The sequence below is a fragment of the Narcine bancroftii genome, chromosome 3, assembly GCF_036971445.1.
Source record: "Narcine bancroftii isolate sNarBan1 chromosome 3, sNarBan1.hap1, whole genome shotgun sequence".
Taxonomy (NCBI): Eukaryota; Metazoa; Chordata; class Chondrichthyes; order Torpediniformes; family Narcinidae; genus Narcine; species Narcine bancroftii.
In genome coordinates, this window is record NC_091471.1 from 232,800,814 (window position 1) to 232,944,992 (window position 144,179).

At 45.5% G+C, this 144,179-nt stretch overlaps 3 protein-coding genes, 3 long non-coding RNA genes and 1 pseudogene across 10 annotated transcripts; 4 read left to right on the forward strand and 3 right to left on the reverse strand.

Moving 5' to 3' along the window:
- Window positions 1–17,643: 17,643 nt before the first annotated feature.
- LOC138758286 (uncharacterized) lies at window positions 17,644–29,624 on the reverse strand. Its single transcript, XR_011354235.1, has 3 exons — window positions 29,442–29,624; window positions 20,714–20,885; window positions 17,644–17,753 (listed from the first exon to the last, which is right to left on the reverse strand). It is a non-coding gene; the product is annotated as an uncharacterized lncRNA (long non-coding RNA).
- On the forward strand, window positions 29,199–61,063 carry LOC138758284 (zinc finger protein 420-like). Of its 2 annotated transcripts, XM_069926989.1 has the most exons (3): window positions 29,199–29,768; window positions 30,977–31,982; window positions 60,217–61,063. In XM_069926989.1, the coding sequence occupies exons 1-3, from the start codon at window positions 29,726–29,728 to the stop codon at window positions 60,734–60,736; spliced, it is 1,569 nt and encodes a 522-aa protein (XP_069783090.1). In that variant the 5' UTR covers window positions 29,199–29,725; the 3' UTR covers window positions 60,737–61,063. The 2 variants fall into 2 exon arrangements, 1 of the variants encoding a protein (XP_069783090.1); XR_011354234.1 differs by lacking the exons at window positions 30,977–31,982; window positions 60,217–61,063 and adding an exon at window positions 30,611–30,699 and having other exon boundaries at window positions 29,716–29,768.
- A 2,709-nt stretch (window positions 61,064–63,772) lies between these two features.
- LOC138758273 (uncharacterized) lies at window positions 63,773–66,807 on the reverse strand. Of its 3 annotated transcripts, none has more exons than XM_069926962.1 (2): window positions 66,656–66,807; window positions 63,773–64,833 (listed from the first exon to the last, which is right to left on the reverse strand). In XM_069926962.1, exon 2 carries the CDS (start codon window positions 64,794–64,796, stop codon window positions 63,792–63,794), a length of 1,005 nt encoding a protein of 334 aa, XP_069783063.1. In that variant the 5' UTR covers window positions 64,797–64,833; window positions 66,656–66,807; the 3' UTR covers window positions 63,773–63,791. The 3 variants fall into 3 exon arrangements, with proteins under 3 accessions (XP_069783063.1, XP_069783064.1, XP_069783062.1); XM_069926963.1 differs by lacking the exon at window positions 66,656–66,807 and adding an exon at window positions 66,374–66,624; XM_069926961.1 differs by lacking the exon at window positions 66,656–66,807 and adding an exon at window positions 65,600–65,707.
- A 13,046-nt stretch (window positions 66,808–79,853) lies between these two features.
- LOC138758275 (zinc finger protein 436-like) lies at window positions 79,854–90,730 on the forward strand. Of its 2 annotated transcripts, none has more exons than XM_069926968.1 (2): window positions 79,854–80,146; window positions 85,340–90,730. In XM_069926968.1, the coding sequence occupies exon 2, from the start codon at window positions 85,939–85,941 to the stop codon at window positions 86,803–86,805; it is 867 nt and encodes a 288-aa protein (XP_069783069.1). In that variant the 5' UTR covers window positions 79,854–80,146; window positions 85,340–85,938; the 3' UTR covers window positions 86,806–90,730. The 2 variants fall into 2 exon arrangements, with proteins under 2 accessions (XP_069783069.1, XP_069783068.1); XM_069926967.1 differs by lacking the exon at window positions 79,854–80,146 and adding an exon at window positions 80,414–80,897.
- A 17,942-nt stretch (window positions 90,731–108,672) lies between these two features.
- Window positions 108,673–130,149, forward strand: LOC138758283 (zinc finger protein 91-like; annotated as a pseudogene).
- LOC138758288 (uncharacterized) lies at window positions 113,634–116,589 on the forward strand. The gene is made up of 2 exons (XR_011354236.1): window positions 113,634–114,429; window positions 116,186–116,589. It is a non-coding gene; the product is annotated as an uncharacterized lncRNA (long non-coding RNA).
- LOC138758290 (uncharacterized) lies at window positions 129,340–132,918 on the reverse strand. Its single transcript, XR_011354238.1, has 2 exons — window positions 131,869–132,918; window positions 129,340–131,388 (listed from the first exon to the last, which is right to left on the reverse strand). It is a non-coding gene; the product is annotated as an uncharacterized lncRNA (long non-coding RNA).
- Window positions 132,919–144,179: the final 11,261 nt, after the last annotated feature.

A 144,179-nucleotide genomic window follows, 5' to 3' on the forward strand; every position in this document is an offset into this window, starting at 1 on the left:
CATTATTATTAAAAAGATAGTGCATGTAAAGTCAGGCAGTGTCTTTGGTTCATTGATCATTCAGGAATCTGATGGCAGTGGGGAAGAAGCTGTCCTTGTGTCACTGGGTGCTCATCTTCAAGCCTTGAGATGGCATGGCCCTGGTGGTGGTAGGGGGTCTTTGAGGATAGGGGCTGCTTTCTTAAAACAATGCCTCATGTCGATGTCCTCAATGGAGTGAAGTCTGGTGGTCATGATGCCACAGGCTGAGTGAACAACCCTCTGGAGTTTTTTCATCCTGAGAGTTGGTGCCTCTACACCAGACAGGGATGCCACCAGCAAGAATGATCTCCACAGTATACCTGTAGAAGTTTACAAGAGTCTTCGGTGACACACTGAATCTCCTCAGACACCACACAAAGTATAGCTCCTGGCGAGCCTTGTTTGTGATGGCATTGACATGGAGGCTCCAGGACAGATCTTCAGAGATGTTGACACCCAAGAATTCGAAGTTCTTCACAAACTCCACTGCTGAGCCCTCAATGACTGGGTCGTGTTCCACAATCATCTCCTTAGTTTTGCTGATGTTGAGCACAAGGTTGTAGGTGTGATGCCACTGAATGAGCTGATCCATCTCCCCTCTACACCTCCTCGTTGCCATCTGTGATTCTGCTGACAACCATGGTGTCATTGGCAAACTTGTAGATGGTATTGTAATTGTGCCTCGAATAAAAAGATCCTTGAAACTTTTTATACCTAATCTGCTCCATTCCTTAAACCTACGTCTAACAAGGAACGTTGAACATGATGATTGTATTGGCAAGAAGGAAATCTCTGATATCCAAAAAATGTCCTAAATTGTGCCCATATTCTCAATCTATGTCTGGTTATCGGATTATCCATTAATTTAGAGAAAAGGGTAAAGGAGGACATAAAATTGGTAATGTAGATAAATTTTTGGAAAAATTCCATTCCATTTCTACCCAGGAAGGGTGATCGATGAAATGATCAAAATGTAATAATAACAAGTTACGTTTATTGACAACCCAATAATAAAATCTGAAATTTGGAAGTGATAATCCCCCCCCCCCCTCCCAAGTCTTTTGAAGATGAATTTTATTTGTACGAAGTTGTTTTCTGCCAAGTCAAATCCACTTAATTTATCATTCATACCATGGTCACGTAGTAGACGAGATAGCGCTTCTCCAGGACCATGGAGCAGATTTACATAAATATAAGAACAGGTTAAACACATTAAACAGTAGAAATTCATAGTACCCTACCTACATGTTTTCTCAGCGTTCAGACTTATGGCTTAGGGAAAAAAACTGTTGCCCAATCTGGAAGGGCCCGAGTGCTATGGTACCTCCTACAAGATGGCAGAAGAGTTTACATGAGGGGAGTGTGGAGTCCTTCCCAATGTTTGTTGCCTTTTGCCTGCATCGAGTGTAGATGATCTTTATGGTAGGAAGAGAGCCCCCAATGATCTTTTCCACTGACTTCACTATCTGCAGGGTCTTGCAGTCTGAGGGGATATAGATTCCAAACCGGACGATGAAGCAGTTGCACAGGAAACTCTCGAATCATCCTCTGTAGCCATTATCTTATAGGCGGCCAATTCCTGCTCCTGTTTCTTAACTTGAGGTGAACAGTGCAGCTGTCTAGAAGTGGAAGCCCAGTGAACACAGAGTTGAAAGGAACCGAAGAGTACTCCAGCAGGGTGAAGTGGTTGGGGCTGGTCTGGAGCAGAAACACGGACAGGAGAGAAAATACCAGGATGCTCAGGTGGAATGAGTGGCCTTGTCTTTGTATCTACATTCAGTGTATTACAGAGATGCAAGGGAATGAGACACAGCTGCTTTATTAGGTACATTTCCAGGACTTGAAATTCAATTCCTGTCATGGTTAGTGAAACATTTTTACAACACCAACGACCCAGGTTCGACCCCCCCCCCCCCCCCCATGATCGGTAGGGTAATTGGCCAACCCAGGTTTCATGGGCCGGAGAACCTTCAACCGAGCTGTATTGTTCATGTTTTAAATATATAATCGGAATCACTAACATTGACGGAGAGCGTCCGTTCCACCTCCACTTCTTGTCGCCTTGAAAAAGCAATAAATGTATTAAAAGACTCTCCCCTCCCCAGACACACTCCCTTTACCCTCCTCCCCATGGACAAGAAGATTCTGCAGTGTGAGCTCACACCCCCAGATTCAAGGACAGTTTCCTTCCTGTGTTCTCAGATTCTTGAATAATCCTCACCCTTGTAAAATAATGCTGCTTTTGTTTTGGACCAATGAATCTGTCACTGTAACCTCTCTCCTGCACCGTGACTGATTTGCTGGACTGTGTATAGGATGTCCAGCTGGACTGCTCCAAAACAAACTTCCTCACTGCCTCTTTCTACATGTACTCCGTGCTCCCATTTTTTGGTTCATATTTACATGTGGGTGGGGTTGCCACTTTAAGGGGACAAATTTAACAAAACCTGCAGGCTTTGAAAAGTGAGTGTGAACTGACAGTATGCTGAAGGCAGCGTGTTCCTAAATTGGAGTTCTGAGGGACAGTAAGTGCAGGTGCAGAGACAGAACTGAGTTTGCTCAGGGCCTTTTGAGGAGGCAGTGTTATGGAGCAGAACTCTTGAAAGTAATGCAGTCCTGAAGTGGCATCGTGTGTGGTTATAGACAAACTGTCTGGTTTCCCCATGTTGTAGGGGAATAAGCAGTGGCCATTTTATGGATACAGCACTGGGAGCAGCCACCTTTGTCGGGATACTGTGCTGAATGTGGCTTCGTGTGGTGATTGATAGTGTCTGATTTCTCCATGTTAAAGGGGAATGAGAAAACCACCTCGTGACCAAAAAAGTGAAGGTCACTGTGAGCAGCTGACCCGCAGAAAGGATTCTGGAAGCAGGAAAACACTGTGCTTGAATTGTGACCATTGAGAGGGTCATTTGTAATGTCTGACCCATGAAAGGGTTTGTGGAAGCATTATTCACTTTGTGTCCCCTACATCAAAGGAGAGGGGAGATTTGGTTGCTTCCCTTCTGAGAAGAACACTGGTCCAGAAACATCTCAAGGATTTTGTGAGTTTATAAACAATCTGTCTCCCCAGCCTCTCTCGCCTACTTCGAGAACTACTTCGCATCCATCTAAAGCATTGGTTTTCAAATTGCCCCCTAAACTGCAGACTCCACACCCTCTGCACAATTAGCTTTTCTGCTCAATTTAGTGCCATCAGCAAACTTCAATGCTCTACACTCTGTCCCTCTTCCAGATCGTTAAAGCCTGCGCATCTCATCCAAGGCCTGCGTCTTACATCCACCTAAACCCTGCGTGTCCCATCCGCCTAAAGCCTGCACATCGCATTCGTCTAAAGCCCGCACGTCCCATTCGTCTAAGGCCCGCGCGTCGCATCTGTCTAAGCCCTGCACGTCGCATCCACCTAAGGCCTGCACGTCTCATCCACCTAAACCCTGTGTCGGATCCAAGGCCTGCGCATTCCATCCATCTAAACCCTGCGCGTTGCATCCATCTAAACCCTGCTGTCACATCCATCTAAATACTGCGTTCAACACTGAATTTCCAAAATTGAATTTTGAACTGCTTTTTGAGAATTGAGCCTTGAGCTGTAGGGGCTTGAGGGTATTCCACACACACAAGTAAATTTACACACAGTTGGGGATTAAGTTGGAAAGGTTTAGATGAATTCGTTAATATGTTATATTATTGTTCTTCTGGCGATCCATCCCGTAGGATGATTATGGTTCCTTTCAGTCAGTTTGTAGGGTTTGATATGAGGATACCCCACTCCTCAGAAAGGAACAGCGTGTGTGTGAATGGATTTTTGGTGAGTAGGGGTTGCACACAACCAGAACCACCCTCTCGACATCCCCTCCTCGATCCAGCAGCACAGTGATGCCAGCTGGGGGAAATTCTGTTGCAGTGAATGGCCAGACCGAGCTTCAATGCAAGGGATATCCTTCCTGCGTTCCACAGCACGTGTTTGCTGATGGCCATTGACCCTACCAGAGGGTCCTGTTTTTCATCCTCGGACAAGTTTATTTTAAATATAACACTGCCTGGGCTCATTTCTACTGCTGCTGTCTGGTATCTGACACATGTGACAATAAATGTGAACCTGAAAACAAATTGCAAATTGTCAATACCTGTTTTGATTTGTTGCCTCAATAACCACAAGACTTCAGCCCCTCCTGATGTTTGAGTGAGTAATGTTTAAATATTCCACACTCTATAAACTATATGTGTGAACCCGCTATTGTTTCACCAGGCTGTTCGACTGGCTGAACCCTTTCCTGCACACAGAGCAGGTGAGTGGCCTCTCTCCAGTGTGGACCCGCTGGTGGGTCAACAGGTGGGAGGACCGGGCAAACCCCTTTCCACCCTCAGGGCAGATGAATGTCTCTCCCTGGTGTGGACCCGCTGATGGATCAGCAGGTTGGAAGTCTGGGTGAAGCCCTTGCCACAATCGGGGCAAGTGAACGGTCTCTCCCCGGTGTGGACCCGCTGGTGGATTAACAAGTCAGAGGACCGGATGAACCCCTTCTCACACTCAGAGCAGGTGAATGGCCTCTCCCCAGTGTGGAACCGCTGGTGGGTCAGCAGGTGGGAGGACTGTGTGAAGCTCTTCCTGCACTCAGAGCAGGTGAATGGCCTCTCACTGGTGTGGACCCGCTGGTGGATCAGCAGTTTGGAGGACTGGGCAAATCCCTTTCCACACTCGGGACAGACAAATGGCCTCTCACCGGTGTGGACTCGCTGGTGGGTCAGCAAGTGGGAGGACCGGGCAAACCCCTTTCCGCACTCAGGGCAGACGAACGGCCTCCTCCTGGTGTGGACCCACTGGTGGGTCACCAGGTGGGAGGACTGGGTGAAGCCCTTCCCGCACTCAGAGCAGGTGAATGGCTTCTCCCTGGTGTGGACCCGCTGGTGGGTCAACAGGTCGGAGGACTGGGTGAAGCCCTTCCTGCACTCGGGGCAGACAAAAGGCCTCTCCCCAGTGTGGACCCGTTGGTGGGTTAACAGGTCAGAGGACTGGATGAAACTCTTACTGCACTCGGTGCAGTCGAATGGCTTCTCCCCAGTGTGGACCCGCTGGTGGGTCAGCAGGTTGGAGGTCCCAGCAAACCCCTTTCCGCACTCGGGGCAGACAAACGGCTTCTCCCCAGTGTGGACCCGCTGGTGGGTCAGCAGGTGGGACGACCGGGCGAACCCCTTTCCACACTCGGGGCAGGTGAATGGCCTCTCCCCGGTGTGGATCCGCTGGTGGGTCCTCAGGTGGGAGGACTGGGTGAAGCCCTTCCCGCACTCGGAGCAGGTGAAGGCCCTCTCCCCGGTGTGACACTGCCGGTGAGTCCTTAGGCTGGACAGCCAGGTGAAGCATTTACCACACTCTTGGCAGATGAATGGCCTCTCCCCGGTGTGGACCCGCTGGTGAGTCAGCAGATTGGAGAACTGGGCAAACCCTTTGCTGCACTCGGGGCAGGTGAAGGGCCTCTCGCCAGTGTGGACCCGCTGGTGTTTCATTAATTCACTCGACCTTTTAAAGTTCTTCCCACAGTTGGAGCACTGAAACGGGTTCATCCCTGTGGGGACGGAGCGCGTGATGGGGGATAAAACAATGCTGACCTGCCCTGGGGCGTACAGCACCTGTTCAGCCTTATGGAAGCTCCCGGAGAGCAGGGCAGCAGGTTAAATCAACACCAAGGCTGGGACTTGGGGCAAAGCATCCTCTAGCCAGGCACTGCAAGCCCCAGAACCACGAAAATATCCATTGTGGGACCCAATGCTGCACTCTGCTCCTAGCACTGAATCACCTTCTGTCCCCGATAAACACCTTACCCAGGATGCATTCCCAACTCCCCTGGTGGTCAAAACGGCGGCTGCAGAGTTCTTTGCCGAGCACTGGACATTATGGTCAGAGAACCCTCCATTGACAGGGGTGCTTTGTGGGCGGCGAGCAAACCCGCACCTTGGAAATGAAGGTGGGGAGAGTGATGGCTGGGTGCAAGAAGCTGGAGTTGTCTCTGACACACAGGGGTTGATTTGAAATCCAAGTGAGGAAACCTCTTCTAATGCTGTGAAGTTCACAGTCGCGATGTCTATTGCTGACTGTAATACAATAAAATCAAAAGCTTATTAGTCCATTCAGCCCATCAAACACACCCTGCCATTCCATCATGCCTGATTTACCATCCTTTTCAATCCCATTCTCCTGCCTTCTCCCCCCAACCTTTCATTCCATTCCTCCCTCCCCCTTAAATATCCCCAATGAATTGGCCTCCACGGCCACTTGCAGCGACACATTTCCCCAATTCACCACCGTCTGCGTAAAGAAATTCCTCCCTTCTGTTCTAAAGGGAAGTTTTCTATTCCGAGGCTGTGCCCTCTGGTCCCACACTCCCCTACCAGAGGAAACATCTTCTCCAGATCTACAAAATCCAGGACTTTCAGTTTCCATGAGTCCCCCTCCCTCATTTGTCTGAACCCCAGCAAGTACAATCCCAGAGCCTTCGAATTCTCCTTATATGAAAATCCATCACTCCAGGGACCATCCTTGGAAACCTCCTCTGGGCTGTCTCCAAGACCAAAGCATCCTTCTTTTGATCTGGAGTCCAAATCTGTGCTCTCACTAATGCTTCATTAAGCCTTATTACATCCCTGCTTTTATTTAGACCTACAGCAAGGTAACAGGCCCTTTTGGCCCACGAGTCTGTGCCGCCCAATTAATCTGCAACCCCCTGTACATTTCAAACAGGGGGAGGAAACCAGAGCATCCGCAGTTACAGTGAGAATGTACAAAATCCTTCCAGTCAGCGCCAGATTCGAACCCCATTCCTGATCACTGGCGCTGTAACACCACTTGCTAACTGCTATGCTAAATACACCCCATTATTCTATATAATACATTGAGTATTGGGGAGGGATTGTATTCTATCCCTCTCAAAATAAATGCCAGCCTTCCATTTGCCTTGATTAAAGGAAGTAGCTGATTGGAGCAAGAGAGGACAGGTGACTGGAGGAGCGGCAGCAGTTAGAATTTAAAAAGGGGCGAGGCAGCAGCAAGGAGATGATTGGAGGAAGAAGCTGAGTATCCCTATAAAAGATAGGGACTGTGTAGTGGAGTGGTCATTGTCAGAGTGGATACTGAGTCAGAGTGGTAAGACTTGGCTCAACAGGCTTCAGTAAGACAAGGGAAGAGGTGAGGGATAGTAGGAGTTGAAGTAAGAAAGGAACATCCTTTTCAAGGAACAAAATGGATTCAGCAGACAGGCACAGGTAAGGACAGGTTTTAGATATCATATATTTTGATCCTCTCATCATGAACATGGGGAATGGCAAGCAAGGCAGGGGAATGCACCTTTTGCAGAATGTGGGTCGTCAGGGAAGCCAGCAGTGTCAACTTCATCTGTGGGAAGAGCTGACCTGAAAATTACATGCTCCGTTAGAAGTCAATGGGTTGAAGGTGGTGGAGATTTTGTCATGTGCATCTATTTCAATGCAAGTATTGTAGGAGAGGTAGACGAGCTTAGAGCACGGATTGGCACCTGCAATTATGACACTGTGACGATTACTGAAACTCGGTTGCAGGACTGGCAGCTCAATGATCCAAGCTTCCGCTGCTTCAGACACGATAGACTGGGGGTATGAAAGGGGGAGGAGGGCCATTGCTCATCAAGGAAAATATCAGAGTAGGACAGACCAGAGGGCTAGTCTACTGAGGCTATATGGGTGGAGCTGAGGAACTGGAAAGGTGTGAAAGACAACAGACAGCTGCAAGAAACAAAATGTTGCGATTGTAGGAGATTTTAACTTTCCACATATTGACTGGGACTCCCATACTCTTAAAGGGCTGGATGGCTTGGAGTTTGTCAAATGTGTTCAGGAAAGTTTTCCAAATCTTATAAAGGTACCAACTAGAGAGAGTGCAATACTGGATCTCCTATTAGGGAATGAAACAGGACAGGTGACAGAAGTATGTGTAGGGGAACATTTTGGGTCCAGTGATATTAGATTCAAGTTAATTAGGAGAAGGATGAACCTGAGCCTCAGGATGAGATTCGACATTGGAGAAAGGCTAATTGTGAGGAAAGGAGAAAGCATCGAGAAAGCATGGATTAGGGTAAGTTGTTTTCGGGCAAAGTTGAGCGAAGTACATGGGGGACCTTCAAAGGCAACATTTTGAGAGTACAGAGTTTGTATGTTTCCTGTCAAGATTAAAGGCAAGATTTGTAGGCAAAGGAACCATGGTTTTCGAGGGATATTGGGGATCTGGTTCATAAGTAGAGAGAGGTATATAGCAGGTATAGACAACATGGAGTAAATTAGGTACTTGAGGAGTATAAAAAATGCAAGAAAAACCTCGAGAATTAAATCAGGAAGCTCAAAGAGGACTTGAGGTTGCTTTGGTCGACAAAGTGAAGGAAAATCCTTCGGTTTCTTCAGGTATATTAAGAGCAAAAAGATAGTAAAGGACAAAATTGGTCCCCTTGAAGATCAGAGTGGTCGGCTTTGTATGGGGCCAAAAGAGATGGGGGTGATCTTAATTTTTTTTCCATCAGTATTCACTCAGGAAATGGGCAAAGTCGTAGGAACTAAGGAAAACAAGCAGTGAGGTCATGGAATCTATACAGATTAAAGAGGAGGAGGAGCTTGCTGTCTTAAAGCAAATGAGATGATATTCCCTCAAAAATTGATGGATATGAGTGTAGAAATGAAGGGGCCCTGGAAGAAATATTTAAAATACCCAAAGCCACGAGTGCGATGCTGGAAGATTGGAGGGTTGCTCATATTGTTCTGTAGTTTAAAAGGGCTCTAAAGGTAAGCTTGGAAATTATAGACGGGAAAGAGTGACGTCAGTAGTAGGTAAATTATTAAAATGTATCCTAAAAGGTTGGATATACAAGTATTTGGAGAGCCAGTGACTAATTATGTATAGTCAACATGGCTTTGTGCATGGTAGGTCTTGTTTAACCAATCTTATCAAGTTTTTTGAGGAAGTTAGCAGGAAAGTTGATGAAAGGCTGAAGATGTTGTCTGCATTAACTTTAGTAAGACTTTTGACAAGGTCCCACATGGGAGGATTGTCAGGAAGGTTGAGATGCTCAGTACTCTTGGTGAGGTAGTGAACTAGATTTGATATTGGGTATATGGTAGTGGATGATTGCTTGTCAAGCCGGTGTGCCTCAGGGATCGGTGCTGAGACCATTGTTGTTTGTTGACTATATCAATGATCTGGATGATAATGCGGTAAATTGAATCCCCAAGTTTGCAGATGACACTGAGATTGCAGATGTTGTGGACAGTGAGGAAGGTTTTCAAAGCTTATAGAGGGATCTGGACCAGCTGGAAAAAAGGGCTAAAAAATGGCCAAAGGAAATTAATTCAGACAAGTATGGGTTGTTGCACTTTCGAAGAACAAAGCAAAGTAGAACTTATACAGTAAATGGTCGGGCACTGAGGAGTGCAGTAGAACAGAGGGATGTAAGAAGACAGATAAAAAATTCCATGAAAGTGGCGTCACAGCTAGATAGGGTTGTAAAGAGAGCTTTTGGCATAAGAAGCTTCGTAAATTTAAGTATTGACTAATAGGAGTTGAGATGTTATGTTGAGATGTAAAGTTGTATGAGACATTGCTGAGGACATATAAAATTCTGGCAGGACTGGACAAGACATATAAAATTCTGGCAGGACTGGACAGAATGGATGCAGATGGGATGTTTCCAATGATGGGAAAATCCAGAACCCGGGGCCATGGTTTGAGGATAATAGGCAAACCATTTAGGACCGAGATGAGGAGGAATTTCTTGACCCGGAGGGTGGTGAATCTGTGGAATTCATTGCCACAGAGAGCAGTAGAGGCAGGTTCATTAAATATATTTAAGAGGGAATTAGATATATTTCTTCAGTATAAGGGTATTAAAGGTTACGGAGAGAAGGCGGGGACGGGGTACTGAACTTTAAGATCAGCCATGATCTCGTTGAATGGCGGAGCAGGCTCGAAGGGTCGAATGACCTACTCCTGCTCCTATCTTCTATGTTTCTATGTTTCTATGACAAATTTGGAGTATTGTGTGCAGTTTTGGTCAATGAACTACAGAAAGGATATCAATAAGATTAAAAGAGTGGGGAGAAGATTTTCTAGGATGTCTCTCAAACTGCAGGGACTGAGTTACAGGGAATGGTTAAACAGGTTAGGACTTGATTCCCTGGAGCGTAGAAGAATGAGGGGAGATTTGATAGAGGATCTTCCCCAGACTTCAGGAACTGAGTTACAGGGAATGGCTAAACAGATGAGGACTTTATTTCCTGCAGTGTAGAAGAATGAGGGAGATTTGATAGAGGTATGCAAAACTATGAAGGTACAAACAGGCCATTCCCAGCGAGGGTAGATTAGATACAAACCAGAGGACAAGAGTTAAGGATGAAAGGGGAAATTGTACAAGGCATTGGTGAGGCCAAACTTGAAGTATTGTGCATAGTTTTGGTCACCAAAGTACAGGAAAGGTCTCAACAAGTTGGAGAGAATGCAGAGAAGATTGACTCGAATATTGCTGGGGTTACAAGGTATAACTTATAGGGAAAGGTTAAATAAGTTAGGTATTTATTCTTTGGAGCTTAGATGGTTGAGAGGGGATCTGATTGAGGTATTTAAAATTATTAGGGGAATAAAGATGATTTGGAGAGGCTTTTTCCTCTAAGAAAGGGGGAGATAAAAAAAAGAGAGGACATGAGCTGAGAGGGAGCAAAAGTTTAAAGGAAACATGAGGGAGGACTTTTTTTACTCAGAGAGTGGTGGGTGTGTGGAACGAACTTCTAGACAAAGTGGTGGAGACATGCCCAATATTAGCATTTTTTTTTAAATTTTTATTTTTCACACCATAAACCATATTAACCAAGATACATTCCTTTTTCCTTTTCAAATATATAGTGTCATTTTCTCCCCCCTCCCTCCTCCCATCCCACCCTCCCTACCTCCCCCCCCATTCATTTAAAGTACAGAATCTAAGATGCATTAAACCAGTCAAACAATGTTGTCATTCAATAAAAATAAACAAGAAATTCCACTGAGTCAATTCTTTTCATTTCCTTCTCCTTTCATTATTTTAGGTGGTAGATGTCCCGGGTAGGTTTTCTCTATTGTGTTTCATGTATGGCTCCCATATTTGTTCAAATATTTCAATATTATTTCTTAAATTATATGTTATTTTTTCTAATGGAATACATTTATTCATTTCTATATACCATTGTTGTATTCTCAAGTTATCTTCTAATTTCCAGGCTGACATAATAAATTTTTTTGCTACAGCTAGAGCTATCATAACAAATCTTTTTTGTGCTCCATCTAAATCAAGTCCAAATTCTTTGTTTTTTATGTTACTTCGGAAGAAGATCTCTGGATTTTTTGGTATATTGTTTTCTGTAATTTTATTTAATATCTGGTTGAGATCTTCCCAAAATTTTTCTACTTTCTCACATGTCCAGATTGCATGAATTGTTGTTCCCATTTCTTTTTTACAACGAAAACATGTCAGATACTGTTGGGTCCCATTTATTTAACTTTTGAGGTGTAATGTATAGCCTATGTATCCAGTAATATTGTATCATGTATTTCTCATAGTTCTAGAGCATAACTTCTCCCATGTTTCCTTCTTTATCTTTATGTTTAAATCTTGTTCCCATTTTTGTTTAGTTTTACCATTTGTTTCCTCATTCTCCTTTTCTTGCAGTTTAATATACATATTTGTTATAAATTTTTTGATTATCATTGTATCTGTAATCACATATTCAAAATTACTTCCCTCTTGTAACTTCAGACTGCTTCCCAATTTGTCCTTCAAGTAGGATCTCAGTTGGTAGTATGCCAACACTGTATCTTGAGTTATATTATATTTTTCCTTCATTTGTTCAAAGGATAGTAATTTATTTCCTGAAAAACAATTTTCTATTCTTTTGATCCCTTTTTTCTCCCATTCTTTAAAGGAAAGGTTATCTATTGGAAAAGGGATTAACTGATTTTGCATCAGTATTAGTTTTGGTAATTGGTAATTTGTTTTATTCCTTTCTACATGAATCTTCTTCCAAATATTGAGCAGATGATGTAATACTGGAGAACTCCTACGTTGTACCAATTTTTTATCCCATTTATATATGTTCAGGTATCTTCTCCCCTATTTTATCTAGTTCTAATCTAGTCCAATCTGGCTTTTCCCTTCTTTGATAAAAATCTGATAGGTATCTTAATTGTGTGGCTCTATAATAATTTTTAAAGTTCAGCAGTTGTAAGCCTCCTTGTTTATACCATTCTGTTAATTTATCTAGTGCTATCCTCGGTTTCGCCCCTTTCCATAAAAATTTCCTTATTATTTTTTTTAACTCCTTGAAGAATTTCTCCGTCAAGTGTATTGGCAATGCCTGAAATAGGTATTGTATCCTTGGGAAAATGTTCATTTTAATACAGTTTATCCTTCCTATTAGTGTTAGTGGTAAATCTTTCCAATGCACTAAATCGTACTGTAATTTTTTCATTAGTGGATAATAATTGAGTTTATATAGATGGCCGAGGTTTTTATTTATTTGTATACCTAGTTATCTTATTGCTTGCATTTGCCATCTGAATGGTGATTCCTTCTTAAATTTTGAGAAATCCGCATTATTCATTGGCATTGCTTCACTTTTATTTGCGTTAATCTTGTAACCCGACACTTCTCCATATTCCTTCAATTTCTTATGTAATTCTTTTACTGACAATTCTGGTTCTGTTAAGTATACTATAACATCATCTGCAAATAAACTGATTTTATATTCCTTGTCTTTTATTTTTATCCCTTTTATTTTATTTTCTGTTCTTATAAATTCTGCTTGTGGTTCTATAGCTAACACGAACAATAAGGGTGATAGTGGGCATCCCTGCCTTGTTGATCTGCTTAAATTAAATTGCTTTGATATATTTCCATTTACTGCCACTTTCGCAAATGGCCCCTTATATAATGCTTTAATCCAATTAATATACTTCTCTGATAAACTGAATTTTTGCAATACTTTGAATAAATAATTCCATTCTACTCTGTCGAAGGCCTTTTCTGCGTCTAAAGCAACTGCTACTGTTGGCGCTTTACTCCCTTCTACTGCATGAATTAAGTTGATAAATTTACAAATATTGTCTGTTGTTCGTCTTTTTTTAATAAATCCAGTTTGGTCTAGATTTACCATTTTAGGTACATAATCGGCTAATCTGTTTGCTAATAGTTTAGCTATTATCTTATAATCTGTGTTAAGTAATGATATTGGTGTATATGACGCTGGTCCGAGTGGATCTTTCCCTGTCTTTGGTATTACTGTAATTATTGCTGTTTTGCATGAATCTGGTAAGCTTTGTGTTTTGTCAATCTGGTTGATTACTTCCAGGAGGGGAGGAATTAATAAATCTTTAAATGTTTTATAGAATTCTATTGGGAATCCATCTTCTCCTGGTGTTTTATTATTCGGTAATTTTTTTATTATCTCTTGTATTTCTACTATTTCAAATGGTTCTGTTAACTTATTTTGCTCCTCTATTTGTAATTTTGGTAGTTCAATTTTAGTTAAAAATTCATCTATTTTGTCTTCTTTCCCTTCGTTTTCAGTTTGGTATAATTGTTCATAGAATTCTCTGAAGTTTTCATTAATCTCCGTTGGATTATATGTGATTTGTTTGTCTTTTTTCCTTGATGCCAATACCATTCTCTTAGTTTGTTCTGTCTTAAGCTGCCATGCTAGAATTTTGTGCGTTTTTTCCCCTAGTTCATAATATTTCTGTTTTGTCCTCATTATGTTCTTCTCCACCTTATATGTTTGTAGTGTTTCATATTTTATTTTTTTATCTGCCAATTCTCTTCTTTTAGTTGTATCTTCCTTCATTGCTAATTCTTTTTCTATATTTACTATTTCCCTTTCCAACTGCTCTGTTTCCTGATTGTAGTCCTTCTTCATCTTGGTTGCATAACTTATTATTTGCCCTCTGATGAACGCTTTCATTGCGTCCCATAGTATAAACTTATCTTTCACTGATTCTGTATTTATTTCAAAGTACATTTTAATTTGCCTTTCAATGAATTCTCTAAAATCCTGCCTTTTAAGTAGCATGGAGTTTAATCTCCATCTATACATTCTTGGAGGGATGTCCTCTAACTCTATTGTCAATATCAATTGTGAGTGGTCCGATAATATTCTAGCTTTATATTCTGTTTTTCTTACTCTGTCTTGCATACGAGCTGATAACAGGAATAGGTCTATTCTTGAGTATGTTTTATGTCTACCCAAATAATATGAATATTCATTTTCCTTTGGGTGTTGTTTCCTCCATATATCCAAAAGTTGCATTTCTTGCATCGATTTAATTATAAATTTGGTTACTTTGTTCTTTCTGTTAATTTTTTTCCCAGTTTTATCCATGTTTGAATCCAAATTAAGGTTGAAATCCCCTCCTATTAATATGTTCCCTTGCGTGTCTGCTATCTTCAAAAAGATATCTTGCATAAATTTTTGATCTTCTTCGTTAGGTGAATATACATTGAGTAAATTCCAAAACTCCGAATATATCTGACATTTTATCATTACATATCTCCCTGCTGGATCTATTATTTCCTCTTCTATTTTAATTGGTACATTTTTACTGATTAATATAGCTACTCTTCTAGCTTTTGAATTATATTACACTGCTGTTACATGTCCTACCCAATCTCTCTTTAATTTCTTATGCTCCATTTCAGTTAAATGTGTTTCTTGCACGAATGCTATATCAATTTTTTCTTTTTTCAGTAAATTTAGCAGTTTCTTCCTTTTGATTTAGTTATGTATTCCGTTAATATTTAAAGTCATATAGTTCAACATAGCCATTTCATACTTTGTTTATCTTCCCTTTCCGTTTCCTCATCATCACCTTTCCTTCTTATCCATTTCTGCTTTCTTGTTTTGAACACTTTATAAGACAACATTTCTAAAACATCAAACATTTCCCTTATTCTCCTATCTAAAATTTCTTTAACCCCCATTCTCCCCTCCCCCTCCTGAGTTGCCCTTTATCCCTTGTCGGGCAACCACATCTCCCCTCTCCATTTGGATTTGCGAATTCACTCGCAAGCGTCAACTGATTTTGCAGTGACCGTAACTCCTCCCCACCCAGCACCCCCCCCCCCCGGAAAGGTTTTCAATTTTCATATATAACAAAGGTCACTCTTAATTCCCTCCTTATTTCCTCTCTTCCCTTTCATTCCCTTATTAATTCTTATCTATACTCTATATATTTTCCTCTAAATACGGATACACTCATGTACACACATATATACATACACATCTATATATATATACCCATATACAAACATACATATAGTTCGTGGTCATTTTTACTCCCATTACATGTCTTCATCTCTCTGCTTGTTTTGTATTTGTTCTGCAAATTTTCGTGCTTCCTCCGGATCCGAGAATAGTCTGTTTTGTTGCCCTGGAATAACTATCTTAAGTACCGCTGGGTACTTTAACATAAATTTATATCCTTTTTTCCATAGGATCGTTTTTGCTGTATTGAACTCCTTCCTCTTCTTCAGGAGTTCAAAACTTATGTCTGGATAGAAAAAATTTTTTTGACCTTTGTATTCCAGTGGCTTTTTGTCTTCTCTTATTTTCTTCATTGCTTTCTCCAATATATTTTCTCTTGTTGTATATCTTAAGAATTTTACTAAAATGGATCTTGGTTTTTACTGCGGCTGTGGTTTCGGGTCTAGTGTTCTATGTGCCCTCTCTATTTCCATTTCTTCCTATAATTCTAGTCTTCCTAGGACCCTGGGGATCCAATCTTTTATAAATTTTCTCATATTCTTGCCTTCTTCATCTTCCTTAAGGCCTACTATCTTTATATTATTTCTTCTATTATAGTTTTCCATTATATCTATCTTCTGAGCTAACAGCTCATGTGCCTCTTTAACTTTTTTATTAGATTCTTCTAATTTCTCTTTTAAGTCCTCTACTTCCATTTCTACAATTATTTCTCGTTCTTCCACATTGTCCACTCTTTTTCCTATCTCTGATATGACCATCTCTATTTTATTCATTTTTTCTTCTGCACTCTTAATTCTTCTTTTTATTTCATTAAATTCTTGTAATTGCCATTCTTTTACTGATTCCATATATTCTTTAAAAAAAAATATATCCATTGTCCTGCCTTTCCCTTCTTCTTCCATTTCTCTATGTTCTTCTTCTTCTTCTTCCTCTGGGTTGGCCATCTGTTGTTTCCTTGTTTTCTTTTTGCTCTCTTCTTTCTTGTTCTCGTTGTTTTCTGTGTTCTCTTCCTCTTGCTGTGTTGCAGCTGTCACTCTCAGCTGTGGAGATCGACTCCTCAGCTGTTCCCCCCTCCCGTCAGTGTGTTTTTTTCATGCGCATCGCACATGCGCGACTCCTTGCGCATGCGCGGTTGCGAACTTTTACTCGGCTCCGCAAGCCATTTTTGTAGTCCCGAGCTCGGGACTTCCACCGACCTTAGGGAGCGGGCTTCTCTCTCCGCGGCGGGCCTCCTCGGACAGGTAAGGCCTTCACCTTCTTCTTCCGACGTTCTTTCTTCTTCTCTTCTTCCCGTTGCTTTTGACTTTTCTCTCTTCGCTGTCATTTTCTTCTCACCTTTACTTTTACTTTATTTTAATTTTTATTCTTGTACCTTTGTGTTTTGTGTGTTTTTTTTCAACTTTTCTGGAGAGGGCTGGAAGTCCCTGACCGGCCACTACTCCATCACGTGACTCCTCCAATATTAGCATTTAAGGAGAAGTTGGATATGTATATGGATGGGAAAGGAATGGAGGGTTATGGGTTGAGTGTAGGTCAGTGGAGTTAGGTGGGAGAAAGTGTTCGGCATGGACTCAAAAGGCGAAGTTGGCCAGCTTCTATGCTGTAATTGTTATATGGTTTAGGGGAACCATGCAGAAAGTGGTGGGAGTAAGGAAGGAGCTGCCAGTTGAAGTGGTGAATGCGGGCTCAATTTTAACATTGAAGAAAATGTGGAGAGGTACATGGATGGGAGGGATATGGACCGGTGCAGGTCAGTGGGACTAGGCAGAATAATAGTTTAACACAGACTGGAAGGGCCCGTTTTCTCTGTTGTTCTCTGGTACTAGCAGAAGAAGAGGGTGAAGGGGACCGTACAGAGATGCAGAGAGAAGCGAGATAATAAAAACACTATTGCCCATGGCAGAGGTTTAAGGAGAGGAGGAAGAAGTTTTAATGGAGTCTGGGGAAGAATTTCATTTTCCCATAGAGGGTGGTTACAATGTAGAACACTCTGCCTGATGGGAAAGGGTTCAGGCTGGCAGCGTCCATCGGAGGTAAAGGTAAGTAACCAACGTTTTGGGCATGAACCTTTCCTCAGTGTATGAAGAACATTCAGAAACTCTCCCATCCCCTACCCCCTGGAGTTAAACTGTTTTTATTCAGATACGAATCCCTTATGTAAAACAGATGATGCCTCTTCAGTTCATATTTTCTGGTTAGAAACGTTTTGGAAGTATTTTTTTCAAACTCTTATTGGTGTTTTTAAATTTAAAATTGGACCCTTGCCCTTTAATTCCTCTTTTTGGAATATCTCAAGAGGATGAAGTATTACTGACTTACAGTCAGAACCAATTTTTATCTTTTACTTCGTTGATAGCCGGACGTCCAACATTGATAAAGTGGAAAGGTAATACCCATCTTCTCTTCTCATACACAGGGCCATACCATATTATGTCTTCCTTAAATTAAAAAACAATTAGATGTGTGATCAAGGATTCAAATATTAAATTCCAAAAGGCACGGGTCTCATTTAAGGACGACTATCTTAACATTTAGTGTTGTTCAAGACTGTCGGCGTGTCGTTGTTTCTCTCCAAGAGGGTGTCATTTGATTCATACGTGTCAACTTTCAACCTTCCTTCGAGAAAGGGGTTTTGAAATTTTTTAACATTTTTTGTTGTCATGCTTTATTTTGTTATCAAAACTGTGCTCTGGATTCGTTAATTATGATCATGTTTGTAATCTAATTGTGTGGCCCATTGTATAATTGGACAGTCCAATTGTTTATACTTTAAATATCAATAAAAATATTATAAAAAGAAATAAGCTACGCCCCCCCACCCCCCCAAACATTCAGAAATAAGCTTGAAGGATGAGGATTTTCTCCGTCGCCCAGCACCACCTCAGACAAACTTCTTAGGTGTGGTAAATTGGTGAAACATCTCGGATAATGTGAGGGGCGATGACTGACAGCTGGGTCAAAGTGGAAACATCCACAGATCACAGCCATGGCCAAGGGTTCCAGTGAGACATGCTCTGAGCTAAGGGCCCAGGCAGTCAAAGCCACTGCAGGCAATGGTGGGGTATCATCGTCACATAGTTGAACAAGGCCTTTTGGCCCACTGTCTCTGCTGACCATCACCCCATCCACACTCATCCCACTTCCCTGTATTAATTCTACATCCTTCCTGCCTGGTTGCCTCTCGAACGTTGTCACTGTTACTGCCTCCACCGTCTCTGGCAGCTCCAACAACTCTCTGTGTGGAACATTTAACCCCCTCCAGATCCCCTTTAAACCACATCCCTCTCACCTTCAACCTGCTCCCCCCCCCCCCCCACCCATTTCACATACTCCTATCTTGGGAAACAGACCATTTATCAACTCGATCTGAGTCGTTCATACTATACGTGTCCCCCCTCTTCCTCCCTCACTCCGGAGAAACAGGAAAGCTCCCGATCCAGTCTCTCCTTACAGCCCAGGCCCTCTGTTCCAGACAACATTCCTGTGAACTTTTTCTCCACACTGTCTGGTTCAATCACTCCTTCCCTGCGGTGCAGTGACCAGAACTGCAGACGAACCAACACTGTGTACATCTGAAACACGACATCCCAATGTTTGTATTCTGTGTCTCGGTCGGTTAAAGCAAGCACACTAGACTAGACCTTCCACAACCTGCCCAGCTGTGTTGCTCCATTCAGATGCAGCCTTCTGCACTGTCCACTCTACCACCAATTGTCTTGCTGTTCACAAAATTACTCATCACGCATTGCACATCCCCATCCAAATCACAAATTGATACCTGAAACTAAAGTTTAATGCAGACAAGGGTGAGGTGATGAGTTTTGAAAGGGCAAACCAAGGTAGGACATACAAATAAATGAGAGAGCACTGAGGAGTGCAGAGGAACAAGGAGATCTGGGAATACACATACTTGTTCCCTGAAGGTGGTGTCGCAGGTGGATAGGGCAGCAAAGAAAGCTTTTGACATCTTAGCCTTTATAAATCAAAGTATTGGGTCTAGGAGTTGGGATGTTACGTTGAAGTTGCTTAAGACATTGTTGAATCCAAATTTTGAAAATTGGGTACAGTCTGGTCACTGAATTACAGGAAGGATACCAATCAGATTGAAAGATTGCAGAGAAGATTTACTAGGATGTTGCCAAGTCTTCAGGAGTTGAGTTACAGCAAAATATTACATAGTTCAGGACTTTATTCCTTGGAGCAAAGAAGAATGAGGAGAGATTTGACTGAGGTTTACAATATTATGACAGGTACAGGCAGAGTGGGTGTGAATTGGCTTTTTCCTCTTAGATTGGGGGAGATAAATATGAGAGGACATAGTTTTAAACTGAAGGGGAAAGGTTTAGGGGGAACATTAAGGGGAAATTCTTCACTCAGAGAGTGGTGGGAGAGTGGAATGAGCTTCCATCTGATGTGGTGAAAAAGAGCTCGATCTTGTGTTTTAAGAATAAATTGGATAGATGCTGCATGGATGGGAGAGGTCTGGAAGGTTATGGAATGGGAGCAGGTCAGTGGGACTAGCAAGATGATCGTTGGCACAGGCTAGAGGGGCCAAATGGTCTGTTTTCTGTGCTGCAATATTCTATGCTTCTACACTACAGGGATGCAGCACGGATCCTTGCAACACACCACTGGTCACAGACCTCCGCTCTGAAAAGGGAAAGGATGTGTGGATGCAAAATGGGGCCACAGGTGGAGGAGTGCAGAGGTTTCAGAGGGTTAAAGGTCTGATTATCAGATAAATAGATGAGGTGGATAGCCAGCACCTTTTTACCAGCACAGTGGATTCTTGGAAAGTATTGCTGTGGGTTGTGGTGGAGTCTGGTATAATAGGGACATTTAAAAGATTTTTGAACAGGCACATGGATGTAGAAAAGTGGGTGGTTCCATGCTTGAGTATGTTCATGTAGGTGGGCAGAATATTGTAGGCCGTGGGACTTGTACAGTACGGCTCAGTTTTCAATTTAAGTTATCATATGACTGTAAATATACAACTGGACCCCGTTTCTCTGGACCTCAGTGCATGCTCAATCTACAGCATATATTAGACACATATACACATCAAGATACAATTTAAAATAAATGTCTAAATATTTTTGGATCATTTCCTCGGTTTCAGGACACTGTTCATCAATCGACATTCAGCAGGGAGAGGCTATTTCCCTGATTTTGATGCTCCTCTACTTCCTTATTAATGGCAGTGGGTCAAAGATACCATGTGCTGAATGGAAAGGGTCCTCTGTAATTCTCGGAGCCCAATTTAAGTATCGCAAAGAATTATAGTTTTGTGACTGCAGCAGGTTCCATAGAGTGAGGGGGTGTGGGGTTTGAACTGGAGGCTGAGAACACTGAATCTGAGGCAGGGAATTGGGGGAACGAGGACCTCACAGATACTTACTGTTCACTGCCCGACAGGCAGGAAGAGAAGGCATCAACGTCCACAGTGGAGCAACAGTCAGGTCCACCAGTCATACTCCACCAGTCAGGTCACGGATCCACATGGGAATGGCGGACAGCAAGGACCAGCTCGTTTGGTACAATCACCGTCTTCTCTGTCTATCCACATCAATCTGCAAACCAGAAGAGAAGCTGATTAGATCACCTCTCATTCTTCGAGACACCAGCATGAACAGACCAACCCCACTTCAGTTCAGTCATTGACCTCAGGCTCCAATTTTTAGATAGAAGGAAAACAAAACTGCAGATGCTGGAAATATGAGATAAAGACAGACAATTTTAGAAATCTCAGCAGCTCAGTGGAAAGCAGAGCTGAGCTGAGAGATGGATCTGAAACTCTGCTTCTCTCTCCAGAGGTACTGATAGACCGAATGAGTGTTTCCAGAATTTCTGCCTTTATTTCTACATTTGAGTGTGTGTTATTAGCCTCTGTTCTACCCACTCTACACCCATGACTGTGTAGCTCGGTACAACAATAACACCATCTACAAATTTGCCAAAGATACCACGGTAGTGGGTTGTGTAAAGGAAGGGGATGAGTCAGCATACCGAAGGGAGATGGAAAACTTGGCTGAATGGTGCACCAAATGTCACCAAAACCAAGGAGCTGATTATTGACTTCAGGAAAGGAAAGCCAGAGGTGCACGATAAATTCTGATTCTCTTTTGCTCTCTCTTTATTGTACAGTGAGTTTGTTTACACTCGTTAACTGTCGACAGTTCTTTATGTGTTTACGTTATTTTTGCACTACCAATTTGTGGGAATCCTGCTATATCCGCAGGAAAAAGGAATCTCAGGGTTTTATGAGATGTCATGTATGTACTCTGATATTGGAGATGCTAACTCTCAGGACAAGAATAAACTCCAAAGGGTTGTTTACTCAGCCTGTGACATCACGGGCACCAGACCACTCCATCGAGGACATCATCATGAGTTGGGGTCTTATAAAAGTAGCCTCTATCCTCAAAGACCCCACCAACAAAGCCTCTTCACTCTGCTACCATCGGGGAAAAGGCACAGGAGCCTAAAGACGAGCATTCAGCGGCACGAGGACAGGTTCTTCCCCGCTGCTATCGGATTCCTGAATGATCAATGAACCAAAGACACTGCCTTTATTTTTCATGCACTATTATTTTTTATAGCAATGCTGTAAGATAGTTACAATATGAGTGCTTACACTGTGCTTGGTTGTGCGTGAACACAGTGAGAATTGAGACAGTAGGTTGTGAGCTCATTAAGCACAAGTGATTTACTTTGAAGTTCGTCCTGCAGCCTTTAAGTCCATCCGGAGATCATCCCTCGTGCACTGGAACTCACATCATGCTCACGTAAGCGTACTTCCAGTCTGTACTGGAAAAGAAGGACGCACGACGTCATCTTTGCCGCAGCTGCTCCGCTGACTGCACGTGACAAGCGGGGCCAGTTCACCGCTGCAAATATGTGCCCCACCACGTGACCCCCCCCCCCCCCGCCCAGAACATTGTGGGTGAGGTCTTCTGCTTCAGTTGCCGACCCCTATGTGTTGGCGGTGGGACCATTACCGGCTGTGATAAGTCTAAGTGTGCCGGTTTGAGGCAGTCCAGGGTGAAAGGTTCCTCTCTGCCCCCGATGTCGAGAGTGAAAGTAGAGGCATTTCTCTGAAGTACTTTGTAGGGTCCCTACAAAGTACCTTCGCCCACCCCTACGAGCAAACACGTAGTCACAGATGTCTAAACCCATGGGGTAAGCGGGGGGAGTAGGGGTAGCAGTGCCGTGATGGCGGTGGTGGTGCGAGTGATTCCAATTTGTCTCTCAGTCTTTCCAGTGCGATGGTGGTGCCAGAGTCCTGCCCTGATAGTGAAAGGAGGAAATGGCCCAGGACTACGAGGGGTTCACCGTAAACCAACTCTGCTCAAGAGGATTTCAGGTCATCCTTTGGCACTGTGCAGACACCAAGGAGGACCCATGGCAGTTTATCCACCCAGTTTGGCCTCTCTAGCCTTGCCATCAGCGCGGACTTAAAGTGACAATTACAACACTTGACTGGTCCATTGGACTGGGATTGGTGCAGAGTAGTGGGGTGCCCAGGAGTTTGGACAATTTGTTCCAAAGGGCCGAAGTGAATTGTGTCCCCCAGTCAGTAGATATGTGCATAGAGGAAAAGCCCTGGCGTGTGTCAGGGGACAGCCTCTGGACAAATCTGTTCACTATCGTGAGCAGGTACTGCGACCCTTGGGAGACTGGCAAGGGGCCCACTATGTCGAAGTGGACATTCTAGAACCTCAGAGTCAGTGTGTCCAACTGTTGGAGGTGGGGTTTGGTATTTGGCAGTTTGTGCAGGCTTTCGCCCATTCACTAACTTGTTTGCGCAGCACGCTAGACAAACCGGAGGATATCATCTGTAGCATCATTCAGATGGAGGGATGGGAAAGGCCATGTAGCATATCGAAAACCATTCATTGCTATTGGGCGGGGACGATCGGTCGGGATTCACCAGTGGAGGCATTGCAGAGCAAGGTCGCACCATTGGTGTCCAGTGGGACATCCTAGAGCTACAGACTCGTGATTGCCGTCCTAAAACTGTGGGGCTCGGGATCATCTTGCTGGGCTCGAGCCAAGTCATGGTAGCTGATGCTGTGCAACAGGGCCTGAGAGTGAGTCAGCGATTTTTTTTTGCCTGAGAGGTGGTAGATTGAGGTAGTGAACTCTGAGAGGTAAGGCAAGTTCTGCTGCTGGCGGGCTGACAATGGGTCGGATGACTTGGAGAATGCAAATGTCAGCAGCTTGTGGTCTGTGTTGACCATGAAAGGTCGCCCCTCCAAATAGCGAAAATGGTGGAATGGCAGAAGGTGAAGAAGAGGGCTAGCTGCTCTCTGTTGAACATGCTATACTTCAGTTCATGCTGAAAAAGGCAAGGGGCCTCCAAGTATTGTCCACGAACTGTTCCAGGACACTGCCCATCACTGTGTTGGATGCATCAACAGTGAGGGCTGTGGGCACATCCATGCGTGGGTGGACAAGCATCATTGTGGCAGCCAGGGCTTCCTTGGTTTTCTGGAATGCTGTCTGCGGCTCATCAGTCCAGTCGAGGTCTTTCTTTGAGTTCAACATTAACGTGAAGAGCGGGCACATGATGCTGGCAGCTGTGGGGATGAACCTGTTGTAAAAGTTCATCATGCCCATGAATCCTTGCAGTTCTTTCAGGGTCATCGGTCTGGCAAAATGTCAGATAGCCTTCACCTTGTCGGGTAAAGGAGTCCTTAATGACCTGCAGCCAAAGAAGTCGATTTTCTCGAGGCCGAACTGGCACTTCACTGGGTTGATGGTGAAGCCATACTCAGCTAGCCGGTCAAAAAGCTGGTGGAGTTGTGAGATGTGCCCCTCAAATGTCTTGCTTGCTAGCAGGATATCATCCAGGTAGATGAAGAGGAAGGGCAAGTCTCTGCCGACTGCATCCATGAGGTGCTGGAAGGTCTGGGCTGCATTTTTTAGGCCGAATGGCATGCGGAGAAACTCAAAGAGGCCCAAGGGGGTGATGATAGTGGTCTTCTGGATGTCGTCCGGGTGAGCGGGGATCTGGTGGTATCCCTAGATCAGGTTGACCTTAGAGAAGAAGCATGCACAACGAAGGTTTGCTGCAAAGTCTTATATGCGAGGGATTGGGTAATGGTCTGGCATTATCGCATTGGTGAGGCATCTGTAGTCTCCGCAGGGTCTCCAGCTGCCATTGAACTTGGGCACCAAGTGGAGGGCCCATGGACTGTTGGACCAGCAGTTGATAATACTGAGTTCATCCATGCACTTAAACTCTTCCTTGGCAAGGCTGAGCTTGTCAGGAGCCAGATGTCAGGCTCGAGAATGTACTGGTGGGCCTGTGGTTGCTATGTGGTGCTGATCTTGGACGGGTCTACTGTTAGGCCGTCTTTTGTGAGTATGTGGTCACATATTGCCACTTGGTCCACCCTGAACCTGCATATTAGCGTTCAGACGTAGGTGTACCTTTTTTTGCTCTGTCCAGTACCCTTTTTAGATTGGTGTCATGTTCCTCTGTGGTTTTGCCTCCTACTAGGATGTTGTAGACGATGGTTGTGCATGGATACCCAGTGAATATCTGTTCCATGGATCTTAGGAACACCTCAGAAATCTGTACCATCTGAAAGCAGTGATAAAAGTTGTTAGTAGGGAGGATTGGTGGTCTAGTTTTATCTGCCAGGATGAACTCTTTGCGTCTCGAACGGAAAGATCGTGGCTCCTGTCATCTGGGCAGCCACTTCCTCCACTGTCCACATTGGATGGTGTGGCCTTTTCAATGTTGTGTTTAAGTCCTTAGGATTTAGGCAAATTCTTATTTCTTTGGCAGTTTTTTTTGCCACCACCATGGATGAGATCCATTCGGTGGGTTCAGACATAGAGGCAATGACCACTAATCGTTTCATTCTCTCCAGCTCCGATCTAACTTGTTCCTTCATGACAACTGGGATCCTGTGAGCGGGTGGTAGAGCTGGGCATCTATGCGCTTACTATAGGTGACTGGCAGTTTGCCTAATTCTCTGTCAAATAGCTCCTTGTATTCTGAGAGCATTTCTTCTGTGAAGTTGTCGGGCTGAATAGTTACTTGTTGTACATCCACTCTGAAGGTTACCGAACCTAGGTCTACACATGTGTTTATCCCCAGTAGTGGAAGTAGGTCCTCTAATGACTACATAGAAGGTGAGTGGGTGTGTATGTCTCTGTCCAGTGCACAGCAGTTGCCCCATCCCTAATGGGTGTATTCTGCTGCCTCTATATGCCACCAGGCTTGAGGATTGTATGTTTCTTTATATTTGATCCTGCTGAACTCCTTCAATGGTAAAACGTTGCATCTGGTATCGGTGTCTATTTTCATTTCCGCCGTTGCCCTGTTCACTGTCATGGTGATGAAGGCTTCACCATTTCTCTTGAGTGTGGACTCCCTCAGATTTTGGGGTCGCCCGGTGTGACGTGGTCGATTTTGAACTCCTCTTCGGGTGACTCGTCTTCTATAGTCACTTGGTCCACCAGTCTCCGATTTTTTTCTCGTGTCCTTGTTCTTTGAGTGTTCCTGCACAGTGATGCAAAATGGTTCCATAGCAGACAGTTCCTGCACTGCCTTCCCCGGGCTGGGCACTCCTCCTTTTCGTGGGTGTGTTCCGAACCGCAGTTCCAGCAGGTGACCACCTCTGTACGGCGTCCTCATGGGGGGGGGGGGGGGGGGTGTCCTATGCACCATTGTCCTGTCACTAGCCTTTGCTGGGTGGGGCTGTCCGGCGGCTGCAGCTTTGGCCAGATTCCCGCCACCAGGAGAAGCTTATCTCTGTCGTGGCTGCCGCTGGGCGTGGCTTGGACCACGTCTACATTTGCTGCCTTCTCTGAGGGTGCCACCAGGCATCTGCTGCTGGCCTCAGCTGCTTCATAAGTTAAGCAGGATTACGGCTTTATGTAATTCACTGTCTTGTAATTGCGTTTTTCTCATTCTGCGTCGAGCACGCCACACATAATGCGGTTCTTTATCAGGTCACCGGTCAGTGCGCCAAATCCGCAGGTCTTGGCTTTCAGCTTTAATGCACCTCACGAAGGACTACATAGATTCTCCTACCTCCTGGTCTTTTCTGTAGAGCTTCAGGTGTTCCATGGTGATGTTAACCTGTGAGCTGCACATTTCCTGGAACTTTGGTTTCAGACACTCAGGATCCTCCCTGGACTCTGACGCCTGAACTATTTGATTCCCGTCTCTAACATGAATCCTTGCTCCCTCTTGATGGCCTCTGGGCTGGCCAAGTTGAGCAGAATATAGGCTTTTATGTGCGGCGGCTTGTCCGACTGCACTGTCATGATAAAGATGTCGTATTCCCGTTCAAAAATCCTCCAATTCTCAGCCATGTTGCCCTTGAACGACAACGGGTCGGGGCGTTTACATCTACCAGGCACAAGAGAAACCTGGGCTCTGCCTTCAAGTTCTGCTCATCCGACATTAGACACCATGTATGTGTTTGGTGCTCAGAGAGGATACAGAGGTCAGAGCTACAAAATGACCAAACACTTCATTAAATAAGAGTAAACACAGGAAACCACAAGTCCTGAGCATGGGAAACCGTGCTCCACTCTCGACTGGGGTTTTATCAGTTGCCACCTCGTGCAAGCTCACAGGGTCCATCTTGTACGGTATCTGCACATAAGGCTACAGAGGTTCTTTAGAGCCATGCATTTACCTTCCTCTGGCAGCCCCTGGATGAGGACATCGACACGTGAGGCAGCCTCCAGTTCCAGCAAACTGACAACGTGGAAGTATTTTGTCGAATTCGAGGCAATCTGCTCGATCTGGAACTGGGCCTCCACTTGTGCATCCAGAAAGTGGGCAGCTTTAACACAGCGGCGCCTATAGCTGTAGGGACAATTGTGCTGAGTCTTCAGAACATGAAGACTCATCGGGGGTGAGAGGAACTAAGACAGCAGGCTGTGAGCTATTTAAGCACAACTGATTTACTTTGAAGTCTGCGCCGCAGCCATTAAGGCCGTCTGAAGTAAGCGTACTTCCGGTCTGTACTGGAGGAGAAGGACGCGTGGCTGCTCCGCTGACTGCCCATGAAAAGTGGGGCTGGTTCACCACTGCAAATATGTGCGTGGCCACACCACTGTCTTTTTTGGCTTGGCTTCGCGGACGAAGATTTATGGAGGGGGTAAAAAGTCCACGTCAGCTGCAGGCTCGTTTGTGGCTGACAAGTCCGATGCGGGACAGGCAGACACGGTTGCAGTGGCTGCAGGGGAAAATTGGTTGGTTGGGGTTGGGTGTTGGGTTTTTCCTCCTTTGCCTTTTGTCAGTGAGGTGGGCTCTGCGGTCTTCTTCAAAGGAGGTTGCTGCCCGCCAAACTGTGAGGCGCCAAGATGCACGGTTTGAGGCGATATCAGCCCACTGGCGGTGGTCAATGTGGCAGGCACCAAGAGATTTCTTTAGGCAGTCCTTGTACCTTTTCTTTGGTGCACCTCTGTCATGGTGGCCAGTGGAGAGCTCGCCATATAACACGATCTTGGGAAGGCGATGGTCCTCCATTCTGGAGACGTGACCCAGCGCAGCTGGATCTTCAGCAGTGTGGACTCGATGCTGTCGACCTCTGCCATCTCGAGTACTTCGACGTTAGGGATGAAAGCGCTCCAATGGATGTTGAGGATGGAGCGGAGACAACGCTGGTGGAAGCGTTCTAGGAGCCGTAGTTGATGCCGGTAGAGGACCCATGATTCGGAGCCGAACAGGAGTGTGGGTATGACAACAGCTCTGTATACGCTTATCTTTGTGAGGTTTTTCAGGTGGTTGTTTTTCCAGACTCTTTTGTGTAGTCTTCCAAAGGCGCTATTTGCCTTGGCGAGTCTGTTGTCTATCTCATTGTCGATCCTTGCATCTGATGAAATGATGCAGCCGAGATAGGTAAACTGGTTGACCGTTTTGAGTTTTGTGTGCCCAATGGAAATGTGGGGGGCTGGTAGTTATGGTGGGGAGCTGGCTGATGGAGGACCTCAGTTTTCTTCAGGCTGACTTCCAGGCCAAACATTTTGGCAGTTTCCGCAAAGCAGGACGTCAAGCGCTGAAGAGCTGGCTCTGAATGGGCAACTAAAGCGGCATCGTCTGCAAAGAGTCGTTCACGGACAAGTTTCTCATGTGTGAGCTTGCAGGCGCCTCAGATTAAAGAGACTGCCATCCGTGCGGTACCGGATGTAAACAGCGTCTTCATTGTTGGGGTCTTTCATGGCTTGGTTCAGCATCATGGTTCAGAACATGAAGACTCATGGTGGTGAGAGGAACTAAGACAGCAGGCTGTGAGCTATTTAAGCACAACTGATTTACTTTGAAGTCTGCGCCGCAGCCATTAAGGCCGTCTGAAGTAAGCGTACTTCCGGTCTGTACTGGAGGAGAAGGACGCGCGGCTGCTCCGCTGACTGCCCATGAAAAGTGGGGCTGGTTCACCACTGCAAATATGTGCGTGGCCACAGCACTGTGATGCTGTCGCAAAACACCGAATTCTGTGACTTGTTCATGACGATAAATCCTGATTCTCTTTTGCTCTCTCTGCATTGCGCAGTGAGTTTATTTACATTCGTTATCTGTTTACAGTTCTTTATTTGTCAACATGTTTAACACTGTGTACGGTTTATGTTTCACATAACCAATTAGTGGGAATTCTGCCGCGCCCACAGGAATAAGGAATTTCAGGGGGAGTTTAAGGGGGAGATTGGTCGATATCTATTTAGTCAGTGGATTAAGGGATGAGGGGAAAGGCCGGAATTTGGGACCAGAGGTGAGAATGGTTTAGTTCAGGGTGGGGTGCAGAGCGGGCTCGATGGGCTGAATGACGAGGTGTCAATCTGAACTCTGACAATAAATCTGGAACATCCCTGTGATAAACGGGCCGACGGGGGGGGGGGGGTTGGGGGGAGAATGGGTGGCCCCGGCCCCGGCCCCGGTCTTGGGGCCCTCCCTGTCTCCCCCCCTCCCCTTCTTCCCCCCTCCCACTCCCCTTCTCCCCCACCCCGTCCCTCGCCCTCTCCCTCCCCACTTTCCCCTCCCCCCAGCTCCCCCCATCACCCACGGCCGCACAGAGACGCAGGGGGAGCGTCGTATCCCACCTCCGCTAACGCCCGCTGCCGGGCACAGGAGGGCCGTTCCCGTGACCGAGACTCACCTACACGCCCAGACCCAGCAAGCCGCTTTGTCGTCGCCTGGATTGTGGGGGGGGGCGGTTGTCGTCAGGCCCCGTTGCTATGAGAACGACGCTGCTGCGACACCCTGCAGCCCTCTGACGTCATCACACGGAATGTTCACAGCCGTTTGTTGCGGCCGTTGGCATCAGTCATGCGACCTGTCACGACGTCCGGACCCCGACGCTGAGCGTCGTTGCCCCAGCAACGAGCCGCTGCACAAAGGGAGGCCGCGGTCTGGTATCCAGATCCTGAGGTTGGAGGTGAGATGAGAGGCGCCCCGGGCCAAGACGTGGTTGTGCGGGGCCGCCGTGAGTAGCGTGGGGGTTGTGGCGAGGAAGGGGTGTTTCAGTGCGGACTCGAGTGACGAACGGGCTCTGGAACGGCGCAAAGGTCCGGGGAAGTGGGGTCCATGGAGAGATGGAGCCCCCTGACAGATGGGAGAGAGCAGGGAGGAGGGCACCGTCGGCAGCGAGTTTGTCCAACAGGGAGGAGTGGAGGGGATTACATAGACGGGGAGAGGTGTAGGGGACCGGAGGGGGTACAGAGACAGGGAGGGTTGTAGGGGACCGGAGGGGGGTAGGGGACTGGAGGGGGGTACAGACAGGGAGGGTTGTAGGGAACCGGAGGGGGGTAGGGGACCGGGGGGTGGTACAGACAGGGAGGGGGGTAGGGGACCCGAGGGATGTACAGAGGCAGGTTCGGGTGTAGGGGACGGGAGGGGGTTACAGAGACGGGGAGGGGTGTAGGGGACGGGAGGGGTTACAGAGACGGGGAGGGGTGTAGTGGACTGGGGGGGGTGTTAAAGAGAAATTGAGACTTGTAGGCGAATGGGGGCGATTACAGAGACAGAGAGGGGTTTATGGGACCAGAGGTGTTTACCATGACACAGTGGAGTGTAGAAGACCTGAAGGGGTTATGGAGACTGGGAATGGTATAGGGTTCTGGGGGTGGTGATTGAGGCAGTGTCAGATGTGGAGGACCGGAATAGGTTACAGTGACAGAGAGGGGTGTAGGGGACCGGAGTGGGTTACAGAGACAGGGCATGATGGATATTGGGGAAGTGCAGGGTTTGTGAATATTGCAGTTTTATTAGGTGAAGACAGGTCAGGGGTATCTGTTGTTTTTGTGACCACCGTGTGCTGTCCATCAGGCTGCGTTGCAAGGAGGCCGGATGTGCGCTGTGCTTCCATGTCTCTGCCCCTCAGCCACCTCTTTCTGTGTGCTCATTTCTTTGTCCTCGCTGGAGTGCAAGAAACGCAGGGTTGACACTTGTCGGAGTGCGAAGGCAATTCATTGCCGGGAACAGAGCTCAGCATTGGTTCCCGGATCGGAGGGCTCCCGTGGTTCTGGCAACGCCTGGTTAGAGGGCGCTTCTCCCTGGGTCCAGGTCGGAATCCCAGCCTCAGTGTTGACCCAGCTCTCCGGGAGTCTCCATCAGGCTGAGCATGTTCTGTGCGCTCCGGAGCAGGACTGCTGCATTGATTTATCCCCTGGTTTCACTCTCTCGTCCTCACAGCGATGAATCCATTTCCGTGCACCGACTGCGGGAAGAACTTTAAATGGTTGTGTGAGTTAACGACACACCAGCGGGTCCACACTGGGGAGAGGCCGTTCGTCTGCTCTGAATGTGGAAAGGGTTTTGCCCGGTCCTCTATCCTTCTGACCCACCAGCGGATTCACACCAGGGAGAGGCCGTTCTCCTGTTCCTACTGCGGCAAGGGATTCACCCAGTCCTGCGATCTGCTTCGACACCAACGGATCCACACTGGGGAGAGGCCATTCGTCTGTGCTGAGTGTGGAAAGGGTTTCACCCAGTCCTCCCACCTGCGAACCCACCAGCGGGTCCACCCTATGGAGAGGCCATTCACCTGCTCCGAGTGCAGCAAGGACTTCACCCAGTCCTCTCACCTGCTGGCCCACAAGCGGGTACACACTGGTAAGAGGCTCTTCACCTGCCCCGAGTCCAGGAAGGGCTTCACGCAGTCTGCCGACCTGCAGTCCCATAAGCAGCTCCACACTGGGGAGAGGATGTTCACCTGTTCTGAGTGTGGCAAAGGTTTCACCCAGTCCTCCGACCTGCTGAGACACCAGCCGGTCCACACCGGGGAGAGATTGTTCATCTGCACAGAGTGTGGCAAGGGCTTCACCCAGTCCTCTGACCTGCTGAGACACCAGCGGGTCCACACCGGGGAGAGGCCCTTCACTTGTCTCGAGTGCGGCAAGGAGTTTGCCCGGTCTACCCATCTGCTGACCCACCAGCGGGTTCACACGGGGGAGAGGCCTTTCACCTGCCCCGAGTGTGGGAAGATGTTCGCCCGGTCCACTCACCTGTTGACCCACCAGCGGGTCCACACCGGTGAGAGGCCTTTCATCTGCTTCATGTGCGGGAAGGGCTTTACCCGGTCCACCCATCTGTTGACCCACCAGCGGGTCCACACTGGGGAGAGGCCCTTCACCTGCCTCAAGTGCGGCAAGGGGTTCACCCAGTCGAACAGCCTTGTGAAACATCAGCGAGTTCACACATAACATCAATCACTCAAACACCAGAAGGGACTGGAGTCTTGTGGTTATTGAGGCAACAAATCAAAACAGATTTTGGTATTGATGACAATTTGTTTTCAGTTTCAATTTTATTGTCACATGTACAAAGAGGCAGTGAGGAAGTTTGTTTTAGAGCAGTCCAGCTAGACATCCTGTACACAGTCCGGCAAATCAGTCACGGTGCAGGAGGGCAGTTACAGGGACAGATCCATTGGTCCAAAGCAAAAGCAGCATTGTTTTACAAAGGCGAGGATCATTCAAGAGTCTGATAACACGAGAAGGAAACTGTCCTTGAATCTGGCGGTGTGTGAGCACACACTGCAGAATCTTCTTCTCCATGGGGAGGAGGGTAAAGGGAGTGTGTCTGGGGAGGGGAGAGTCTTTTAGTATGTTGGTTGCTTTGCCAAGGTGGCAGGAAGTGGAGGTGGAACGGACGCTCGCCGCCAATGTTAGTGACTCCGATTATATATTTTTAAACATGAACAATATAGCTCAGTTGAAGGCTCTCTGGCCCATGAAACCAGTGCCACCCAATTACCCTACCGATCACGGGGAGGTGTACCGACCCCTTACAGGCATGGCTGGATTCGAACCTGGGTCGTTGGTTCTGTAACAGTGTTTCACTAACCATGCCACCCAATGACAGGAATTGAATTTCATGTCCTGGATCTGTAATAAATAAAGCAGCTGTGTCTGGAAACCGAGTCTCATCCCCTTGTATCTCTGTAATACACTGAATGTAGATACAAAGACAAGGCCACTCAGTCCAGCTGGGGCCACACTGGGAGCATCCTGCTACCTCCCCTCTTGTCCGTGTTTCTGCTCACCCTGCTGGAGTACTCTTCAGTTCCTTTCTCCTCTCTGTGTTCACTGGGCTTCCACTTCTAGACAGCTGCACTGTTCACCTGCAGGGAAGGACCTGGAACAGGAGTCGGCCGTCCGCCGAAGAAATGGGTAGTGACTAAAGCTTGTAATAACTGATTATATTTAATTTAAATGTTATTAAATTTAAATGACTTTTTACCCGTGTTTCTAAACAGTAGCCCTGACGTGAACAAAACAAAATGGTCTTGAGGCCTGACATTAGCAGCGCAGACAACAGGCCTCAAGATGCCATATTCATCCAATGAAACTCGGATTTCTTTTGGCTCAAGGCTGGCTACATTTTTAAAATTTAAACTATCTCCACCAACCCCCCCCCCCCACACACACACACACACACACACACACACCTCACTCACTCACTCACTCACTCAGTTGATCCCTCCATTCCTCCTTTTACTCACTAACTCCCCTCTCTCCCTCACCCCAATTGCTAATTTGTTCCCTACTTTCCCCTCGCTCACTCCCTCTCGCTTAATCCTCCCTCCCCTCGTCCGTCCCTCCCCCATTGGTTCACTTGCTCACTCGTGCCTACTTGATGAGGTTGGCGTAGGAACCGATGATGGAGTCAGCATGGACGCAGGAAAGGTGTTGGTTGGAACCGGGACCTGTGTCAATAGCGGCGAGGGAGGCAGTCGGGGTCACCGGCAAAGGCGTCGGTGGCTCGAGTACGTGGTCGGCGGGAACGAGGGTTGGCAATAAAGGTGTTGCAAGCTCGGGCTTGAGGGCAGCCGAAGCTGGGATGCAGACTCGTGGGAGGCATCAGGAGCTCCACCTTTGGGGAGTCAGAGGCGTTGAGAGATCTGGCCTGTGCGAGGCTGGGGTTGGATGGAAACGCGCTTCTGGAAGCTGGTGGGTATTTGAGGTATCGGAGGTGTAAGAAATTTTTATTTGTAATATGGTTAATAATCAGTTGAAACAAAATAATCAAATTGCGAAGAAATGAGATTTTGCAAACAATAGCTCAGATTGCTGACTGTTAAAGAAAAATAATTTAAATTAAACTCAAACCAGTTCGAACCAAATGTTGATGTCATTCTACTTTCAGTCAATATCCGGTTTGTTACTACGGGGTTCCGTAATTTCAAATACCACCCCAAAAGAATTCAGCGAGGGATAACTCCACTGAGGAAAGAAAGAGTATTCCTTCACACTACCAACATGTAGACCGGGAACAGATAACGTGTGGAATGTAGAGGACATGGACAAACTCCAGCTGGGGAAGATGATTATACCCACACACTACTAACATGTAGAAGGCGAACTGAAAAACTGTGCAATGTGGAGGACATGGACTAACTCCACACGGCGAGGAGGAGAGTTCCCTTACGCTAATAACATGAAGACTGGGAACAGATAACACGTGGAATGTGGAGGATGTAGTCTAATTCCATCCAGTAAAGAGGGGTGTGTTCCCAGAGACTACTAAAATGTAGACAGGGAACAGATAGTGTGTGGAATGTATAGTACATGCCAACTCCACCTGGGAAAGAGGAGAGTGTCCCTTCACACTACTAACATGTAGAAGGGAATCAGATGGCTTATGCAATGTAGAGGACATGGACTAACTCCACCTGGCGAACAGGTGAATTCCCTCAGATGACTAACATTTAGATGGGGAACAGATAGCGTGTGGAATGTAGATGACATGGACTAACTCCACCCGGCGAAGTGGAGAATTCCCTCACATTACTAACGTGTAGACGGGGAACAGATAATGTGTGGAATGTGTACGATATGGACTAATTCCATCCAATGAAGAGGGGCGTGTTCTCTCACACTACTAACATGTGGACAGGGAACAGATAACGTGTGGAATGTGTAAGACATGGTCTACTTTATACAGTGAAGAGGGGAGTGTTCCCTCACACTATTATCATGTAGACAGGGAACAGATAATGTGTTGCATGTCGAGGACATGTATTAATTTCATAAATTGAAGAGAAGAGAGTTCCGTTTCGCTACTAACACGAGGATGCGGAACAGTTAACACTTGGAATGTAGAGGACTTGGACAAACTTTACCAGAGGAGGAGGAGAGTGTTCCATCACATTCCTAACATGTAGATGGGGAACCGATAATGTATGGAATGTGGAGGACATGAACTAATTCCAACCAGTGAAGAGCGGAATGTCCCCTCACGCTACTAACATGTAAACGGGGAAGAGATAAGGTGTGGAATTTAGAGGACATGGACGAACTCCACTCGGTGAAGAGGAGAGTGTCCCCATAATCTTCTAACATGAAGACGGGGAACAGATAAGGTGTTGAATGTGGAGGACGTGGACTAATTCCATTCAGAGACGGGGGGGAGAATTCCCTCACAATACTAACATGTAGACGGGAAACAGATAACGAGTGGAAAGTGGAGGACATGGATTAATTCCATCCAGTGAAGAGGGGCGTGATCCCTCACACTACCAACATGTGGACGTGGAACAGATAACGTGTGGAATGTGGAGGATGAGGACTAATTCCATCCAGTGAAGAGGGGAGTCTTCCCTCAAACTACTAATGTGTAGACGTTGAACAGATAATAGTTGAAAGTGGAGGTCATAGAGTAATTCCAGCTAGTCAAGAGGGGAGTGTTCACACACACTACTAACATATAGAGGGGGGACAGATATTATGTGGAATGCAGAGGTCATGGAACAACTCCACCTGGGGAAGAAGATTACACCCTCACACTACTAGCATGTAGAAGGCTAACTGATAGTGAGTGGAATGTAGAGAACATGAACTCGGTCCTCCCGGCGAAGAGGAGAATTCCCTCATTACTAACATGTAGATTGGGAACAGATAACGTGTGGAATGTGGAAGACATGGACTAATGCCATCCAATGAAGAGGGGAGAGTTCCCTCACACTAATATCCTGTAGATAGGGTACAGATAATGTGTGGAAATTAGAGGACGGACAAAATTTACCTGGGGAAAAGGAGAGTGTTACCTCACATTCCTAATATTTCGACGTGAAACAGATAACGTATGGAATGTGGAAGACATGGTCTAATTCTATCCAGTGAAGAGGGAAATGTTCCCTCACACTTCCAACATTAGATGGGGAACTGATAACGTGTGCAATATGGAGGACATGGACTAATTCCATCCAGGGAAGAGCGGAGTGTTCCCTCACTCTACTAACATGTAGATGGGGAAGAGATAAGGTGTGGAATATAGAGGACATGGACTAATTCCATCCGGCGAAGAGAGGAGTTCTCATACACTACTAGCATGTAGACTGGGAACAGATAACATGTGGAATGTGGAGGATGTGGACTAATTCCTCCAGTGAATGAGAGAATGTTCTCTCACACCACTAACATGTAGAAGGGAACAGATAATGCGTGGAATGTACAGGACATGCCAACTTCACCTGGGGAAGAGGAGAGTGTCCCCTCACGCAATTGACATATAGAAAGGAAACAGATGCCTGATGGAATGAAGAGGACATGGACTAATTCCACCTGGCGAAGAGGAGAATTCCCTCAGATGACTAGCATGTAGATGGGGAACAGATAGCGTGTGGAATGCAGTTGACATCGACTAACTCCACCCTGCGAAGTGTAGAATTCCCTCACAATACTAACATGTAGACAGAGAACAGATAACGTGTGGAAAGTGGAAGACATGGACTAATTCCATCCAGTGAAGAGGGGAGTATTCTCTCACACTACTACCATGTAGTTGAGGAACAGATAACGTGTGCAATGTAGTGGACATGCACTAACTCCACCTGGCGAAGAGGACAGTGCCCCTTCTCACTTCTAACATGTAGAAGAGGAACACATAACGTGTGGAATATAGAATACATGGACTAACTCCGCCTGTCGAAGAAGAGAATTCCCTCGCACTACTAACATGTAGATGGGGAACAGATAGCATATGCAATGTAGAGAACATGGACTAACTCCACCCGCCGAAGCGGAGAATTCCCTCACACTACTAACATGTAGACGGGGATCAGATAACGTGTGGAATGTGGAAGATATGGACTAATTCCATCCAATGAAGAGGGGAGTGTTCTCTCACACTGCTAACATGTAGACGGGGAACAAATAACGTGTGGAATGTGGAAGACATGGTCCACTTTCATCCAGTGAAGAGGGGAGTGTTCCCTCACACTAATAACGTGTAGACAGGGAACAGATAATGTGTTGCATGTCGAGGACATGTATTAATTTCATAAATTGAAGAGGAGAGAGTTCCGTTACGCTACTAAAACGAGGATGCGGAACAGTTAACACGTGGAATGTGGAGGACTTGGACAATCTTTACCAGAGGAGGAGGAGAGTGTTCCATCACATTCGTAACATGTAGATGGGGAACCGATAATGTATGGAATGTGGAGGACATGAACTAATTCCAATCAGTGAAGAGCGCAGTATCCCCTCACGCTACTAACATGTAGACGGGGAAGAGATAAGGTGTGGAATTTAGAGGACATGGACTAACTCCACCCGGTGAAGAGGAGAGTGTCCCCTAACTCTTCTAACATGTAGATTGGGAACAGATAGCGTGTGGAATGTAGAGAACATGGACTAACACCACTCGCCGAAGAGGAGAATTGCCTCACACTACTAACGTGTAGACGTGGAACAGGTAAAGTGTGGAATGTGTAAGATATGGACTAATTCCATCCAATGAAGAGGGGAGTGTTCTCTCACACTGCTAACATGTAGACGGGGAACAAATAACATGTGGAATGTGGAAGACATGATCCACTTTCATCCAGTGAAGAGGGGAGTGTTCCCTCACACTAATAACACGTAGACAGGGAACAGATAATGTGTTGAATGTCGAAGACATGTACTTATTTCATAAATTGAAGAGGAGAGAGTTCCGTTACTCTACTAACACGAGGATGCGGAACAGTTAACACGTGCAATGTAGAGCTCTTGGACCAACTCCACCTGGTGAAGAGGAGAGAGTCCCCTTACACTACTAACATGTAGAAGGGAAACAGATAGCATATGGAATGTAGAGGACATGGACTAATTCCACCCGGCGAAGTAGAGAATTCCCTGACAATACTAACTTGTAGACGGGGAACAGATAACGTGTGGAATGTGGAAGACATGGACTAATTCCATACAGTGAAGAGAGGAGTGTTTTCTCACACTATTAACATGTAGACGGGGAACACAAAAGGTGTGGAATGTGGAGGACATTGACGAAATCCATCAAGTGAAGAGGGAGTGTTCCGTTAGGCTATTAACATGTAGACAGGGAACAGATAATGTGTGTAATGGAGAGGGCATTAACCAACTTCACCCGGGGAAGATGACTGTACCCACAAACTACTAACATGCAGAAGGTGAACTGAAACCTGTGGAAGGAGGAGGACATGGACAAACTCCACATGGTGAAGTGGAAAATTCCCTCACTACAAACATGTAGATGGGGAACAGATAATGTATGGAATGTAGAGGACATGGACTAACTCCACACGGCGAATAGGAGAGTTCCCTCACACTACTAACATGTAGACAGGGAACAGATAGCATGTGGAATGTAGATGCCATGGACTAACTCCACCCAGCGAAGAGGAGGATTCCTTCACACTGCTAACATGTAGACGGCGAACAGATAATGTGTGGAATGTAGAGGACAAGGACGAACTCCAGCTGGGGAAGAGGAGAGTGTTCCCTCTCACTACTAACATGTACAAGTGGATCAGACAACGTGTGGAATGTGGAAGACGTGGACTAACTCCACCCGGGGAAGAGGGGAGTTCCCTCACAATACTAACATGTAGATGGGGAACAGCTAGCGTGTGGAATGTAGACGACATGGACGAACTCCATCCGGCAAAGAGGACAATTCCTTCACACTACTATCATGTAGACAGGGAAAAGATAATGTATGGTATGTAGAGGACATGGACAAACTCCAGCTGGGGAAGATGATTGTACCCACACACTACTAACATGTAGAAGGCGAACTGAAAAACTGTGCAATGTGGACGATATGGACTAACTCCACATGGCGAGGACGAGAGTTCCCTTACGCTACTAACATGAAGACTGGGAACAGATAACATGTGGAATGTGGAGGATGTAGTCTAATTCCATCCAGTGAAGAGGGGTGTGTTCCCAGACACTACTAACATCTAGACAGGGAACAGATAATGTGTGGAATGTATAGTACATGCCAACTCCACCTGGGAAAGAGGAGAGTTTCCCTTCACACTACTAACATTTAGAAGGGAATCAGATGGCTTATGGAATGTAGAGGACATGGACTAACTTCACCTGGCGAAGAGGTGAATTCCCTAAATGACTAACATTTAGATGGGGAACAGATAGCGTGTGGAATGTAGATGACATGGACTAACTCCACCCGGCGAAGTGGAGAATTCCCTCACAATACTAACGTGTAGACGGAGAACAGATAACGTGTGGGATGTGGAAGACATGGACTAATTCCATCCAGTGAAGAGGGCAGTGTTCTCTCACACTATTTACATGTAGATGGGGAACAGATAACGTGTGCAATGTAGAGAGCATGGACTAACTCCACCCGCCGAAGCGGAGAAATCCCTCACACTACTAACATGTAGACAGGAATCAGATAACGTATGGAATGTAGAATACATGGACTAACTCCGCCTGGCGAAGAAGAGAATTCCCTCACACTACTAACATGTAGATGGGGAACTGATAGCGTGTGGAATGTACAGAATATGGACTAACACCACCCGCTGAAAAGGAGAATTCCCTCACATTACTAACGTGTAGACGGGGAACAGATAATGTGTGGAATGTGTACGATATGGACTAATTCCATCCAATGAAGAGGGGAGTGTTCTCTCATACTACTAACATGTAGACGGGGAACAGATAACGTGTGGAATGTGTAAGACATGGTCTACTTTCATACAGTGAAGAGGGGAGTGTCCCCTCACGCTACTAACATGTAGACGGGGAAGAGATAAGGTGTGGAATTTAGAGGACATGGACTAACTCCACCCGGTGAAGAAGAGAGTGTTCCCTTACTCTTCTAACATGTAAACAGGGAACAGATAAGGTGTTGAATGTGGAGGACGTGGACTAGTTCCATTCAGTGACGGGGGGAGAATTCCCTCACAATACTAACATGTAGACGGGAAACAGATAAAGTGTGGAATGTGGAAGACATGGACAAATTCTAACCAGTGAAGAGGGAAATGTTCCCTTACACTTCCAACATGTAGATGGGGAACCGATAACGTGTGGAATGTAGAGGACATGGACTAACTCCACCTGTCGAAGAGGAGAATTCCCTCACACTACTAAATATGTAGATGGGGAACAGAGAGTGAGTGGAATGTAGAGGACATTGACTAACTCCATCCCTCAAAGATGAGAATTCCCTTACACTACTAACATGTAGACAGGGAGCAGATAAAGGGTGGAATGTAGAAGTCATGGACTAATTCCATCCAGTGAAAAGGGGAGTGTTGTCTCACACTATGTACATGTAGACGGGGAACAGATAACGCATGGAATGTGGAAGACATGGACAAATTCTAACCAGTGAAGAGGGAAGTGTTCCCTCACACTTCCAACATTAGATGGGGAACTGATAACGTGTGGAATGTGGAGGACATGGACTATTTCCATCCCTCGAAGATAAGAATTCCCTTACACTACTAACATGTAGACAGGGAGCAGATAACGGGTGGAATGTAGAAGTCATAGACTAATTCCATCCAGTGAAAATGGGAATGTTGTCTAACACTATGTACATGTAGACGGGGAACAGATAACGTATGGAATGTGGATGACATGGACAAATTCCATCCAGTGAAGAAGGAAATGTTCCCTCACACTTCCAACATGTAGATGGGGAACCGATGACGCGTGAATGTGGAGAACATGGACCAATTCCATCCAGTGAAGAGGGAAATGTTTCCACACATTTCCAACATGTACATGGGGAACCGATAACGTGTGGAATGTGGAAGACATGGACTAATTCCATCCATTTAGGAGGGAAATGTTCCCTCACACTACTAATATGTAGACAGGAAACCGGTATTGTGTGGAATGTAGAGGTCATAGACTAACTCCACCTGGGGAAGATGATTGCACCCTCACGCTACTAATATGTAGAAGGCTAACTGATAGTGTGTTGAATGTAGAGAACATGAACTAACTCCTTCCGGGTAGAATTCCCTCAATACTAACATGTAGATTGGGAACAGATAACATGTGGAATGTAGAGGACATGGACTAATTACACCCGGCGAAGCGGAGAGTGCCCCTCACTCAAGTAACTTGTAGACGGTGTACAGATAGCGTGTGGAATGTAGAGGACATGGACTAACTCCACACGGCGAAAAGGGGACTTCTCTCACACTACTAACATGTAGATTGGGACAGATAACGAGTGGAATGTAGAGGTAATGGAATAACTCCACACGGCGAAAAGGGGACTTCTCTCACTCTACTAACATTTAGATGGGGAACAGAAAACGTTTGGTATATAGAGGACATGAACTAACTCCACCCGTCGAAGAGGAGAATTCCCTTAAACTACTTAAATGTAGACGGCGAACAGGTAATGTGTGGAATGTGGAAGTCATGGACTAATTCCATCCATTGAGGAAGGAAATGTTCCCTCACACTACTAACATGTAGAACGTGAACAGATAATGTGTGGAATGTAGAGGTCATGGACCAACTGTATCCAGTGAAGAGGAAAATGTTCCCTCACACTACTAACATGTAGAAGGTTAACTGATAGTGTGTGCAATGTAGAGAAGATGAACTAACTCCTTCCGGCGAAGAGTAGAATTCCCTCAATACTAACAAGAAGATTGGGAACAGATAACTTGTGGAATGTAGAGTACATGGACTAATTACACACGGCGAAGAGGGGAGTTCCTTCACACTACTAACATGTAGACTGGCAACAGAAAACGTTTGGTATGTAGAGGACATGGACTAACTCCACCCGGCGAAGAGGAGAGTGCCCCTCACTCAAGTAACTTGTAGACGATGTACAGATAGCGTGTGGAATGTAGAGGACATGGACTAACTCCACACGGCGAAAAGGGGACCTCTCACATTACTAACATGTAGATTGGGACAGATAACGAGTGGAATGTAGAGGTAATGGACTAACTCCACACGGCGAAAAGCGAAAAGCGGACATCTCTCACTCTACTAACATTTAGATGGGGAACAGAAAACGTTTGGTATTTAGAGGACATGAACTAACTCCACCCGTCGAAGAGGAGAATTCCCTTAAACTACTTAAATGTAGACGGCGAACAGGTAATGTGTGGAATGTGGAAGACATGGACTAATTCCATCCATTGAGAAAGGAAATGTTCCCTCACACTACTAAGATGTAGAACGGGAACAGATATTGTGTGGAATGTAGAGGTCATGGACCAACTGCATCCAGTGAAGAGGAAAATGTTCCCTCACACTACTAACATGTAGAAGGTTAACTGATAGTGTGTGGAATGTAGAGAAGATGAACTAACTCCATCCGGCAAAGAGTAGAATTCCCTCACACTAGTAACATGTAGACTGGGAACAGAAAACGTTTGGTATGTAGAGGAAATGGACTAACTCCACACGGCGAAAAGGGGACTTCTCTGACACTACTAACATTTAGATGGGGAACAGAAAACGTTTGGCATATAGAGGACATGGACTAACTCCACCCGTCGAAGAGGAGAAGTCCCTTAAACTACTAAAATGTATACGGGGAACAGATAATGTGTGCAATGTTGAAGACATGGACTAATTCCATCCAGTGAAGAGGGGAGTGTTCCCTCACACTACTAACATGTAGACTGGGAACTGTTAACGTGTGGAATGTAGAAGACTTGGACCAACTCCCCCTGGGGAAGAGCAGCGAGTCCCCTCACACTACTAACATGTAGAAGGGAAACTACAGCGTATGGAATATAGATGATATGGACTAACTCCACCTAGCGAAGAGCAGAATTCCTTCAGACGACTAGCATGTAGATGGGGAAGTGATAGCTTTTGGAATGTGGAAAATATGGACTAATTGAATCCAGTGAAGAGGGGAGTGTTATCTCACACTAATAACACGTAGATGGGGAACAGCTGACGTGTGGAATGTAGATGACTTGGAAAAATCTCACCAGGTGAAGAGGAGAGTGTTCCCTCACATCCCTAACATGTAAATGGGGAACAGATAATGTGTGGAATGTGGAGGATGTGGACTAATTCTATCCAGTTATGAGGTGAATGCTCCCTCACACTTCTAACATGTAGACACGGAACAGATAATGCGTGGAATGTACAGGACATGCCAACTTCACCTGGGGAAGAGGAGAGTGTCCCCTCACACTATTGACAAGTAGAAAGGAAACAAATGGCTTATGGAATGTAGAGGACATGCACTAACTCCACCTGGCGAAGAGGAGAATTTCTTCAGACGACTAGCATGTATATAGGGAACAGATAGCGTTGGAATGTAGATGACATGGACTAACTCCACCCGGCGAAGTGAAGAATTCCCTCACAATACTAATATGTAGACGAGAAACAGATAACGTGTGGATTGTGGAAGACATGGACTAATTCCATCCAGTGAAAAGTGGAATGTTCTCTCACACTATGTACATGTAGGCGGGAAACAGATAACGTATGGAATGTGGATGACATGGACAAATTCCATCCAGTGAAGAGGGAAATGTTCCCTCACACTTCCAACATGTAGGTGGGGAACCGATAACGTGTGGAATGTGGAGGACACGGACTAATTCCATCCATTGAAGAGGGAAATTTTCCCTCACACGAATAACTTGTAGACAGGGAACAGATATTGTGTGGAATTTAGAGGTCATGGACCAACTCCACCTGGGGAAGTTGATTGCACCCTCTCACTACTAACATGTAGAAGGCTAACTGATAGTGTGTGGAATGTAGAGAACATGAACTAACGCCTCCCGACGAAGAGTAGATTCCCCTCACTACTAACAAGTAGACTGGGAACAGATAACGTGTGAAATGTATAGGACATGGACTAATTCCACCTGGCAAAGAGGGGCGTTCCCTCACACTACTAACATGTAGACTGGGAACATATAACATGTGAAATGTAGAGGACATGGAGTAACTCCACCCGCGAAAAGGGGACTTCTCGCACAGTACTAACATGTAGATGGGGAACAGAAAATCTTTGGTATGTAGAGGTAGAGGACATGGACTAACTTCACCCGGCGAAGAGGAGAGTGCCCCTCACACAAGTAACTGGTAGACAGGGTAACAATAGCGTGTGGAATGTAGTGGACATGGACGAAATCCACCCGGCGAAGAGGGGATTTCCCTCACACTACCAACAAATCGACGGGGAACAGTTAATGTGTGGAATTTAGAGGACTTGGACCAACTCCATGTCGGGAATACGAGAGAGTCCCCTCACAAGACTAACATGTAGAAGGGAAACAGTTAAATTGTGGAATGTGGAGGACCTGGACTCAATCCATCCAGTGAAGAGGAGAGTGTTCCCTCACAATACTAACATGTTGATGGGGAACAGATAACGTGTGGAACGTGGAGGACATGGATTAATTCCATCCAGTGAAGTGGGGCGTGATCCCTCACACTACCAACATGTGGACGGGGAACAGATAACGTGTCGAATGTGGAGGATGTGGACTAATTCCATCCAGTGAAGAGGAGAGTCTTCCCTCACACTACTAATGTGTAGACGTTGAACAGATAATACGTTGAAAATGGAGGACATAGAGTAATTCCAGCTAGTCAAGAGGGGAGTGTTCCCACACACTACTAACATGTAGAGAGGGAACCGATATTATGTGGAATTCAGAGGTCATGGAACAACTCCACCTGGGGAAGATGATTACACACTCACACTACTAACATGTATAAGGCTAACTGATAGTGAGTGGAATGTAGAGAACATGAACTAAGTCCTCCCGGCAAAGAGGAGAATTCCCTCATTACTAACATGTAGATTGGGAACAGATAACGTGTGGAATGTGGAAGACATGGACTAATGCCATCCAATGAAGAGGGGAGTGTTCCGTCACACAACTAACAATCAGACGGGGAACAGTTAACGTGCGGAATGTAGAGGACTTGGACCAACTCCACCTCGGGAAGAGGAGGGTGTCCCCTCACACTACTAACATGTTGAAAGGAAACAGATAACTTATGGAATGTAGAGGACATGGACTGACTCCATCCAGTGAAGAGGCGAGTGTTCTCTCACATTACTAACATGTAGATGGGGAACAGATAACGTATGGATTGTGGAGGACATGGACTAATTCCACCCGGCGAAGAGGACAGTGCCCCCTCACATTTATAAAATGTAGACAAGGAAAAAACGTGTGGAATGGAGAATACATGGACTAACTCCGCCTGACGAAAAAGTGAATTCCCTCACACTACTAACATGTTGATGGGGAACAGATAGTGTGTGGAATGTAGAGAACATGGACTAACTCCACCTGCCGAAGTGGAGAATTCCCTCACACTACTAATATGTAGACGGGGATCAGATAACGTGTGGAATGTGGAAGATATGGACTAATTCCATCCAGTGAAGAGGGGAGTGTTCTCTCACACTACCAATATGTGGACGGGGATCAGATAACGTGTGGAATGTGGAAGATATGGACTAATTCCATCCAGTGAAGAGGGGAGTGTTCTCTCACACTACCAACATGTAGACGGGGAACAGATAACGTGTGGAATGTGGATGACATGGTCTACTTTCATCCAGTGAAGAAGGGAGTGTTTCCTCACACTAATAACATGTATACAGGGAACAGATAATGTGTTGAATGTTGAGGACATGTAGTAATTTTATAAATTGAAGAGGAGAGAGTTCTGTTACGCTACTAACACGAGGATGCGGAACAGTTAACAGTGGAATGTAGAGCACTTGGATAAACTTTACCAGAGGAGGAGGAGAATGTTCCATCACTTTCCTAACATGTAGATGGGGAACCGATAATATATGGTATGTGGAGGACATGAACTAATTCCAACCAGTGAAGAGCGGAGTGTCCCCTCACTCCACTAACATGTAGACGGGGAAGAGATAAGGAGTAGAATTTAGAGGAAATGGACTAACTCCACCCAGCGAAGAGGAGAGTGTCCCCTTCTCTTCTAACATGTAGACGGGGAACAGATAAGGTGCTGAATGTGGAGGACGTGGACTAATTCCATCCAGTGAAGGGGGGAGTGTTCTCTCACACTGCTAACATGTAGAGAGGGAACAGATAATGTGTGGAATGTGCAGGACATGGACTAACTCCACATGGCAAAGAGGAGTGTCCCCTCACTCCACTAACATGTAGACAGGGAACAGATAACGTGTGGAATATAGAGGACATGGACTAATTCCACCCGGCGAAGAGGAGAGTGTCCCCTTCTCTTCTAACATGTAGACGGGGAACACATAAGGTGTTGAATGTGGAAGACGTGGACTAATTCCATCAAGTGAAGTGGGGAGTGTTCCCTCACACTACTAACATGTAGAGAGGGAACAGATAATGCGTGGAATGCGCAGGACATGGACTAACTCCACATGGCAAAGAGGAGAGTTCCCTCACACTACGAACGTGTAGACGGGGAACAGATAACATGTTGAATATAGAGGACATGGACTAATTCAACCCGGTGAAGAGGGGAGTTCACACACACACTACTAGCATGTAGACTGGGAACAGATAACACACTTGTAACATTAGATGGGGAACTGATAACATGCGGAATGTGGAGAACATGGACTAATTCCATCCAGTGAAGAGGGGAGTGTCCCCTCACTCTACTAACATGTAAACGGGGAACAGATCAGGTGTGGAATGTAGAGGACATGCCAACTCCACCTAGGGAAGTGGACAGTATCCTCTCACACTTTTAACATGTACACGGGTACAGATACGGTGTGGAATATAGAGGACATGGACTAATTCCACCCGGCGAAGAGGGGAGTTCACACACACTACTAGCATGTAGACTGGGAACAGATAACATGTGGAATGTGAAGGATGTGGACTAATTGCTCCAGTGAATGGGGGAGTGTTCTCTCACATTACTAACATGTAGAAGGGAACAGATAATGCGTGGAATGTACAGGACATGCCAACTTCACCTGGGGAAGAGGAGAGTGTCCCCTCACACTATTGACAAGTAGAAAGGAAACAAATGGCTTATAGAATGTAGAGGACATGGACTAATTACACCTGGCGAAGAGGAGAATTCCCTCAGATGACTAGCGTATAGATGGGGAACAGATAGCGTGTGGAATGCAGTTGACATCGACTAACTCCACCCTGCGAAGTGTAGAATTCCCTCACCCTTCCAACATTAGATGGGGAACTGATAACATGTGGAATATGGAGAACATGGACTAATTCCATCCAGTGAAGAGGAGAGTGTCTCCTCACTCTTCCACCATGTGGACGGGGAACAGAACGTGTGGAATATAGAGGACATGGACTAATTCCACCCGGCAAAGAGGGGAGTTCACACACACTACTAGCATGTAGACTGGGAACAGATAACATGTGGAATGTGAAGGATGTGGACTAATTGCTCCAGTGAATGGGGGAGTGTTCTCTCACATTACTAACATGTAGAAGGGAACAGATAATGCGTGGAATGTACAGAACATGCCAACTTCACCTGGGGAAGAGGAGAGTGTTCCCTCACACTATTGACAAGTAGAAAGGAAACAAATCGCTTATGGAATGTAGAGGACATGGACTAATTCCACCTGGCGAAGAGGAGAATTCCCTCAGATGACTAGCATATAGATAGGGATCAGATAGCGTGTGGAATGCAGTTGACATCAACTAACTCCACCCTGCGAAGTGTAGAATTCCCTCACCCTTCCAACATTAGATGGGGATCTGATAACATGTGGAATTTGGAGAACATGGACATTATTCCATCCAGTGAAGAGGGGAGTGTCCCCTCACTCTACTAACATGTGGACGGGGAACAGATAAGGTGTGGAATGTAGAGGACATGGATTAACTCCATCTGACGTAGAGGAGAATTCCCTCACACTACTAACATGTAGACGGGGAACATATAACGTGTGGAATGTGGATGACATGGTTAATTCCATCCAGTGAAGGGGAGAGTGTTCCCTCACACTACTAACATGTAGAAGGGAACAGATAATGCGAAGAATGTACAGGACATGCCAACTTCACCTGGGGAAGAGGAGAGTGTCCCCTCACACTATTGACATGTAGAAAGGAAACAGATGGCTTATGGAATGTAGAGGACATGGACTAATTCCACCTAGCGAAGAGGAGAATTCCCTCAGATAACTAGCATGTAGATTGGGAACAGATAACGTGTGGAATGTGGAAGACATGGACTAATGCCATCCAATGAAGAGGGGAGTGTTCCGTCACACAACTAACAATCAGACGGGGAACAGTTAACGTGCGGAATGTAGAGGACTTGGACCAACTCCACCTCGGGAAGAGGAGGGTGTCCCCTCACACTACTAACATGTTGAAAGGAAACAGATAACTTATGGAATGTAGAGGACATGGACTGACTCCATCCAGTGAAGAGGCGAGTGTTCTCTCACATTACTAACATGTAGATGGGGAACAGATAACGTATGGATTGTGGAGGACATGGACTAATTCCACCCGGCGAAGAGGACAGTGCCCCCTCACATTTATAAAATGTAGACAAGGAAAAAACGTGTGGAATGGAGAATACATGGACTAACTCCGCCTGACGAAAAAGTGAATTCCCTCACACTACTAACATGTTGATGGGGAACAGATAGTGTGTGGAATGTAGAGAACATGGACTAACTCCACCTGCCGAAGTGGAGAATTCCCTCACACTACTAATATGTAGACGGGGATCAGATAACGTGTGGAATGTGGAAGATATGGACTAATTCCATCCAGTGAAGAGGGGAGTGTTCTCTCACACTACCAATATGTGGACGGGGATCAGATAACGTGTGGAATGTGGAAGATATGGACTAATTCCATCCAGTGAAGAGGGGAGTGTTCTCTCACACTACCAACATGTAGACGGGGAACAGATAACGTGTGGAATGTGGATGACATGGTCTACTTTCATCCAGTGAAGAAGGGAGTGTTTCCTCACACTAATAACATGTATACAGGGAACAGATAATGTGTTGAATGTTGAGGACATGTAGTAATTTTATAAATTGAAGAGGAGAGAGTTCTGTTACGCTACTAACACGAGGATGCGGAACAGTTAACAGTGGAATGTAGAGCACTTGGATAAACTTTACCAGAGGAGGAGGAGAATGTTCCATCACTTTCCTAACATGTAGATGGGGAACCGATAATATATGGTATGTGGAGGACATGAACTAATTCCAACCAGTGAAGAGCGGAGTGTCCCCTCACTCCACTAACATGTAGACGGGGAAGAGATAAGGAGTAGAATTTAGAGGAAATGGACTAACTCCACCCAGCGAAGAGGAGAGTGTCCCCTTCTCTTCTAACATGTAGACGGGGAACAGATAAGGTGCTGAATGTGGAGGACGTGGACTAATTCCATCCAGTGAAGGGGGGAGTGTTCTCTCACACTGCTAACATGTAGAGAGGGAACAGATAATGTGTGGAATGTGCAGGACATGGACTAACTCCACATGGCAAAGAGGAGTGTCCCCTCACTCCACTAACATGTAGACAGGGAACAGATAACGTGTGGAATATAGAGGACATGGACTAATTCCACCCGGCGAAGAGGAGAGTGTCCCCTTCTCTTCTAACATGTAGACGGGGAACACATAAGGTGTTGAATGTGGAAGACGTGGACTAATTCCATCAAGTGAAGTGGGGAGTGTTCCCTCACACTACTAACATGTAGAGAGGGAACAGATAATGCGTGGAATGCGCAGGACATGGACTAACTCCACATGGCAAAGAGGAGAGTTCCCTCACACTACGAACGTGTAGACGGGGAACAGATAACATGTTGAATATAGAGGACATGGACTAATTCAACCCGGTGAAGAGGGGAGTTCACACACACACTACTAGCATGTAGACTGGGAACAGATAACACACTTGTAACATTAGATGGGGAACTGATAACATGCGGAATGTGGAGAACATGGACTAATTCCATCCAGTGAAGAGGGGAGTGTCCCCTCACTCTACTAACATGTAAACGGGGAACAGATCAGGTGTGGAATGTAGAGGACATGCCAACTCCACCTAGGGAAGTGGACAGTATCCTCTCACACTTTTAACATGTACACGGGTACAGATACGGTGTGGAATATAGAGGACATGGACTAATTCCACCCGGCGAAGAGGGGAGTTCACACACACTACTAGCATGTAGACTGGGAACAGATAACATGTGGAATGTGAAGGATGTGGACTAATTGCTCCAGTGAATGGGGGAGTGTTCTCTCACATTACTAACATGTAGAAGGGAACAGATAATGCGTGGAATGTACAGGACATGCCAACTTCACCTGGGGAAGAGGAGAGTGTCCCCTCACACTATTGACAAGTAGAAAGGAAACAAATGGCTTATAGAATGTAGAGGACATGGACTAATTACACCTGGCGAAGAGGAGAATTCCCTCAGATGACTAGCGTATAGATGGGGAACAGATAGCGTGTGGAATGCAGTTGACATCGACTAACTCCACCCTGCGAAGTGTAGAATTCCCTCACCCTTCCAACATTAGATGGGGAACTGATAACATGTGGAATATGGAGAACATGGACTAATTCCATCCAGTGAAGAGGAGAGTGTCTCCTCACTCTTCCACCATGTGGACGGGGAACAGAACGTGTGGAATATAGAGGACATGGACTAATTCCACCCGGCAAAGAGGGGAGTTCACACACACTACTAGCATGTAGACTGGGAACAGATAACATGTGGAATGTGAAGGATGTGGACTAATTGCTCCAGTGAATGGGGGAGTGTTCTCTCACATTACTAACATGTAGAAGGGAACAGATAATGCGTGGAATGTACAGAACATGCCAACTTCACCTGGGGAAGAGGAGAGTGTTCCCTCACACTATTGACAAGTAGAAAGGAAACAAATCGCTTATGGAATGTAGAGGACATGGACTAATTCCACCTGGCGAAGAGGAGAATTCCCTCAGATGACTAGCATATAGATAGGGATCAGATAGCGTGTGGAATGCAGTTGACATCAACTAACTCCACCCTGCGAAGTGTAGAATTCCCTCACCCTTCCAACATTAGATGGGGATCTGATAACATGTGGAATTTGGAGAACATGGACATTATTCCATCCAGTGAAGAGGGGAGTGTCCCCTCACTCTACTAACATGTGGACGGGGAACAGATAAGGTGTGGAATGTAGAGGACATGGATTAACTCCATCTGACGTAGAGGAGAATTCCCTCACACTACTAACATGTAGACGGGGAACATATAACGTGTGGAATGTGGATGACATGGTTAATTCCATCCAGTGAAGGGGAGAGTGTTCCCTCACACTACTAACATGTAGAAGGGAACAGATAATGCGAAGAATGTACAGGACATGCCAACTTCACCTGGGGAAGAGGAGAGTGTCCCCTCACACTATTGACATGTAGAAAGGAAACAGATGGCTTATGGAATGTAGAGGACATGGACTAATTCCACCTAGCGAAGAGGAGAATTCCCTCAGATAACTAGCATGTAGATGGGGAACAGATAGCGTGTGGAATGCAGATGACATCGACTAACTCCACCCTGCGAAGTGTAGAATTCCCTCACAATACTAACATGTAGACAGAGAACAGAAAACGTGTGGAATGTGGAAGACATGGACTAATTCCATCCAGTGAAGAGGGGAGTATTCTCTCACATTACTATCATGTAGATGAGGAACAGATAACGTGTGCAATGGAGTGGACATGGACTAACTCCACCTGGCGAAGAGGACAGTACCCCTTCACTCTTCTAACATGTAGAAGAGGAACACATAACGTGTGGAATATAGAATACATGGACTAACTCCGCCTGTCGAAGAAGAGAATTCCCTCGCACTACTAACAAGTAGATGGGGAACAGATAGCATATGCAATGTAGAGAACACGGACTAACTCCACCTGTCAAAGAGGAGAAGCCCCTCACACTACTAAATATATAGATGGGAAACAGAGAGGGAGTGGTATGTAGAGGACATTGACCAACTCCACCCGAGGAAGATGAGAATCCTTTATACTACTAACATGTAGACAGGGAGCAGATAAGGAGCAGGTGGAATGTGGAAGTGATGGACTAATTCCATCCAGTGAAAAGGGGAGTGTTCTCTCACACTATGTAAATGTAGACAGGGAACAGATAACGAATGGAATGTGGATGACATGGACAAATTCCATCCAGTGAAGAGGGAAATGTTCCCTCACACTTCCAACATGTAGATGGGGAACCGATGACGCGTGGAATGTGGAGGACATAGACTAATTCCATCCATTTAGGAGGGAAATGTTCCCACACACTACTAACATGTAGACAGGGAACAGATATTGTGTGGAATGTAGAGGTCATGGACCAACTCAACCTGGGGAAGATTATTGCACCCTCACACTACTAATATGTAGAAGGCTAACTGCTAGTGTGTGGAATGTAGAGAACATGAACTAACTCCTTCCGGGTAAAATTCCCTCAATACTAACATGTAAATTGGGAACAGATAACATGTCGAATGTAGAGGACATGGACTAATTACACCCGGCGAAGAGGGGAGTTCCCTCACACTACTAACATGTAGACTGGCAAAGGAAAACGTTTGGTATGTAGAGGACATGGACAAACTCCACCCGACGAAGATGAGAATTCCCTTACACCACTAACGTGGACAGGGAGCAAATAACGGGTTGAATGTGGATGTCATGGATTAATTCTATCCAGTGAAAAGGGGAATGTTCTCTCACACAATGTACATGTAGACGGGGAACAGAAAACATATGGAATGTAGAAGATATGGACAAATTCCATCCAGTGAAGAGGGAAATGTTCCCTCACATTTCCAACATGTAGATGGGGATCCGATAACGTGTGGAATGTGTAGGACATGGACTAATTCCATCCATTGAAGAGGAGGGTGTTCCCTTACACTACAAATATGTGGAAGTTGAACAAATATTATGTGGAATGCAGAGGTCATGGACCATTTCCACCTAGGGAAGGTGATTGTTCCTTCACACTACTAACATGTAGAAGGCTAACTCATAGTACGTGTAATGTAGAGGACATGAACTAACTCCTCCCGGCGAAGAGCAGAATTCCCTCACTACTAACATGTAGATTGGGAACAAATAACGTGTGGAATGTAGAGGACATTAACTAACTCCTCCCGGGTAAGACGAGAATTCCCTCACTATTAACATGTAGATGGGGAATAGATAAAGTGTGGAATGTTGAGGACATGGACTAATACCACACGGCGAAAAGGGGACTTCTTTCACACTACTAACATGTAGAAAGCTAACTGATAGTACGTAGAATGTAGAGGACATGAACTAATTCCTCCCGGCGAAGAGGAGAATTGCCTCACTACTCACATGTAGATTGGGAACAGATAAAGTGTGGAATGTTGAGGACATGGACTAACTCGACTCGGCGAAGAGGAGAGTACACCTACACAAGTAATTTCTTTTAGGGGTACAGATAGCGTGTGGAATGTATGGGGAAATGGACGAACTCCACCCGGCGATGAGGAGAATTCCCTCACACTACTAACATGTAGTCGTGGAACAGATAACGTGTGGAATGTGAAAGACATGGACTAATTACATCCAATGAGGAGGGGAGTGTTCCCTCACACTACTATCATGTAGATGGGGAACAGATAACGTCTGGAATGTGGAAGATGTGTACTAATTCCGTCCAGTGATGAGGTGAGTGTTCCCTCACACTTCTAGCATATAGACAGGGACCAGATGATGTGTGGAATGTAGAGGACATGCCAAGTGCACCTGGGGAGGAGGAGAGTGTCCCCTCAAACTACTAACATGTAGAAGCGAAACAGATAACGTGTGGGATGTAGAGGACATGGACTAATTCCACCCGGCGACGAGGGGAGTTCCCTCACACAAGTAACATGTAGACTGGGAACAGAAAACGTTTGGTATGTAGAGGATATGGACTAACTCCACCTGTCGAAGAGGAGAATTCCCTCACACTACTAATTATGTAGATGGGGAATCGACAGCGAGTGGAATGTAGAGGACATTGACTAACTCCACCCGACGAAGATGAGGATTCCATTACACTAATAACATGTGGACATGGAGCAGAAAACTGGAGGAATGTGGAAGTCGTGGACTAATTCCATCCAGTGAAAAGGGGAGTGTTCTCTCAAATTATGTATATGTAGACGGAGAACAAATACCGTATGGAATGTGGACGACATGGACTAATTCCATCCAGTGAAGAAGGAAAAGTTCCCCCACACTTCTAACATGTAGATGGGGAACCGATAACGTGTGGAATGTGGAGGACATGGACTAATTCCATCCATTGAAGAGGGAAATGTTTCCAAACACTTCTAACATGTCGACAGGGAACAGATATTGTGTGGAATGTAGAGGTCATGGACGAACTCCACCTGGGGAAGATGATTGCACCCTCACACTACTAACATGTAGAAGGCTAACTGATAGTGTGTGGATTGTAGAGAACATGAACAAATTCCTCCCGGCAAAGAGTAGAGTTCCCTCACTACTAACATGTAGATTGGGAACAGATAACGTGTGGAGTGTAGAGGACATGCACTAATTCCACCCGGCGATGAGGGGAGTTCCCTCACACTACTAACATGTAGACTGGGAACATATAACGTGTGAATGTAGACGACATGGACTAACTCCACCCGCGAAATGGCGACTTCTCTCACAGTACTAACATGTAGATGGGGAACAGAATAAGTTTGTTTTGTAGAGGACATGGACTAACTCCACCCTGCGAAGAGGAGAGTGCCCCTCACACAAGTAACTTGTAGACGGGGTACAGGTAGCATGCGGAATGTAGGGGACATGGACGATCTCCACCAGGCGAAGAGGAAATTTCCCTCACACTACTCACATGTAGATGAGGAACAGTTAACATGTGGAATGTCGAGGACTCGTACCAACTCCACCTGGGGAAGGTCAGAGAGGCCCCTCACACTACTAACATGTCGAAGGGAAAGAGATAAAATGTGGAATGTGGAGGACATGGACAAAATCACTCCAGTAAAGAGGAGAGTGTTCCCTCACAATACTAAAATGTTGACGGGGAACAGATAATGTGTGGAATGTGGAAGACATGGACTAATTCCATCAAATGAAGAGGGGAGTGTTCCCTCACACTAATAACATGTAGACGGGGAACAGATAACTTGTGGAATGTTGAGGACATGGACTAATCCATCCGTTGAAGAGAAGAGAGTTCCGTTACGCTACTAACATGTAGATGAGGAACAGTTGATGTGTGGAATGTAGAGGACTTGAACTAACTCCTCCCGGCGAAGAGGAGAATTGCCTCACTACTCACATGTAGATTTGGAACAGATAAAGTGTGGAATGTTGAGGACATGGACTAACTCGACTCGGCGAAGAGGAGAGTACACCTCACACAAGTAACTTCTTTTAGGGGTACAGATAGCGTGTGCAATGTATGGGGAAATGGACGAACTCCACCCGGCAATGAGGAGAATTCCCTCACCCTACTAACATGTAGTCGTGGAACTGATAACGTGTGGAATGTGGAAGACATGGACTAATTCCATCCAATGAAGAGGGGAGTGTTCCCTCACACTACTAACATGTAGACGGGGAACAGTTAACCTGTGGAATGTAGTGGACTTCGACCAATTCCACCTGGGGAAGAGGAGAACGTTCCGTCACTCTACGAACATGAAGACGGGAAACAGATAACATGTGGAATGTGGATGACATGGACTAAATCCATCCAGTGAATAGGAGCGTGTCCCCTCACACTACTAACATGTAGATGGGGAACAGATAACGTCTGGAATGTGGAGTATGTGTACTAATTCCGTCCAGTGATGAGGTGAGTGTTCCCTCACACTTCTACCATATAGACAGGGACCAGATGATGTGTGGAATGTAGAGGACATGCCAAGTGCACCTGGGGAGGAGGAGTGTCCCCTCACACTACTAACATGTAGAAGCAAAACAGATGGCGTATGGAATGTAGAGGACATGGACTAATTCCATCCAGTGGAGAGGGGAGTGTTCGCTCACACTGCTAACATGTTGATGGGGAACAGATAATGTGTGGAATGTAGAGGACAAGGACGAACTCCAGCTGGGGAAGAGGAGAGTGTTCCCTCTCACCACCAACATGGTGGTAAGATAACGTGTAGAATGTGGAACACATGGACTAACTCTGCCCGGCGAAGAGCGGAGTTCCCTCACACTACTAACATGTAGATGGGAAACATAAAACTTGTGCAAAGTAGCGGACATGGACTAACTGAACCCGGCGAAGAGGAGAGTTCCCTCACGCAACTAACATGTAGACGGGGAAGAGAGAACGTGTGGAATGTAGTGGACGTTGACTAATTCCACCCGGCAAAGGGGAGAGTGTCCCCTCACACTACTAAAATGTCGGTTGGGAACAGATAACATGTGGAGTGTGGAGGATGTCGACTAGCACCACCCGTCGAAGAAGGGTGATCTCTCACACAACTAACATGTAGACGGGGAACGGATAATGAGTGGAATGTAGAGGACATGGACTAACTCAACCTGGTGAAGAGGAGAATTCCCTCAGAAGTCTTGAATGTAGATGGGGAACAGATAGCGTATGGAAAGTAGATGACATGGACTAAATCCAGCCCGGAAGAGGGGAGTTTCCTCACTCTACTAACATGTAGATTGGGAACATATAACGTGTGGAATGTAGAGGACATGGACTAACCACACGGTGAAAAGGGGACTTCTCTTACACTACTAACCTTTAGATGCTGAACAGGAAACATTTGGTATATAGAGGACATGGACTAATTCCACCCATTAAAGGGGAGAGAGTTCCGTTACGCTACTAGTACGTAGATGGGGAACAGTTGACGTGTGGAATGTAGAGGACTTGGACAAACTTCACCATGGAAAGAGGAGAGTGTTCCCTCACATTCCTAATATGTAGACGGGGAGCAAATAACGTGTGCAATGTGGAGGACATGGACTAATTCCATCCAGTGAAGAGGGGAGAGTCCCCTCACTCTACAAACATGTAGACGGGGAACAGATATGGTGTGGAATGTAGAGAACATGGACTAACTCCACCCGGGGAAGTAGCGAGAATCCCCTCACTCTTCTAACATGTAGACGGGGAACAGATAAGGTGTGGAATTTAGAGGACATGGACTAACTTCACCTGTCGAAGAGGAGAATTCCCTCACACTACTAAATATGTAGATGGGGATCAGAGAGCGAGTGGAATGTAGAGGACATGGACTAATTCCACCCGGCGACGAGGGGAGTTCCCTCACACAAGTAACATGTAGACTGGGAACAGAAAACGTTTGGTATGTAGAGGATATGGACTAACTTCACCTGTCGAAGAGGAGAATTCCCTCACACTACTAATTATGTAGATGGGGAATCGACAGCGAGTGGAATGTAGAGGACATTGACTAACTCCACCCGACGAAGATGAGGATTCCATTACACTAATAACATGTGGACATGGAGCAGAAAACTGGAGGAATGTGGAAGTCGTGGACTAATTCCATCCAGTGAAAAGGGGAGTGTTCTCTCAAATTATGTATATGTAGACGGAGAACAAATACCGTATGGAATGTGGACGACATGGACTAATTCCATCCAGTGAAGAGGGAAAAGTTCCCCCACACTTCTAACATGTAGATGGGGAACCGATAACGTGTGGAATGTGGAGGACATGGACTAATTCCATCCATTGAAGAGGGAAATGTTTCCAAACACTTCTAACATGTCGACAGGGAACAGATATTGTGTGGAATGTAGAGGTCATGGACGAACTCCACCTGGGGAAGATGATTGCACCCTCACACTACTAACATGTAGAAGGCTAACTGATAGTGTGTGGATTGTAGAGAACATGAACAAATTCCTCCCGGCAAAGAGTAGAGTTCCCTCACTACTAACATGTAGATTGGGAACAGATAACGTGTGGAGTGTAGAGGACATGCACTAATTCCACCCGGCGATGAGGGGAGTTCCCTCACACTACTAACATGTAGACTGGGAACATATAACGTGTGGAATGTAGAGGACATGGACTAACCACACGGTGAAAAGGGGACTTCTCTTACACTACTAACCTTTAGATGCTGAACAGGAAACATTTGGTATATAGAGGACATGGACTAATTCCACCCATTAAAGGGGAGAGAGTTCCGTTACGCTACTAGTACGTAGATGGGGAACAGTTGACGTGTGGAATGTAGAGGACTTGGACAAACTTCACCATGGAAAGAGGAGAGTGTTCCCTCACATTCCTAATATGTAGACGGGGAGCAAATAACGTGTGCAATGTGGAGGACATGGACTAATTCCATCCAGTGAAGAGGGGAGAGTCCCCTCACTCTACAAACATGTAGACGGGGAACAGATATGGTGTAGAATGTAGAGAACATGGACTAACTCCACCCGGGGAAGTAGCGAGAATCCCCTCACTCTTCTAACATGTAGACGGGGAACAGATAAGGTGTGGAATTTAGAGGACATGGACTAACTTCACCTGTCGAAGAGGAGAATTCCCTCACACTACTAAATATGTAGATGGGGATCAGAGAGCGAGTGGAATGTAGAGGACATTGACTAACTCCACCCGACGAAGATGAGAATTCCCTTACACCACTAACATATAGACAGGGAGCAGATAACGGGTGGAAGGTGGATATCATGGACTAATTCCATCCAGTGAAATGGGGAGTGTTCTCTCACACAATGTACATGTAGACGGGAAACAGATAACGTATTGAATGTGGAAGACATGGACCAACTCCACCTGGGAAAGATGATTGCACCCTCACACTACTAACATGTAGAAGGCTAACTGATAGTGAATGGAATGTAGAGGACATGGACTAATTCCACCCGGCGAAGGGGGGTGTTCCCTCACACTACTAAAATGTAGACTGGGAACATATAACGTGTGGAATGTTGAGGATGTGGACTAACTCCACCCGCGAAAAGGGGACTTCTTTCACAGTACTAACATGTCGATGGGGAACAGAAAACGTTTGGTACGTAGAGGACATAGTCTAACTCCACCCGGCGAAGAGGAGAGTGCCCCTCACCCAAGTAACTTGTAGACGGGGTACCGATAGCTTGCGCAATGTAGGGGACATGGACGAACTCCACCCGGCGAAGAAGGAATTTCCCTCACACTACTAACGCGTAGACGGGGAACAATTAACGTGTGGAATGTAGAGGACTTGGACCATCTCCACCTGCGGAAGATGAGAGTCCCCTCGCACTAATAACATGTCGAAGGGAAAGAGATAAATTGTGGAATGTTGAGGATGTGGACTAAATCCATCCAGTGAAGAGGAGAGTGCTCCCTCACAATACTAACATGTTGACGGGGAACAGATAACGTGTGGAATGTGGAAGACATGGACTAATTCCATCAAGTGAAGAGTGAATGTTCCCTCGCACTAATTTGTTGCGGATCATTTTCATTTTTAGTTGTGGTTGTTCCAGACGCCCCTGTGCTCCGTCTCCCCTTGAATGCCAATCCCAACCTTTGCACCGAGACGAAGGCAGATGCGGAGACACCCTCCCGCCGCCGTCGGCATCGACCCCCTCCCCCACCAACCACTGCACCACCGGACAGAAACCCAGCTCTAAGTCCGCAGCGTTTTCGACCCAAGCGGGAAAAGAAAAAAAGCCCGCCTCTGCGGCTCTTTTAAATGCAGACAAGCGCCTCCTTCTCCAGCCTTCGCCTCTCTTCTATTGGCTGCTCTCGTCCGGGACACGCGCCGTTATTGGCTGTGACTCGCTGTCCATCAGATTGCGGGGCAAGGAAGCCGGAAGTCCTCTCAGTTACCGCGACTCTGCCCCGCAGCATCTCTCTCTTTCTGCCCATTTATTTGAGCTCGCTGGACGCTACAGACGGGGCTGGAATAAGGCGCTTGTCGGGTGCGAAGGCGATTCAGCGCCGGGAGCAGAGTGCAGCACCACGTCCCGGAACCGAGGGCTCCCGTGGTTCCGGGGCTTGCAACGCCTGGTTAGAGGCCGCTTCTCCCTGTGTCCTGGCCCGGGCCCCAGTCCCAGCCTCGGTGTTGGTTTAACTCGCTGCCGAGCAGACTCTAACGTGCTGAGCACGTACCCCGGGCCGGGACTGCATTGATTTATCGCCTGGTCACTCCCTCGTCCCCACATCGATGAACCCGTTTCCGTGCTCCGAATGTGGGAAGAACTTTAAAAGATCGAGCGAGTTAATGACCCACCAGCGGGTCCACAGCGGGGAGAGACCCTTCACCTGCCCCGAGTGCGGAAAGGGGTTCGCCCAGTCCTCCCACCTGCGGACCCACCAGCGGGTTCACACTGGGGAGAGACCTTACACCTGCTCCGAGTGTGGAAAGGGGTTCCCCCGGTCCTCCGAGTTGCTGAGACACCAGCGGGTCCACACCGGGGAGAGGCCGTTCACCTGCTCTGAGTGCGGCAAGGGATTCACCCAGACCTACCACCTGCGGACCCACCTGTTGACCCACCAGCGGATCCACATCAGGGAAAGGCCGTTCACCTGCTCCGAGTGTGGAAAGGGTTTCACCCAATCCTCCAACCTGCTGACCCACCAGCGGATCCACACCGGGGAGAGGCCGTTTGTCTGCTCTGTGTGCGGGAAGGAGTTCAGCCAATCGAACAGCCTGGTGAAACACCAGCGAGTTCACACATAAAGTTTGCAGAGTGTGGAATATTTAAACATCACTCACTCAAACACCAGGAGGGACTGGAGACTTGTGATTGAGGCAACAAATCAAAACGGGTCTTGGTATTGATGTCAATTTGCAATTGGTTTTCAGGTTGAAGAATTGTCACGTGTGTCAGATATCAGACAGCAACAATAGAAATGACCCCAGGCACTGTTATATTTTAAATATTATTTAAATTGTTAATTAATAATAATGTAACACCTTAACTAATTTATCTAAACGTTTCTAACTTAACACCAAACTATGCGTGAATATAGTTATGTGTGTGAGTGGAATACCACAATTCTCAAATGGCAGATCAAAGTTAAATTTTGGAAATTCATTGTTGACATGTAGAATTGAAATTATTGGGACACTCAGGCCTTAGATGGATGCAACATGCAGGCTTTAATGATCTGGGAGAGGAGACAGAGTTTAGAGCATCGAAGTTTGCTGATGACACTAAATTGAGCGGAAAACCAAATTGTGCAGAGTCTGCAGTTTAGGGGGCAGTTTGAAAACCAATGCTATAGATGGATGCGAAGCAGCTCTCAAAGTAGGTGAGAGAGCCAGGGGAGAAAGATTGTTTATAAACTCACAAAATCCTTGTTGAGCTGCTTCCGGACCAATGTCCTTTTCAGACGGGAAGCAACCAAATCTCCCCTCAACTTTGTAAGGGGACACGAAGTAATGATGCTCACAGAGTTTCAACAAGCCCGTTCTGTGTGCCAGCCATTACAAGTGACCCTTTCAATAGTCACAATTCAAACAGAGTATTTCCCTGCTTCCAGAACCCTTTCCATGGGTCAGCTGTTCAGTGATCTTCACTTTTTGGTCAAAGAGTAGTATTCTCATTTCCATCTAATTTCAAACTGCCATGTAAAAGGTGGTTAACTAGGCAATTTGCCCGGTTAGTGCCCCAATTACATGGTAGAAAGGGTCTGACCCGGTCAACCCCTTCGGCGGTAGTCAGGGAACCCAGTTAAACTTATGTACATCGCGTCCACAGGCGATTTGAAAATGAAAATGGCAGACCCGCTTATTCTGGTGATGTCAGCGCTTGCATGCACATCACCAGGCAGCAAACATCCGATGAGTACGACAGTCATTGCAGGGTTGGCGATTTAGTGGATCGATACCCCTGCAGTTTAAAAAGAGCTTCCAGCAATTTTGCCCCAGGAGGGTGACCCAGGTGCTGCTTTTCAAAGAGGCTGAGCAGGCTCGATGGGCCAGATGGTCTACTCCTGCTTTAATCAGCCTCTGTTCATCACCACACAAGGTCACATTCAGCACAGTATCCCTACAAAGGTTGCTGCTCCAAGTGCTGTATCTGTACAACAGCCACTGCTCATTCCCCTACAACATGGTGAAACCAGACAGTTTGTCTATAACTAAACATGAGGCCACTTCAGGACTGTATTACTTCCAAGAGTTCTGCTCCACAGCACTGCCTCCTCAAAATGGCCCTGAGCAAACTCAGTTCTGTGTCTTTAACCTGGTGGTCACGTGGTCTCTGCACCTGCATTTTCTCTCCCTTCAAATCCGTCCAATTTAGGAACACGCTGTCTTCAGCATGTTGTCAGTTCACAGTCACTCTCCAAAGCCTGCAGGGAATTGTTAAATTTGTTCTCTTAAAGTGGCAGCCCCACCCACATGTAAATATGAACCAAAAAATGGGAGCACAGAATACATGTAGTAAGGGGCAGTGAGGAAGTTTGTTTTGGAGCAGTCCAGCTAGACATCCCGTACACAGTCCAGCAAATAAGTCACGATGCAGGAGGGAGGTTACAGGGACAGATCCATTGGCAGCGTTATTTTACAAGGGCGAGGATTATTCAAGACTCTGATAACATGGAAGGAAACTGTCCTTGAATCTGGTGGTGTGTGAGCTCACACTGCAGAATCTTCTCCATGGGGAGGAGGGTAAAGGGAGTGTGTCTGGGGAGGGGAGTCTTTTAATACATTGGTTGCAGGAAGTGGAGGTGGAACAGACGCTCTCCGCCAATGTTAGTGACTCCCATTATATTTTTTAAATATGAATACAGCTCAGTTGAAGGCTCTCCTGCCCATGAAACCCGTGCCCCCCAATTACCCTACCAATCACGGGGGGGGGGGGGGGGTGGTGTACAGACCCCTTATAGGCAGGGCTGCATTTGTCCTGGGTCTGTACCTAATAAAGCAGCTGTGTCTGGAAACCGTGTCACATCCCCCTGTATCTCTGTAATACACTGAATGTAGATACAAGGACAAGGTCATTCAGTCCAGCTGAGGCCACACTGGGAGCATCCTGCTACCTCCCCTCCTGTCCGTGTTTCTGCTCCAGACCAGCTCCAACCACCTCACCCTGCTGGAGTACTCTTCAGTTCCTTTCTCCTCTCTCTGTTCATTGGGCTTCCACTTCTAGACAGCTGCACTGTTCACCTGCAGGGAAGGAACAATTAAAATAGTGGTTTTCAAATTTCCCACTCACAGACCACCTTAAGTAATCGCTTACTAATCACAGAGCACCTATGCCACAGGGATTACTTAAAGTGGTCTGTGAATGAAAAGAAAAGGGTTGAGAACCACTGTTCGAGATCAAATTTGAACCATGCCCCAAATTGGTTTGGTTTCTCTCGACCTCAACCCCCCCAAGAAAATCCTAAGAGAGTCTTAAATACATGGATGAACGAAAAATAGAGGTTTCCAGGGTAAAGAGGGTATAGTACTTTTTTAAAGGAATATATAGGTCAGCACAACATCTAGGGCCGAAGAGCCTGTGGTGCGCTGTATTCTATGTTCTGATTCCAAACCTAGGCAGACGGGCCCGTTAGTCTCGTCAGGAGGTCCATCTAGGTCGAGGAGAAGGACATTGAGGACCTGGCTGTCACCGGCCCAGCGTGCTGGGCCATGGCAGATAAACCCCGGTAGTAACGGGTGGGGCCAGTATTGCGCACACTGCCCTCCACCTCAAACGATGCATTGCCCCAAGGCGATGCCCATGAGTAAGACCCGCGCAAAAATGAAGCATCGGAAGCCCGCTCAGTCTCAACCCTCGTATTTATTGGACCCTCGGGCCCTTGCGTCTTTCCTCGATCAGCTCCCTCGCCTTCTCCACGCCGACGAAGTAGAACTTCCCCCAGAACTCGACGTCCTCGTCTGGGACGTCCATCAGCTCGCTGTCCCGCACCCCCGGGGGCGTCCTGCTGTTGAACAGACGGTAGGCCTCCAGGTCCTCGGGGTCCAGGTCACAGTAAGGGGCGACACCGAGGGTGGAGGGGCCATCATTGTCTCCCCCGCCCGCCGCCTCCTCCTCCTCCGCGGCGGGTGCCGGGCGGGAGGGTGGCGCCTGGCGCGGAGCTTGGAAGTCCTCAATGATCCAAAAGGGGGTCTTCCAGAGATCGCGGGGCGGGGGGTGTCCCATCTCCCGGTCCAACATCGCTTCCACTCTCTCCTCCCCACTCCCGGGGGTCGACCTGCTTCCCTCCTTTGAGCCTCGATCCGCTGAACTGTTCGCCCAGCGCTCGACCTCTGGGACACCCGCGAGGGAATCTTGACTTGAAGGAGTCGGGTCAATTGGCAAGGCGCCGGGATCCGATGCCTTCCCCGAGGGAGCATCGGACGGGGGATTCTGGCCCGATCCCTGACCTGAGGGCACGGCCAAAAGCAAATCCCGGCCTGACCGCTGACCGTCCGCCGGGGTGAAGAAATCCGAGGGGCAACGAGCGCCCAACTCCTGCTGTGGCCTCAAGCCCGCCGCTGGGCGCCCCCGGGACCCAGCCTCACCTTGCCGAGGGGCTCCACCGTCCTCCCGACTGGGAGACCACCCCGCCGGCGGGGAGCGAATGCCGGAGCCCCACCCGGTGTCCGGGGGGGTGTCTGCGGGGACCGACGCTTCCGAGGTGTCGGACGAAGGGTCAGGCGTCTGACCCCCCGGCGGCCGCAGGTTGGTGAAGGCCACCGTTGGGTGGATGGCCAGGGCGAGGGAGGCTCCCGGCTCTAAGCGGCGAGGGGGGGTTCCCTCCTGCGGAGGGGGCTGGCTCTCCGATGGGCCTCCGAAGGACATGGCCCAATTCCGAACCTCTCTGGGAGTCACAAGGCACCTGCAAACGGGAAAATGGAATGAGACATCACACCTCATCTCTCCAGCTCCACTCCCTGTCGTTTGGGGGAATATTCGGGAGGACACCAGTGTCTCTCACAGACCGTTGTCGAATCCCATTTCTCTTCCAGGGGATACAAACGGACTGGCCTCGGTATCTCAGTCTCTCAAGGAGTGTCTGTAGACTAAAAGGTGTGTGTGTATCTCTCTCTCTCTCTCTCTCTCTCTATCTCCCCCCCCCCCCAAGTGGGACATCTGCACACTATCTTGTCTCACCTGCACCCCCCCCCAACTCTCTCTCTCTCACACACACACACACAAATTTATATATGTGTGTGTGTGTAAGAGAGAGGGAGAGAGCTAACTGCCCACTGATGGGTTTCTCTCCATCCATTTGCCTCAGGAGATACCACTCCACTCTTTAGAGTTGATAGGGATGAAGATTGCGGGCAGACTGTGGTAATTCGACCCCTCCCCATCACATGAAAATGCAGCATGAGGTCGGACGTGAGAAAATGACTGAATCCACTGATTTGTGCAAGGTGAATGGGGAAGAGAGTGGGCGACCGAGGGGTGGGGGTGGCGTCGATTCGGCAGGCCATCCATCCATGAATTCTCTGTGACATAAAGGGGACCATTGAAGCAGCCGTTGGCAGTGAGATCGCAGAAATGAGCGCAGGGGGACCCACGGTCTCCCAAAATTCTGGCATCAGGAGGTGAGGAATTTAAAATGCAATATCCAGGCAGATTAAGTAATATCGACCGACCTTCTTTTGCGGATTCCCAATCTCTGGATTTAAACTGGGGCTCGGTGAATGAGTGAATTTCAGAGCCATGAAACACATAGAAACCGCGGGACGGTAATTGTGACGGAACAATACGAAATGATTGTATGAACGAGTCGAAGGAGAGGTTGTTCCAGGGAGGGGAACCTCTAACAAAGGCAATGTTCTAACAGAGAGGCACTGAGAGTCAACGATAAGGATACAGAAATTCCGTGTGTGTGTGTGTGTGTGTGTGTGTGTGAGTGAGAGAGAGAGAGAGAGAGAGAGAGAAATGGGTCAGTATAGAGATATCCCCTGAGAGAGAGCGGGGGACTGAGATACACCAGTCGTTGTACAGATAACCTTTTCTTAGAGAAAGGGAGATAGAAAGAGAGGCTGGAGGAGAGACACAAGATAGTATGCAGAGAGAGGGGGGGGGGGGGTGCGACAGTCTTCCAGGGGCAGGGAGCACATTTTTGCGGAGGGAAAATGTATAGGGGCCCTGGTGGGAAAATTACGGGATGGAATGTATGTAATAAATTCAATCTGGACATTTTAACACTGCCAGCAAAGCAGAACATTTGCATAAATGTTCTGCTTCTCAGCGGCTATGTAAAAGTGCCTAGAGAGAGAGAGAGAAAATCGGTGATAGAAAGAAATTGGGAGAGAAAGAGCAAGAGAGATTGGGAGAGAGAAAATGGAGGGGAGAGAGAAATTTGGGAACGCATAGCCTCCTCAGACCCAGGTACCAATAAACCAGCTCCTTCTGAAACATACCTGAGGTACTCAATGGGACAAGCAGCATCCACGGGCGAGGTGGGGGGGGACGAAAGGTTAACACGTTTTGAGTCTGAGCCCTTCCCTAGGAATGAGGTAAACCTTGCCTCCCCCCTCTCCTCCGTTTTATTCAGGTGAAAAGAGATACTGCATTCATTTCTGGTTGCCTTGTTGCAGGAGGGATGTCGATGCTTTGGACTGGGATGGTTTGGTCCGCGTAGCGGTTAGCACAATGCCGTTACAGCGCCAGTGATCGGGGCGGGGGTTCGAATCCCACACTACCTGTAAGGGGTTTACGTTCTCCCCATGTCTGCGTGGGTTTCCCCGGGGGCTCCGGTTACCTCCCACTCTCCAACTAATCTGGCGGTTACTTGAGCGGCTCGTGGGCTGAAAGGGCTTGTTGCCGTGCTGTATGTCTCAATTTAAAGAAATAATTTAGTCCTGAGAAACGCTGTTTGTTTGGTTGAATCAGTCAGACGTGAACCTCTGTGACGAGAGGGTTAATGACACATCGTTTCATTTAAAATGGAGTCGTCCGTTCACGGTCCTCAAAATGAGCAGCAAGTTAACTGGGAGGATCAGCAAAACAAGGTCCATCTCTGGGGTCCATTAGAGGCCTTGAATCCTGCACTTGTGGTCAGATGAATTAGGCGAATAATGTAAGGCCTGCCTTTCATGATTGGTTGGGAGAGGTATGGCCAACTGGGACGTGGAGGTTAGCAAAGAACCACATCCTCTTTGATTGGACAAGTGTGAGTCGTGAGCAAGTTCTTTCAGCTTCTCACACCGGAATCACAATTGATGCCAGTTCCTCTGAGAACTCTCCCAGCCAGCTATCCCAAACCAGAGTCCCCGATGAGGAGAAGGGCATTTTGTTCTGTTAATGGTTCACGTTACTTCCTGCACTTTACTACACGTTTGCATCCTGTGCTGGTACTTACAGCCTCGCGTATTCTCTCTGCATCCTTCAAAATCGTCGACACGGTGGAATGCGACAACTGAAGACTGCATGCAATGTCCTTCACCTTTCTACCTACGTCATGTTGGTTAATGCCTTTCATTTTTACCTGTTCTCCTCAGTCTCTTAGTAGATCTATTGGCAAGGGATTTGTTTTTCCTCTTGTGGGCCAGGTTGCCAGCGCGCCTACGGAATGGTGACCGCCATGTTGCGCACGGGCAAACCCGTATTTCTAAGCCGTATGTACAAATAGTCGTAACTCACATAGGTCGGAAGGTGAGGACCACCTGTACAGCGGGGTAACAGGCCACTTCGACCCATGAGCCTGTGCCGCCCAATCACACCCAATGGACCCGCCAACTCCCGGTAAGTTTTGAAGGGTGGGAGGAATCTGGAGCTCCCGGGGGAAACCCCATGCAGACACAGACAGGAGGTACAAACAAAGGCAGCGCGGACTTTGAACCCCGGTCCAGATCCCTGGTGCTGCAACATCCTTGTGCCACCCAATCCAGTGAGCAATTCACGAGAGAATTCTTCCCTCAGAAAGTAGTGACAATGTGAAGCCGATCTCACAGAAACTGGTCATTCTGGCTCTGGAGATGGTGCCAAGAACGAGGAGGGTGGAGGGGGGTTAGATTGAGAAGCCTCACTCTGTAATCATTGGAGCTTCGTAGGATGAGGAGGGATTTATGGTGACAATATGAACGGAATTTGTAAAATTTGTAAGTATACTCTATTCACAATAAATTATTCAAAATACAAGAAACCCGTTCCAGACATTTTACATTCATAGTGTCAATCACATGGATATCTTCTCAACATTGTACATTTTACATTCTTCTCTCCAAGCCCTGTTGCCACCACTGTGACACCTCATCATTACTCCCTTCTCTGTTTATTGAGGGGCTTCGCCCCAGTCTCAGCCTCTCAGCGCTGGTAATGGGAGGACTCTAGTCTGTGGTCCTTCCCCACAGCACCCTAATTTTGGCTGTGCCATGCCCAGTGCATCCCTCAGCACATACTCCCTCAGCACATACTCCTGGAGCCAGGAGAGAGCCAGTCAGCAGCATTCCCATACCGACTTCTCCATGTGCTGAAAGACCAAGACGTTTCAAGCGTCTTTCACTGAGTTGATGATCTTCCAGCAGTTTTGGGTGTCGGACTCCAAGTGTGTCCTCTGTCACGCTGCTACTGGGGATGAACTGTGACATGGTCCCTTGCATCCTTCTCCACACACTCTTTGTAAATCTGCATTCGTCCTGAGGACAATGTGAGTGGAGGATGATGTTCTGGTTGTACAAGAAGGATCTGATTGGGAGGGATCCTCTCACCACCAGCCAGGCCAAGCCCTGGTGCTTGTTTGTGAGCCCTGGTGATGAGCCATTCCACCAGATGACCTGGTCAGTCAACTCAGGGAACCAAGCCACTGGATCCAATGAGTCCTCATTTCTCAGTTTTTACAGGATGATCCTTGCTGACCACTGACTGATGGCCTTGTGGTCAAAGGTGTTGTTCTGAAAAAACTTTTCCAAGAAAGCAATAGTGTTATGACCACAGCTTTCAAAGGCAACGCAAGGAGAATTCGTGAGTCTGTAGCTGCCACGACTCCATTTTTCCCATCAGTTCAACATTAATTCTGGGCATCAAATTTCAAAGGCCCACACGTCAACACTGAATTTGAAAAACTGAACTTTGAAGTAACTTTCTAGATTTTGGCCTGGACTGTAATGATTTGGGTATAACACAAACAGATACACTAGACACTGGCACATAGTTGGGGACAGATTTACTGTTAAGAATAGCTTAAAAGTTAAAGCTATAACCCATACTCACACACACATACACTAGTACACGTGCGCATAGTTGGAGGAAGATTTAAAGTTAAGGGTAGTTTAAGAGTTAAGACTATCTCTCTCTCTCACACACACACACCTGTGCATAGTTGGGATATATTTAGTACTAAGGATAGTTTAAGAGTTAAAATTCATATTTTAGAATTAAACATTGTCTGGTTCATTGCCTATTGCTGCTCATTATATGCAGTTTGTTACAAAATTGGAGGTTCATCTCTGGGATTTTTACCACATTTGGAGCTAATTGAAGCTGATCCTAAATTGGGAGACTTATATTGTATGTGCTACAGAAGGCATTACAGAATCTGGAGCTTTGTAATTGATAAAATTTCAATTGGGTGGTTAAATTTATTTTTGCAAGCTAATTCAGAGGCTTGTGTGTGTGTGTAAAAAAGCAACAATGAATATTGAATGATCTTTGGAGTCACAGAATTGCAGAACACAAAAAAGGGTGATTTGATGAATATTGCTCAACAGTTGGGACTTGCTAAAGGAAAATTATTCCTGAGAAAAGAGGAGATAAAGAAAATGACAGTAAGGAAATATGTAGAAGTTTGAAGAGGCAGAGTTAGAGAAATTTCCTGAGAGTAAATCCTGAAATTTCCTGAAATTAAAAGCAGCAGCTGCTGTTGGAAAGGATTGAGGCAGTGATTCCTCTCAACTACAACCAAGTTCAAAACACTGAATATCAAGCAAGAATATTGTCTGATCATTCACCTTTGGTTATGTCAATTTTTTTGGAAGAAGAGCAAAATGTAAGTTATAGATGGAAGTTTATTCTTTTCTTTGGCTTGGCTTCGCGGACGAAGATTTATGGAGGGGGTAAAAGTTCACGTCAGCTGCAGGCTCGTTTGTGGCTGACAAGTCCGATGCGGGACAGGCAGACACAGTTGCAGCGGCTGCAGGGGAAAATTGGTTGGTTGGGGTTGGGTGTTGGGTTTTTCCTCCTTTGCCTTTTGTCAGTGAGGTGGGCTCTGCGGTCTTCTTCAAAGGAGGTTGCTGCCCGCCAAACTGTGAGGCGCCAAGATGCACGGTTTGAGGCGATATCAGCCCACTGGCGGTGGTCAATGTGGCAGGCACCAAGAGATTTCTTTAGGCAGTCCTTGTACCTTTTCTTTGGTGCACCTCTGTCACGGTGGCCAGTGGAGAGCTCGCCATATAACACGATCTTGGGAAGGCGATGGTCCTCCATTCTGGAGACGTGACCCATCCAGCGCAGCTGGATCTTCAGCAGCGTGGACTCGATGCTGTCGACCTCTGCCATCTCGAGTACTTCGACGTTAGGGATGAAAGCGCTCCAATGGATGTTGAGGATGGAGCGGAGACAACGCTGGTGGAAGCGTTCTAGGAGCCGTAGGTGATGCCGGTAGAGGACCCATGATTCGGAGCCGAACAGGAGTGTGGGTATGACAACGGCTCTGTATACGCTTATCTTTGTGAGGTTTTTCAGAACACTGAATATCAAGCAAGAATATTGTCTGATCATTCACCTTTGGTTATGTCGATTTTTTGGAAGAAGAGCAAAATGTAAGTTATAGATGGAAGTTTATTACTGCATTGTTAAAAAGGCAAGATTTTTGTGAATTTATAAGACAACAGATAAAAATCTTTTAGCAAACATTGTAACCATTAAGTTTGTAGTTTGGGATTCTTTGAAGGCTTATTTAAGAGGACAAATAATAAGTTACACAGCTAAGGTTAAAAATAAGAACATAGGTTTGAAGTTAATAATTTGCAAAATTAAATAACAAAGTTGGAAAAAGAATTACAGAATCAAGGAAATGATGAGAAGTGAAGAGTATTGGAATTTTAAAAATGAAATTTCATGAAATACAAACATAAAGTGGAGAGAGATAATAAGGCGAACTTGACAAAAATATTACAAGTTGGGAGAGAGAGTCCATAAAGTTTAGCAATTGAAGACAAAACAATTATCAAGAACAACAATAGCCATAAAAGAGGAATTGGGTCATCTTACAGGGCATTGATGATGTTTTTATGAAATTTTATAAGAAATTATATCAATCAGAATCTTTGAAGGATGGAGATAAAATAGATGAATATTTATCACAAATTATATTGCCAAAATTAAATAGTGAGGAAAAGAATGAATTAACAAATTCTTTTAAGGTTTCAGAATTATATGACATGTTGATCTCTTTACCAAATAATAAGGCTCCAGGGGAAGATGGTTTCTCTCGGGAGTTTTACAAACAATTTAAAGAATTATTGATTCCTATATTTATGGGATTGTTAGATCAAATGAACAATCTCTGTGATTTACCAGAGTCATTTAAAACAGCATTAATAAGTTATTCCAAAAAAGGGTAGGATCCTTTGCTCTCAGCTTCATATAGACCAATATCATTATTGAATACAGATTATAAAATGTTGTCTTAATTATAGCTAATATATTAGCTAAATGTTTACCTAAATTGATTAATATGGACCAAACAAGTTTTTATCAAGAATAGATCAGCTGATAATATTGCTAATTTTTTAAGTTTGTTAAATGTGGCACAGAAAAGAAAAATACCATCAGTAGTTGTGGCTTAAGATGCAGAAAAATAGTTTGACAGGTTAGAATGGAACTATTTAATTAAAGTATTGAAGGTTGTTGGAATTCCAATGAATTTTATAAATTGGATTAGGGCATTACATAATCTCCCAAAGGCTAAAGGAGTTACAAATAGACAAATATCAAATAATTTTTAAATAATCTAGACAAGGTTGTCCATTAATACCCTTTTATTTGCATTGGCTATAGAACATTTAGCAGAGGTGATAAGAAGAGAAAATTAGATTAAGGACTTTAAGATAAATAATAAAGAACATAAAATTACTCTTTTTGCAGATTACATAATATTATATCTTACAAACCCTGAAATTTCATTAAAAAAAGTAAATGTTCGATTGGCAGAATATGGGTTAATATCAGGTTATAAAGTAAATATTGATAAAAGTGAAGTGATACCAATGATTGAGGCTGATTCTACTCAAGCTAAGAAAATGACAACATTTAAATGGCAGAAGGAGGCAGTTAAATATTTAGGAATTAATATTGATAAGAATTGGAATAATTTATATACCTTTACTGAAGAAAATTAAAGATTTAATAAGATGGAAGGATTTACTAGTTTCTTTAATAGGAAGGATACATTGTGTAAAGATTAATATTTTTCCTCGAACACAATCAATACCTATTCCAATCATTACCAATTTCTGTACCAACATATTGCTTTTTCAAGATTTAAATAAAAATGTAAGAAAATTTATTTGGCGAGACAAAATGCCTAGGATGGCATTGGAAAAATTAACATGGAAATATGATCGGGGGGATGAGACTTCAATCGCCCAATTTTAAAAACTATTACAAAGTGGCTCAACTTAGATTCTTGTCTTCCTATTATCAGTCTGGTGAAAAGACAAAATGGGGACAGATCGAAATGAGTCAAATAGGAGAAAATAATTCTGAACATGTTTTGTATAAATGGCATGAGGAACTGTTGAAAGGGAAAATTAATACACCAATTCTGAAACATATACTTAAAGTATGGAATGGAATCCATGTAGAAAGAGGAATGAAGAATTATCAATTAGCTAGAATGTTATTAAAGCAAAATCCTTTAATTACAAAGCTCCAAATTCTGTGCTGCCTTCTGTGCCACATATAATAAGCTTCCCAAATTTTTAATATTTAGTATAACTGTGGAACAAACAGGATAAAGGATTATTTTCTGTTTCTGATTTTTTTAAACTTTTAACCAATTGAAAGACAAGTAATAATATACCAAATAATACATTTTTTCTTATTATCAACTTAAATCATATTTAACAAGAAAGTTAGGATTGAATTTTAGATTTCCGGATCAAAGTCAATTTGAATATTTACTAATTGACACATTTATCAAAATATTTATTACTAATATGTATATAAAATTCCAAGAGATGATGCAGAAAACAGATCTATTTAAATCCAAATTGAGATGGGAAAGGGATCTGAATATACAAATCCAAGAAGTTTGGACAAAATTATGTCATGAAAGTGAAACCAACAAAATTAATGTTAGATACCAAATGGTACAATTTAATTTTTTACACCAATTATATTATACTCCACATAAATTATGAGGACTTAAATCTAATTGCTCTGATCCATGTTTTAGATGTAATAAAGAGATAGGAGTTATTAATGAGGTAAAGACAGATTTTGAAATCTATCCAGCTTGTGGAGTGACTCGGGCAATGGCAAAGAAAGTTGATAAGGAAGTTAAATTATTGATAAGGCAGAACAGTTTTTAGATTGTGTGGATTTGTCAGGTTGTGGGTAAACCTAACCAGTGGCCATTACAATCTATACCTGTTTGTGGAGAACCCTTTTCTAGAGTTATTGTGGAGTGCAGGTGTGCTGCCTAAGACAAAGCTGGAAATCACTACTTGTTAACTGTTATGTGTGCAGCTTCCAGGTTTCCAGAATCTTTTCCACTTAGGAACATAAAATCTAAATCCATAATCAGAGCTTTGGTTAAATTCTTTACATTAGTGGGATTACCCAAGGAAAATTCAATCAGATCAAAGAAGTAATTTTATGTCAGGACTTTTCCAACAAATTATTTATAAATTGGGAATTAAACAAATTACATCATCTGCATATCATCCTGAAACTCAAGGAGCCTTGAAGAGATTTCATTTGACACTCAAGACCATGATAGGAAATACATCCAAATTCATAACAAAAATGTACTATGATCCCCAGAGTGTAAGTGCATGATGAGGACCTATTGCTGTGATAATGAGAAGGATGAGAATGAGGATGTCTATTTGATTCTGTTTGCAGTAAGAGAGTCTGTACAGGAGTCATTAGGCTTCTGTCCTTTTGAGCTGGTGTTTGGACCTTTACTGCTGTTCAAAGAACAATAGGTTAACGGGGATGTGTAGTTTGATAGGAAGGGTTAACTGTGTCAAAATGAAAGTGATGCCAAGATTGCTATACCTTTTTCAGTTGCCGCCTATTCTGCTGGCTAAATTTTTTAAAACCACTAAACAACTATATTAGACAGTTCCTATGGAATAATAAAGTACCTAGAATTGCATTGGAAAAAATGACATGGGACTATGGGCTGGGAGGATTTAAAAAAATATTAACCTAGCTGCTCAGCCTAGATTTCTCTCAGCATTCTTCACTGAAGACAACCTCCCCCTCCCCCCCCCCCACCCCAGTCTGGAGTTCAAATGGGAATGTAATCATCGGAGGAGGGAGAAACGAAGGACTTTCTCTATAAATGGAGGGTCAAAACTCCAAAGAAGAAGACAGAGAACCCCATTCTAATACATATGATAAGAACATGGGAAGAAATTAATGAATGCATGGAAAAAAGTGGGGATATCAATAAAAGCAACATTGTGTAAAATATGTTATTGCCTATGAACATGGGCATTAGAATATTACATTCATGGTATGACAAAAGTATAAGATATATTAACAACTGTTACATGGAAGGAACTCTTATGTCCTTTGAACAATTAAAACACAAATACAGAGTGGCCAAGAGCACCTTCTGTTTTTTCCAACTTAGATCTTTCTTAAGAGAAAGATGGGGACCGACGTTAACCCCAACTGAAATTAGTGGAACAGAACGAACAGTTTGGATAGGAAATACATCCAAATTCATAACAAAAATGTACTATGATCCCCAGAGAGAAAATGCAAAACCAGGGTTGCAGAGGTCAAGGGTAAAGTGGGAGTCGGACTTGGGTGTGGTGATTTCAGAAAGAAGTTGGTCAGATTGGTGTACGGACAGCGTGATGTCAATTATAAATGTAAGATATGGACTGGTTCAGTATAATTTTTTTTACACACCAATTATATTTACCCCACTAAAGATACACAGATCAAAAGCCTAAATTTCAGAGATGTGTTTCAGATGTGGGACTGAGACAGCAACCTTTTTACATGCCACGAGGCCATGCATGAAAGTGAGGCCATTTTGGCAATATCACATAAAAATTAACCAGCATAACAGAAGTGGCCTTCACGGACGACTCAGCGCTGTAACTATTAGGTAAGTTCATGGAAATAAGCGACAAATTCACCAAACATCAAATCTCATTTATAAAAATAGCACGATGGTCTGCGGAAATGGACAACTGTCTACCTATGGGGAAATAAAATCACATATAACTTAAAAGAATAAATAGAACACTTTTGTAAAGGTCTGGCAGCAAGACCTGGACCACACAGGGGCCCAGATACAGTAATAAAAAGGAACAAAAAAGGGTATAAAAGTAACTGTTACATATATATTTATCTAAACATAGTTTCCCCAACTGTAATCTATAGATTTTCAATGTATGTAAGCTCTGATAGAGAACGGATCTATATGTATGGAAGGGAGAGAGAGAGAGGGACTATTTTGTTTTTATTTGTTATGTTTGTAATAAAAAGTTTATTATATATTAATCTATGTAAAGTTTCTATGTAAATCTATGTAAATCAAAAAAAATGAGGATGTGCAGTTAAATTTATTGGATTACGTTTGTAAGTTCAAAGACTGGTTGCAGAAAGTCTGGGAATTGGTTCAAGAGAATTTGGAGGTGGCTCAAGGAAAGATGAAAACCTGGTGTGATAGGAAAGCTAGAGGGAGGAATTTTAAGAAGGGAGATGAAGTGTTAATTCTTTTTCCAACAAACTCTAATCCACAGAGCTAGATTTTTCAGGACCTATATGAAATGGAATCAAAGATTAATGTCGTCAATTATGTGGTTAAAACACCTGATCAGAGACGCAACACGTAAAATTGTCATGTAAATATGTTGAGGTCATCTTTTGAGAAGTCAGGTGTTAGTAAGGAACAGCCTTCCCGAGATATTAGATGAAGGCATCGAAGGATCATGAAACCGTATAAGATGACACTTGTGAGGGTCACTTTAAACAAAACATTGTTCCAGTTCAGCTGTCTAATTCAACCATTTTGCAGAATCTGGATGGAAGTTACATCATCTCCAGCCCCAAGAAAAGGAGCAATTGAATCAGCTAGTTTTAAAATTTTAAAAATTTGTTTCAAGATATGTCTCAAAGAACAATGGTGTGGATATAGGAGAAGTGAGTCCCATTAAACAACACCCCTATCGAATAAACATTGAAAAGAGTAAAATAATGGAATACATGTTGGAAAATGACATTATTAGACCTTCGAACACAAATTGAAGTTCTCCTTATGTTCTGATACCTAAAACAGATGGAACTTTTAGACTCTGTACCGATTGCAGGAAGATTAAGCAGTAACCAATACAGATGCTTATCCCATTTCTAGAATTGATCATTGTATTCATAAATAAGGTGGATCTGCTGAAGTGTAACTGGTACGGCTGCTAACCAAAAGAGGAAGGGATACTTTCACGTTTGTACACCATCAGGCTTGCATGAATATAATGTGCCACCTTGTGGCATGAAAAATTCCCCAACAACATTCCAAAGGACAATAAATTCTGTAATCCAAGGTTTAACATATACAGATGCTTATATTGATGACTTGGTCACAAAAAGTGACACATGGGAAGAACATCTGATGGAATTGGAAAAATTGTTTGCAAGCTTATCTGAAGCAAGCTTAACTGTCAATTTAGCTAAAAGTGAATTTGGACATGCTGCTGTGACATATTTAGGGCATGTAATTCATCAGAGCAAAGTTGCACCTATTTAAATGAAAGTGCAGGAGATTTCTGAAATCCTTTTTCCCAATGGCAAGGAAGCAGTGAGAAGGTTTTTAGGAATGACAGGATATTATAGGAGGTTTTGCAAGAATTTCACAGAAATTGCTCTTTCTTTAACAAACCTTCTGAAGAAGGGGAGAAATTTGTATGGACAAAGTATTGCCAGAGAGTTTCAGAAAATTTAAACAAGATATTATGCCATAACCCTGTTTTAAAATCTCCTGATTTGGACAAACCATTTTCTTTAGCCGTGGATAAGAGTGAAGAGGCTGTGGGACCAGTGTTATTCCGAAAGAATGATTGCGATGGCCTACTTTTCCAAGAAATTCAGTGAACATCAAAAAAAAGATCCTACCATAGAGAAATAACTATTATCCCTTGTACAAGCTTTGCAGCACTTCGATGTTTATATCTGCATAGCTCAGGGACCAATTATTGTGCAAACTGACCATAACTTCTTGGTTTTCTTCAGGAAGATTAAAAACAAAAATCGAAGATTATTAAGCTGGAGTTTAATTCTGCAAGATTATAATTTAATGATAACTTACATTAAAGGCAAAGATATGTACTATGATCCCCAGAGTGATTGCTGATTGCCTTTCCAGATATAAAGTTTGCAATGTTTCACAGCAATAAGAAACTTATTAGTTGTATATGCTTCTCAAAGAATGTTATTTGTCTATATTATATTATATAACAATAGTGAAGAGATAATTTAATGTTGTAGATTGTAGTTAAATATTTTTCTCTTACAGTTCAAAATTTTCTTTATTGGAGTATGGATTACAAGCTCCCGTTTTCGTAAAATAGAATTATCACAGTTAACATTTCACATAACGCATTTTACATAAGCCCTTACACATTTCACATAAGCCATAAGTCACAGTCTGACAACTATTCGATACATTGGAAGAGCCAAGGGAAGGTTTGTCACAGTCTGTTCCAGAATTTGATGCATTTGCAAAGACATTCCGACTGCAGGAGAGAAGGAAGCTTTCGGAAGCAGCCCTTGTGGGAGCCATTTTGGTAGAATTTACAGCAAAGCATGTTGTGTGAATGACTGGGCCCTTTCAGTGGATTGACCTGTACCATGACCAGCAGGACCACAACAGGAATCTCCAGAAATTTCTCCACACCATGAAGCACCTTAATCTGACATATAACATGTGTCTTCACACATGTCGTCAGGCTGCGTGGTGGAGAATGGAGTCATCAGCCCTGATTCCAAACACATGTGCCCATTGTTAGAACTCCCCCTCCCTCACTGCCTCAAGGCCCTGAAAAGGTGCCTGGGGTTTTTCTCTTACTATGTCCAATGGGTACCCAGCTATGCAGAGAAGGCCCGTCCCCTCATCAGGGCCACCGTCTTCCCCCTGTCGGTAGAAGCTCATGAGGCATTTGACCGATTCAAAGCTGACACAGCAAAGGCCATGATGCATGCAGTGGGCGAATCCACTCCATTTCAGGTGGAGAGGGATTCATCGGGCTGCGCCCTGGCCACCACACTTAACCTAGCAGGCAGGCCCATAATGTTTTTTCACTCACCCTCCAGGACCCCAAGATCCGGTACTCCTCCATCAAGAAAGAGGCTCAGGCCACCATTGAGGTGGTACAGCACTGGAGGCATTACCTCACCGGTAAGCATTTTACACTGCTGACTGATCAACAGGCAGTTGCCTTCATGTGTAACAACTAGCAGTGGGGTAAAATCAAAAAACAATAAGATTCTGAGGTGGAGAATCAAGCTCTCCACCTACAATTATGACATACTGTTCCGCCCCGGAAAGTTCAACGAGCCTCCTGATGGCCTATCTCAGGGGAAATGTGCCAGAGTGCAGATTGACTGCAGTCACTGCACAATGGCCTTTGCCACCCTTGGATCACCCTTTTTTTCATTTCATCAAGGCCCATAACCTCCTCTATTCTATTGACGACATCAGGATGTTGACCAAAATTGTCAGATCTGTGCAGAATGCAAACCACGCTTCTACCAGCCCGACAAATCACACCTGATCAAGGCTACCGGCCCCGTTGAATGCCTAAGTATGGACTAACATTGATGGAGAGTGTCCATTCAACCTCCACTTCCTGCCACCTTGGCAAAGCAACCAACATATTAAAAGACTCTCCCCTCCCTAGACACACTCCCTTTACCCTCTTCCCCACGGAGAAGAAGATTCTGCAGTGTGAGCTCACACACCACCAGATTCAAGGACAGTTTCCTTTCCATGTTATCAGACATTTGAATAATCCTCGCCCTTGTAAAATAATGCTGCTTTTGCTTTGGACCAACATATCTGTCCCTGTATCCTCCCTCCTCACTGTGACTGATTTGTTGGACTGTGTATGGGATGTCTAGCTGGACTGCTCCAAAACAAACTTCCTCACTGCCCCTTTGTACATGTGACAATAAACTTGAACATGAAAACAAATTGCAAATTGACATCAATACCAAGACCCATTTTATTTTGTTGCCTCAATAACCACAAGACTCCAGTCCCTCCAGTCCACTCTGCAAACCTTATATGTGAGCTCGTGGGAGTTTCACCAGGCTGTTCCACTGGGTGAACTGGTAGACAAATGGCCTCTTCCAGAGTGGACCCGCTGGTGGGTCCACAGGTCAGTGTACCGGATGAAGCTCTTGCTGCAATTGGGACAGGTGAAGAACCTCTCCCCAATGTGGATCTGCCGGTGGGCAAGCAGGTGTATGGACCTAGTGAAGCCCTTGCTGCACTTGGAGCAGGTGAACAGCCTCTCGGCGTGTGGAGCCATTGGTGGGTCCGCAGGCTGGAGAACCGGGTAAAGTCTTTCCTGCACTCGGAGCAAGTGAAGGGCCTCTCTCCGGTGTGAACCCATTGGTGGGTTAGCAAGTGGGTGGACCAGGTGAAGCCCTTGTCGCACTCGGGGCAGACGAAAGGCCTGTCCCTGGTGTGCACTCGCTTGAGTCTCAGCAGGTCGGAGAACTGGGTGAACCCCTTGCCGCATTCAGAGCAGGTGAAGAGCCTCACCACGGTGTGGAGCCGTTGGTGGGTCCGCAGGCTGGAGGACCTGGTGAACCCTTTCCCACACTCGGGCAGAAGATCGGCCTCTCTCCTGTGTGGACCCGGCGGTGTGCCATTAACTCTTCCCGTAGTCGGAGTACAGAAACAGATTCATTCGCTGTGAGGATGAGAGTGTGTGACCAATGGATAAATCAAGGCAGTCCTGCCCCGAGGCTCAGTCTGAAGGAGAATCTCGAAGATCTGGGCAGTAAGTGAAATCAACACCAAGGCTGGGACTGGGGCCGGGACTTAGGGAGAAACGTCCAGAGGTTCGCTTTGCTCCCGGCGCTGAAACGCTTTGCTCTACCCTGTTTCCGCAAACCTCTCCCTGTCCCTGTAACCCCCTCCGGTCCCTGCACCACTCCAGGTCTTTGTAACCCCCCTCCGGTCCCCTACACCCCTCCCTGTCTCTGTAACCCCCTCCAGTCACCTACACGCCTCCCTGTTGGACACACTCGCTGCCAACGGCCCCTCCTCCCTGCTGTTCCCCCATCTGACAGGTGGCCCATCCCTCCACGGACCCCACTCCCCCGCCGCTTCCACACACGTTGAAAGCTGGCCCTGCCACTGCCCGACATTCGTGGCGCTCGCCCTCCTGCTCCGGAGCCTGTTGGTCACCCAAAGTTCCCTTGAAACCCCCTCCCCTCACGGCCGCCCCGGGGCGCCTCGCATCTCACCTCCAATCCCGGGATCCGGACAACAAGACACGGTCACTCTTTGCGCAGCGGCTCGTTGCCGGGGCAACGGCGATCAGCGACAGGGCTTGGACGGTGTGACGTCAGCGCGCATTCGCCGGGGCGGGATGTCACGCGACGGGGCGGGGCAGGACGGCTGCTGATGGATAGCCTGCACTGAACGTTCCGCGGGATGACGTCAGATGGGGCTGCGCAGCGTCTGAAAGCGTCGTTCCCCCAGCAACGTGCTGTCGATGAAGCTGCGTGCTGGGCAAGGAGATCGAGGTGAGTTTTGGCCCCGGACAGAGCGGTCGGGCCTCAGTGGAGCGGAAGGGAGGGGCGGGCGGCGGAGGGGAAGCGCTCTCGGCGTCTCTGTGTGGCCGTGGATGATAAGCCGGCGGCGGGGAGGGCAGACATGGTCGTGGGCAGACAAGGTCGGGGCCACCCACCCCCCATCCCCTCCCCTCCCCTCCTCCCCACCTGCATTCCTCTCCTCCCCCCCACCCCCAGTCGGTCCGTTTATCACAGGGGTTGATCTATATTTATTGTCAGAGTTCAGATTGAGACCACATCCAAGACAAAGGAACAGAAGCAGGCCATTCAGCCCATCGAGCCTTCTCTGCACCCCACCCTGAGCTAAACCGTTCTCACCTCTGGTCCCAAATTCCGCCCTTTCCCCATCATCCTTTGGTTCCCTGATTAATTAGATACCGATCAATCTCCCCCTTAAACTCCCCCTGAGATTCCTTATTCCTGTGCTGCAGAATTCCCATTAATTGGTCATGTGAAACATAAACCGTACACAGTGTTAAACATGTTGACAAATAAAGAACGGTAAACAGATAATGAATGTAAATAAACTCACTGCGCAATGCAGAGAGAGCAAAAGAGAATCAGGATTTATAGGTGTTTTGCAGCATTGCAGTGGAAACATTCATATTAGAACCATCTTAACACGTTACTGTAAAAAAAAATGCATGAAAAGTCAGACAGTGTCTTTGGTTCATTGATCATTCAGGAATCTGATGGCAGTGGGGAAAATGCTGTCCTTGTGCTCGTCTTCAGGCTACTTGATGGTAGCAGAGAGATGGCCTGGGTGGTGGGGGTCTTTGAGGATAGAGGCTGCTTTTTTTAATGTTCTTGATGGAGCCCGTGATGTTGCCGACAAGTTAACAACCCTCTGGAGTTTATTCTTGTCCTGAGAGTTGGCGTTTCCGTACCAGACAGTGATGCAACCAGCCAGACTGCTCTCCACGATACACCTGTAGAAGTTTACGAGAGTATTCAGTGACGTACTGAATATCCTCAGACTCCTCAAAAAGTCTAGCCGCTGGAGGGCATTCTTTGTGCTTGCATCATCTCGAAAGCTCCAGTACAGATCCTCGGAGATGTTGACATCCTGGAATTTGAAGTTCTTGACCCTCGCCACTGCTGAGTCCTCAGTGAGGGCTGGGGCATATTCCCCTGATTCAATAAAGTGCACGTGCAAATAAAAGAATCTCTGATTGAGTTCCTCATTGAGGAATCTGATGGCAGCTGTTCCTGAACCTGGTGGTGCCAGTCGTGGCACCTACACCTCTTCCCTGATGGCAGCAGCGAGAACAGAGCTTGTGCTGGGTGGTGAGGGTCTTTGATTATTGCTGCTGCCCTCCGACGGCAGTGTTCCTTGTAAATGCCCAGTAGCATTACTGTGATGAAATGCTTTGAGAGGCTGATCATGGCCAGAATTAATTTATACCTAAGCAAAGATCTGGACCCACTGCCATTTGCCTATGGTCACAATTACTCCACAGCAGATGCAATGTCGCTGACTCTCCACTCAGTTCTGGATCACCCTGAAAACAGAAATTCATACATATGGGAGTAAATCACAAAAATCTGTAGACACCGTGGTTGAAGTAAAACACACATAAAATGCTGGAGAAACAGTCAAACAGTGTCCTTTACATAGCAAAGGTAAAGATTCATAACTGACATTTTGAGCTTGAGCCCTTCATCAAAGTGTGAGAAAATTCCGGCAGGTAAATGAGGAGGGTAAAGGGGTGGCAAAGGCAGGAGATGATGGAGAAAGAAGGGAAGGGTATCGATTCATGATTTGGATGGGGATGTGCATAACGTTATGAGTAATTTTGTGAACAGCAAGACAATTAGTGGTAAAGTGGACAGTGCAGAAGGCTGTCTCTGAATGGGGCAACACAGCTGGGCAGGTTGTAGAAGGTCTAATCTAGTGTGCTTGCTTTCACCGACCGAGACACAGAATACAAATGTCGGGACGTCGTGTTTCAGATGTACACAGTGTTGGTTCGTCTGCAGTTCTGGTCACTGCACCACAGGGAAGGAGTGATTGAACCAGACAGTGTGCAGAAAAGGTTCACAGGGATGGTTCCCTAAAGCAACCTCATGACCTCTTTGAGCTTTCCTGATTTAATTCTTGAGGTTTTTCTTGCATTTTTTATACTCCTCAAGTTCCTCATTTACTCCATGTTGTCTATACCTGCTATATACCTCTCTCTACTTATGAACCAGATCCCCAATATCCCTCGAAAACCATGGTTCCTTTGCCTACAAATCTTGCCTTTAATCCTGACAGGAAACATACAAACTCTGCACTCTCAAAATTTTGCTTTTGAAGGTCCCCCATGTACTTCGCTCAACTTTGCCCGAAAACAACTTACCCCAATCCATGCTTTCTAGATCCTTTCTCCTTTCCTCAAAATTAGCCTTTCTCCAATGTCAAATCTCAGGTTCATCCTTCTCCATAATTAACTTGAATCTAATATCACTGGACCCAAAATGTTCCCCTACACATACTTCTGTCACCTGTCCTGTCTCATTCCCTAAAAGGAGATCCAGTATTGCACTCTCTCTAGTTGGTACCTTTATAAGATTTGGAAAACTTTCCTGAACACATTTGACAAACTCCAAGCCATCCAGCCCTTTTAGAGTATGGGAGTCCCAGTCAATATGTGGAAAGTTAAAATCTCCTACAATCGCAACATTTTGTTTCCTGCAGCTGTCTGCTGTCTTTCACACCTTTCCAGTTCCTCAACTCCACCCATATAGCCTCAGTAGACTAGCCCTCTGGTCTGTCCTACTCTGATATTTTCCTTGATGAGCAATGGCCCTCCTCCCCCTTTCATACCCCCAGTCTATCATGTCTGAAGCAACAGAAGCTTGGATCATTGAGCTGCCAGTCCTGCAACCAAGTTTCAGTAATCGTCACAGTGTCATAATTGCAGGTGCCAATCCGTACTCTAAGCTCGTCTACCTCTCCTACAATACTTGCATTGAAATAGGTGCACATGAGAACATTTCCACTACCTTCAACCTGTTGACTTCTAACGAAGCATGTAATTTTCAGGTCATCTTTTCCCACCTCCACTCTTCTATCTGCTCTGGCACTCTGGTTCCCACCCCCCTACAAATCTAGTTTAAACCCACCAGAACAGCACTAGCAAACTTCCCAGAAGGTTATTAGTCCCTCTTCAGTTCAGATGTAAACTGTCCCATCATAACAGGCTCCACTTTCCCTGGAAGGGAGCCCAATGATCCAGAAACCTGAAGCCCTCCCTCCTGCACAATGTCTTTAGCCATGTGTTAAGCTGCATATTCCTCCTTTTTCTAACCTCACGAGCACGTGTCATGGGTAGCAATCCCAAGATCACTACCCTGGAGGTCTTGTCCTTCAACCTAGTGCCTAACTCCCAGAACACTCCTTGCAGACCTCTTCACCCTTCTTACCCATGTCATTGATCCCTACATGGACCACAACATCTGGCTGCTCACCCTCCTTCTTGAGAATACCGTGAACTCATTCTGAGATAACTTGCATCCTGACACCAGGGAGTTAATATACTCGATCTCTTCCACAGAACCTCTGATCTGTCCCCCTAACTATGGAATCCCTTACCACTACAGCTCCTCTCTTCCCTTCTCTGCCACAGGACCAAACTCCTTACCAGAGACCTGATCGCCATTGCTTGTCCCCAGTAGGTCCCCCCAACAGTATGTAAAATCAGTTTATACGTTCTCACCGTGTCTGCAGATGCTCTGGTTTCCTCCCCTTGTTCAAAATGTACTGGGGGATTGCATTTGGTGTAATTGGACAGCACAGACTCATGGGCTAAAACGGCCTGTTACCTTGCTGTATGTCTAACTAAAAACAGGGATGGAATGAGGCTTTATGAAGCATTGGTGAGAGCACAGATTTGGGCTCCATATCAAAGGAAGGGTATGTTGGCCTTGGAGACGGCCCAGAGGAGGTTTCCAAGGATGGTCCTCAGAGTGACGGATTTTCACACGAGGAGAATTCGAAGGCTCTGGGATTGTACTCACTGGTGTTCAGACAAATGAAGGAGGGGGGTTTCATGGAAACCCATGGAATACTGAAAGTCCTGGATCTAGTGGACATGGAGAAGATGTTTCCTCTGGTAGGGGTGTGTGCGACCAGAGGGCACAGCCTCGGAATAGAAAACTTCCCTATTGAACAGAAGGGAGGAATTTCTTTACGCAGACAGTGGTGAATTTGGGGAATGTGTTGCTGCGGGTGGCTGTGGAGGACAATTCATTGGGGATATTTAAGGGGGAGGGAGGAAGGGAATCAAGGGTTGGGTTGAGAAGGCAGGAGAATGGGGTTGAAAAGGATGGTAAATCAGCCATGATGGAATGGCAGGGTGTATTCGATGGGCCAAATGGACTAATAAACTTTTGATCTGATTGTATTACAGTCAGCAACAGACATTGCGACCGTGAACTTCACAGCATCGGGAGAGGTTTCCTCACTTGGATTTTAAATCAACCCCTGTGTGTCAGAGACAACTCCAGTTTCTTGCGCCCGGCTATCACTCTTCCCACCTTCATTTCCAAGGTCCAGGTTTGCTCGCTGCCCACAAAGCGCCTCGATCAGTGGAGGGTTCTCTGTCTATGATGTCCAGCGCTTGGCAAAGTGCTCCCCTGCCACCATTCTGAGCAACGGAGGACTTGGCAGTGCATCTCGGGTAAGGCGCTTGTCAGGGACCGAAGGCGATTCTGCACCAGGAGCAGAGTACAGCACCAGGTCCCGGAACGGAAAACTTCCCTGGTTCCAGGGCTTGCAACATCTGCCTAGAGGATGCTTCTGACTGGGCCTCGGTCCTAGTCCCAGCCTCACTGTTGATTTAACCTGTTTCCAGCTCTCCAGGAACCTTCATCGGGCTGCGTACGTGCTGTGTGTCCCAGAGCAGTACTGAATTGATTTATCCCCTTGTTACACCCTCTTGTCCCCACAGCGATTAACCCGTTTCTGTGCTCCCACTGTGGGAAGAAATTTAAAAGGTTGAGTGAGTAAATGAAACACCAGCGGGTCCACACTGGGAAGAGGCCATTTGTCAGCCCCGAGTGCGGAAAGGGGATCACTGCAACCTCCCATCTGCTGACCCACCAGCGGGTCCACACAGGGGAGAGGCCATTCATCTGCCTAGAGTGCGGGAAGGCCTTTACCCAATCCTCTGATCTGTTGACCCACCAGCGGGTCCACACCGGGGAAAGGCCATTCACCTGCTCCAAGTGTGGAAAAGGCTTCACCCAGTCCTCCCACCTGGTGACCCACCAGCGGATCCACACCGGGGAGAGGCCATTCATCTGCCCCAAGTGCGGAAAGGGGTTTGCAGCAACCTCCAACCTGCTGAACCACCAGCGGGTTCACACCAGGGAGAGGCCATTTGTCTGCCCCAAGTGCGGGAAGGCTTTCACCCAGTCCTCCGACCTGTTGACCCACCAGCGGATCCACACCAGGGAAAGGCCATTCACCTGCTCCGAGTGCGGAAAGGGTTTTACCCAGTCCTCCCACCTTGTGACCCACCAGCGGGTCCACACCGGGGAAAGGCCATTCATCTGCCCCAAGTGCGGAAAGGGGTTTGCTGGGACATCCAACCTGCTGACCCACCAACGGATTCACACGGGGGAGAGGCCATTCGTCTGCCCTGAATGTGGCAAGTGCTTCACCCAGAACTCCAACCTGCTGACCCACCAGCGGGTCCACACCAGGGAGAGGACATTTGTCTGCCCTGAGTGTGGAAAGGGGTTTGCCCAGTCCTCTCACCTGCTGATCCACCAGCGGGTCCACATCAGTGATGGGCTGTTCACCTGCTCTGTGTGCGGGAAGGAGTTCAGCCAGTCAAACAACCTGATGAAACACCAACAAGTTCACACATAAAGTTTGCAGTGTGTGGAATATTTAAACATCATTCACTCAAACACCAGGAGGGACTGGAGACTTGTGGTTATTGGGACAACAGATCAAAACAGGTCTTGGCATTGTTGTCAATTTGCAATTTGATTTCAGGTCAAGTTTATTGTCACATGTTAGATACTAGACAGGAGCAATACAAATGAGCCCAGGCAGTGTTATATTTTCAATAGTATTTAAAATTATTAGTTAACAATAATATAACACCTTAACTAATTTATTTAAACCTTTCCAACTTAACCCCCAACTATGCGTGAATTTACTTGTGTGTGTGGAATACCCCCAAGCCCTTACAGCTCAGATGGATGCAACACGCAGGGTTTAGATGGATGGGACACGCAGGGTTTAGATGGATGGGACACGCAGGGTTTAGATGGATGGGACACGCAGGGTTTAGATGGATGGGACACGCAGGGTTTAGATGGATGGGACACGCAGGGTTTAGATGGATGGGACACGCAGGGTTTAGATGGATGGGACACGCAGGGTTTAGATGGATGGGACACGCAGGGTTTAGATGGATGGGACACGCAGGGTTTAGATGGATGTGACACTCAGGCTTTAGATGGATGCAAGACGCAGACTTTAGATGGATGAGATGTGCAGGCTTTAACAATCTGGAAGAGGGGACAGAGTGTAAAGCATCTAAATTTGCAGGTGACACTAAATTGAGCAGAAAAGCAAATTGTGCAGAGGGTGCGGAGTCTGAAGTTTAGAGGGCATTTTGAAAACCAATGCTTTAGATGGATGTGAAGTAGTTCTCAAAGTAGGTGAGTGAATCCAGGGAGACAGATATAAAATCCTTGTTGAGATGTTTCCGGACCAATGTCCTTTTCAGACGGGAAGCAACCAAACCTCTATGTTTCTATGTTTCTATTTTGTGTGAGAGACACGATGCGAATGATGCTCACAGAGTTTCTGTGAGCCTGTTCTGTGGGCCAGCCGTTCCAAGTGACCCTCTCAATCTTCACAATCAAACACAGTATTTCCCTGCTTCCAGAACCCTTTCCGTTGGTCAGCTGTTCACAGTGCCTTCGCTTTTTGTTTAAAGAGTAGTATTACCTTTCCCCTCTAACATGGAGATATCAGACACTATCAATCACCACACAAGGCCACATTCAGCACAGTATCCCTACAAAGTTTGCTGCTCCCAGTGCTGTATCCATACAATGGCCACTGCTCATTCCCCTACAACATGGGGAAACCAGACAGTTTGTCTATAACCACACACGAGGCCACTTCAGGACTGCATTACTTCCAAAAGCTCTGCTCTCCAGAACTGCCTCCTCAAAATGCCCCTGAGCAAAGGCAATACTGTCTCTTTAATCTGGTGGTCATGTGGTCTCTGCACCTGCACTTCATCTTCCTTCAGATCCATCCAATTTAGGAACATGCTGTCTTCAGCCTGCTGTCACTCTTCAAAGCCTGCAGGTTTTGTTAAATTTGTTCACTTCAAGTGGCAGCCCTGCACAAATGAAAATTATCAGAAAAATGGGAGCACAGAATACATGTAGAAAGGGGCAGTGAGGAAGTGTAGCAACTGTGTCACAGTGCAAAATGAAAACTGAGAAAATGATTGGGCGTAGTTGTTCAGTAACAGTTGTTTGCTGAACTGTCACCTGTAACTTTTTTTAAAATCTGTGTGTTCCAGATGACGTCGCATTGTAACGTTGTTATATCACTCAGAACCTCCTGAACCGGTTCGATTAAGCCTCCAGTGAGCTGCTACATGCCCCTCCATAACAGCGATAGAAGGCTAAACCTCTGGTGCCATTACTGTCCATTGCTCTTGGGCAGTCGTCCATGCCTTCACATCAGGGGTCGCGGCAAGGGCCGATCAAGGTCGAGATGAGCGGGCTTTTAGTCGGTCATTTGTAAATGTCTCTGAATGCCCCCAATGTCTTGAACACAAGTTGTACCATTGTTTTGTAGCACTCTGAAGGGGCCCTTATATGACCTCGGAAAGTGTGGCCTGTGTATAGGTAGGCAGAACAGAGATACCTAGGCAGAAATCAAAGCTCTGGTGCATGAATTGGTTGATGAGTCCATCATAGGAACCACCTCCAGCCACCAAGTGAATCTGTCAATGACCATTAACATGTACCTAGATCCTTGTGACAACAGGCGGACTGACAATGTTGACATGCATGTGGTTGAATCTGAGCTGTGGTGACTGGAAAGGCTGAAGCAGCATGTACACATTTGCAGAGTACCAGGTCTGGCACATCTTTGCCCAGTACATGAGCGTTTTTTTTTTAGTCAATGCCATACAAACTTGTCGGCTATCAGGCAGACCATCACCCGGAGGGAGGGGTGGGACAGTCCATGAATGGCATTGAAAATGCAACGTCTTCACGCAGCAGGGATGATGGGGCAAGGCTGATCTGTCGAAATGTTGCATGGGAGAGTGTTACCTTTTGGCCTAAAGGCTACATTCTCGAGTTGCAGGCTCATGACAGCAGTTCTATATGCTAGGAGTTTGTTGTCCTGGTGCTGAGCTTTGGCGAGTGCCATGTAGTCTACACCGAGAGAGAGGGTACCTACAGCTTGAACGAAGGAGTGGGACAGGGCGTCAGCCACCACATTACTCTTACCAGAGATATGTTTAATCTTGGTTGAAAACTCAGATAAGTAAGGTAGGTGGTGTTGCTGGCGGGCTGATCAGGGATCTGATGCCTTCACGAAGCTTCATGAGCAGTTTATGGTCAGTAAAAAACATGAAGTCCCTGCCTTCCAAAAAATAGCGGAAGAGTTTGATCACTAGGTACAGCACCAGCAGTTCCCTATCGAATGTGCAGTATTTTGTTTCCAGAGGGTGCAGGTGCCAACTAAAAAATGCTAGAGGCTTCCATTATCCATTGCTGTACTGTCCCAAGACCCTGCTTACTGCCACATCGGACGCATCTATCATCAAGGAGGTTGGTGCATCTGTTTGTGGATGGACCAGCAATGTTACCTTGGCTAGGGTGCCTTTGGTCTGCTGGAATGCTACCATCGTCTCCTTTGTCCACTCAAATTTTTCGGCATCACTGGACATGAGGTTGAAGAGGGGTTGAGCTGCAGAGGGTAGAAAGCGACAATAGAAATTGACCATCCCCACAAATCCCTGGACTCCTTTGATGGTATCAGGCCTCGTGAATTTGAGGATGGCTTGCATCTTGCTAGGCAATAGAACGACACCCTGGTCCGATGTCCCTAGAACTCAATAGAGGGCTGCCTGAACTTACACTTGGCAGGGTTCATGGATAGCCTGAACTCCTGTAGGGGGCAGCAGAGTACATGCAGATGCTGCAGGTGCCCTTTGTGGGAGTGGCTGGTAATGAGTGTGTAGTCCAAGTATTCAAACAGGAAGTCCACACCACCCCCCACTGGGTCCATTAGTGGCTGGAATGTTTGTGCAACATTTTTGAGCCCAGAAGGCTTTCTCAAAAATTTGAAGACGCTGAACAGTGATATGCTGGTGGTCTTTGGCACATCCTCTGGGTTTACAGGATTTTGGCGATACCAATTTTAGAAAATACCTTGGTCCCATGAAGATTAGCTGTAACGTCCTGTATATGGGGCACAGGGTAGCGGTCTGAAGTGGTAGCATCATTGAGATGCCTGTAATCCCCACAAGGTCTTCAGGCTCCCGTGGCTTTGGGCACCATGTGTAGCAGAGAAGTCCATGGGCTATCAGACCAGCATGATTCCAAGTTTCTCCATTTTGTGGAACTCTTGCAAGCCGCAACTTATCAGGTGGCAGGCGACGGGTTTGGGCATGTAGAGGAGGTCTTTGGGTGAGGATGTGGTGTGCAATGCCATATTTGGGTGTGGTACGGGTACACGATCCTTTATCCGGACATCTAAAATCCAAAAGCTCCAAAACCCGGTAAGTGGAGAGAGAGGCAAGTGGCACATGGGGGAGGTGGCTGGGGGGCCAGTGCTTGGGGGAGACGGTGGGGTGACTGGAAAGTGGTGGGGGTGGACACGGCAGCACAATCCGGATGGGCTTTCCGAAATCCAGGAAAATCCAAAATTCGGAACACACTGTCCCCCAAGGTTTCTGGATAAAGGATTGTGTACCTGTAGTGGAGAACTGGGGAGGGACAATGTCCAGAAACTCTGAAAGAAGTTCGAGTCCTCCGCGGCTTCTAGGTGCTGGGAGGGTAGTTTAGCTTTTCCAAGGTGGAGTCTGGAACATTGTGCTATTCACTAATCGGTGCCCTTTTAAGTCCACCATCAGTGAGTGGGCTCTGAGGAAGTCGGCTCCCAGTAACAGCCAGGACACAGCAGCAAGAATGAACTTCCTTGTGAACTTATTGTCATTGAATTTCAGGACTCTAGTTCATGTGCTGTACATAGGAATTGAACTGTTATTCACTTCAGTGAATGCTAGACCCACCCACCTGGTGTCAAAGCCTGAAGGAGGAATGACACTGACCTCTGCACCTGTGTTGACTAGAAACTTGCGCTGGGAGAGTTTGTCCCAGATGTAGAGAAGGCTGTTACGGTGGCTAGCCTCCAAAACCATTAGCGATGACTGGTCATGGCATTTTTTCCAGAAAATTGCAAGGGGGTTGGCAGCAGTGAGCTCCAGAACCCCAACATTAATGGTAAAAACAGTAGATGGTTGTCATGGAGTCATGCTTGTCTGGGGAATCATGCGCCCTCGTTGCCGGTATTCATGGATCCTGGGGGTTTGGATGTAATGCAGCACCAACTTTTGTGGCCTTGTGCCTTGCTGTTTTGTGTGCCACAAAATGTCTGCATGGGCAGCCACTGTTCAACATTTATGAAAGTCCTCGTCAGCCAACGTGAGACGGATGTCTTTTGGCATATGCTCTACAAACAACTGCTCAAAGAGCAAGCAAGGCCTATGGCCGTCTGCCAGTGCCTACATGTCATTCATGAACTCCGAAGGAGTGCAGTCCCCCAGGCCATCAATATGGAGGAGCCGTAAATCTGGAGAAGGAGGCCTTTTAGGGCTTCGTACTTGCCGAGAGCTGATGAGTACTGAAGAAAATCCACTACTCGTCTGGCCATGTCCTGGTGGGAGGCATCCACTTCTATCTTGAGAATATGGAACTGCACCTCAGCCTGCCTGAACCAAACCAGGTCGAGTGGTCCAAAAGACAGGCAGTTTGAGCGAAACAGCAGCATTGTCCAAAATCCATCAGGGTCACCAATGTAGCAACAGTGTTGTAATGCAAAATGAAGAATGAGAAAATTATCAGACGTAGTCAAGTTGAAGTTCAGTAAAAATTGTTTTGGTCAGTCACACGCAGCTTTTTAAAACCCCACACGTTCCAAATGACATCATCGTGTTGTGATGCCTCCTGATCAGGCTCGATTAAGCCTCCAGGAAGTGCAGCAGAAGTTTGTTTTGGAGCAGTCCAGCTAGACATCCCATACACAGTCCAGAAAATAAGTCACAGTGCAAAAGTCAGATCTGTTGGCAGCATTATTTTACAAGGGCGAGGATCATTCAAGAGTCTGATAACCATGGGAAGGAAACTCCTTGAATCTTGCGGTGTGTGATCTCACACTGCAGAATCTTCTTCTCCATGGGGAGGAGGGTAAAGGGAGTGTGTCTGGGGAGGGGAGAGTCTTTTAATATGTTGGTTGCTTTGCCTAAGGTGGCAGGAAGTGGAGGTGGAATGGACGCTCTCCGTCAATGTTAGTGACTCCGATTATATATTTTTAAACATGAACAACACAGCTCAGTTGAAGGCTGTCCGGCCCATGAACCCATGCCCCCCAATTACCCTACCAATCACGGGGGTGGGGGGGGGGGGAGTTTACAGACTCCTTATAGGCAGGGCTGGATTTGAACCTGGGTCGTTGGTGCTGTAACAGTGTTTCACTAACCATGCCACCCAATGACAGGAACTGAATTTCATGTCCTGGATCTGTAACAAATAAAGGAGCTGTGTCTAGAAACCGTGTCTCATCCCCTTGTATCTCTGTAATACACTGAATGTAGATACAAAGACAAGGCCACTCAGTCCAGCTGAGGCCACACTGGGAGCATCCTGCTACCTCCCCTCCTGTCCGTGTTTCTGGTCCAGACCAGCCCAGCCCCAACCACCTCACCATGCTGGAGTACTTTTCAGTTCCTTTCTCCTCTGCGTTCACTGGGCTTCCACTTCTAGACAGCTGCACTGTTCACCTGCAGGGAAGGACCTGGAACAGAAGTCAGCTGTCTGCGGAAGAAATGAGTAGTGACTAAAACTTGTAATAACTGTTGATATTTAATTTAAATGTTTTTAAATTTAAATGACTTTTAACCCGTGTTTCTAAACAGTAGCCCTGACGCTAACAAAACAAAATGGTCTTGAGGCCTGACATTAGCAGTGCAGACAACAGGCCTCAAGATGCCATTTTCGGATTGGGAGTCACATGATGGAGTAGTGGCCGGTCGGGGAACTCCAGCCCTCTCCAGAAAAGTAAAAAAAGATAGAGAAAAAGCAAAGGCACAAACATAAAAACCATAACAAAGTGAAAGTAAAAGTGTGGAGAAAATGGGAGCGAAGAAAGAAAAGCAAAAAACAACGGGAAGAAAAGAAGAAGGAAAAACGTCGGAAGAAGAAGGTGAAGGCCTTACCTGTCTGAGGAGGCCCGCCGTGGAGAGAGAAGCCCGCTCCCTGAGGTCAGTCGAAGCCCCGAACTCAGGACTACAAAAATGGCTAACGGAGCCAAACAAAAGTGCGCAACCGCGCAAGACAAAAATAACACTGACGGGAGGGGGGACCAGCTGAGGAGTCGATCTCCACAGCTGAAACAGACAACTACAACACAACAGCAAGAGAAAAACATAGAAAATAACGAGAGCAAGAAAGAAGAGAGAAAAAATAAGAAATCAAAGAAACAACAGATGACCAACCCAGAGGAAGAAAACCAACACCAAGACACTTCTAATAAAAATAAGAAGACCAAAAATACCCAACAAAATATAACAGACAACCCAACAAGAAAACCAGAAGAGACAGAGATAAAGGACACAGATCCTGAAGTGGACTCAGAAGAAGAGGAAGAACACAGAGAAATGGAAGATGAAAGGAAGGGCAAGTACATGGATATTTTTTTTTAAATAATATATGGAAACAGTAAAAGAATGGCAGTCACAAGAATTCAGTGAAATAAAAAGAAGAAAAAGTACAGAAGAAAAAGTGAATAGATTAGAAATGATCATGACAGACATAGGAAAAAGAGTAGACAAGGTGGAAGAATGAGAAACAGCCATAGAAATGGAAGTAGATGACTTAAAAAAGAAATTAGAAGAATCTGATAAAAAAAGTTAAAGAGACACAGGAGCTGTTAGCTCAGAAGATAGATATAATGGAAAATTATAATAGAAGAAACAATATAAAGATAGTGGGCCTTAAGGAAGATGAAGGCGTTAAAAATATGAAAGAATTTATAAAAGAATGGATCCCCAGGGTCCTAGGAAGACCAGAATTACAAGAAGAAATTGAAATAGAAAAGGCACACAGAACATTAGCCCCTAAACCACAGCCACAACAAAAACCAAGGTCCATTCTAGTAAAATTCCTAAGATATACAACAAGAGAAAATATATTGGAGAAGGCAATGAAGAAAATAAGAGAAGACAAAAAACCACTGAAATACAAGGGTCAAAAAATTTTTTTCTATCCAGATATAAGTTTTGAACTCCTGAAGAAGAGAAAGGAGTTTAATGCAGCAAAAACGACCCTATGGAAAAAAGGTTATAAATTTATGTTAAAATACCCACCAGTACTTAAAATAGTTATTCTGGGGCAGCAAAACAGACTATTCTTGGATCCAGAAGAAGCACGAAAATTTGCAGAACAACTACAAAACAGACAGAGAGATGAAGAGATGTAAAAAGAACAAAAATGACAACAAACTATATGTATGTGTGTATGTAGGTGTATATATATATATATATTATATATAATATATATAGGTAAGAACTAAGAAGGGAAAGAAAGGGAAGAAAGGAAGTAAGGAGGGAATTAAGAGAGTGACCTTTGTTATATATGAAGATTAAAATCTTTTCTGGGGGGGGCTGGGTGGGGAAGAGTTACGGTCACTGCAAAATCAGTTGACGCTTGTGAGTGAATTCGCACATCCAAATGGAGAGGGGAGATGTGGTTGCCCAACAAGGGATAAAGGGCAACTCAGGAAGGGGAGGGGATAGTGGGGTTAAAGAAATTTTAGTTAGGAGAATAAGGGAAATGTTTGATGTTTTAGAAATGTTGTCTTATAAAGTGTTCAAAACAAGAAAGCAGAAATGGATAAGAGGGAAAGGTGATGATGAGGAAACTGAAAGGAAAGATAAACAAAGTATGAAATGGCTATGTTGAACTATATGACTTTAAATATTAATAGAATACATAACCAAATCAAAAGGAAGAAACTGCTAAATTTATTGAAAAAAGAAAAAATTGATATAGCATTCATACAAGAGACACACTTAACCGAAGTGGAACACAAGAAATTAAAGAGATTGGATAGGACATGTAACAGCAGCATCATATAATTCAAAAGCCAGAGGAGTAGCTATATTAATCAATAAAAATGTACCAATCAAAATAGAAGAGGAAATAATAGATCCAGCAGGGAGATATGTAATGATAAAATGTCAGATATATTCAGAGTTTTGGAATTTACTCAATGTATATTCACCTAATGAAGAAGATCAAAAATTTATGCAAGATATCTTTTTGAATATAGCAGACACGCAAGGGAACATACTAATAGGAGGGGATTTTAACCTTAATTTGGACTCAAACATGGATAAAACTGGAAAAAAAACTAACAGAAACAACAAAGTAACCAAATTTATAATTAAATCGATGCAAGAAATGCAACTTTTGGATATATGGAGGAAACAACATCCAAAGGAAAAGGAATATTCATATTATTCGGGCAGACATAAAACATATTCAAGGATAGACCTATTCCTGTTATCAGCCCACATTCAAGGGAGAGTTAGGAAAACAGAATATAAAGCTAGACTATTATCGGACCACTCACCCCTATTATTGGCAAAAGAGCTAGAGGACATCCCACCAAGAATGTATAGATGGAGATTAAACTCCATGCTACTTAAAAGACAGGATTTTAGAGAATTCATTGAACGACAAATTAAAATGTACTTTGAAATAAATACGGAATCAGTGAAAGATAAGTTTATACTATGGGACGCAATGAAAGCGTTCATCAGAGGGCAAATAATAAGTTATGTAACTAAGATGAAGAAGGACTACAATCGGGAAAGAGAACAGTTGGAAAGGGAAATAACAAATATAGAAAAAGAATTAGCAATAAAGGAAGATACAACTAAAAGAAGAGAATTGGCAGATAAAAAAATAAAATATGAAACACTACAAACATATAAGGTGGAGAAGAACATAATGAAGACAAAACAGAAATATGAACTAGGAGAAAAAACGCACAAAATTCTAGTGTGGCAGCTTAAGACAGAACAAACTAAAAGAATGGTATTGGCATTAAGGAAAAAGGACAAGCAAATTACATATAATCCAACGGAGATCAATGAAAACTTCAGGGAATTCTACGAGCAACTATATCAAACTGAAAACGAAGGGAAAGAAGACAAAATAGATGAATTTCTAACTAAAATTGAACTACCGAAATTACAAACCGAGGAGCAAAATAAATTAATAAAACCATTTGAAATAGAAGAATTACAGGAGATAATAAAAAAACCACGAACAATAAAACACCAGGAGAGGATGGATTCCCAATAGAATTCTATAAAACATTTAAAGACTTATTAATCCCTCTCCTTCTGGAAGTAATCAGCCAGATTGATAAAGCACAAAGCATACCAGATTCATGCAAAACAGCAATAATTACAGTAATACCAAACACAGGGAAAGACCCACTTGCACCAGCGTCATATAGACCAATATCTTTACTTAACACAGATTATAAGATAATAGCTAAACTATTAGCAAACAGATTAGCCAACTATGTACCAAAAATAGTAAATCTAGACCAAACTGGATTTATTTAAAAAAACGAACAACAGACAATATTTGTAAATTTATTAACTTAATTCATGCAGTAGAAGGAAATAAAACTCCAAAAGTAGCGGTTGCTTTAGACACAGAGAAGGCCTTTGACAGAGTAGAATGGAATTATTTATTCAAAGTACTACAAAAATTCAGCTTACCAGTGAAATATATTAATTGGATTAAAGCATTATATAAGGGGCCATTGGCGAAAGTGACAGTAAATGGATATATATCAAAACAATTTAACTTAAGCAGATCAACAAGGTAGGGATGTCCACTATCTCCCTCACTGTTTGCGTTAGCTATAGAACCACTAGCAGAACTGATAAGAACAGAAAATAATATAAAAGCGATAAAAATAAAAGAGAAGGAATATAAAAGCAGTCTATTTGCAGATGACATTATAATATACTTAACAGAACCAGAAATATTAATAAAAGAATTACATAGGAAATTGAAGGAATATGGAGAAGTGTCAGGGTACAAGATCAATGCAAATAAAAGTGAAGCAATGCCAATGAATAATGCAGATTTCACAAAGTTTAAGAAAGAATCGCCATTTAGATGGCAAACACAAGCAATGCGATACCTAGGCATACAAATAAATAAAAACCTCGGCCATCTATATAAACTCAATTACCATCCATTAATGAAAAAATTACAAGACGTCTTCGAGCATTGGAAAGACTTACCACTAACACTGATAGGAAGGATAAACTGTATTAAAATGAACATTTTCCCAAGGATACAATACCTATTTCAGTCATTACCAATACGCCTAACAGAGAAATTCTTCAAGGAGTTAAAGAAAATAATAAGGAAATTTTTATGGAAAGGGGGAAACCGAGGATAGCACTAGATAAATTAACAGAATGGTATAAACAAGGAGGCTTACAAGTACCAAACTTTAAAAATTATTATAGAGCCGCAAAATTAAGATACCTATCAGATTTTTATAAAACAAGAGAAAAACCAGATTGGACTAGATTAGAACTAGATAAAATAGGGGAGAAGATACCTGAACATATACTATATAAATGGGATGAAAAATTGGTACAACGTAGGAATTCACCGGTATTGCATCATCTGCTCAACATTTGGAAGAAGATTCATGTAGAAAGGAATAAAACAAATTACCAACTACCAAAACTAATATTGATGCAAAATCAGCTAATCCCTTTTACAATAGCTAACCTTTCCTTTAGAGAATGGGAGAGAAAAGGGATGAAAAGAATAGAAAATTGTTTTTCAGGAAATAAATTATTATCCTTTGAACAAATGAAGGATAAATATAATATAACTCACGATACAATGTTTGCATACTACCAACTGAAAACCTACTTGAAGGACAAATTGGGTAACAGTCTGAGGTTACCAGAAGGAAGCAATTTTGAATATGTGATTACGGACACAATGATAATCAAAAAATTTGTAACAAACATGTACATCAAACTGCAAGAAAAGGAGAACGAGGAAACTAATGGTAAAACTAAACAAAAATGGGAACAAGATCTAAACATAAAGATAAGGAATGAAACATGGGAGAAGCTATGCTCCGGAACTATGAGAAATACAATAAACACGAGGTTACGTATGATACAATATAACTGGAACACAAGTTATACATCACACCTCAAAAGTTAAATAAATGGGACCCAACAGTATCAGACAGATGTTTTCGCTGTAAAAAGGAAATGGGAACAACAATTCATGCAATTTGGACATGTGAGAAAATGAAAAAATTTTGGGAAGATCTAAACCAGATATTAAATAAAATCACAAAAAGCAATATACCAAAAAACTCAGAGATCTTCCTCCTAAGTAATATAAGAAACAAAGAATTTGGACTCGATTTGGATGGAGCACAAAAAAGATTTGTTATGATAGCCCGAGCTGTAGCAAAAAAATGTATTATGTCAACCTGGAAATTAGAAGACAACTTGAGAATACAACAATGGTATATAGAAATGAATAAATGTATTCCATTAGAAAAAATAACATATAATTTAAGAAATAACATTACAATATTCGAACAAATATGGGAGCCATACATGAAACACAATAGAGAAATCCTACCATGGACTTCCACCACTTAAAATGACAGAAGGAGAAGATAACGAAAAGAACTGACTCAGTAAAATTTCTTGTTTATTTTTATTAAGTGACAACATTGTTTAACGGGTTTAATGTATCTTATAGATTGAACTTTAAATAAATGGGGAAGGGAGTGAGGGAAGGGAGGGGGGAAAAGGGGGAGAAAATGACACTGATTATATATTTAAGAAGAAAAATGTCTGTATGTATCTTGGTCAATATGGTTTATAGTGTGAAATATTAAAAAAATTTAAAAAAAGATGCCATTTTCAACCAATGAGACTTGAATTTTTTTAGTTGCAAGGCTGGTCACATTATTAGCATTTAAACTGTCTCCTTCACCCACCTCTCGCTCCCTCCCTCCCTCTCCTCCTCCCCCTCCCCTCACTTCCTCCCTCTCACTCATGTTATCTCACTCCCTCCCTCCCTTCGCCCCCACGGTCACTCACGCTTCCTGCCTCTCCCCTCTCGCTCATTTGGCTCCCTCCCTTCACCTTTGCTGACTCTCGCTCTCTCCCGTCCCCCTCTCACTCACTCCCACCCTTCCCTGCTCACTCAGTCCTTCCCCCATTAACTTACTTGCACTCCCTCCCTTTTGCTCATGTTCCCTCCCATTCCATCATGCGCGCTTTCTGCCTCTCCCCACTTGCTTATTTGCTCCCTCCTTTCACCCTTTCCCAATTGGTCACTCCCTCCCTCTCCCCCACTCGCAACCTCCCTACCCCCCCCCCCCCCCTTGCTGAGGTTGGTGTGGGAATTGGTGATGGAGTCGGCTTTGGTTGGGACCGGGACCTGCGTCGATAGAGGGAGGCGTCGGGGTCCCCGGCAGCGGCCGACGGTGGCTCCAGCACCTGATCGGCGGGGACGGGGATTGGCGACGGAGGTGTTGGATGCTGAGACCTGTGGGCTGCAGCGGCCGGGATGCATACACACAGGGGGCGTTAGGACCAACACCTTTAGGTGGCCGGGCCCGAGGGGGATTCTCGCGTCAGAGGCGTTGGGAGATTCGGTCTGTGCGCGGCTGGGGAGGGGTGGAAACCCGCTTCTGGAATGTGGGTGACGTTGGGTATTTGGGGTCTGGGAGGTCGGAGAAATTTGTATTTTCAATTTGGTTAATGTGAGAAACAGAAGTACCTTTACAGAATTTGCTCGAGACAAAAATTGAGAACAAAGAACTTTTATTATACTATTACAACAATGCAAAGTTGGGTGCTTCCCCTTACCCTGGGAATACACACAGATACTGAGGCTCACCCAACTTTTATACATTTCATTTCAGTACAGAGATACCTTCCCCCTAACATTCTTCTGCCTCTTGAATTGGTTTAGCATTAGGTAATTCCGCCCACGTGGATTCTAACTTCTTATCAGTTTATGTGCCTTCCTGCAAACTTGTTAGCCAGGAAATATCATGTCTTTGTTCTTTACTCATTAATCAATCCCCAAGACTTGCTAAAGCTATTTACTTGCTATCCTGTTTTGAAGATCCTTATTTTATTATACTTTTATAACCCTTCCTCCCATTCCAGCATAGCTTCACCCTGATTTAACCCATAATACTTCATCCTTAATTAGCACTTGCTTGACTCCTCATATTCCAGTATCCCTTACAATCCATCCTTTTTCTTTAGCTACACTTAGTAAATCCCCATTCGGTAGTGTTCCGTTAAGCTTGGTCCCTTTCCCAGCCAGTGAGTAAACGAACTGCGGCCTCAGCATCATCAGACGGAGTTTGGGAAGCATACATCATTTGGGTTGTAGTGACCTGCCGAAGGGCCCGTTGAATTAAACACTGCACACAAGTCTTTAGGCAAGGGAGCACCATAATGGCCAGAATAGCGAGTCCAGCTGCTATAAGGGATGTGGGTATCAGACTCCAGTTACCAATAAAAAGTCTAGTCCATCCCACCAAGGTTGCCAAGTCTGAACCTGGGCATGGGAAGATTTTCGAACTCCTGAAGAAGTGTCTTTAACCGCCTGACCGTTGTGAGCATTGTCCTTAACCAGTCTTTCACAAACGCTGCCTTCAGCAGCCAACGAGTAATCGAGAGCCAGGTGGTTTTGTTGAACTGTGGCTCGTATCTGTCGTTTTTCTTCAGCCCATAAATTCAGGGCCATCACTGTCTGTTCGGTGATGATCTCCAAGGCTGCCTGGAGTCTGATTAAACGATTTAAATGCCAAATAGCTTTAGTATTCTGGAGCAGCTTACTTTGTTTACAGCTGGAACTCCCCTTACAGTGGTGGTTTTTTTTTAACATTCCGAATGTCTGTGTGACCCAAAGGATGATTTACAGGAGACCAAGTTGGTGAGGGGTGTTTCTTGTCACTTAACCTGTGAGTTGCAGCTTGTCTGCGAACATTAGCATAAGTATCACTGAGCCTGTGAGTTGCAGCCTGTTTGTGAACATTAGCATATGTATTCACTCTATCTCTGCCACATGTACAATCCTGACTACCATTCTGTCTGTCTTTGTCCCACCATCTCCTTTGTGCTATCCCTTTAAAACTCCTCTCTTTAATACCTGTAGAGGCCAAAATACAAATCAAATCTACTCCTCTAGAACCGTTCTGTTCCCCTGGTCCATGTTGGAATCCTATATTAACCCATACCCCACTATGACTATACTCTATACCTGCGCCCTGTCTACACTCTAAAGGTAAATAATTGTCACCTCTGCTGCCCCTATTCCAGGAGGACTTCATACATCGTGAGTAATTTAGGGATGTCCCAAAAACGGGGAACCAACAAGTAAACAATACAGTAAATGGTAAAAACAACATTACAGCACTTTTTCCCGGCGTAGTGTAACTTTCAGATAAGAAGGATGAAGGACAGCACGCCCGGTGGAGGGTAGATTATCAATGTCTTTAGTCCATGGATCAGCAGCTTGTTTAATTCGTTGTATTTGAGTTCACCCCTTTTCTTTCGTTCGCACTGCAGTGTCTGTAATCAAAAGTACACAATAGGGGCCATCCCAGACAGGTTTTAGTTGGTGATCTTGCCATGCTTTTACATATACCCAATCACCAGGTTTAATAGAATGAATAGGATACTCCAGGGGTGGGCAGTAACAGCTGCATGTCTATTATCTCCGTGAGCGCAGCCTGTTTGGCAGCTGCATCTGCCTGTCTGTTCCCCTGTGCTTCAGGACTGTCACCACTTTGATGGCTCCATACATGAACTACAGCTATTTCCTCAGGTAATGTAAGAGCATCTAGAGATTGGACAATTAAGTTTTCATGGATCAACTTTTGTCCTTTTCCAGTTATCATTCCCCGCTCTTTCCAGATCTTCCCAAAGGTGTGCACTACATCAAAAGCATACTCTGAGTCTGTGTAGATCGTGCCCACCTTGTTCTCTAGACCCTGGAGAGCTCTACAGAGGCCATACAATTCACAAGATTGTGCTGACCAATGACCGGCTTCAATCACCACTCCTTCTTTCCCATCCACTACACTATACCCGCTATAGCGAGTGCCATCAATGCAACGAGAAGATCCATCAATAAACCACCTTTCACCCTCCTGTAAAGGCTCATCACTTAAATCCTCTCTAATTTTGGTCTGTAAATCTATTACCTCTAAACATACATGCTCTAACTAATTTATGGTATTGTCAGAATTTGGAAAAACCAAGAAAGCTGCTGGATTGTGTTCTTTATTCATAATCAGGGTCAAATCATCCCTATCCATTAGGATCGCTTCATATTTTAAAATTCTAGAGGCTGTGAGTCACCTTCCAGCACGTTGTAAGAGAATATTGTGGACTGTGTGAGGGGTGTGAACTATCATCGGGGCACCAAACATAATCTTTTGTCCTTTCTCATCTAAATTAGCAGTGGCTGCGATGGCTTGCACACACTCTGGCCAACCACAACAAACAGGGTCTAAAACTTTTGACAGAAAAGCAACTGGCTGTCTACAGCCTGCCCTCTCTTGTGTTAGTACTCCGGTGGCTACACCTCCTTTCGCATTGGTATATAGGTCAAATGGCTTATTTAGGTTGGGTAAAGCCAACACTGGGGCACTAATAAGGCACTGTTTCACCAAGTTAAAATCTTTAATCTCTTCCTCTGTCCAGACAACAGCTTCGCCCCCTAGAATTATGAGTTTATCATAGAGAAATCTGACCAGGCTAGAATAATTTTCAATCCAGATTCTACAGTATCCCACTAAACCAAGGAATTTCCTAAGTTCTTGGGCATTCTGTGGGGGGGGGAATCTGTAATATACCACGTATCCTCTCTGGACTTATTTTCCTAGTTCCCTGACTTACCAGATGACCTAAGTATTTAACTTCTGATTGAACAAATTGTAATTTGGATTCACTCACCCTGAGACCCTTATTTCTCCAGAAAATTCAAAAGTCCAACAGTATACTGTTTAGCTAATTCATACGTTTTTCCCGTAATTAACAAAGCATCAACATATTGTATCAACTGACAATTCTCTCTCCAAGGAGCCTCATCTAGTATTTGTTCTAAGACCTGACCGAATAAATTTGGTGATTCTGTAAAGCCCTGGGGAAGGACCGTCCACCGATATTGATTCTTGCGTCCAGTAAAAGGATTTTCCCATTCAAAGGCAAACATGTCTCTGCTCTCTGTTGCTAACGGACAGGTCCAGAAAGCATCTTTGAGGTCAATCACACTAAACCATTTACTATGTGGATCGATTTTACCCATTATTGTATAGGGATTAGGTACAACCGGGTGATGGGTGAGAATAATTTTGTTCAGCTTCCTCAAGTCCTGCACTAATCGATAGGTACCGTCTGGTTTTTGGACAGGTAAAATTGGAGTATTAAAAGGTGACATACAAGGTTCGAGTATACCATCTTTCACCAACTGGTCAATTACTGGCTGCAGCCCCTTTCGGCCAGCCATCGGAATTGGATACTGCTTTCGTCTAATTACTTGTTCAGAATCTTTTAAAGTAACTTGCAGGGGAGGAACATCTAACCCTCCTCTATTTCCTTTTTTTTTCTCGCCCATACTCTAGGATTTATTAGTTCCCGATCCTCCTCTGTCAGCACATAAAATTGAACCCCGATACCTGATCCCTGTGGTCTGGTACCGATAGTCAATTGGTCCTGTAAATCACGTCCTAACAAACAAACTCCAGCTTGGGGAACTAGTAAAATATCCTCTGTTATTATCTTTTCTCCCATTTGTATTCTTACATCCCTTAATACAGGGACCGTAAAATGTCTTCCTCCTATTCCCGAAATCATCACTGTCCCCTCTATCTTAACACCCTCGGGTGGTTGTAAAATACTAAACCGGGCTGCCCCAGAATCTACTAAAAAGGTCATCTTGTCACTGTGGGGTTCTATGCTTAAATTTACCAATGGTTCTCCATACAGCCCCACGGTGTGTATTGACTGAGAACCGTGACCCCCCCTATTCATAATCTGCTTCCATCTGTCGGACTCTGGCTTTACCCTACCCTTAATTTAGTCTATGTATCGTCTGAGTCCAGCGTGTTCATTAAATGAAGTGATAGGAGAATCAGTTTATTACACAGCATAAGAATAAAGCTTAACAGAACTCTGGTTCAGTTATTAGTTCATAGGACACCTGCACAGTGAGCTATTCCCCAAGACTGACCTCTACTGTCCAGTCTCTACAGTTTATATAGCTCAACCTTATCATACAGAACAAAAGTTGGCTTCCTTTGCTAGATTTCTTGCATAAGATTTATCACAAGTAATTTCCTGCTCTGCAGTTATCTGGGGTGTAGAGCTCCCATCTTTTTTAATCTTCAAGGTCAGAATATCCTGTTGTTTTGATCAGAAATCAATTCATACCCCAGATATTTCTAATTATTTCTTTGTTCTCATCTGGCCATATTCTTCTGTTCTACTAAACACCTCCTTCTGTCTTAGCTTCTTACTGATTCCATTCTCTTTGTTTCTGACAGTCTCTGTCAGGATTCTTTTTGTTTGTGCTAATCAACACCTCCTTTTGCCTTAACATTCCTACTAAATTGTTTTATACATATCCTCTCTTTTGTATTTTGGGAGCAGGCAATTCTAAACCTACTGTAATCAGCCAACTTTGCTACATACTGTGGCTGCCCCTTACTTACATTACTCTTTCCCTTCACCATGAGGTAAACATTAAACTGCCACATAGTACTGGATCCATGCACACAAACTGAACAGTACATAAGCACACACTCCACACGATTAATTAACCCCTATATTCCAACACATCAGTGCGTAAGATCGCGTTTCCCTGGCTTGCATTGGGCACTCTCTCTTAAAATGTCCCTCCTTTTTACAATGGTAGCAAACTAATGCTCCTGTTTCCCAATTCCTACCGGGATTACCATGAGGTCCCGGGAATGGTCGTCATCCCCGGAATTCTCCTCGACCCTGCCCCTGCTCTGGTCTCCACTCTCCCACTCCCGGAGCTCCTCCCAATGTCCAGGAGCTGGCACACAGCCCCAACCCTTTCCTTGCTGTCCCTCAACGACTTCCTTGACTGCCTGCATCAAAATCTTAGCCTTTCCTTTCTGGCACATTTATGAAACTGAGACCCCCTCCCATGGGAACTTCCCGTAAAGGTCTCATCCAGTTAATTTCTGACTTATCCTCTCCTTTATAATGTCTAGATTCCTGCTCTCCGGGAAATGAATCAAAGGGTTCTGCCCTTTCTTCCCGGAGGGTCTCATGCTGCTCTGAATTAAAGTCGCCTCTCTCTCTTGTCAATAGAGGTGGTAATCGAGTACTTTGTGAAGGGTCATCATACCACCCCTACTTTCTTCTCCTTTCTTTAGCTGTGGGGGAGGAGGGGAAGGTGCAGCAGAGTAGAGCATAGGAGGGGAGGGGGGGTGAAAGATAGGAGCCGGCATAGGAGGAGCATAAGGTGGAGGAAGGGAATGTAACACATCCCATCCTTGTGTTTCAGGGACAAAAGGTTCCTCATCCTTCTTGTCCTTACATTCCTTTTCATTCAAAACCAGTTGATCAACCAATCCACTGAGCCAGTGGGCTGTATATTCTCTGCTCTCAATATTATCTCTTTGATTTTGATAAAGCCAGATGTTCAATGCTTGACACATCCAGTCATCCTCGGATCCGAGCTTTGGCCAATATACTGAACTAGCTTTAATCGGACTTTTAACCCATTCCAAACTGGAATACCTGACCATGGTCTGTTTGTCCTTCCCACGGGTTCTCCCCGCACCCCAATCAGATAGCATTAATCCTAACGGACTTTGCTTAGTTATCTGATTGTCCCGTCCTTCCTTAGGACTATTTCCCTTGCTACTCACACCTCCCATACTAACAGGTAAGTAAAATTCCTCTTACCGGGATCCAGTAGCTATTCCTAGCGCGCTTCTTTAACGTCCTCCCATCGTTTGTTCTCAATGCCTCCTCTCGGATATCACTCGTTTCGTCCACTGACAAGTCACCCGCTGTCTGTGAGTCCAGCTGAATCAGCCGGGGTGCACCTACCCTCATCGTCGGGCACTCTGTCAGTGGAGGGAGTGGGATCCCGGAGGAGCCCCCATTTGTTAGAAACAGAAGTACCTTCACAGAATTTGCTCGAGACAAAAATTGAGAACAAAGAACTTTTATTATACTATTACAACAATGCAAAGTTGGGTGCTTCCCCTTACCCTGGGAATACACACAGATACTGAGGCTGACCCAACTTTTATACATTTCATTTCAGTACAGAGATACCTCCCCCCTAACATTCTTCTGCCTCCTGGATTGGTTTAGCATTAGGTAATTCTGCCCACGTGGATTCTAACTTCTTACCAGTTTATGTGCCTTCCTGCAAACTTGTTAGCCAGAAAATATCATTACTTTGTTCTTTACTCATTAATCAATCCCCAAGACTTGCTAAAGCTATCTACTTGCTATCCTGTTTTGAAGATCTTTATTTTATTATACTTTTATAACCCTTCCTAACCCTTCCTCACATTCCAGCATCCCTTACAGTTAATATTCAGTTGAAACAAAATAATCAAATGGGATTTTGCATTAATGGTAAAAACACTGCCTCAGATTGCTGACTGTTAAAGGAAACTAATTTCAGTTAGACCCAACCCTGCTCGAACCAGACGTTAATGTCATTCTAATTCCAATCAGCTTTCGGTTCGTAACTACGGAGTTCCGCGATTTCCAATTGTTCCCCAAAAGGATTCAGCGAGGAATAAATCCACTGAGGAAACAGAGTATTCCTTCACACTACCAAAATGTAGACGGGGAACAAATTACGTGTGGAATGTAGAGGATATGGATTAACTCCACCAAGGGAGAGGAGAGTCTTCCCTCGGACCCCTGACCTGTTGGTGGGGGATACATAGTGTCGAAGGCAGAATACATGCATTAACTGGGGGAGGAGAGAATGTTCCCTCGCACTCCTGACCAAAAGGCAGGGGGATAGATAAGATATCGGATGCTGAGAATCAGAACTAAATCCACTCAGGGAAGACTCATGACCTGTAGATGGGGAAGTGTAAGGTGTTGTATGCATATTATGGGGACTATCTCCAACCCGTAAAGAGAGAAGTGTTCTTCCCCAGGCAAGTGGGCGGAGAAGGTGATGGGGGAGGTATGAGTTCCCCAAGCTCTGGGTCCGCATCGGGTGATGGAACCCTTTCCCTCACTCTCCCGCAGGGATGGCGGGAAAAGTTGCAAGCTCGTTCCAATGGGAGATGACCCAGGAGGGATTCAGCTCACTGGTCACCTCAGTGAGTTGGGGAATGGGCGAGGTGGGAAGGGGAGAAGGAAAGGTCAGCAAGGTGGGATGGATCAGTAGGGAGGGAGAGAGAAAACGGTAGTGGAGGGAGGGAGGGAATGGTGAAGAGGGTGGGAGGGTACATAAAGGAGGAGGCAGTCATTATCAACCATTTTTTCTTTTCATCATTTCCACCGCCCAACCTTCCTCCCCGATGTATACCCCCACTTCGCGCTACGGCGGTATAGGGAATAGGAGGGGATTAAAAGGGAGGAAGGGGTTTAGGGGACCGAAGGGGGTGAAAGAGTGCAGGGGTCTAGAGGGGGTTACAGAGACAGGAAGGAGTGTAGAGGACTGGAGGGGGTTACAGAGACAGGGAGGGGTGTAGGGGACCAGAGGGTGTGACAGAGACAGGGAGCGGTGTAGGGGACCGGAGGGAGTTACAGAGATGGAGGCGTGTAGTAGACCGGTGGGGTTCACAAGAGACGGGCAGGGGTGTACGGGTCCGGAAGGAGTTACAGAAACAGGGAGGGGTATAGGGGACTGGAGGGGTTTACAGAGACAGGGGACCGAAGGGGATGAAAGGGACAGGGAAGAGTGCAGGGGTCTGGAGGATGTTGGAGGGTGGGTATTAGGGAAGTGCAGTGTTCAGGTGTCGGGGTATATTTGGGGGATTTGAGTTTGTTGGGAGGGGACAGGGTGGGTGTTTTTTTGTGCATTTGGGCGGTAATTTGTTGCGGGTCATTTTAATTTTTAGCTGTGGTTGTCCAGACGCCCCCCGGTCCATGTCCCCTTGAATGCAAACTCCTGCCTTTGCATCAAGACCAATGCAAATGCGTTGACACCCTCCCGCCAACATCGGCACCGCCCCCCTCAACGAAACTCGGGTTCTGTTTCCGCAACAATCGGGAAAAGAGATGCTCGAGTATGTGGCCGCTTTAAATGTAGGCAAGTGGATCCTGCTCCCGCCTCCTCCTTGCTCCTATTGGTTGTTGCTGCGCGCTGTCCATCCGGTTGCGGGTCAAAGAGGCCGGAAGTGCGCTCTGTTTCCGCGTCTCTGCCCCGCAGCATCTCTCTCTCTCTCCTTCTGCTCATTTCTTTGAAGTCACTGGACGCCAGGGACGCGACTGGAGGAAAGCGCTTGTCGGGAACGAAGGCGATTCAGCGCCGGGAGCAAAGCGTAGCACCGAGTCCCGGAACCGAGGGCTCCCGTGTTTCCGGGGCTTGCAACGCCTGGTTAGAGGCGGCTTCCCCACGGGTCCGGGCCCCAGTCCTAGCATCGGTTTTGGTTTAAACCGCTGCCCAGCTGTCGGGGAGCATCCAACGGTCTGAGCACGTACCCCGGGCTTGGTTGCTGCATTTATTTATCACCTAGTCACTCCCTCGACACCACAGCGATGAACTTGTTTCCGTGCTCCGAGTGTGGGAAGAACTTTAAAAGGTCGAGCGAGTTAATGACCCACCAGCGGGTCCACAGCGGGGAGAGACCCTTCACCTGCCCCGAGTGCGGAAAGGGGTTCGCCCAGTCCTCCAACCTGCGGACCCACCGACGGGTCCACACTGGGGAGAGACCTTACACCTGCTCCGAGTGTGGAAAGGGGTTCGCACAGTCCTCCAAACTGCTGGGCCACCAGCGGGTCCACACCGGGGAGAGGCCATTCACCTGCTCTGAATGTGGAAAGGGGTTTGCCCACTCCTCCGACTTGCTGAGACACCAGCGGATCCACACTAGGGAGAGGCCCTTTACCTGCGCTGAGTGTGGCAAAGGCTTCACTCATTCCACCCACCTGCGGACTCACCAGTGGGTCCACACTGGGGAGAGACCTTACACCTGCTCCGAGTGCGGGAAGGGGTTCACCCAGTCCTCTGAACTGCTGGCCCACCAGCGGGTCCACACTGGGGAGAGGCCATACACCTGCCCCGAGTGTGGAAAGGGGTTCACCCAGCCCTCCAAGGTGCTGAGACACCACCGGGTCCACACTGGAGAGAGGCCGTTCACCTGCTCCGAGTGCGGAAAGGGCTTCATCCAGTCATGCCAACTGCTGACCCACCAGCGGGTCCACACCAAGGAGAGGCTGTTCACTTGCTCCGAATGTGGAAAGGGCTTCATCCAGTCCTGCCACCTGCTGACCCACCAGCGGATCCACACCGGGGAGAGGCCATTCACCTGCTCTGAGTGTGGAAAAAGTTTCACCGAGACCTCCAAACTACTAATCCACCAGAGGGTTCACACCGGGGAGAGGCCGTTTACCTGCTCCAAGTGCGGAAAGGGCTTCAAGCACACTTCCCAACTACTGACCCACCAGCGTGTCCACACCGGGGAAAAGCCATTTATCTGCCCTGAGTGCAAGAAGGGCTTCACCAGGACGTACAACCTTGAGGTACACCGGCGGGTCCACACCGGCGAGAGGCCCTTCACCTGCTCTGAGTGCGGAAAGGGCTTCATCCAGTCCTGCCATCTGCTGACCCATCAGCGGGTCCACACTGGGGAGAGGCCGTTTGTCTGTCCCGAGTGCAAGAAGGGCTTCACCAGGTCGTCCAACCTTGAGATACACCAGCGGATTCATACCGGCGGGTTCACACCGGTGAGAGGCCCTTCACCTGCTCTGAGTGCGGAACAGGCTTCATCCAGTCCTTCCATCTGCTGACCCACCAGCGGGTCCACACTGGTCAGAGGCTGTTTGTCTGTCCCGAGTGCAAGAAGGGCTTCACCAGGACGTACAACCTTGAGATACACCGGCGGGTCCACACTGGTGAGAGGCCCTTCACCTGCTCTAAGTGCGGAAAAGTCTTCATCCAGTCCTTCCATCTGCTGACCCACCAGCGGGTCCACACCGGGGAGAGGCTGTTTGTCTGTCCCGAGTGCAAGAAGGGCTTCACCAGGACGTACAACCTTGAGATACACCGGCGGGTCCACACTGGTGAGAGGCACTTCACCTGCTCTGAGTGCGGAAAGGGCTTCATCCAGTCCTTCCATCTGCTGACCCACCAGCGGGTCCACACCGGGGAGAGGCTGTTTGTCTGTCCCGAGTGCAAGAAGGGCTTCACCAAGTCGTCCAACCTTGAGATACACCAGCGGATTCATACCGGCGGGTTCACACCGGTGAGAGGCCCTTCACCTGCTCTGAGTGCGGAAAGGGCTTCATCCAGTCCTTCCATTTGCTGACCCACCAGCGGGTCCACACCGGGGAGAGTCTGTTTGTCTGTCCCGAGTGCAAGAAAGGCTTCACCAGGTCGTCCAACCTTGAGATACATTGGTGAATTCATACCAGCGGATTCACACCGGCAAGAGACCCTTCACCTGCCCCGAGTGCAATAAGGGGTTCGCACAGTTTAACAATCTGCTGACCCACCAGCATGTTCACGCTGAGGAGAAGTCATCTGCTCTGTATGCGGGAAGTTGTTCACCCAGTTGAACAGCCTGGTGAAACGCCAGTGGGTTCACACAGAAAGTTTGCAGAGTGTGAAAAATTTAAACATCACTCACTCAACCAGGAGGGACTGGAGATGTGGTTATTGAGGCAAAAAATCAAATCAGGTCTTGATATTGTTGTCAATTTGCAATTTGTTTTCAGGTTCAATTTTATTGTCACGTGTTCGGTACCAGACAGCAGCAATAAAAATGAGCCCAGGCAGTGTTATATATAAAATAATATTTTTAATTATTTAATAATAATAAAAACTCATTTATCTAAACCTATCTTTTTTGAATATTTTAATTTTGTTGTGAAACAAGTTTCAAGAATTATCCATTACAAATACATAAAATTAAGTAAGAAAAATAATTAATGATACAGGTTATCCATATTTCCAAACAGCCCCATCCCTCCTTCGTCTTTCCCCCCCCCAACAAAACCCCATGATAGAGGATGGAAAATAGAAGAAAGAAAGAGAAAGTGAATAAAGAAATAGAAATAAAGAAAAGAAAGAGGAACTGTTGGGTACTGGAATCCATTTCAGAAAACCTAACTCATTTTCTTGCGTGGATCTCAAATATTGGAAAGAACAAGGACACAAAACTCAAAAGCAGAATATTCAACCCTGCGTTGTGCAAATAGGCTGCCATTCCTGCAAAAACATAGTATACTCCCTCCTTCAGTAATTTTCTCCAGGGGAAACACCCCATGCCTTTCCACATTCCATTGGGCTAAATCCAGAAGGGAATCAGACTTCCAGGTCACTGCAACACAGTTACCGGCCACTGTCAATGCAATTTTAAGAAATTCTAACTGATACTTAGACAGCATCATTTTAGGTCTCATCCACAATATTTCTTAGGAGAAACAATTCTGGACTTTGTGGCAATTGTTTTCCAATAATCTGCAACTTTTGCAGGGTAGCTGAGGCAAGAGGTTGTATTGCACCAATATAATTGTATTAGTCATGCAATCCTGACATCAGTTGGACCAGTTCTTATCACCAGTACTAATATTCAGGACTGATTCCCATCTTTGATTTGAGGTGGCATAGGAGTCCCTGACTGAAGTAGAAAATACACTACAAATGTCAACTTCCCTGTGTTCCCCTTTCGAATTAGAATCTCCAATTCACTGCACTCTGGTAAAAATCATGGTCCGTCCCAAATCATCTCTGGAAAAAAAAACTCTGAATTGAAAGTAGCAGAAGATTGTATTATTTTTTAACTGTTCAAATTACATTAATTGCCCTTGTATATAACAATACCTGATCCCTTTATGACCATGTTTGTAGAATTTTATTATCCATTGTGAAAGGAATTTATCCATTTTGAATCAAGGGTGTTTTGGATTTATTTTTCCTTTTAATCCAATTACAATTTCAATTTACACCAAATATTCAAAATATGCTTTATTAATGATGCTTCCTTTCCACCAGAAATAGATTTAATATTCCATTTATATACAAAATCTTCTGCTACTCTCTCTCCGACTTTGTACAGTACAATTTCCACCCTTGAAGGCTTGTCTCTTCCATCAAAGAGGGGAGTGACAAATTTCATCTGGGCCGCACAATATGGGTGCTTATCCATTTATCCGAAAACTGAACATTTTTTACTGCGTACAGAATATTTTCAGGTTTTTAGTGGAGTTTGAGCCAGTTTGAGCTTGAAGTTTTACTGTACGTTTGACTTAAAAATATGGACATTGTCCTCCAGTCGAATTTCAGCAACCCTGCTGAAAGGAAATTTGACAGAGGGAGCGACTCAAGGAGAGAGCGGCTCAGGCGGGGAGAGAGCAGGCCCTTTCAGGTGGCCTTAACAACCCCTTGTAAAGCCTCATAATTACCCCTTGCGGCTAGAGACTCACCTAAGTGCAGCAGAAGCGCCTCCGAGGCGCCGACACCAACCCTCCTCTGGGATGGATAATCAGCGGAGCTCCACCGATGCACCTGAATGTTCAGCTCTTGTAAGCGACTCACTACATGATAGACCCCGACCCAATGGGGAGGGGATGTTGGCGAAGGCCGTTGGGGCAGGGATGGACGTCGGGGGAAGGCTGATATAGGCTGTCACTGCCCGGCTGGCCACTCCTGCACCGGGGCAGCTCTGTGGCTCAAAACGCGGCATTGCAATGGTGGCCTTCCCTACCCATAATCCCCCACACAGCTGGAACTGTTGTGGGAAACACAGCGGTTCCACCTGTGTGGGGGACTATGGGTAGGGAAGTTGGCTATTGCTATGCTGAATATTTTTGATGGGTGTTCCTGCCTCTAAGGTGTGTCTGGATATGAAAGATGAGGCCCGGGGATCACCTGAAAGGGTCTTCCATCAGATCCAGAGGCACATGGGAAAATTTCAAGTGGACCAGTTAACACTGCAGCAGTCTTTTAGGGCTGCCACCTGAAAGATGCGTTTGCAGTTTTAAATTCGCTCCTGTCACTGGCATCGAGGCTGAGGGTCCACCTGAAACATCCTAGAGGCAGCGTGGCTCAGGCAGGAGAGGGGGCGACAGCGTGGCTCAAGCAGGAGAGGGAGCGACAGCTCAGGCAGGCAAGGGAGCGGCAGCACGGCTCGGGCAGCAGGCGAGGGGGAGAGTGGTCTATCTTTAGGTCCTTTCAGGTGCACCAAACAAACTTGTGTAAAGGTGAAGGTTATTCCTCCTTGTGCTAAGTACCTTCCTTTATGGGCCGAGAGTGCCTCGGAGGCGCCGATGCCAACCCTCCGAAGGGAGGGATAATTGGTGGGGCGTCGCACTCCGCTGACACACCTGAATGTACAGCTGTGCTCAGTGGCTGTTTAGGGGCAGGCTAATGACTCCATTAGCCCATGAGAAAGAAAAGGGTTAACAGCTAGTGATAGTATAGTTGGGTTTTGCAACATTCTAGTAAGATGGCCACGGCAATTCAAAAGGACCAATTAGCATGATGACAAACTGTAGGAATTTACTCTGAACCAATCAAATGAGCAGGTCTGATAAGAGGCTGTCAATCATCTGTAGCAATGGAATTTGTACTTAGTGGGAATTGCATTGGGTAAGAATGTATTGTGTGAACTTTTGATTGGGCCAAATGTAACTCCGCCCATGTATGAGCAGGACAAAGGAAAGAGCTGTGAAACACGAGATCAGTCTCTGCCATCTTTCACAGGGAAATCATCTTTGTGAGGCTCTGTGCAGATAACTCACAATTCTGCAGAATAAAGGAAATCTGACCAAGACGAAAGTTTAGGTAATGTCATTTTGTAGATTCCACCAAAAGAACAAAAATCCATATTTGGTGGAAGTGGGGTTACAAAGGCTAGACAGATCCTTGCCAGATGTAACGAAGTGGAGTCAGTTTGTACGCACCTGGGATTTGGCCAGCAGAGCAGGTACATCTTTTATCTTCTCCGTTTTCCCTGCTCTGAATGAACCATCTCTGTGTGATTCTGTGGCCAGGGACTGAGAGACCGGACGGAATTTAATGGTGGACAGTGTAAGGTCAGATTTAAGAGTTCAGGGAACTCAGCGGTCTGGGACTGTTGTTGAAAAGGAGCTCCAGGAGCTTGGATAAGGTCGAGGACCTTATGGGTAATGGTATGGATACAGTGAGTGAACGGGGTTCATCGATGCAGACAATGAGAAATACCCAGAAGATGATAAAATTATATGTAAAGTTTTGAGGGCTTTCAATCAGAGATTAGGTAAAATTGGGATAATTAATTAATAAAAGAGGCACCACAATTGATTTGGAAGCGTATATTAAATGAGAAAGCTAAGTATGTATTAGGGAAATGGCATCTATTGCCACAAGAAAGAAAGAGAGAGATAAACTTGCAAGTTGGCAAACTGATGCCGTAAAATTGGGGATCCCATTGACTGAATGGGAGACATTAAAACCTGTGGAAGTTCCTCCAGAAAGAATGTGCACACAGAAAAGAACAGGAGGCTTGGAGAATTGATGATGAAAACTGCACAGAGGGGTGAGTAGTAATAAGGGTGTGATTTATCTTGTATGTAGACTAATGATGTAATCTTTTAGTTCAATTAGTTTTCTTGAGTGTATAAAAGTTGATGCATCCATTTGTTGAATAGGGACCTCTGGAGCCTGCTTTCAAGACTTAAAGCAGTAAGGGTTCTCTCAGGTTAATTTGATGTCTAATAGACTTAACTGGACCAGTTCTGTGTGCTGTGTTCTTTGCATCAGGAAGTGGCAGTTTCAATACATTTGGCAAACCAGCCAGGAGTCCAAGATTGATGAATGCTTACTGGATGGTATCAGTGACCAGCTGAACTGGCATCTAAAGATTAAAGAATGGGCCCACGTGACACTTTCCTGGTTTTTCTCCAAAGGTGTTAGATCAATTGATCCCTCCCTCCCTAAAGCATAATTCTGACGGACTCCAGGTGAACTACGTGTGTTGCAGATGATAAGGGCTTGAGGATTTGCTTAGTGAAAAGATAAAAGTACTGCCAACATAACATGCCCTGCCTTAGACTGGTTGTTAAGAGGGGAAATTCCCACACAAAGGTCAGGACCCTGAAGTGGGCGCAGAGGAACAAAAGGACAACATGGGACAAGTGTATGATAAATCAGGAGTTAATACCCCTAGGGGTAAAATGTTGGAAATGAGTGATGAGTGGATACCGGGACAGCCAATGTATTATTTCTATCTGAAGTATGGTAAAAATTTAAATTGGACAGTGAATTGCACAACTCAGGAAAAGGTAGGAATTGAGCAGGAGGCCAGAAAAGGGCTGGCCAGGTAAATTTTTGGTTGAGTTAAAAAGGTAATGCTATATCAGAAAAGGGACCGGTACCATTCGTGTTCCAATTACATGGAGCAGGAAGGGATTTTATAATGGTAGTAATACAGCCGTGGCAAGGCAACTAATGTGGAGAAAAGTATAAGAGCTGGAGAGATAATGGGAGCCACAGGGGAGGAAACATTAGGGAACTCAATTACATGTCTGGAATATTGCTTGGTCATCAAAGTCAAGCTCATCATGATTGGCAGCTCCCGCCCTGTCTGTGCAGTATATTTATTTAAGACTGAAATTAAACTTCTCTCCACGTAAGATGTGTGTGGAGGAAAAGTTTATGGTTTGAAGTTTCACAATTTGCTTTTATTATTTTGTCTCTTACAGCATTATAGCTGACACACAAGTTTGCTGTCTGCTCTGAACAAATGGCTAATTGCTGTTCTAAACCACCCTGACTCCGCTGTTGATCCGCTGTGAAGCTGGAAGATGTATGAGCTCAGCGGTGTTATCTCTAACAGAGAGGACTGAATTCTTCTCACAAGTTTCTTTTAGTTCTCTTTCTGTTTTGATAAGCTTTAACAACCTTCAAATTGATAGATTTCTGACACAATTTGTAAAGAGCTTTGGTTTTTTTCCAGTTGCAAATGTTCCTGTTAACACATGTATTCTGATTATAAATGTACAAGTTTCTTCTAGCTAGAGAGAGAGAGACTTGGATCTTCGCTTTTAGAAGATACTGGTCTCTCCCTGGTACCAGGCTTTTAAAATAAAGGTTTCCTAAGCAGTAATTCCTCTGTGCTTAAGTTTCTTTTTCCACAACAATGTGTAATAAAAAGTAAATTGAAATAAGGAAGAGATCAGCACCAACCACAGAATGGGAAATGGATTGAGAATTTCAGATTAAAGAGATGATCATTACCATTAGGATGGTTACACAGTCCCTCAGGCACCAAATGGTTAACAAGCAGAAGGTGTAGAAAGAAAATCCTGGAGACCCAATGTCAGGCAGCGCCACCTTATTCTCGCAGAGTGATGAGAAGGAGGAATCACAAGATTCCTTGTGGGTAAGGCCACCCCATATGTCCCCCAACAGCCACAGTGTCCAGACCTGTGTTTCACTAGTTACGATGAAGAAGGGGTTAAAGAGCTTAAACTGAAAATTATCTGCAGTAATTTGAAACCTGCCTTCCAGAGACCTTTAACCATGCAGCAATTTCACAAGTTGTTGGACTTTAAAAAGTAACAATGAAGAAATGGTGTTCCACTTCTGAAGTGTTTCCTGGTTCTAATTTGTATAGGAGTAAAAACGAATCACACAGAAGAAAAAAAATTTTTAAAAACTGCCTTGTGAAAAATAGAGAAATGAAGTAATGAAGACGGCTGCCTTCTTTCATCCAGTTTTCTCAGGAATTTGAATTGTTTGCCCTTGTCAGAGCCAACATGATAAGGAAAGCATTACTTATGCCCATACCAGGACTTTTTACCCCTTGGGAATGCTTACGCAGATGCCACTGCAAAAGCTGCTGTTCTAAACGGTCCTTTCACTGTTTATTCAGAAAGTGATGAACTGCTTGAATAGGTCTTGCCTGATATGGAGATGAAGCAAACGTTCAGGAGGGCACTCCTACCATTTCATTAAACTAGGTAAACAGCAGGGGTGTTGCAGAATCAAATTATGAACCACCTCTGCTGGACAATTTCTGTACCAAATGCAATTCCTTTTACTTGAACTACTTAATTTGATATATATGCAACAATGTAGATTGGCTAAAGATGAGTGACACAGGAGGGACACATCACTAATCTAAGGAATAGGACATTCCAAAGGAAGGAATTATTATCTGCCAACAGCATAATCCTGTTAAAGAAACTGAATGCCTACCATTTGAGTGTACGTGGATTGATTTTATAGAATTAAATACGTAACTATGTATTGTCTTGTTATTAGTGATTTGCTTGGGTCCTTAAAGAACAAATTGACTAAGTTTTCACAGCAGAAAATCGGTTGAATTGGATGAAGGAATTGGGGATTACAGTGGTTCCACTACTCCCATTAACCCCAACCAGTAGGAATAGTGGGATGTGTAAATAAAAAAACTACATTGCCCAAATCGACAGAGGAAACAGGACTAAATTGGCTAAAAAGTGCTACCCCTAGCATTGTTTTAAATGCAGATGACACTGCAGGCTAAGTCAGGGCTATCTGCTGACGGTCCACGGACAGCAAATACGGACATCTTGGGGAGCAAAGCCCACACCGCCAGTAGGGATGGATTTATTATCATTAAGTGAGGACATAAGCAAATATTTGAGAATTCTAACTAAAACTTTTTTGAGAGATGCATTAACAGGTAAAATAAGCACACCTAAAGGAGCCTGATCCCACAGATCAAAGTGGTTAACATCCTAATGTCAAACCTGAGAATTACGTTCTGGTAAAGAAATGGATCAGAGAAATTGGGCACTCGCTGGAAAGGACAATTCCAGGTCCCGGTAATAACAGTGACTACAGTAAAGCCTGAAGGACAGCCTCGCTAGATACTCCAGACTTAAGGAAAAAGGCCCAGCTAAGTCATTAAGACTTTTATATTAAACTGCAAGAAAAGGAGAATGAGGAAACAAATGGTAAAACTAAATAAAAATGGGAACAAGATTTAAATATAAAGATAAAGAAGGAAACATGGGAGAAGTTATGCTCTGGAACGATGAGAAATACAATAAATACGAGGTTACGTATGATACAATATAACTGGATACACAGGCTATACATTACACCTCAAAAATTAAATAAATGGGACCCAACAGTATCTGACAGATGTTTTCGTTGTAAAAAAGAAATGGGAACAACAATTCATGCAATCTGGACATGTGAGAAAGTAGAAAAATTTTGGGAAGATCTAAACCAGATATTAAATAAAATAACAGAAAACAATATATAAAAAAAAACCAGAGATCTTCCTCCTAAGTAACATAAAAAATAAAAAATTTGGACTTGATTTGGATGGTGCACAAAAAAGATTTGTTAAGATAGCTCTAGCCGTAGCAAAAAAATGTATTATGTCAACCTGGAAATTGGAAGATAATTTGAGAATACAACAATGGTATGTAGAAATGAATAAATGTATTTCATTAGAAAAAATAACATATAATTTAAGAAATAATATTGAAATATTTGAACAAATATGGGAGCCATACATGAAACACAATAGAGAAAACCTACCCGGGACATCTACCACCTAAATTAACGAAAGGAGAAGGAAATGAAAAGAATTGACTCAGTGGAATTTTTTGTTTATTTTTATTGAATTACAAGATTGTTTGACTGGTTTAATGTGTCTTAGATTTTGTACTTTAAATGAATGGGTGGGGGGAGGTAAGGAGGGTGGGATGGGAAGAGGCGGGGGAGAAAATGACACTCTATATATTTGAAAAGGAAAATGTATGTATCTTGGTCAGTGTGGTTTATGGTGTGAAAAATAAAAAAATTCAAAAAAAAAATTCAGTTAGATAAATTTTTCCATGATGGAGGAATTAGGGGATATGGGGAGAAGGCAGGTAGGTGGAGTTAGGTCATAAATTAGATCAGCCATGATCGTATTGAATGGCAGAGCAGGCTCCATGGGCCATTTTTGGCCTACTCCTGTTCCTACTTCCTATGTTCCTATGTTCCTCGAAGGCTGATCCCACAGATCAAAGTGGTGAACATTCTAATGTCAAACCTAAGAATTACGTTCTGGTAAAGAATTGGATCGGAAGAAATTGGGAACTCGCTGGAAGGACAATTCCAGGTCCCGGTTATAACAGTGACTACAGTAAAGCTTGATACTCACTAGATACTCCAGATTTAAGGAAAAAGGCCCAGCTAAGACATTAAGACTTTTATTATAAAAGAGAGACACCCACACACAACATGAGAACTTTATTGTTATGCCTCTTGTAGCCCTGACATTTGAACTGAAGACCGGAATCGAGACTGAAAATATGAATTTTTGGTGACAGCATAATATCCTTTAAAATGTGTCTTACATATGTTGATAAGATGAATGCTTATAGCACCAATCAGAAATTAGGGCTATTGGCTAATGAATCAGTGAAGTGGTTCCAAGCAGCTAAAGGAAGGTGTATAGAAAGCAAGCCACGCTTATTTGATCAGATAGACAGTATGACTAGAGGAGGTTGCCAGGGTACTCGCTTTACAAAGCAATCACTTCTGAATTAACACAGCCAGCATATTTCTTTAGTAAGTTACCCCAAGTGTTTTGATAGTCTGAGATGGGGATGTGGGATGGTAAAATTGAAAGATGATTTGCCTTGTATAGAAGAACACTGCTGGTGACACGATTATGAGATTAAGGAAGGATATTTCTCATGCATTTGTTTACGGAAGGATGCTTGAATTTAATGAGAAACTCAGGTAGTTTGTGGAGATGCTGCTGGGAAAAAAACAATGGGAAAAATAAAGTAAGGGTAGGAAAAATCACCCTCAAATTTACTTAGAAAGAGAGAGAGAGAGAGAGAGAGAGAGAGAGAGCCAAGACATTGGTATAACAAATGTACTGAGACCCCACCGCATGTTATCATTTAAAGATAGCCTATGTGTTACAGGAAACAGCCTCCCTGCCTTCTTTACCATTGGGACGTTGGACCTCTTGTCGTACCATGCCCAGAAAATGTGAATCAGAAGATGGATCATCAGTCTATTATAATAAAAGTCAAAGGGCCATAACAATCCTGTTGCCCAAGGATCTGCCATTGGATGGCGAGTCCTCAGCTCCATATCCCTTTGAAGATCAGCTGGGGTGGTGGCTGCCAAGAATCACAATCATCTCATCTGTGGCTTAACAGCATTGGGCAATGAGACAGTGGCAGGGTTGGAGGCTGTTAATTGAGAATTGGTAGAATCGAGGCTATTCTCACAACAAATCAGATATGCAGTGGATCATCAGTTTGCTACCCAGGGTGGGGTATACTCAATTAGAGGGGATACGTGAATTATAAAGGTTGCAGATGAATCTTTAGAGATGATGCAAGATATCCATAATTAGTTCAACAGTTTTAGACAGGGACCGAGTGGCAGAATGGATGGCTTGCTTGGTTAACCTGAATATTTGGAGGGCAATGAGGGGTGTCATATATCTTAAATGCAATTGTGATGTTAGCTCATTAAAAATTATGAACCAAGAGACAAAAGTAAGAAAAGGAATGTAGTTTTAAAGTAAATTAAAAACAAAATGGAAGCCAGATGTCGATTGAGAAGAGGCTCCAAGAATGATACAGGCTGGTATCAACAGATGGTTTTGGAATGCTGGCAGTACAGATAAGAAATACATGACAAATTCTCTGTTTAGATTCCCTGGGAGATCTGGTTTGATTCAAAAGGTGGGATGATAAGGGAGAAGAAGAAAAGACAAAAGAAGTGTACTGAAAGGATATTAATTAGTTTATATGTTGCAGGATTTGTTCTTTAACAGGATGGAAAGCCTTACTACCAATAATTGGAATTGCGAAGAATGCAGAATGGATTAATTATATTTATTATAACCAACAGAGATTTATCAATTATTCCAATGATATATTGAGTGCCCTGGGAGAACAGGTCGATGCGACCAGCAAAATGACATGACAGAATCTACAGACTTTGGACTGGTTAATGGCTACAGGAGGTGTCTGCATTATGTTTGGCAAGCAATGATGTACCTTTATTCCAAATAACACAGCTCCAGATGGTTCCTTTACTCGGGCTATGAATAAAATAAGAAACTTTGGCAAGAATTAAAGGAGAATGCTGGTTATGGCCACCGTTTCTTTAACTGGTTACATGCGAACTTCTGACTTTGGGGTCATGGGCGACTAAGATTGTGATTATTGTAGTAGTCGTATTAGTAATTCTCCTCTTGTCCAGATGCTGCTTGTTGCCATTGAATAAGACAATTTTTTTGAATTGGGTAAACTCATCCACCGCTATGATGCAGCAAAGAATGGAATCCGTGAGGGTTGAGACTGAGCAGTGGGTGGAGAAGGAGATACAGGCTCAGATAGAATTGGAGCTTTGGGAAGCTGAGTGCTGGAGACTGGGGAATATAGATGAGGATGGGAAATAGACAGTGAGGAAGTTGCCGATGGTGGGTTAGGGATGAGTGTGCAATATCACCTTTGTTGGGATATGCCGCTTATAAACCACCATGGCTACTTAGGAAGTTGTGAGGAAATCACAAAATGGAGGAATGAGAAAGGAAAAGGTTAAAAGCTAATGATAGTGTAGTTAGGCTTTGCAGCATTCTAGTAAGGCGGGCATGGCCATTCAAAAGGACCAATTAGCATGATGACCAACTGTAGGTATTTACTCTGAACCAATCAAATGAGCAGGTCTGATAAGAGGCTGTCAATCATCTGTAGCAATGGAATTTGTACAGTGGGAATTGCATTGGATAAAAATGTATTGTGTGAACTTTTGATTGGGGCAAATGTAACTCCGCCCATATGTGTGCAAGATAAAGGAAAGAGCTGTGAAACACGAGGTCAGTCTCTGCCATCTTTCACAGGGAAATCATCTTTGTGAGGCTCTGTGCAGATAACTCACAATTCAGCAGAATCTGACCAAGACGTAAGTTTCAGTAACGTCATTTTGTACTGTCCAAAAGAACCAGAATCCACACGCACAACCCAATTCCCCTGCAGCCCTCCACCCCACTCAGGAGGGGAGGTCTGTGTTGGATCATCGAGGCAAGGGCTGTTCCCAGGACGTCGGGGCGGTGTGGGCTGTAACAGCCAGACTGGCCGATCTGGCAGCTGCATATCAATGGCGGTCTTCCCTACCCATAATCCCCTATGCAACTGGAACAGTTCTGGGAAACAGCGGTTCCACCTACATGGGGGATTATGGATAGGGAAGACAGCCATTGCTACGCCATGTTTTTATGACAGGTGGTGTTGGGGCACCAGTCTCCCTGCCTCCATCAGATCTGGAGGGAGCTTGGTGGGTGCTTGGAGGTGCCTCTGGATATGAATGGGACTCTGGAGCAGATGCCTGAAAGGAGAGTTTGTAGTTTTTAATCCACTCATGTCGCCAACCTCAAGGCAGAAGGTTCACCTGAACTGGCCTTTTATTTCACTTCACTCACCACTGCACCCCCCCCCCCCCACCTCACAGTAATTACTTAAACGTACTGCTGTTTTAGTATCACTCCAAATTCCAAAAAGTGTCGGGTTCCAAGGATTTTCGATAAGAGATTATGCACCTATAGTAAAGTGTAAAATTTGGCTGTTGTACAACCATCCTCACTCTCTATGTGATATTTCCTTGCCTATGTATTCAAATTGTGATAACAGTCCATGAATGGGGCCATCGCTTTTTAAATTCAACCTTGATCTCTACAATGTCCTACCTAATTTTCTCCAAACTCAAGCAAGACCATATGTCCCCCTGCATACAAGTTGGTGCTGAGCTATCTTTCCATTTAATCAAAATTGCTCATCTGGCTAACAATGAAGTAAAAGCTACTATTCAAGGAAATATTTTCCTCTAAAGAAAAGCCAAACAAAGCAATAAAAGGATACGGTTCCAATTTAATCCTAAGAATCTCTGATAAAGTTTGGAAAAATTGTTCCCAAATTCTTTGTTTTTGACATTTCCAAAAAATGGGAGCATCCTGGTATCTCCCCTCCTGTCCTTGTTTCTACTCCAGACCAACCCCATGTCTGATTTCTCCATGTTAAAGGGGAATGAAAGTACATCTTTGTGTCCATGGCTGATCTGGCCCGTGGACTCATCTCCACCGACAACCCTTAATTCCCCAATTCATTAAAAACTACCCATAACTGCCTTAAATACTTTCCACAAGGCAACTTCCACTGCTTAATTGGGCAGAGAATTCCACAGATTCACCCTTCTGTGAAAAGCGAATTTCAGCTTCCACCCAGATGGTGAGACACAAACGTGCTGGAGAAATCCACCACCTCGTCAAGCATCGAAGAAAATAAAGCGGAACCAACGTTTTGGACCTCAGATGGTCCTTCACTTTCTACAGATGCACTCGACCCTGACATCTGCTGATTTTCTTGTTTAACTCCAGATGGTGTCAAAGTCGACCTCTAATTTTTAGTAATCTCTCCCCCATCTCTCTCTTTCCCCATCCTTCTGACTTCCTTCCTCCAATCTCTCACCCATTCCTTTCCCTGATCAGACAGCTTCTTTTTCAGCCCTCTGACCCCTCCCCATCACCTCTCAGCTCCCTCTTCCAACTGTAACCATTTTCTCATGTGTCCTCCTCCTCCCATCCCAATCTTAGTTGCACATTTGCCTGATTTTTGGCAGGATTATTAAGGGGCTCAGGCCAAGAATATAAACTGCCTATCACTTTCCATGGACACTACGTGACCTGCTGAGATCCTCCAGCCCTTCTATACATTGTCCTCATTATCCCTGTCTTAAATCTACTCCTCATATCTTGAGGCTCTGTCCCTGGTTCTGGTGTCAGCTGCCAGTGGAAACGGCCTCTCTGCTTCCATCTTACCTGTTCCTTTGGTGGAAATGTTGGATCCCACACCAGACCACCAAGGTCATCTGGTGGAATGGCTCATCACCAGGGCTCACAAACAAGCACCAAGGCTTGGCCTGGCTGGTGGTGACAGGATCCCTCCCAGTTAGATCCTTCTTGTACAACCAGAACATCATCCTCCACTCACATTGTCCTCGGGACGGATGCAGATTTGCAAAGCGTGTGTGGAAAAGGATGTAAGGGGCCAAGTCACAGTTATTCTCAGTACGTGCTGAGGGACTCACTGAGGCTTGGTGCAGCCAAAGCAAGGGCGTTGTGGGGTAGGACCACAGTCTATACTCCTCCCATTTCCGGGCACTGAGGGCCAGCGACTGAGCGGAAGCCCCTCAACAAGCAGAGAGGGGAGGAACAACGAGGTGCCTGGAGAGAAAAATGTACAATGATGAGAACATATCGATATGATTGACACTATGACTGTAAAAAGTTTGAAAGTTTTATTGCATTGTGATTAATTTATTGGGAATAAAGAATATTTTTGAGAAAAAAAATTCAGTTCATATTTTCTCCAAGAGATCCTTCCTCATCCTTCAAAACTCCAATGATTACAGACCTCAGCTTCTCAATCTAACCACCCCACCCCACTACCCCCGCCCCACCCCACTACCCCCGCCACACCCCACTCACCCCTCCTTGCTGGAATCAACCTGGATCACCTTCTTGGCACCATCTCCAAAGCCAATGAGAGCGACTTCACATTGTCACTACTCTCTGAGGGAAGAATTCTCTCGTGAATTGCCCACCACATTGGTTGGTGTCATGGTAAGCGCAAGGATGTTGCAGCACCCGGGATCTGGACTGGGGTTCAAATCCTGCGCTCTTTGTATGTTCTCCCTGTGTCTGTCTGGGTTTTTTCCCACCCTTCAAATCGTACTGGGGATTGTAGGTCCATTGGGTATGAGTAGACAGCATGTGCGAGCCTTTAGATTCCTGCAACTTTTCCCTGATGGTACCAGAGTGAAGAGGGCCTGGCCTGGGTGGTGGTGGTGGTGGGGGGGGTGGAGGGTCTTTGAGGATAGAGGCCGCTTTTTGAAGACACCTCCTTACGTCCTCGATGGAGTGAAGTCTGGTGTCTGTGATGTCGTCGAGTTAACAACCCTCTGGAGTTTGCCCTTGCCCTGGGAGTTGGGACCTCTGTACTAGGCAGTGATGCAACCGGCCAGAATGGTTCTCCACTGTCCACTTGTAGAGGTTTACGAGCATTTTCGGTGACGACCGAATCACCACAAGGTACAGCCGCTGGCGAGCGCTTTTCGCGATTGCAGGGACGTGGAGGCTGCAGGGCAGATCCTCGGAGATGGTGACCCCCAGAAATTGGAAGGTCTTGACCCTCTCCACCACTGAGCCCCCGATGAGGACGGGGTCGCGTCCCCCCGACTCTCTCCTGAAGCCTCCATCATCTCCTTGGTTTCGCTGACGCTGAGCGAGCGCAAGGTTGGGAACAGACCCCGCGATCACCGGCCCGACTGTGGGGAAGAACGAAGGGAGGCCCGGCCTTGCCCGCGGCGCTTTCCGCCCACCCCCTCATCACCCAAGGCCACAAGGAGACGCCGGCAGCGCATCCCTTAGCCCCCCTCCCATCCACCTCGTTCCGCCACCCCCGGGATCACCTCCGTGAACCGGGATGCCGGGGGCAGGACTAACCTCCATCCCTTAACCCTGGAGGCCGCTTCATCCTTGTCCGCGAGAGGGACCCGTTGCTGTGGAAACGAAGCTGGATTACGCAAATAAGTCTCTGTGAGGTCATCACGTGTCGTCATCAGCTGTCCTGCACACACTCGTCATCAGTGACACCTGACTCAGCGAATGCGCGTTGACATCACGACGTCAGAAGACAGACGCTGAGCGCCGTGGCCCCAGCAACGAACCGGTTCGCGGAGTGAGTCCGCGACCTGGTGTCCAGAAACCAGGGTTGGAGGTGAGATACGAGGCGGCCCGGGGCATGAAGGTCTGGAGGGGGTTACAGAGACAGGGAGGGGTGTCGGGGACCGGAGGGAGTTAATGAGTCAGGGAGAGATGTCGTGATAACAGAGACGAGGGTTGTGGGGGGCCGTAGGGGCTTTACAGAGACGGAGTGGGCTTAGGAGAACGGAGGGGTTACAGAGTCGGGGACGTATGTAGGGGACTGGAGGGGGTTATAAAGACAAGGAGGGGTGTAGGGGACCGGTGAGGATTACTGAGACATTGAGGGGTGTAAGGGATCGGACGGGGGACTGCAGGGTATTACACAGACAGGAAGGGGTGTATGGGACTGGAGGGGGTTAGAGACAAGGAAGGGTGTCGGGGAACGGAGGGGGTTTACAGAGTCAAGGAGAGGTGTAGGGCACCGGAGGGGATTACAGAGGCGGGGGTTGTCGGGGACCGGAGGGGATTACAGAGGCGGGGGTTGTCGGGGACCGGAGGGGATTACAGAGGCGGGGGTTGTCGGGGACCGGAGGGGTGGGGGTGTAGGGGAACGGAGCGGTTTACAGAGACGGGAACGTATGTAGGGGACCGGAGTGGGTTTTAGAGACAGGAAAGGGTGTAGGGGACCGGAGGGGTTTACAGTGGCGGGGAGGGGTGTACGGAACTGAAAAGTTTCACAGAGACATGGAGGGGGGGGGGTGGTTGGAGGGGACCGAAGGTGTTACAGAGACGCGGAGGGGCTGAGGGGTCTGGAGTGTTTTACAGAGACGGAGAGTGATGTACGGGACCGGAGGGGGTGTCAGAGACCTGGAGTGGTGTTGGGGTCCAGTTGACGTTACAGAGACGGCGTGGTTTGTAGGGGACAGGAGGGAGGTTACAGGGACAGAGAGGATTGTAGGGGAGCGGAGGGTGTTACAGAGACAGGGAGGGGTATAGGGGACCGGAGAGGGTTTTCAGAGAGACAGGGAGGGGTGCAGAGGACAAGAGGGGGTTACAGGGATAGGGAGGGAGGGTGGGCATTAGGGAAGTGCTGTGTTCAGGTGTCAGGGTATATTTGGGGGATTGGAGTTTGCTGAGTGGGGACACGGAGGGGGGTGAGTGTTTTTTGTGAATTTGGGCGGTAATTTGTTGCGTGTCATTTCAATTTTTAGCTGTGGTAGTTCCAGATGCCCCTCTGCTCAGTCTCCCCTTGAATGCAAACCGCACCCTTTGAACCGAAACCAATGAATATTCGGAAACAATCCCCCTCCACAGTGAGACGCCGCACCCCCCTCGCACCGAAACTCCGTTTCATAATCCGCATCGTTTCCGCCCCGTTCAGGAAAGAGAAGAAATGCCCGTGGACGCGGCCCCTTTAAATGCAGCCATGAGCTCCTGCTCCGGCATCTACTCGCTCCTATTGGCTGGTCCCATCCGGGAGACCTGCCACTATTGGCCGTCACTCGCTGTCCATCCGGTTGCGGGGCAAAGAAGCCGGAAGTGCGCTCCGCTTCCGCGTCCCTGCCCCGCAGCATCTCTCTCTCTCTCTCTCTCTTTCTGCCCGTTTCTTTGAACTCGCTGGACGCCAGAGACGGGGCTGGAGGAAGGCGCTTGTTGCGAGCGAAGGCGATTCAGCGCCGGGAGCAGAGCGCAGCACCACGTCCCGGAACTGAGGGCTCCCGTGGTTCCGGAGCTTCCAACGCATGGCTAGAGGCCGCTTCTCCCCGGTCCGGGACCGGGGCCCAGTCCCAGCTTCGGTGTTGGTTTGACCCGATGCCCAGCTCTCGGGGAGCCTCCAACGGGCTGAGCACGTATCCCGGCCCGGGACTGCATTGATTTATCGCCTGGTCACACCCTCGTCCCCACAGCGATGAACCCGTTTCCGTGCTCCGACTGCGGGAAGAACTTTAAAAGGTTGAGTGCTTTAACGAGACACCAGCGGGTCCACACCGGGGAGAGACCCTTCACCTGCCTTGACTGCGGAAAGGGATTCACCCAGTCCTCCAACCTGTGGACTCATCGACGGGTCCACACTGGGGAGAGACCTTACACCTGTTCCGAGTGTGGAAAGGGGTTTGCACAGTCCTCCAAACTGCGAGCCCACCAGCGGACCCACACCGGGGAGAGGCCGTTCACTTGCTCTGAATGTGGAATTGGGTTTGCCCACTCCTCTGACTTGCTGAGACATCAGCGGGTCCACACGGGGGAGAGGCCATACACCTGCCCCGAGTGCGGAAAAGTGTTCACCCAGTCCTCCCACCTACGGACTCACTGGAGGGTCCACACTGGGGAGAGACCTTATCCCTGCTCCGAGTGTGGAAAGGTGTTTGCACAGTCCTTTGAACTGGTGGCCCACCAGCGGATCCACACTGGGGAGAGGCCGTTCACCTGCTCTGACTGCGGAAATGGGTTCACCCGGTCCTCCGACTTGCTGAGACATCAGCGGGTCCACACCGGGGAGAGGCCGTTCACATGCCCAGAGTGCGGCAAGGTGTTCACCCAGTCCTCCCACCTGCGGACTCACCGGCGTGTTCACACCGGGGAAAGACCTTACACCTGCTCCAAGTGCGGAAAAGGGTTCGCACAGTCCTCCAAATTGCTGGTTCACCAGCGGATTCACACCGGGGAGAGGCCATTCATCTGCTCTGACTGTGGAAAGGGTTTCACCCAGACCTCCAAACTACTAACCCACCAGAGGGTCCACACCGAGGAGAGGCCGTTTACCTGCTCCAAGTGCGGAAAGGGCTTCAAGCACACTTCCCAACTACTGACCCACCAGCGAGTCCACACCGGGGAAAAGCCATTTATCTGCCCCGAGTGCAAGAAGGGCTTCACCAGGTCGTACAACCTTGAGATACACCGGCGGGTCCACACCGGCGAGAGGCCCTTCACCTGACCCACCAGCATGTTCACACTGGGGAGAAGCCATTCATGTGTTCTGTATGCGGGAAGGGGTCATCCAGTCAAACAGCCTGGTGAAACACCAGCGGGTTCACACAAGATTTGCAGTGTGGAATATTTAAACATCACTCACTCAAACACCAGGAGGGAATGGAAATGTGGTTTTTGAAGGCAACAAATCAAATTAGATCTTGGTAGTGTTGTCAATTTGTAGTTTATTTAGATGCTCACTTTTATCGTCACGTGTTCGAGGATCATTCAAGAGTCTGATAACACGGGAAGGAAACTGTCCTTGAATATGGCGGGGTGTGTGATCTCACACTGCAGAATCTTCTTCTCCATGGGGAGGAGGGTAAAGGGAGTGTGTCTGGGGAGGGGAGAGTCTTTTAGTATGTTGGTTGCTTTGCCAAGGTGGCAGGAAGTGGAGGTGGAACGGACGCTCGCCGCCAATGTTAGTGACTCCATTATATATTTTTAAACATGAACAATATAGCTCAGTTGAAGGCTCTCTGGCCCATGAAACCAGTGCCACCCAATTACCCTACCGATCACGGGGAGGTGTACCGACCCCTTACAGGCATGGCTGGATTCGAACCTGGGTCGTTGGTTCTGTAACAGTGTTTCACTAACCATGCCACCCAATGACAGGAACTGAATTTCATGTCCTGGATCTGTCGCTAATAAAGCAGCTGTGTCTGGAAACCGAGTCTCATCCCCTTGTATCTCTGTAATACACTGAATGTAGATACAAAGACAAGGCCACTCAGTCCAGCTGGGGCCACACTGGGAGCATCCTGCTACCTCCCCTCTTGTCCGTGTTTCTGCTCACCCTGCTGGAGTACTCTTCAGTTCCTTTCTCCTCTCTGTGTTCACTGGGCTTCCACTTCTAGACAGCTGCACTGTTCACCTGCAGGGAAGGACCTGGAACAGGAGTCGGCCGTCCGCCGAAGAAATGGGTAGTGACTAACACTTGTAATAACTGTTTATATTTAAATTTCAATGACTTTTTATCCATGTTTCTGAACAGTTGCCTCTACAAAACAAAATGACCTTGAGGCCTGACATTAGCAGCGCAGACAACAGTTGCCCACTCCTCTGACTTGCTGAGACATCAGCGGGTCCATATTCAACCAATGAAACTTGGATTTATTTTGGCTGAAGGCTGGCCACATTTTAAAAATTTAAACCGACTCCCCCACCTCACTCACTCGATCAATCCCTTCCCCCAGCTTGCTCCATGCCTTCCTCTCGCTCACTCGTTCCCTTCCTCCACCTCTCTCCCCCACTCGCAATCTCCCTACCCCTCCCTCCTCTATGAGGTTGGTGTGGGAATTGGTGATGGAGTCGGCTTTGGTTGGGACCGCGACCTGCGTCGATAGAGGGAGGTGTCGGGGTCTACGGGATGTTTGCAGTCGGGGTCCCCGGCAGCTCCAGCACCTGATCGGCGGGGTCGGGGATTGGCAACGGAGGTGTTAGAAGCTCAGGCCTGTGGCCTGCAGCAGCCGGGATGCATACACGTGGGGGGGGGGGGGGGGGGGCGTTAGGACCTCCACCTTTAGGTGGCCGGGCCCGAGGGGGATTCTCGCGTCAGAGGCGTTGGGAGATTCTGTCTGTGAGCGGCTGGGGAGGGGTGGAAACCCGCTTCTGGAATGTGGGTGATGGTGGGCATATGAGGTCTGGGAGGTCGGAGAAATTTGTATTTGCAATTTGGTTAATATTCAGTTGAAACAAAATAATCAAATGGGATTTTGCATTAATGGTAAAAACACTGCCTCATATTGCTGACTGTTAAAGGAAACTAATTTAAATTAGACCCAACCCTGCTCGAACCTGACGTTAATGTCATTCTAATTCCGGGCGGCTTCCTTTCTTTTTTAAAGATTTTGTACTGAGTTTAACACATCAGCTCAAACACTGGGGGCGGGGTTGAAGGTTAATGGGGTGTAAATTGGGCGCCACAGACTCGTGGGCCGACACGGCCTGTTACCGTGCTGGATGTCTCAGTTTAATGAAATCATCCAGGGGCCTCGCCGGCCGGCCGGCGTGAGCCATATTGTCTCCATCCATCACCGCATCTGACCCTCCGAACCGTGGCCCCCACTGTCCTCCTTCGCTGAAGGCTCTATCTTTGAGCTGAGATCACGTCACCCGGGGGCGGGGACCGTCCTGAAGTGGCTTCCCGCTCCATTCTTCAGCTGCAGGGTCCGTACTGGACGGGTCAGCCTGGCCGCTGATCCGCAGATTCACCTGTCCAGCAGTTTTAGATTGACAACCATTAATTTGTTAAAAGCAACGTCCACTGTCTGCAATCCACGGCCTCACCTGACCCTGATTGGGAGGCTAAACAGGGATGACACTTTGCCCAAGGGTGACCCCTAGGCTATCGGACGGAAGGAGCGCCTTTCACTGACCCCGAAAATAACATCAATGTTTCCGAATAATGCAGAACGAACACATCAATCTCCCACAATCTTATACATCCCGGCCTTTCACCCGTCACCCTCTGTTTGAACAGGCGACCTCAATGCCAGGGACATTTTGAGCCGACGTTCTTATTTCTCTGTTCTAAATCCCTGTAGCTATTGCCCAAATGTTTGTAAAATGCTGCGATTGTCCCGGCCTCCACAACTCCCTCTGGTCGTTCATTCTCCAGATGCACCGTCCACTGTGTGCGGATGTTCCCCTGCCCCACCACCTCAGCTCTCCGTTAAATCGTTCCCTTCTCACCCTCAATCCACGGGCTCCTGTGTGATCGTTCACTGTCCTGGGGAAACAGCTGTGACTGTTCACTTTATCCACGGCACTGATGGTTTTATAAATCTCGATGAGCTGCACCCCACTCTGTTCTTGGGAGCGTCATCTTGAATCATCTCAGCGCAGTGCCATGCCCAATTTGTAAAGGATGGAGAACGGACGGTAGTGCCGTGAGCTGTGGTCAGGCATCTGCTGTGGGAGGTTGGGGGGCGGGGGGGAAGGGGGGTCCTCTTTACCGTTACGGTGCCAACTCTGACGGGCCTGTGTGGACTTGGGAACTGTGTGGCGGTTCTTCTTTTCAAGCCACTGGACTTTTTAAAATCTAAGTCTCTGAAATGTGATCGCCTGCACTGGGCCTGTTGGCTCGTTTTAAACTTTGACAGTATTGTTAGCACTGAGTTTTCTACTCAGAATGTAGGTGTTGTGTCATTTTAATCTTTTTGTTGGGTCTGGGGTAGAAATGGTGACTTGTGTTGTCCGATGTGTAATCGCGGTTCTGTGGGCAGTATTGTGGTTTCTGGAGGACGCAAATTTATTTTTAACTGCGTTCTGGTTCGAAATGGAGTTAAGGGTTTCTACTACTGAAGGAGAAAGAGGGGTGGGCAGGGAGAGAATACAGGGGTGTGTGTGTGTGAGAGAGAGAGATGGGATGAGAGAAAAGTGGTGAGAGAGAGAAAAAGTGCAGAGAGGGAGAAAGGTGGATAAAACGGGGTGAGAGAGGGGAGAAAGGAGAGGGAAAGGTGCAGAGAGAGCGGACGTCAAGGTGATGAGTGAGGGCGAGGAGTCACGTGATGGAGTAGTGGCCGGTCGGGGAACTCCAGCCCTCCAGAAAAGTTTAAAAAAAGATAGAGAAAAAACAAAGGGACAAACATAAAAACCAAAACAAAGTGAAAGTAAAAGTGTGGAGAAAATGGCAGCGAAGAAAGAAAAATCAAAAACAACGGGAAGAAAAGAAGAAGGAAAGACGTCGGAAGAAGAAGGTGTAGGCCTTACCAGTACGAGGAGCCCCGCCGTGGAGAGAGAGGCCCGCTCCCACAGGTCAGTGGAAGTCCCGGACTCAGGACTACAAAAATGGCTCACGGAGCCAAGTAAAAGTGCGCAACCGCGCAAGACAAAAATAATACTGACGGGAGGGGGGACCAGCTGAGGACAATGCCAGTAAAAGAATGGCAGTCACAAGAATTCAGGGAAATAAAAAGAAGAAGAAAAAGTACAGAAGAAAAAGTGAATAGATTAGAGATGATCATGATCAGGAAAAAGAGTAGACAAGGTGGAATAGCGAGAAACAGCCATAGAAATGGAAGTAGATGACTTAAAAAAGAAATTAGAAGAATCTGATTAAAAAAAAAGTTAAAGAGACACAGGAGCTGTTAGCTCAGAAGATAGATATAATAGAAAATTATAATAGAAGAAACAATATAAAGATAGTGGGCCTTAAGGAAGATGAAGAAGGCAAGAATATGAGAGAATTTATAAAAGAATGGATCCCCAGGGTCCTAGGAAGACCAGAATTACAGGAAGAAATGGAAATAGAAAGGGCACACAGAACATTAGCCCCTAAACCACAACCACAACAAAAACCAAGATCCATTCTAGTAAAATTCCTAAGATATACAACAAGAGAAAATATATTGGAGAAGGCAATGAAAAAAAAAGAGAAGACAAAAAACCACTGGAATACAAGGGCCAAAAATTTTTTTTCTATCCAGATATAAGTTTTGAACTCCTGAAGAAGAGAAAGGAGTTCAATGCAGCAAAAACGACCCTATGGAAAAAAGGTTATAAATTCATGTTAAAATACCCAGCGGTACTTAAAATAGTTATTCCGGGGCAGCAAAACAAACTATTCTCGGATCCGAAAGAAGCACGAAAATTTGCAGAACAACTACAAAACAGACAGAGGGATGAAGAGATGTAAAAAGAACAAAAATGACAACAAACTATATGTATGTGTGTATGTAGGTATATATATATATATATATATGTATATGTGTATATGTATATGTGTGTATATATAAAAAATAGAGTATAGGTAAGAACTAAGAAGGGAAAGAAAGGAAGTAAGGAGGGAATTAAGAGAGTGACCTTTGTTATATATGAAGATTAAAATCTTTTCTGGGGGGGGGCTGGGTGGGGAAGAATTACAGTCACTGCAAAATCAGTTGACACTTGCGAGCGGATTCGCAAATCCAAATGAAGAGGGGAGATGTGGTTGCCTGACAAGGGACAAAGGGCAACTCAAAAGGGGAGGGACTATTGGGATTAAAGGAATTTTAGATATGAGAATAGTGCAAATATTTTATGTTTTAGAAATGTTGTCTTATAATGTGTTCAAAAAAAAGAAAGCAGAAATGGATAAGAAGGGAAGGTGGTGATGAGGAAACGGAAAGGAAAGATAAACAAAGTATGAAATGACTATGTTAAACTATATGACTTTAAATATTAATGGAATACATAACCAAATCAAAAGGAAGAAACTTAAATTTACTGAAAAAAGAAAAAATTGACATAGCATTTGTACAAGAAACACATCTAACTGAAGTGGAACACAAGAAATTAAAGAGAGATTGGATAGGACATGTAACAGCGGCATCATATAATTCAAAAGCCAGAGGAGTAGCTATATTAATCAATAAAAATGTACCAATCAAAATAGAAGAGGAAATAATAGATTCAGCAGGGAGATATGTCATGATAAAATGTCAGATATATTCAGAATTTTGGAATTTACTCAATGTATATTCACCTAATGAAGAAGATCAAAAATTTATGCAAGATATCTTTTTGAAGATAGCAGATACGCAAGGGAACACACTAATAGGAGGGGATTTTAACCTTAATTTGGACTCAAACATGGATAAAACTGGAAAAAAAAACTAACAGAAAGAATAAAGTAACCAAATTTATAATTAAATCGATGCAAGAAATGCAACTTTTGGATATATGGAGGAAACAACATCCAAAGGAAAAGGAATATTCATACTATTCGGATAGAGATAAAACATACTCAAGGGTACACCTATTCCTGTTATCAGTGCACATTCAAGGGAGAGTTAGGAAAATGGAATATAAAGCTAGACTATTATCGGACCACTCACACCTGTTATTGGCAATAGAGCTAGAGGACATCCCACCAAGAATGTATAGATGGAGATTAAACTCCATGCTACTTAAAAAACAGGATTGTAAAGAATTCATTGAACGACAAATTAAAATGTACTTTGAAATAAATACGGAATCAGTGAAAGATAAGTTTATACTATGGGACGCAATGAAAGCGTTCATCAGAGGGCAAATAATAAGTTAAGTAACTAAGATGAAGAAGGACTACAATCGGGAAACAGAACAGTTGGAAAGGTAAATAACAAATACAGAAAAAGAATTAGCAATAAAGGAAGGTACAACTAAAAGAAGAGAATTGGCAGATAAAAAAATGAAATATGAAACACTACAAACATATAAGGTGGAGAAGAACATAATGAAGACAAAACAGAAATATTATGAACTAGGAGAAAAAACGCACAAAATTCTAGCGTGGCAGCTTAAGACAGAAACTAAAAGAATGGTATTGACATTAAGGAAAAAGGACAAACAAATTACATATAATCCAACGGAGATCAATGAAAACTTCAGGGAATTCTACGAGCAATTATATCAAACTGAAAACGAAGGGAAAGAAGACAAAATAGATGAATTTCTAACTAAAATTGAACTACCAAAATTACAAACAGAGGAACAAAATAAATTAATAAAACCATTTGAAATAGAAGAATTACAAGAGATATTAAAAAAACTACTGAACAATAAAACACCAGGAGAGGATGGATTCCCAATAGAATTCTATAAAACATTTAAAGACTTATTAATTCCTCCCCTCCTGGAAGTAATCAACCAGATTGATAAAATACAAGCATACCAGATTCATGCAAAACAGCAATAATTACAGTAATACCAAACACAGGGAAAGATCCACTTGCACCAGCGTCATATAGACCAATATCTTTACTTAACACAGATTATAAGATAATAGCTAAACTATTAGCAAACAGATTAGCCAACTATGTACCAAAAATAGTAAATCTAGACCAAACTGGATTTATTAAAAAAAGACGCACAACAGACAATATCTGTAAATTTATTAACTTAATTCATGCAGTAGAAGGAAATAAAACTCCAACAGTAGTGGTTGCTTTAGACGCAGAGAAGGCCTTTGACAGAATAGAATGGAATTATTTATTCAAAGTACTACAAAAATTCAGCCTACCAGAGAAATATATTAATTGGATTAAAGCATTATATAAGGGGCCATTGGCGAAAGTGACAGTAAATGGATATATATCAAAACAATTTAACTTAAGCAGATCAACAAGGCAGGGATGTCCACTATCTCCCTCACTGTTCGCGTTAGCTATAGAACCACTAGCAGAACTGATAAGAACAGAAAATAAAATAAAAGGGATAAAAATAAAAGAGAAGGAATATAAAATCAGTCTATTTGCAGATGACGTTATAATATACTTAACAGAACCAGAAATATCAATAAAAGAATTACATAGGAAATTGAAGGAATATGGAGAAGTGTCAGGGTACAAGATCAACGCAAATAAAAGTGAAGCAATGCCAATGAATAATGCGGATTTCACAAAGTTTAAGAAAGAATCGCCATTTATATGGCAAGCACAAGCAATGCGATACCTCGGTATACAACTAAATAAAAACCTCGGCCATCTATATAAACTCATTTACCATTCATTAATGAAAAAATTACAAGACGATTTAGAGCATTGGAAAGACTTACCACTAACACTGATAGGAAGGATAAACTGTATTAAAATGAACATTTTCCCAAGGATACAATACCTATTTCAGTCATTACCAATACACCTAACAGAGAAATTCTTCAAGGAGTTAAAGAAAATAATAAGGAAATTCTTATGGAAAGGGGGGAAACCAAGGATAGCACTAGGTAAATTAACAGAATGGTACAAACAAGGAGGCTTACAACTACCAAACTTTAAGAATTATTATAGAGCCGCACAATTAAGATACTTATCAGATTTTTATCAAACAAGGGAAGAACCAGATTGGACCAGATTAGAACTAGATAAAATAGGGTAAAAGATACTTGAACATATACTATATAAATGGGATGAAAAATTGGTGCAACTTAGGAATTCACCGGTATTGCATCATCTGCTCAACATTTGGAAGAAGATTCATGTAGAAAGGAATAGAACAAATTACCAACTACCAAAACTAATATTGACACAAAATCAGCTAATCCCTTTTACAATAGATAACCTTTCCTTTAGAGAATGGGAGAGAAAAGGGATCAAAAGAATAGAAAATTGTTTTTCAAGAAATGAATTATTATCCTTTGAACAAATGAAGGATAAATATAATATAACTCACGATACAATGTTTGCATACTACCAACTGAAAACCTACTTCAAGGACAAATTGAGAAACAGTCTGAGGTTACCAGAAGGAAGCAATTTTGAATATGCGATTACAGACACAATGATAATTAAAAAGTTTGTAACAAACATGTACATCAAACTGCAAGAAAAAGAGAACGAGGAAACAAACGGTAAACCTAAACAAAAATGGGAACAAGATCTAAACATAAAGATAAAGAATGAAACATGGGAGAAGCTATGCTCCAGAACTATGAGAAATACAATAAACACGAGGTTACGCATGATACAATATAACTGGATACACAGGCTATACATCACACCTCAAATGTTAAATAAATGGGACCCAACAGTATCAGACAGATGTTTTCGCTGTAAAAGGGAAACGGGTATAAAATTTGGACATGTGAGAAAGTGAAAAAATTTTGGGAAGATCTAAACCAGATATTAAGTAAAATCACAAAAAGCAATATACCAAAAAACCCAGAGATCTTCCTCCTAAGTAATTTAAGAAATAAAGAATTTGGATTCGATTTGGATGGAGCACAAAAAAGATTTGTTATGATAGCCCGAGCTGTATCAAAAAATTAGAAGACAACTTGAGAATACAACAATGGTATATAGAAATGAATAAATGTATTCCATTAGAAAAAAATAACATATAATTTAAGAAGTAACATTACAATATTCGAACAAATATGGGAGCCATACATGAAACACAATAGAGAAATCCTACCATGGACTTCTACCACCTAAAATGACAGAAGGAGAAGATAACGAAAAGAACTGACTCAGTAAAATTTCTTGTTTATTTTTATTAAGTGACAACATTGTTTAACGGGTTTAATGTATCTTATAGATTGAACTTTAAATAAATGGGGAAGGGAGTGAGGGAGGGAGGGAAGGGAGGGGGGAAAAAGGAGAAAATGACACTGTATATATTTAAGAAGAAAAATATCTGTTTGTATCTTGGTCAATATGGTTTATAGTGTGAAAAATAAAAAAATTTTAAATAAAAGGTGATGAGGGAGGGAGGGAGGTGAGAAGAGGGGGAGAGGTGGGGAAAAGGCGATAAAGCAAGGAGCGAGAGGAAAGGGGAAGACGGAGAGAGGATGAAAACTGATAGAGATCTGTAAGGTGACTAATATTGGGTTAGTTGGTCAGATATATCTTGTACCCCCCAACCCCGACCCAGGGTAGAGAAGTCTGAAAGCAGACGGCAGAGATTTAACGTGGATGGGGAAAGGTTTTACAGGGACCTGGGGGTGGAGGGAACCTTCTTCACATGACAGGGTGACGGGTGCGGAACGAACTGCCGGTGTGGTTGAGGCATGGACAAATGGTTTGGAAGGATAAAGGCCAAACGCAGGCATGGACGCAGTTTGGACAGAGCGTTTGTTTCCACGCTGTGGACTGCGACCAGCGCCTCCTGCCCGCGATATTTAACATAGATTTGTGATTTTTGTCTGTTCTCCATGCAAATCAACATGGAGCACTCTAGAAATGTCCATGGAGGTTCAATTTTGGGTAACATTTGATGCTGAATGTCATGACCACATTGAATTTCACCTTTAAGGTCATATGAAGATCAAAAGTGCCAAAAGAAAAAAAATGCACCAGGGACACCTCAATTAGTTACAGCATGATGCAGGGTACATTCAAAATTAAAAAAAACACAAGCAATTCAAAGTAGGCCCACAAAAGTGAAGCCATGTTGACAGAAGCTCTTGGCAAGTGCACAGCAGGCAAGTGAAAGCAGAGGAACATCAGTATCACCTTGATGTTGAGACATCCAGACATGCAAGGAGCAGAGAGTGGGAAATGAAACAGCAACACCAGGACCCCCTCAGAACTTAGGCATCGAGACAAACAAGCAGCAGGCAGCAGGAAACAGAAGAGTGGTGATACACCTGCCTCATTACTCAGTCTTCAAGACAGATGAGGAGCCAGGCAATGGGAAATGGATCAGCAAAACTAGGCCTGCCTCAGTGCTCAGGCCTCCAGACAACAAGGTGCAGGCAGTTGGAAATGGAACTGTGGTGATATATCCACCTCAGTGCTCAGGTCTCCAGACAACACAGGAGAAGGCAGCGGGAAATGGAACAGTAACACCAGGTGCACCTCAGTGCTCAGGCCTTCAGACAAACAAGGAGCAGGTAGCGGGAAAGGGAACTGAAGCACCATGCCCATCTCAGTGCTCAGGCATCCAGACAAATAAGGAGCAGGCAACGGGAAATGGATCAGCAACACCAGGCCCGCCTCAGTGCTCTGGCCTTCAGACAAACAAGGAGGAGGCAATGGGAAATGGAACAGCAACACCAGGCCCGCATCATTGCTCAGGCTTCCAGACAAACAAGGAGCAGGCAGCGGAAATGGAACAGTGGCACCAGGCCCGCCTCAGTGCTCAGGCCTCCAGACAAACAAGCAGCAGGCAGCAGGAAATGGAAGAGTGGCGATACGCATGCCTCAGTGCTCAGGCTTCAAGACAGACTAGAGGAGGCAGGGGAAATGGATCAGCAATACAAGGACTGCCTCCATGTTCAGGCTTCCAGACAAACAAGGAGCAGGTAGTTGGAAACAGAATAGCGGTGATACGCCCACCTCAGTGCTCAGGTGTCCAGACAACACAGGAGCAGGCAGTGGGAAATGGAACAGTAACACCAGGCCAGCCTCGGTGCTCAGATCTCCAGACAAATGAGTAGCAGGGAGCGGGAAAATGAACTGAGGCACCACGCCCATCTCATTGCTCAGGCATCCAGACAAACAAGGAGCAGGCAGTGGGAAACGGACCAGCAACAACAGGCCTGTCTTAGTGCTCAGGCCATCAGACAAACAGCAGAAGGCAGCGGGAAATGGATCAGCAACACCAGGCCTGTAATGGAAGATTTAAACCGTGTTTCTTACTTTTGCAGTCTTTGCTTCTGCAGGGCTGAGAACTTGCCTGTTTTGTTTTAGAATTAGTAAACACATCTGGTTTATACTATGAGGCCCAGAATGCATATTTAGCATCTAAATTCCACCATGGGGCCCAGGATGCAGTTGAATAGGAAGACTTACCTAATTTACACTTATGAGACCCAGAGATGCAGTTTTCTTTTGTTGTCAGGAGACTTTGAGGATAATTAAATTTGTTCAAAGAGATAAGATCTGAAGTAAACAACTTTTGGATAATATAAGCCATGGTCCCACTGCTGAAGGGGAGAGACTCTCCAAGAGGTGGCAACATCTCTCAGCAAGAAGAAGAACTTCAAGATTCCAAACCAACCTCCTGGTCCGGGGAGGTGGAGAAGCTGCTACTGGCACCCAGACAACCTACTACAAGTGTGCAGTCGTCACCTTGCTTTGGCATTTGGGACCAGTCCAGGAATTGTTAAGTATAATTGGGAAGGGCTTGCATGTTGTAGTGTGAATTCAGCTTTAGATTTAGTAATAAAGACTTGTATAAACTGAACTGCTCTCGGTGTATGTGTGTCTATTTTCTTTCGGTAGCTCAAACACTGTGACCAATCTAAAACAAACAAAATGAGAGATAAAAGTCTACCCAAGACAAGGCGGGCCTCAGTGCTCAGGCCTTCAGACAAACAAGGAGCAGGCACCAGGAAATGAAACAGCAGCATCAGGCACACTTCAGTGCTCAGTCCTCAAGACAAACAAGGAGCAGGCAGTGGGAAATGGAACACCAACACAAGGCACATCTCAGTGGTCAGGCCTACAGACAAACAAGGAGCAGGCAGAGGGAAATGGAACAGTGGGACCAGGCCCATCTCAGTGTTCAGACCTACAGACAAACAAGGAGCAGGCAGCGAGAAACGGAACAGCAGCACCAGGCTTGCATCAGTGCTCATGCCTCCAGACAAACAAGGAGCAGGCAGCAGGGTTGGAACAGCGGCTCCAGGCCAGCATCAGAGCTCAGGCCTCCAGGCAAACAAGCAGCAGGCAGCAGGAAACGGAAGATTTGCGATACGCCTGCCTCAGTGCTCAGGCTTCAAGACAGATGAGGAGGAGGCAGTGGGAAATGGATCAGCAACACAAGGACCGCCTCCGTGTTCAGGGTTCCAGACAAACAAGGAGCTGCCAGTTAGAAACAAAATAGCAGTGATACGCCCACCTCAGTGCTCAGATGTCCAGACAACACAGGAGCAGGCAGCAGGAGTTGGAACAGTAACACCAGGCCGGCCTCGGTGCTCAGAACCCCAGACAAATGAAAGGGAAAGGGAACTGAGTCACCACGCCCATCTCATTGCTCAGACATCCAAGCAAACAAGGAGCAGGCAGCAGGAAATGGACCAACAACACCAGGCCCTCCTCAGTGTTCAGGCCTCCAGACAAACAAGGAGCAGGAAGCAGGAAACAGAGCAGCAGCACCAGGCCGGCCTCGATGCTCAGAACTCCAGACAAATGAGTAGCAGGCAGTGGGAAAGGGAACTGAGGCACCATGCCCACCTCAGTGCTTAGGCATCCAAACAAGGAGCAGGCAGCGGGAAACGGACCAGCAACACCAGGCTCATCTCAGTGCTCAGGCCTCAAGACAAACAAGGAGGAGGCAGTGTGAAATGGAACAACAACACCAGGCCTGCCTCACTACTCAGGCCTCCAGACAAATAAGGAGCAGGCAGTGGGAAATGGAACAGCAACACCAGACTCGTCTCAGTGCTCAGGCCTACAGACAAACAAGGAGCAGGCAGTTGGAAACAGAACAGCGGTGATACGCCCTCCTCAGTGCTCAGATCTTCAGACAACACAAGAGCAGGCAGCGGGATATGGAACAGTAACTCCAGGCCGGCCTCGGTGCTCAGAACTCCAGACAAATGAGCAGCAGGCAGCGGGAAAAGGAACTGAGGCGCCAAGCCCATCTCATTGCTCAGGCCTCCAGACAAACAAGGAGCAGGAAGCAGGAAACAGAACAACAGCACCAGGCCGGCCTTGATGCTCAGAACTCCAGACAAACAAGGAGCAGGCAGAGGGAAATGGAACAGTGGGACCAGGCCCATCTCAGTGCTCAGAACTCCAGACAAACAAGGAGCAGGCAGTGGGAAAGGGAACTGAGGCACCATGCCCATCTCAGTGCTTAGGCATCCAAACAAGGAGCAGGCAGCGGGAAACGGACCAGCAACACCAGGCACGTCTCAGGGCTCAGGCCTCGAGACAGTGTGAAATGGAACAACAACACCAGGCCTGCCTCACTACTCAGGCCTCCAGACAAATAAGGAGCAGGCAGTGGGAAATGGAACAGCAACACCAGGCCTGTCTCAGTGCTCAGGCCTACAGTCAAACAAGGGGCAGGCAGTTGGAAACAGAACAGCGGTGATATGCCCTCCTCAGTGCTCAAATCTCCAGACAACACAGGACCAGGCAGCGGGATATGGAACAGTAACTCCATGCTGGCCTCGGTGCAACTCTAGATAAATGAGCAGCAGGCAGCGGGAAAAGGAACTGAGGCGCCAAGCCCATCTCATTGCTCAGGCATTCAAACAAACAAGGAGCAGGCAGCAGGAAACGGACCAGCGGCGATATGCCTGCCTCCGTGCTTAGACCACCAGACAATCAAGGAGCAGGCAGCGGGAAACGGAACAGCGGCACCAGGCCTGCCTCAGTGCTTAGGCCACCAGACAATCAAGGAGCAGGCAGCGGGAAACGGAACAGCGGCACCAGGCCCATCTCAGTGCTCAGGCCTCCATACAAACAAGGAGCAGGTGGTGGGAAACAGAGCAGCAGCACCCAGTCCTTCTCACTGCTCAGACCTCCAGAAAAACAAGGAGCAGGCAGCAGGAAACGGAACAGCGGCGGTACGTCTGCCTCAGTGCTTAGGCCACCAGACAATCAAGGAGCAGGCAATGGGAAACGGAACAGCGGCACCAAGCCATCTCAGTGCTCAGGCCTCCAGACAGACAAGGAACAAGTGGTGGGAAACAGAGCAGCAGCACCAGGCCCTTCTCAGTGCTCAGGCTCCCAGACAAACAAGGAGCAGGCACCAGGAAACTGCAAAGCGGCACCAGGCCTGCATCAATGCTCATGTCTCCAGGCAAACAAGGAGCAGGCATTGGGAATGGAACAGCGGCTCCAGGCCCGCGTCAGAGCTCAGGCCTCTAAAAGCAAGGAGCAGGCAGCAGAAAAGGAACAGCAGCACCAGGCCCGCCTCAGTGCTCTGGTCTCCAGACACAAACAAGTAGCAGGGAGTGGGAAACAGAACAGTAGCACCAGGCCGGCCTTGGTGCTCAGAACTCCAGACAAATAAGCAGCAGGCAGCAGGAAACTGCAAAGCGGCACCAGGCCTGCATCAATGCTCATGTCTCCAGACAAACAAGGAGCAGGCATTGGGAATGGAACAGCGGCTCCAGGCCTGTGTCAGAGCTCAGGCCTCCAAAAGCAAGGAGCAGGCAGCAGAAAAGGAACAGCAGCACCAGGCCCACCTCAGTGCTCTGGTCTCCAGACACAAACAAGTAGCAGGCAGTGGGAAACAGAACAGCAGCACCAGGCCGGCCTTGGTGCTCAGAACTCCAGACAAATAAGCAGCAGGCAGCGGGAAAGGGAATTGAGGCACCATGCCCGTCTCAGTGTTCAGGCATCCAGACAAACAAGGAGCTTTTATCTATGCTACAATTTTATTAGCTTACAAACAAGGATGGCGGCGTTGCTTAAGCCCAGTTTGCTGTTAATAGAGCCCCAGTCCCCCGATGCGGCTGAGGAGTTTGCATATTGGCTAGACTGCTTCCAGGCCTACCTGAATGCAACCAGGGATGTCTTCCACGAAGATGAGCTCCAGACATTGGCAGTCATCTCAAGGGTAGGGACAAAGGGTTATGCAGTCGTCCGAGACTGCCTGATGTATGAGGCCACCGTCAAGGCGCTGAAGGCCCGCTACATGAA

Excerpts from the sequence above, each read along its gene's own strand:
- LOC138758284 (XM_069926989.1), top strand. The coding sequence starts at position 29,726 with ATGAGAGGCGCCCCGGGCCAAGACGTGGTTGTGCGGGGCCGCC. Across the intron at positions 29,769-30,976 it reads CGTGGTTGTGCGGGGCCGCC|CGATGAATCCATTTCCGTGC; the intron begins GTGAGTAGCGTG and ends TCGTCCTCACAG. Across the intron at positions 31,983-60,216 it reads AAACATCAGCGAGTTCACAC|ATCGATGAACCCGTTTCCGT; the intron begins ATAACATCAATC and ends CCTCGTCCCCAC.
- LOC138758273 (XM_069926962.1), bottom strand. The coding sequence starts at position 64,796 with ATGTCCTTCGGAGGCCCATCGGAGAGCCAGCCCCCTCCGCAGGAGGGA.
- LOC138758275 (XM_069926968.1), top strand. The coding sequence starts at position 85,939 with ATGAAACACCAGCGGGTCCACACTGGGAAGAGGCCATTTGTCAGCCCC.